Genomic DNA, 144,179 nt, shown 5'->3' on the forward strand with positions numbered 1-144,179 from the left:
GAATGAGTCCAGAAACAAAGCTAAGTGCATACTGAGAAGTCACATCTTTTCTGGCATTTTTAATAATGACCATCTATTTTGTCACTCTCATTCCCTATGTTAAATAATAGAGCTGTATCGTATCCTTTTAAAATCTCTGAATAATTAGTCATGATTCATTGTCAAAATCTTTCCTCAGGGTGTATTTTTTTTCCAGGAGTCTGAATATATTTAAGCCAAAACATTTTAAGGCCACTTAGAGCATTTAAGTACTTATGGATACGTCTTTTGAAGTTGATGCAAAAAGTAAAATATAAACCAGGAGGTTTAGGGGTCAATCCTACTCTGTGCAAAGGGTGCGATGTGCCTTTGCAACGGCGTTAAAATGCCGGCAACGGACCGGCACATCGTACCCTTCACAGCCCGACTTGACCCTGAATTTCCCAAACTTTGCTCGCTGTCCTATGGGGCTGCGTGCAAAATTTGGCGAATCCGGGCTGCTGTAATGACGGCATGACGGTAATGATGATCATCGTACGGAATAGGATTGACCCCTTAATATATAGGTCCAAAAAAAGTTTGAGGTCTGGCTAGCAGTATGCACAAAAATAAGAGTAATATAATTGGAGTACTTGAGAAAATTCTCCAGTTCCACCATATTCCCAGTTTAAATTTACTTTTGTATCTATAATCACTAAAAGGATTGCTGTAAAAATGCCTCCCAGAAACCCACTGAAAGATTTGCCAAACTGGCAGACAGGTTTCTTTAGAGAGTTCTGTAATGATTCCAAGATGTTGCAAACAGCAGTCATTTAAAATAATTGTGACCGAATACAGGGCCTGATTCAGAGCCACTCGTAAGCGGCAGCTCGTTCGCTCTGAGCGATGTTCGCACAACTGCGCATGCGTATGGGTTGTAATGCACATGTGCAAACAAGTCATTGCGGTTGGAAATCGTGCGCTCGCAAAACAGCGAGGGACTGCTAATTTGATTGACAGAATGTACCGTTTGTGGGTGGTAACAGGGGAAGGTGCTTGAAAACGGGGGAGTGGAGATCCGAACGCAGGCGTGCCTAACGGTAAAAAGGGCGTTTAATGAGAGTGCATAATTAGTAAAGGAGCGTCATCGACCACGTCACTTGGTTGTCTTTTAGCCTGAACTGCTCACAGTGATTGCGGTAGGAAAAACCTACCACAAGCACTGCGAGCAGTTCAGATGCCTTTCAATGTACCCGATTAATCAAATAAATACCGGAGATGACGTGTGATGCGAACGGCAAAGGGGTGTCTTTACAAAATAGCGAGCGCATTTTTCGTTTGCTCGCTCAGACATAGAGGCGTCAACAAACCGCAATGAGCGAGCGCACAATTTAAATAGCCGGCCCCTTTTTTTGAACGACCGTCCGCAAATAGCGTCCGGCTCTGAATCAGGCCCACAATTTTTTCCTGTGTACTCTCTAGTGTATGCGGTCATCATCTCACATCAAGTGCTGGTATTCACTGCTATTCCGCGTGTCATATCAAGTGCTGGTAATCACCACTACTCAGCGTCTCACATCAAGTGCTGGTTATTCAGTGTTCATATCAAGTACAGCATATCATTGCTACCAAGTGTTTCATATCAAGTGAAGTTTACCATCGCTAATCTACATCTCATATCAAGTACTGGCTATCATCGTTATTCAGTGTTCATATCAAGTACAGCTTACCATCGCTATTCAGCATCTCATATGAAGTACTGGTTATCCTCACTACTAGCACATCGATTTCCAAAGTACCTTCCTCCGCTCACTGGTTTCGGGATCTATTATAACTATTCTTCCAACATTATCAGTGCTTGTATAATCCTCCCATGTCTATCTCCGTGTTTTCTCCAGGTACCTATCCCAGGGGCCACGACCTGTTCACCTGGTGCAGTGAAACCCACATCCTGATTGGAGGGGTCAATGGTGAAGACCATCAGGTGGACTAGACTCTGCGCCTTGGGGTAGGTCTCGCCAACATCTGGAAGAGACATATGAAGAGGACTTATGTATTGCCTTCCGGTTTCCTATCACCCGCTGCCCTTGGCCCCCCGGTCCGTGTTCCAAGTGCAGAAGCCCTTAAACACCAGAGTTTGACAGTATATAAACAAATAAGCAATACAAGAAAGCCGTGACTTACAGTACGACATAAGACATAGCAGGACAAGGACAAACTTTATAAATGTTCTGCATCAGGGCAGCAGAGACCAAGGGGGTATGGCATATATGATAGTATAAGTAAATGAAGGAAAAGCACATGAGGGAAGAGGGCCCTGCTTGTGAGAGCTTACATATATTTTTATTGGGGGGGGGCCTAAACCGGTATATTGCCTAGGGCCCCATGAGGTCTACATTTGGCTCTGATGGGAGTAAATGACAATCAGCCATTTGCTCCCAAACACTGGAAAAGGGATGGAAGCTATCATTCAGACAAGTTGTCTAAATCAAACAGATTTAACCAACTTGCCTGAACGACCTTTTTCGTGGCGCTTGGGAGAAAATTGCTGATTGTCATTTGCTCCCATACCATACATTACCAAATTTTCATTCCAACCAAGCAACCAACTAGCTTTAGGCTGAGTGTTATAATTACTGGGTGCTGGTAGTGGGGACTGATTGTACAAAAATAAAGAAACTAATTTGTTCCTTCAAAATCCCTCTGCTATTTAGGGACTTCAGTGGTTCCAACTTCCTAGTTTGGCAAATGCTCTCAGGGGCTATTGGGATTATTTGTTTGGTCCAATCATTTTTTAGTTCTATATATATTGTACAACTGGAAATAATAATTTATATTGATCTTATTTTATTTGAACTGGGAATACGGTGATAATGGAGAATTGGATTACATACTCCAAACATTTATCTTATTTTTACACATACTTTAAGTAGAGAGCAGTTTTTTTGGACTTTTGTATTAAACCCAGAAATTCATATCCAACTTTTTGCATTAAATTCAAAGCAGTCATCACAAAAACTTTTTGAAAATGTTAAAATTTGTCTAAAAAGTTCTTGACTTAAAACTATTCTGGAAAATCATCTCCGGAGGGTAAAAAAGAACTGCACCCTGGGCAGAGATTATCAAGAATCAATCTGTATTGTGTGGTGATTTAAAGAGTATATGGGGCAGATATCAGAGACAGTGTGGGATATAGGCGGGGACAAGGTATTGTGCTGGGGAAATTAGATATTGGGGGAGGCGGATGGTGGAGGTGTATGATGGAAACAGAAACAGAAAGATGGGAGCGGATACGTCTATTCAGGATACAATAGGGATTAAAAAACGGAATCCATAAAACTGAAAAAATGGTTGAATATTAAAAATAGACCCAAGTCTCAAAACTAAATTGGCCCATTATTTCTGGAGATAAAAATGTCAATAGCCATCAAATAGATTGAGCAGTTTGTGGTAAATGTAGGATGTGCATTTATTGTATGAAGTTAAATAGTTTGATTTCCCACAGTAGTATTTTATATAAAAGGAAATTGATAATCTTCGGATATAGGGCCTGATTCACAACTGCGATTGCAATAGTGATTACGCAAGCAATTCAACTGCGATAGTATGCTAATCCATAAGGACGCCCACTTTACCTTACACACATCCGTAATGTTTAGCAAGACTGCAGAACCATCGGTACAATCGAGTACCATTGCAGCCTCACGCACAGTTGCACAAGCTCTGACCTTACTCAGAAATTGCTAACTTCATCACACGCTATGAGCCCTCAGGCTGCATAGGCCATCGCAATGGATAATTTATACACGCCCATGCAACGGTGTTCACACAGACTGGCACGTCTTCGTTTTCCCCGAACACCCCCCGTCACCTCTCACAAATGGCAGTTCCTGTCATTCACTCTGTGATGTGTCTGCTTAGTCACTGCAATTGCAGTCCCAATCGCAGTGGCCGGGTCGCGTATGCGCACCACGATGCGTAAGCATGCTCAGAATGCAATAATCTGCCGATTGCGTGCAAAATCGCAGTTGCAATCGGAAGTGAATCAGGCCCATAGTTTACCTTATGTGAAGCTAGGCTTAATATATAGGCCGCACTCAGAAGCACATTTATGAACATCAGAGACATACATTTCTATGTCACATTTTATCATTCTGCACATATAACTCTCTGGGTGCTTGTATATTCTCCCTGTGCTTGCGTGGGTTTCCTCCAGGCACTCCGGTTGCCTCTCACAATCCACAAATACACTGGTTAATTGGATCCCAGCAAAATTAACCCATGCTTGCCGACTATCTGGCTGACCCTTTCAGGAGGGAGCAGCCAGATCGGCTTTACTGGAGGGGGGCGTGGCCAGCAAACGGGGCGGGGAGGACCAGACTAAAAGAGTATGCGGGCGGAGCGACGTGATGGCGTCACTTTGGCCCCGCCCCCGATACACACTGCCGATATTACAGGCAGCGTGAAGCAGGGAGCGGGGCCAAAATGACGCGATTCGACGCGAATCGCGTCACAGTCCCCCCGCTGACGAGGATTTTACTGTAATTGCGGTGGGGGGCAGGAGGGGTTTGCAGCCGCCGGGAGACTTGCCTGCCTTCCCGGGAGGTCGGGAGTGGCACCCGATTTTCGGGAGGCTCCCGACCAAATCGGGAGGGTAGGCAAGCATGAATTAACCCTAGTATGTATGTGAGTGTGCATGTGATAGGAAACATATATTGTAAGCTCCACTGCGGAATATGTGTGTGCTATATAAATAACTGCCAATAAATTAACCCTATTTGGCATATTACATATATCCAGTGGCGGTTCTAGAGACGGGCAAGCAGGATTATCGCCCGGAGTGTTGAGGCTTGATGGTGCGGCCACAGTCACTCCCCTGGTGCCGTCTAATCTGATGGCACCCGCCCGCTCTCGCCCGCCTCCATATCTAAGCTGTGGCGTCCGTGGCACCACCATATTTACAAATGGCCATAACGCCATACCACTGGGAGTCCCAGTCTCCCAGAATGTCGCTGTCATCGCGCATGGCATTCTGGAAGCGGCCGCTGGAGCGAGAAGACAGAGGAGGAGCAGCAAGGAGGAGGGACAAGCCTGCCTTCACAATGTAAGACTTAGGCAAGGCTCCCACCCTGGCAAAAGGCCCCCCCTGTGCAGAACAATTACTATTTTCTATATGCTTTTTTGGTCGCCCATGGCCACTCCCCTGAGCGCAGGGCACCAAAGGAAACTCTCACCCTGAGCTCCGTAAACTCTAGAACCAGCCCTGTAACTAGGCAGGAGGCACTAAAACACTAAAATCACATGCAAATTGGGATTTAGATTCATCTAACCGTATTGGAAGAAGTTATCCAAATCTTGGATGATCGGTACAGCGTGGCAGTGCCTATAACCATACTTACTGACTTTTCTTATCTGCTCCTCGGGAGAGCAGACACTTTTGGGGGCAGGATCGGGTTCCTATGTGACAGTTTCACATCATTTAGCCCCACCCCCTCTATACGGAGCCGCGATTCCCGGCAATTATCTCCCCACCCTGTCCACTTCACTAGGAAGGTGGCTAGATGCGGGAGATCTGGATAATCTTCCAGGGGTGCGGGGGGCTCCTTGAAAATTCTAGAGCCTCCTGCCATGTTTGGGAGAGTAGGTAAGTATGGCCCATAACAGTGGCACATAGCAGGCACAACATCTCTTCACATATTATATCATCTCAATCACACATCTTGGATAATTAAATTACTCCCTTAAATGGGGACCATAGTATTCACTAACAGAACTAAAGCTAATGTTGTAACAATATCCATAGCTTATGCAGTATTTATACATGTAATATATGAATAATATATATACATGCATCCTGAAACTCACAATAACATCAGTGTGCTGTACAGGTAGCATGTATTGTAAGAGGTAAAGTACATTTAAGCAGATTACTTTCTAACTCCATGCAAAATCCATTTTCGTTACAATAAAATCATTTATAAAAAAATCATTTTTGCTCATCCCTCTCTGTGCAGTGATCTGTGGAAAGATTTTGGGGAGGAGGATAATGGGACAGGAGATGCGCTATGACATACAGGTGAAGCACGTATATAAGAACAAGTTTCCCCTTATGCACCGTGAATATATTTGGGTATCTGACAAGTGCAACTGTCCCAAACTTCAAGATCATCAAGAATATATATTGATGCCTTCAAGACATGTGAACCATGAACTCACTGTGAATAGGATTTTACTCTCCACACACAGTTACGTCAGAGCCTGGTCACAGCATGAGGATCTGCAGATGCAACGCCTCAGTAATATGTGCAGAACATCCTCCTGAGGCCTCTGTGCAACTGATTCTTTGTTATGTTTGTGGAGTTGGAGAACACTACAGGCCCAATGCCATATACAATTAGCAGAGGGAGAGCTGGGGACATACTGTAACAGGGAAATAACACAGTGAGCACATGTAGTCAGTAACAGCGCACATGGGAGACACTAGGCCTGGAATGTTGGAGAAAGATGTCATAGGAACATAAAAAAGGTCACAAGCTCTTACTGGAAATGACATTTTGTTATGTCCTGTGCCTATTGTGTCACAAATGCATAGTTTATTTAGAAAGCACATTGATCTACACATCAAGATGTGCATACTTGCCAACTCTCCCTCATTGTCAGGGAGACTCCCTGAAATAGTATCAATCTTCCTGAAGAGTCCGACAATCTCCCTGATTGTACCTTACCCCCATTATGAAGTTGTTATATTTAAAAAAACAGAGATATATACATTCAGTTGGAATCATTAGTATAATTTCCCTGCATTGGTTATAAGGCACAATGATCCCTATGGCTACAGACATTTTCTGAAAAGTATTAGTTTGTTTTCATCAACAAATAGATCTTATTTATCTGCTTTTGGGCTTGTTCTCATTTGGATGTAAGGCAATTTTTTGGCACACCTTTCAGATGTAGCAGTACAGTCCACTTTACCGCACGCTCATAGGTGCTGCTTTCACAATCTCCCTGAAACGTTTTTTCAAAAGTAGGTAAGTATGAGATGTTGGCATCTGTGGGGTATGCAGAAGTTAGGGAGAAACTGTGCATATGAGGGCTAGTGAAATACGGGATAAATGTACTCATGCTAATCTCTAATTTTGCCTGTAGCATAAAACTAGATTTTATTTTGTAGAAGGTATGTAAGATTGAGGGGTAGAGAAAGTGCCATTACCGGGGCCTTTCAGTGTTATTGGGTATATGATAAGGACTTGATTTTTAAATGTGCTTAGATGCGGCTTTTAAATATTTAATATGAAGGAACCACTTATTTTGCACAAATATAAGAATATAGAAAATAAAACCTAAAATATGGACATATTAAAAATGAATAATTCAGAATTGTGTTACTATTTCACACCCAATACGGCAGGTATAAGAATATGTTAACACTTAATTTAGACAAATAACATATTTATTTGTTATATGAATATAACAATAATTAATTTCAATATTATTACATATTGCATTGCCAATAAAGTTAACCATTCATAGTTTCATACCCACAAAAATACATTAAAATAACATAATAAAAAAGTACTTATGATCTTTGATCAGCTTGCAAGTGTGGGAACAGTGCTGGAGCAGCACTCTGGGCCTGATTCAGAGCCGCTCGCAAAAAGCGAATCAGGGCGTGTGTTTTTTTTTTTTTTGTTGTGGCCTCTTGGCCGCACGCATAGCTGTGGGTTACCACCCACAGCTTATGCGAGCGGCCATGATGATGGTCGCGATGGTTAAAGACCAACGCGACCATCGGGCTTGCGACGAGACCCTTGCGGTAGGGTCTCGTTGCCGCAAGCCCCAGTGGACTTCCTGCACTATTAGAGCAGGAAGTCCACCTACTGACATCACTAGTGATGTCAGTAGGGCCGCCCAGAAACGGAGGCATTCCTGCAGGAAACGCCTCCATTTGCTCAGCCACCCCCCCGCCCCGCCTTCCAAACGGGGCAGCTGCCCCTTTTGGACGTGAGTGCCGGAGCGAATGCTTTTTGCGCTCGCTCCGGGGTTTGCGCGTGCGCACTGGCCCACCATTGACCCGCTTGCGAGCGCATAGCGCTTGCGAGCGGGTCTGAATCAGGCCCACTGTGCGGCCCTGGTCCAGCCCAGCCACCCCAACAGGTGATGTCATTATGTAATGCTGAGGAGGCGGAGCTGCAGCACTATCTAGTAGAGCACTGATTGGAGCATCCTCAGGGTACTTCAGCCAGCTCTACAGGATACATGCCCACAGCATCCAAAGGACTGGCTGCAGATCCAGGCAAACTGCAAGCCAAACAGGTGCCATGGGGCAGATATGGTGCCACCCCCAGGGACTACTCATCCACCCTTAGTTATGGCCCTGCATGGGAATCGTGATATATGATTTGCCCGCTCTACTTCTTCCTAAGGCCCTTTCCTCTACAACTTTCCTCTTTTATACACCAAGCAGAGCTGAAATTACTGTATATACTTCTGCAAAATAAGAAATAACTCCAATGTCCCCTGAATCCCATGATTTAATTCATGACGAAGGTGAGTAGTAGGTACGACTTTGAAGTGACGTTTTTCTTTTTCCACCATGTACATTTACATCTGGGCTGCAGTCCTGCAAAACCTTGCAGAAAATATTGTTATGAGCTGTTATGAAAAGTGGAGGGTGGCGTACAGCTATATATGATCTAAGCAGGCAAAAAGTCAACCCCTGCTCATAATTAATGTGCTGTGAAACCAAATTATTTCTCGTTCATAACAGACTCTCAGAAACAGAAGGCAGATGAATGGAGACAATTTATGTGAATATACCAATATTCTAATATAAAATGACAGATAGTGGGCCTGATTCAGCAAGAACTGCAGTTGCTAATATGCACGCAATCGGCCGATTGTTGCTTTCTGCGCATGATTGGGCACGCACAGCAGATGTTCACTTCTGGAGCACGGAGCAAACAACAGCCTGAGTATGCCTGCCAGAGAATGGCTGCATGTCACAGGTCCAACTTGTCCTAGGAACAACACAGCAACGCAAGCTGTTAGCAACACTCCCACCTCGTGGATACTGTAGTGTGTGTATATTCAGCTTTCTATGGAGTTAGATTAAAAACTCAAAAGGGAGATTTACTACGGTGCAGTTTGACATGCTCTGATCTGTGGTTTTAATTAAACTGTGCAGTTTACTAATGGCCAAAATACACATCAAAACTGTCCGTTCTGTACACGCAATACTGTACCTATTTCTTTGAAATGTTACTGTATGCATTTTGATAAAGGAGGATGTCTGGGCAGCACCCAATAACATACCCTTACTCCTGCAGCCCAAGGAGAGAAAAGGGATTCCCATCCAACCTCATAGAATAGCAGGAAAAAAGATGAATATCTCCGGCGCTGGAGGAGTGTATAGCAACAATCTTGGTTATAAGTATAACCTGATAAAATGTATCTGTGACACAGTACTGTTACTAGACTGTCCCTTACTCTCCCCTAAAATGAGAGCTATACAGTGTCTAACCCATAGGCAAAAGCAGGGGATGGGGGTTTCCGGTTGCTTGGAAAACTCCCTTCCCAGCCGGCACCATGCCCTCGATAGATATAGTAATAGAATTTTACTAGTGCTGCACGTTCTTCTCAGTATCACAAATAAAATCAATAGCACCACCTGTGGATCTTTAAACCAGGCTTGCCTACCCTCCCGATTTGGTCGGGAGCCTCCCGAATATCGGGTGCCGCTCCCGACCCTCTCAGCTTCAGCCTGGGTTTTATACACCCCATAGAGACTAGCCACCATATTTATCCAGCAGTGGGTTTATACACTCCATAGAGAGTAGCCATCATATTTATCCAGCAGTGGGTTTATACACCCCATAGAGACTAGCCACCACATTTATCCAGCAGTGGGTTTATACACCCCATAGAGACTAGCCATCACATTTATCCAGCAGTGGGTTTATACACCCCATAGAGACTAGCCATCACATTTATCCAGCATTGGGGTTATACACCCCATAGAGACAAGCCATCACATTTATCCAGCAGTGGGTTTATACATCCCATAGAGACCAGCCACCACATTTATCCAGCTTGGGTTTATACACCCCATAGAGAGAAGCCCCATTTATCCAGCAGTGGGTTTATACACCCCATAGACTAGCCACCACATTTATCCAGCAGTGGGTTTATACATCCCATAGAGACCAGCCACCACATTGATCCAGCAGTGGGTTTTATACACCCCGTAGAGATTAGCCACATTTATCCAGCAGTGGGTTTTATACACCCCATAGAGACTAGCCATCAGATTTATCCAGCATTGGATTTATACACCTCATAGAGACTAGACACCACATTTATTCAGCAGTGGGTTTTATACAGCCCATAGAGACTAGCCACCACATTTATCCAGCAGTGGGTTTATACACCTTATAGAGACTAGCCACCACATTTATCCAGCAGTGGGTTTTATACACCCCATAGAGACTAGCCACCAGATTTATCCAGCAGTGGGTTTATACACCCCATAGAGACTAGCCACCAGATTTATCCAGCAGTGGGTTTATATACCCCTTAGAGACTAGCCACCACATTTATCCATCAGTGGTTTTATACACCCCATAGAGACTAGCCACCACATTTATCCAGCAGTGGGTTTATACACCCCATAGAGACTAGACACCACATTTATCCAGCAGTGGGTTTATACACCCCATAAAAGACTATCCACCACATTTATCCAGCAGTAGGTTTTATACACCCCATAGAGACTAGCCACCACATTTATCCAACAGTGGGTTTATACACCCCATAGAGACTCGCCACCACATTTATCCAGCAGTGGGTTTATATATCCCTTAGAGACTAGCCACCACATTTATCCAGCAGTGGGTTTATACACCCCATAGAGACTAGCCATCACATTTATCCAGCAGTGGGTTTATACACCCCATAGAGACTAGCCACCACATTTATCCAGCAGTGGGTTTATATACCCCTTAGAGACTAACCACCACATTTATCCAGCAGTGGTTTTATACACCCCATAGAGACTAGCCATCACATTTATCCAGCAGTGGGTTTATACACCCCCATAGAGACTAGCCACCACATTTATCCAGCAGTGGGTTTATACACCCCATAGAGACTAGCCATCACATTTATCCAGCAGTGGGTTTATACACCCCCATAGAGACTAGCCATTACATTTATCCAGCATTGGGTTTATACACCCCATAGAGACTAGCCACCACATTTATCCAGCAGTGGGTTTATACACCCCATAGACTAGCCACCACATTTATCCAGCAGTGGGTTTATATACCCATAGAGACTAGCCACCACATTTATCCAGCAGTGGGTTTAATCACCCCATAGAGACTAGCCATCAATTTATCCAGCAGTGGGTTTATACACCCCATAGAGACTAGCCATCACATTTATCCAGCAGTGGGTTTATACACCCCATAGAGACTAGCCATCACATTTATCCAGCAGTGGGTTTATACACCCCATAGAGACTAGCCATCACATTTATCCAGCAGTGGGTTTATTATACACCTTATAGAGACTAGCCACCACATTTATCCAGCAGTGGGTTTGGAATCTGCCTGAAATACTACCAGAATAAAACACCACAATAGAGGTGGCTGTGAGCGCCATGCTGTTTCAGCTGTGTGATCAATAAATACATAATAATTATCTCATGGGGTTGATTTACCCAATGGTTTATGTACAACTCAGATGTCTGCAGATCTGCACACATGTAGTTATGTATGGTGTGGGTCTCCTTCTACGACACTGCTCTCATCCTGATTCTAATTTGCATGCAAATGTCGATGTTCATATACTGTAGATTGAGCGATTGCTAGCCATTACCCAAGTGTGTAAGCCGCACTGTGCATGTGCAGCGACCATATTGCGATTCCTCTCTCACACAGAGGATTCATATGGAAAGTGAGAAACAGGTTATCAGCGATTGTGGGAGGTAACGGGTGGCTAGAGAAATGTAGGCATGTTAGGTCCATTTAATAACTGTTTTCTGGGCGTACATAAATTAGCCACTGCGTTCTTGCTCACAGCAGGAGAGCCCTCTGTGTGTCTGGAGACCCGCTGTGTCTGCAGCAGCCTAGACATACTCAGAAGCTGCGTGGCTGCCAGATCTGCATCGATGTTACTGATGGTCACGCGCTGTTGCACGTTGTCGGATGGGTATGAGAAGGTAGCAGTGGGCATCCATATGCTGGGGTAAGTTTTGGAGACATTAGCACATTTTCGCAGTTGTGATCCGTGAGATATGGCAGCTGTGATGTCATTTGCATGCGGATCTCAATCAGGCCCTCAGTGTCCGGGCGCCGCAACCTGATTGGGAGCAGAGCAGGCGAAGTGTCAGGCAGTTTCTAAGAGAACAGAGGGGGGAGTGGTCGGCCCCATTATCTGGGTGTGTTTAAACCACTGGCTTCTGCTGCGTGAAAACACCGGTCATACTGAGTAACCGGAGGGTTCCTGAAATGGCTGATGGTCACGCAGAGTGATCCAATGCTGTGTCCTCATGTAACAGTGGATCACAGAAAGTGTCAGGTTTGATTTGGAGTCGCACTGGCAGCAACCCTTGAGACTAGATACACAACACCGCTGTCATTCTGGTGCCAGATGCGAGCAAATCGGAGCTGCTAATTGGCTGCCGGACCGCGAGCTCTGATAGGTTATTGACCGGTGCCACATTAGAAAATGGCGGCGCTGTGTCTATGGTCTCAATGGTTGCTGCACGATGCTGGCTGCCAGTGCGACTCTCATATCAACACCCTGCCCCTGCGACCGGCCCCTAATTTGGCCTCCAGCACCCCCAAGCCACTGCAATGTCTGCGGGGACCATTGTTATGCCACTGAGAACAACACTGCTCATCACAAGTATGAAATCCTATATCATACTATACATACTATATATCATATTTGGGGGAAGCACAGATGGTGTAATGGTTAGCATTACTGCCTCACAGCAAGGAGGTCGTGGGTTCGATTCCCACCACGGCCCTAACTGTGTGGAGTTTGTATATTCTCCCTCTGCTTGCGTGGGTTTCCTCCGGGTACTCCAGTTTCCTCCCACACTCCAAAAATATACTGGTAGGTTAATTGGCTCCAAACATAAAAAAAAAATTGACCCTAGTGTGTATGTGTGTGAGCATGTGATAGGGAAGCTCCACTGGGGCAGGGACTGATGTGAATAGTCAACTATTCTATGTAAAGTGCTGCGGAATATGTATGTGCTATATAAATAACTGGTAATAATAATAATAATCATACATTTTATGGTCATTGTTTAAAATGTCTATTTTGAAATAAAATTTAGCAAATGTTTATACAGTGTTTTTATGCCTTAAACTTGTTATAGTAGATTAAAAACCAGACACTATGTGTAGTCCACCTTCATGATTTACGTACCCCAAACTCTGACTAAAACTTCAATATTTAAATATTTGGATTTAAAATATCTTAATAAAATTACATATAGAAAAAAAGCTTTATTTAAGTAAATCATTTCTTCATTCACTGTCTCTTGTTATCCCCATCCTGAAATGGAAATAATGAAATTAGCATTTTTTGCTATTAAGGGATGGGGGGCCCCAAAAACATGAGTGTTCTGGGCCCCAAGATTTCTTTTGCCGGGCCCGCCTGCCTATATGGGAGTCTCCTACTAGCAGAGGGTACTATATAGGGTTATATATTCATATGAGTAAGTTGAATATATTTTAATATTAATAATTATGGGAGCCTCCTACTAAGAATGACGCTTCCATTTATTATATATTTATTATGTTATCTGGGTGTGGGGGTGTGGAAGGCTGTGCTGGGATCACGTGTTTGATCCCAGCATCAGCCGACGTGCAGGGGCAGGCAGAAGGGATGTGTCCTCTGCGGGACACATCCGTTGCCGGCGCTGGGACAGTAATGTCCCTAGCGTCGGTGCAGATACCGCGGGCACCTGGTGAAGGGACCGCCTGGTCCCTTTCACCAGTGCCGGCGGTACTGTGGCGCCGGGAGAAGCTTGGCTCCGGGTGCAAGCTCAGCGGAGCTTGGCGCCCGGCAGCCAAGAAGCGGCAGGTAGCCGGCGCTGGGAGAGAGTACCTGCTCCCAGCGCCGGTCAGGCGTTGGGCGCGGCGGGCGTTTGGCTCTGGTCGCGAGCCAAACCTGGCTCGCGGGCCAGCAGCCAATCAGAGGCAGACGCGACGAGCCAATCGCGGCTCGCCGCGTCATAGCCCCGCCCACTCGCGCCGTCTTGTATTAGACGGCGCCGAGCGGGAAAGGGCAGTTCGGCGGCGGAGAGGGAGGAGAGAAGACCTCCCGAAGAGCGGAAGATCGGCGCGGCAACAGGGGCGGCGGCCGCAGAAGAGGCCAGAAGACGCCGCTGTCAAGAAAGAAAGGCGGCGCCGGCTGGAAGAAGAGAAGAAGAGGCGGCGCCGCTGGCCAGGACGGGCCAGCGGCCGAAGAATGCGGCTGAGGACCGGAGAGGACTGCGGGGGTGGGAAGTGAAAGAGCGTCACGAAGTTCCCCCCCGCAGCCTCTTCCAACGTAGCAGGTAGGCCCTCCGTGAGGCCCACCATATACCCCCCTCCCTAGACCGCCGGGGTTGTCGGGCGCTAGGCCCGTGGAGCATTGTCGGGCACTAGGCCCGTGGGCAATTAGTCGGGCACAAGGCCCGGGGCACTATAGCAGGCATTAGGCCCCAAAAAGGATCCCCTCTTAATTAGGTATAAGTGGCCTGGGTACTAGGCCCAGGTCACTACCCAATAAAGTAGGCGGGCACCAGGCCCGTGGCCATAAATCAGGCATAGGCCTGTACCCATACAGGAGGGCACTAGGCCCTATATATGAGCCCCACAGATAGGCAGGCAAATAGGCCTGAGCCCCATAATAAGTGATCTGGCCATTAGGTCTAGACCACGACCTACCACCGTTTGGCAGGCACCTAGGCCTGAGCTGCATGTAAGACCCTGGCCGTTAGGTCCAGGGCCCTGAGCCCATTAGGTGTGCCCCTCATATAGAAAGGTAGCCGCATTGATGATTAGAGGTGTGAGCAGTGGTGGAGAGCTGTACGGCTTCCACCCATGAGGTAGTGGTTTCCCCAGTCACAGAGAAGAGGAGCTGGCCAGCTCTGGATAGGTAGCAGACATTTAAAGGGACAGCACTGTGTTTTGCTCTTGTGTATTTAGTCTGTGTTTGGTGTTCCGTGCAGGGCAAAAGTTTAGTTGTTATATCTGTCGCACTACACACACCGTAGGTTGAGGGTGATGCCGTTTAGTATGTGTAGTTGCTTGACATAGGTTTAGGCCCTGCACGGCTGTGTTGTGTATCTCCTTACAGGGACCTGTAGGCGAGTGAGCGGACGAAGAGCAAGAGTGGACACGGTGAGAAATATCTGTGTGTACTGTCTCTCCCTGTTTGTTTGTCACTACCTATCTCCTTCCTTCTGGGCGGACGGTGAACCTTGCAACCCGGTGCAAGGACGGATCTTCACCTGGTGCGTGAGTACCGTTAGGTGAAAATTCGGGATCTGAGGCCAAAAGTGCCAATGATGATCTTCACTTAAAACCTGAATTTATCCCCCGGTTCGGTAGGGCGCGTCGGTCGACGTGAGGAAGGACGGTACTCACCTCGTCTCCTTCCCCCTAGGTCATCGTGTCCGTGTTCTATTCGGAGGTTCCAGGACCGTCTGCTCAACACACGGCCTGAAGGTGAGAGGGTGCGACGCAAGGTAAGTAACAGACGTACACCTGCACGGCAGCAGGCATTGCACCGCACCCGCCCCTCACATTTGGCGTAGTCGGCAGGATCACGGACACGATGTGGACCACCGGCAAGAGGACCCCCCTATGGACAGCTCCGGAGTGGAACCATCCCCGGGCATATGAGGACAAGAGAGACTGGATTACGGTGTCGGGAGAAGACATCATGAAGATGGTGCAGCGGTCGGTACAGCGCGGCAAGGAAGAGCGCCGGGAGAAGGGGCGCAAGAAATCAGCTGTGACCCCCTGCAAGACGTGTCAGCGGCTGGGACATGATGCCAGCGAATGTCTCTGGCGTGAATTTAGGGCGACAGAAGAGGAAGAAATGTCCCCGTTGGAGATCACACAGATGGCCCAGCAAGCGGTCCAGAGATGTGGTCAGAAGAACTCTGTGAAGAAGAGACTCTGGTGTATGCTCTGCGGAACCTACGGGCATGAGCATAATAGCTGTCCACGTGATGAAGAGTGGCACCAGGCGGATGAAGAATTCCGGTGTGAAGGATGTGGAGATCCAGAGCATGAGCTTCGAGATTGTCCGTGGGACGAAAATCGGATGATCTTGGATGGCAGAGCCCAGAAGTGGATAGAAGAAGCCAGGGAAGTGGAGCAGAAGAGCCTGCTGGAAGTACGTTCGCAGGTGCCCATTGTTCCTGAGCAGGAGCCGAAGGGTAGAGACCCCTTTGTGATGAAGATGGCAACAGCACCCCCGTGCTGGAAGTGTCGGCGGCAGGGACATTTGGCCCATGAGTGTCCCTGGGAAGATGCAGTGGCACTGTTATGCCCCGAAGAGGTCCCAGTGAAGAAGGATCCTTGTCCGCAGAGGACGGATGTGGATGACTGGGAGGTGAAGATGCCACGCTATAAGGAAGAGCGTGAAGACCCAGTGGCAAAGAAGTCTAGGATCTCCCCATGCTGGAAGAGTCCGAGACCTGGATACCCGGAGATGTCAGCGGAAGAGATGGAGTACGCTGAAGAAGGAAAGTGTCGCTTGCTGCAGGAGTCTGTGGAGATGAGTCCAGACTCATGGAAAATGTCGGCGGAAACCCGGGAGGAAGAGGATGCCCCGGAGGAATCGACTATTGGGTGGTGGTTAGTGCCACACCCTGAATTCAGTGAAGATGCCCCAGACAAGTTGGAAGAAGAGTGGGTGGCTGCGGCACCCTTAGAAGAAAATTCCCCATGGTGGCCCATCGTGAGTGGCACTTCAGAGTTGCCACTCCCACAGAGGATCCGCAGAGTGAAGTCAGGAGGTACGAAGATGGAGAGCCCGGAGCCAGTGGAGAAGGAATGTGGGGTCATAGTCGGTCCCGGCTGGGCCCTTGAACAGATCCTCGCTGGAGGGACCATAGAATACCCTGACCCGCGGACGTTGGAGATGGAGGAAGACTTTGTAGGGACTACAAAGGAAAAAGGGGGGGGAAATGTGGAAGGCTGTGCTGGGATCACGTGTTTGATCCCAGCATCAGCCAACGTGCAGGGGCAGGCAGAAGGGATGTGTCCTCTGCGGGACACATCCATTGCCAGCGCTGGGACAGTAATGTCCCTAGCGTCGGTGCAGATACCGCGGGCACCTGGTGAAGGGACCGCCTGGTCCCTTTCACCAGTGCCGGCGGTACTGTGGCGCCGGGAGAAGCTTGGCTCCGGGCGCAAGCTCAGCGGAGCTTGGCGCCCGGCAGCCAAGAAGCGGCGGGTAGCCGGCGCTGGGAGAGAGTACCTGCTCCCAGCGCCGGTCAGGCGTTGGGCGCGGCGGGTGTTTGGCTCTGGCCACGAGCCAAACCTGGCTCGCGGGCCAGCAGCCAATCAGAGGCGGACGTGACGAGCCAATCGCGGCTCGCCGCGTCATAGCCCCGTCCACTCGCGCCGTCTTGTATTAGACGGCGCCGAGCGGGAAAGGGCAGTTCGGCGGCGGAGAGGGAGGAGAGAAGACCTCCCGAAGAGCGGAAGATCGGCGCGGCAACAGGGGCGGCGGCCGCGGAAGAGGCCAGAAGACGCCGCTGTCAAGAAAGAAGACAGGCGGCGCCGGCTGGAAGAAGAGGCGGCGCCGCTGGCCAGGACGGGCCAGCGGCCGAAGAATGCGGCTGAGGACCGGAGAGGACTGCGGGGGTGGGAAGTGGAAAGGGCGTCACGAAGTTCCCCCCCGCAGCCTCTTCCAACGTAGCAGGTAGGCCCTCCGTGAGGCCCACCATATACCCCCCTCCCTAGACCGCCGGGGTTGTCGGGCGCTAGGCCCGTGGAGCATTGTCGGGCACTAGGCCCGTGGGCAATTAGTCGGGCACAAGGCCCGGGGCACTATAGCGGGCATTAGACCCCAAAAAGGATCCCCTCTTAATTAGGTATAAGTGGCCTGGGTACTAGGCCCAGGTCACTACCCAATAAAGTAGGCGGGCACCAGGCCCGTGGCCATAAATCAGGCATAGGCCTGTACCCATACAGGAGGGCACTAGGCCCTATATATGAGCCCCACAGATAGGCAGGCAAATAGGCCTGAGCCCCATAATAAGTGATCTGGCCATTAGGCCTAGACCACGACCTACCACCGTTTGGCAGGCACCTAGGCCTGAGCTGCATGTAAGACCCTGGCCGTTAGGTCCAGGGCCCTGAGCCCATTAGGTGTGCCCCTCATATAGAAAGGTAGCCCCCGCATAGATGATTAGTGGTGTGAGCAGTGGTGGAGAGCTGTACGGCTTCCACCCATGAGGTAGTGGTTTCCCCAGTCACAGAGAAGAGGAGCTGGCCAGCTCTGGATAGGTAGCAGACATTTAAAGGGACAGCACTGTGTTTTGCTCTTGTGTATTTAGTCTGTGTTTGGTGTTCCGTGCAGGGCAAAAGTTTAGTTGTTATATCTGTCGCACTACACACACCGTAGGTTGAGGGTGATGTCGTTTAGTATGTGTAGTTGCTTGACATAGGTTTAGGCCCTGCACGGCTGTGTTGTGTATCTCCTTACAGGGACCTGTAGGCGAGTGAGCGGACGAAGAGCAAGAGTGGACACGGTGAGAAATATCTGTGTGTACTGTCTCTCCCTGTTTGTTTGTCACTACCTATCTCCTTCCTTCTGGGCGGACGGTGAACCTTGCAACCCGGTGCAAGGACGGATCTTCACCTGGTGCGTGAGTACCGTTAGGTGAAAATTCGGGATCTGAGGCCAAAAGTGCCAATGATGATCTTCACTTAAAACCTGAATTTATCCCCCGGTTCGGTAGGGCGCGTCGGTCGACGTGAGGAAGGACGGTACTCACCTCGTCTCCTTCCCCCTAGGTCATCGTGTCCGTGTTCTATTCGGAGGTTCCAGGACCGTCTGCTCAACACACGGCCTGAAGGTGAGAGGGTGCGACGCAAGGTAAGTAACAGATGTACACCTGCACGGCAGCAGGCATTGCACCGCACCCGCCCCTCACATTGGCACCTGAAGTCTGAGGAGGGTCCTGGGTGACACAGCCGCTAGATGCAGTACAGCCATGTCACTAATATGGTCACACTGCTGGCCCTGCTTGTTGTGTCTCAGGCTGTCATCTGTGACTCACGGAGCACAGCCACAGCTACACACAAGCAGTCTCCCCTGTAATACGGCCGCCAGTATCACAGCCTGTTCTGTTACTAACTTATAGCCTACATGGCTTCTGTCACTCTGCAGTAACAGAAAGAAGTAGTAAGATCCGACAGGTGGATCACGGCTATAACAACCACTTGACCACCAGGGCGCTTACTGCAGAGAAGGCAGCCCAGGACTCTAGGTGATGGTGCGGCCTGGGGGGCACCTGGCCGCCTGCCCCCGGCCCTGCTTCTGTGTAATTATCACCTGAAAAAGTCATTTTTCAGTATTTTATGTCAATTTTTTTTTATTGAAACAAAACTCTTAAGGACCTAAATTGCAATAGCTTAGCTCATCACTAGTAGGAATATATCAGTTGTAATAGTAATATTACATCCAGCTAAGGGCTGTATTCAAGTTGAGACAAGCCGCAATACTTTTTCGCGGCCCGGACTTTCCGCGTACTTCGCCTGTTTTGTAGGCGGAAAAGTATCGCGCACGTGCCTGCTTTACCCCGTATTCAATTTGAAAGTACGCGAAAACGGGACCCAGTGAAACTTAAACAGGTGGAAAGTACGGTCAGATTTGGGGAAATCAGCCTGACACCCCCCAAAAGATGCACTGACATGGGGGTTCCCTATGGTACCCCCGATTTGGCTTGCTGAAGGTATTTGGTGTTTTTAAACGGACTCAATAGCTGCTAAATTGTGTTTTTCTATACGTGATGCAGAAGAGTATTCAGGAATATTTTTTCCAGAAATTAAGTTATCCCATCAAATTGGGGGAACTTGAAAATGGGGGTTAGCATATTTATAAGTTGCTACAGTGAAGTTGAAAAAATCTTGAAAAACCATCTGCCGCAAGCCCCTGCAATCAAAAAAACACTTGGGGCATACTTGGGGACCCCCCAGAGTCAAGTTCGCTAGTTTTTAACTTTGTCCCCCAACATTTTTATTTTTCACCCCCAAAATGATAGTGATTTTATTTTGGGGTGTCAAGTGTTTTTTTTTTTTAAATGTTGGCACAGATTACCTTTGGGGGACTGTCTGAAGACTGCACGGGGGTTCCCGCAAAGTTGCACCCCAAAACCCCAATTTTGCACTTTTTTCCTCCTCCCATTCATAGACAAAACTTTTCCGCCTATTACATTGCATTGCCTTTCCGCCTAGGTGGAAAGTCTTTCAAATTGAATACGGGGTAAAAGCCAAACAGGCAAAAATTACGTCATCGGCGAAAAAGTATCGCGGATCCGGACTTTTCGCCTCAAATTGAAGACGCGCCCAAGTTAAGACCATGGTATCCCTGGCTTATAAAAGGTATATAGAGACCATGAGAGTGGATACAGTATGCAAATTGTAAGACACATTGTAGGACAATGAGGAAAGTGACAGATTGTATCCCAGTACGAATAATAGTATGTATGAGAAGTGACACGTCCATGGCTGACTACTGCACCTGTGTGTTTTGTGTTTATCTTGTCAATAACTATTTGGTACAGGCTGAGTCTCACATATCCAAAATGCTTGGGACCAGGGGTATTTTGGATATCGGAATATTCCGTATTTTGGAATAATTGCACACCATAATGAAATATCTTGGGAATGGGACCCAAATCTATACACAGAAAGCATTTATGTGTTATATACACCGTATACACACAGCCTGCAGGTCATTTTATACAATATTTTCTATAATTTTAAGGCTCAAACAAAGTTTGTGTACATACATGAAATTTATATGTTTCATATACACCGTATACACACAGCCTAAAGGTAATTTTATACAATATTTTTAACAATTGTGCTTTATACAAAGTTTGTGTACATTGATCCATCAAAAGACAACATTTTTACTATCTCAGTCATGCAAAAAAAAATCTGCATTTCGGAATATTTGGATATGGGAGACTCAACCTGTATTGTTATAAACTGTGAGCCCATGTGATAGGGAATACAGATTGTAAGCCAAACCTGCCGACATTGCAGTTTTCTTACCCAGGAGAAGCCTGGAGAGGAGAAGCAGGTGGGAGGTGTTGGGGATGGATGGGTCGCATCATTAAGCCCCGCCCCCTCACTGCAATTTGCCGCGAACGGGGCATATTTAAATAACACATCATAAGGTCATTAGGGCACGCCCCCTACTTGCTGACCCGCCGGTCCGCAATAAAAATCTCCTTATTCTGCCCACTTCACTATGAGGTGGGCAGAATGCGGGAGAAGTGCCTACTCTTCCAGGGGTGCGGGGGGTTACCTGAAAAATCGGGAGCCTCCTGCAACTTCCGGCAGGGTAGGCATGTATGTTGTAAGATCCACTGGGGTAGGGACTAATGTCCATGTTTTTATTAGACAAGGATTGCCAGGGACTAATGTTAGTAACTGAAATGTTCTCTGGGAAGCACGGTCTAATATGTGTGCACTACTTAAATAACTGGTAATACAGAATATATAAATAATACATTATTATTTTTTTTTTATAAAATAGTGACAAACATAATTCAATATGCACCTTAATATAGATACATTTTAATCAGATCAATCCACATTGATAAAATGACTCCCACCCCATAATTTAGGAAACCACTATTTAATCCAGAGATAATCTCACACATGCCTGCCTATTCATGTTACATGCATATAGGCTCGCCCAGCATACACCATGTATGTAGCACAGGGATATGGGCAGGTAACTGCCACTGATGGCACATGCCACTTTTCAAAGCTGCAGCTGGCATCAGGGCAGTTTACTTTCAAACCACTGGTGGAAGAGCGACCGTTGGAAGCCAGGGATGAAGAAGGCCACCATGGAGAGGAGCATCAATTCCAGCAAGAAGGGGAAGAAGAGGTGCAGGAAGATATCATCAAGCTCAGAGGAGTTAAGCAACAACGGACGTGACATGAAGAGGAACATCATTTCCATCTCCTCCTCCGAGGAAGAGGTGAAGGTCTCCATCAAGAAGGGGAGGAAGAGATGGAGGAAACTATTATCCAGCTCAGAGGAGTTGAACCATACTGGACATGACAGCAAGAGGAGGATCCTACCTGACTCCTCCTCCGAGGAAGAGGTGAAGGTCTCCATCAAGAAGGGGAGGAAGAGATGGAGGAAGCTATCATCCAGCGCAGAGGAGAGCAAGAATGGACATTACAGCAAGAGGAGAATTATTTCTAACCCCTCTGATGAAGAGCAGGAGGTCTCCATCAAGAGACAGAAGAGATGCAGGCAGTTGTCATCTTGCCCAGAGGAGAAGATCGGAGATGAGGAGAAGAAGAAGAAGAGCAAAGAACATCACGTAGATGCAGAGAGACAGGGTAAGGGAGACTCATACATACAAACTGTTATCATACAAACACCATGAATGACTTTTGGTAGGCTGTGCTATAGTAGACAAGTGCTGAGGCCTCTATATCTATACCATTATTTGAAAATACATTTACATGTATTTATTTATATCATGCTTTTTCTTGCATCAAAATCTAATTTAGTGGTATTTGTCTTAATAGTAAATCCAAGAATGCTTATATATGACAATGTTTGTACTTATTAGTGATAGGGGGTTGCACTATATCTGGGCTGAAATATTGTGCCCCATGGACTACAGCCAAACTATTAGATATTGTGGAGAAATGTAACAAATCTTGGAGAGAGATAAAGGGGAGAGAGATAAAGTACCAACCAATCTGCTCCTACTCGTCATTTTTCAAACACAGCCTGTAAAGTGTCAGGAGCTGATTGGTTGGTACTTTAACTTTCTCCACTTTATCTCTCTCCAAGGTTTGATACATCTCCCCCAAGAGTATTGGTAATGTGTAAAGCCCCATTTACACCACATGTATTACTGTGCAATTAAATGCGATGTACTCCTGGGTGCGAGTCATCATGACTACGGCTGCACTTGACGGCATCCCGAATTCGCAATAAGTGCTCACAGCCCCGTAGGGCTCCAAGCAAAATTATGTGAATCCAGGCTCAGAGCAGGCCGCGAGGGGTGCGAGATGCCGTGCCATTGCTGGTGTTTTAACGCCCTGGCAACAGCAACTTGCACCCTTCGCAGTCATTTGGATTGACCACTTAGTGTGTGGGTGATGTAATTGGATGTGTAGAGGCTAATGGGGAGCTACCAATGACAAGGAGGCTTCAGTCGCTTGCAGTGTGGGTAGTAATTGGATCTACTGATTAATGTGAATTAGAAGTAAAGATTATGGGCTAAGTGTAATAGCCTGTGGGTTGCAGGCAGCTGCGAGATTTTGATGACTTACCCGCTAGAGTTAAAGCAGCAATAATTAGACATTATTCCCGCTTCAAATCTAAAAGCTAAATTGATATCTGTAAATAAAGCTTAATATTAACATTAGTGTCCAGTCATTTAGTAGTCATTATATCTATTGTAATTGTGATGATCACTATTTGTGAGTATGAAACCCATACACATATTTTCATACATATTTGTAAAATACAGGATATAGAGGCACCACCTTAATCCTTATTGTGTTCACCTATAAAGCAGACGTCTGATGCAAGATTAAACAAACAAATAAAAATAATTTTTTAACTTCATTTTGCTATCCCCAGAACATGTGGCCCATTACATCTGGGGATTTAGAAGAATTACACTGTACTTTAGGGTCAAAAATGATTTGTGCAGCTCCGTTCCAATTTCCTGCCATACCAATCATGTCTCTTACATTATTTGTCAATAATCAATACCATGATTTACTAATGATCTCAGACTCCACCCAACCATATGATAAATCCTCTGACCACATAACGTACTCAGCCAGTAATTATCTGTTACACCTTCTCCCCATCTGAAGATGGAATTACCCAACGGGACCAAGCAGAGCTGGATTGAGGCTTTGAGGGGCCCGGCACTTAAGGCTGGGGGTCACTAAAGACCAATATTTGGGATACAAAGTTTTGGTCATTGGGCTTGTTTCAGAATTGTACGTCTGGAGGCTGAAAACTCTCACTGCCGGCATTCCAGCTCAGAGTGGTGCATCCAAAGACACAGCATCAAATCACCATCTAACAGCCACGGGCCATCTTATACCCCTTTCACTTTGGAATCTCAGACTGGCAGCATGACCTGGCTTATTGTAGGGTCAATTATGTCACTGGCGTCATGTGAGATCATCTCCAAGTGTCGGCTCTTCCTATACTGCTAACGGGTTCCAAGTCACATCGACCCAGGTTATCCGTTCACACTGCACTGCGAGCCGGGATGAACCCGTGTTCAATCCTGCTCGTTACCCGGTTTGAAATGCTGGGTCACTTGACCCAGGTTATTTCAACTGGGTCCTTTCATACTGCACAATAACCCAGGTTATTGCTTGCAGTGTGAAAGGGGTATAAGTAAGCCTACGTTTACTAACAATGGTCTATGGAACGCCTCTGCTGGGGCCAGGAAATCCGCATCAGAAGATGGAGATCCTGGCCTTGGCATGCCTACAAAATGGGGGCAACATGTCCCCATTTTGTAAATCAATCACTGTCACCACCCCCACCCCCAAATGGCCACAGCATGTCAATCATGCTGCAGCGTAGGGGTTACTGCAAGCGATCTCATGGACACTTATCACAAAATGAGCCGTACAGATCCTGCGCATGCGCCGATCACTCATCATCGAAGCTGTAAGTAAATTATCAGGTTTGTGTACAACTCTGGATCAGGCTCATAGTGTGTGAGCCTTCTGCATGCAAATAAATGGGGACATGGCCATACATCACACACCCATTTTTCTTCACACTGGGGGCGTACACATTGCTTCCACAGCTGCTGGGCTGCCCCCTATGCTCATGTGCACAGCAGGTCCCAGCAACATTGTGATGGTTGGGAGGACATGTATACATATATAGTCATACACATATACACATACAGATATACTGTCACACACATCATATACACATACATACAGTCACACACATATACACTTACAGATATACTGTCACACACATCAAATACACATACATACAGTCACACACATATACACATACAGATATACTGTCACACACATCATATACACATACAGTCACACACATATACACTTACAGATATACTGTCACACCCATCATATACACATACATATAGTCACACACATATACACATACAGATATACTGTCACACACATCATATACACATACATATATAGTCATACACATACAGATATACTGTCACACACATCATATACACATACATACAGTCACACACATATACACTTACAGATATACTGTCACACACATCAAATACACATCAGACTTGCCTACCCTCCCGCATTCCGCGGGAGCCTCCCGCTATAAGCTGGGAGCTCCCGCTACCCCGGAAAGTATAGAGAATCCCCCGGTATTTCCCACTGACCTGTCAAAGCACCGCACTATGCATGCGCGAGTCGGATGAGAAAGGGGAGGGGCCTGGCTTGAGGACGTCACGACACGCAACGTCATTTACTGTAATGTAATATGATAGGCCGGCTACCACGGAGTTGTGAGTAACGTTGGCCGCCTAGGTGTCACTGCCTCCCGAGTCTGTCTGATCTCTGACTGCAGGGAGCGGGACTGGCGGCGGCTGCAGCGTCCTCTCTTCCTCCCCGGCTGCTGTCCCAAGTCTGCTCACCTCGTTAGTAAAAAAAATATAAGTAGAGGGTGAGCTGTGCAGGAAGGCATCTTCTCCCGGGCCGGCCCGGCCGGTACACTGTAAAGGATTCGGGTCCGCGGCCGCGATGGCAGAAGCCAAGTAACATTGTCTGCAGCCTCATTGGTGGATGGCGCTGGCCATCCACCAATCACAGTGATAGGAGTATCTGAACGCTGATTGGTGGATGGCTGGAGTATCTGAACGCTGATTGGTGGATGGCTGGTGGAAGGCTGCAAACGGCCATGCAGACTTTGAGAGAGAGCCGGAGATAGGAGGGACAACAGCAGCAGGAGACTGGTGAGTGTTGCACTTCCCCCATTGATTTGAGGTCTTATTTTTAAAATGCATTTTCTTTTATCTGATTTAATGCAGTTCGTAAATGATTTTTATTGATGGTGAAGGGGGAGGGGGGGCAGGGTAGGGAAGAACAGTTTTGGGCTTGCTATTAAGGGAGAAGGGGGGAATGTCAGGTATGGAGGTTGTCACTTCTGGAACATGCTGTTAATTTAGGGAGAAGGGGAGGTTGTCAGGTATGAGGGGGGTCACTTCTGGAACATGCTATTAAGGAAGAAGGGGGGGTTGTCAGTTATGGGGGTTGTCACTTCTGGAACATGCTATTAATTGAGGGAGAATGGGGGGGTTGTCAGGTATGAGGGGGTTGTGACTTCTGGAACATTCTGTTAATTGAAGGAGAAGGGGGGATTGTCAGGTATGAGGGGGTTGTCACTTCTGGAACATGCTATTAATTGAGGGAGAAGGGGGGATTGTCAGGTATGAGGGGGTTGTCACTTCTGGAACATGCTATTAATTAAGGGAGAAGGGGGGGTTGTCAGGTTTGAGGGGGGTCACTTCTGGAACATGCTATTAAGGAAGAAGGGGGGGTTGTCAGTTATGGGGGTTGTCACTTCTGGAACATGCTATTAATTGAGGGAGAAGGGGGGATTGTCAGGTATGAGGGGGTTGTCACTTCTGGAACATGCTATTAATTGAGGGAGAAGGGGGGATTGTCAGGTATGAGGGGGTTGTCACTTCTGGAACATTCTGTTAATTGAGGGAGAAGAGGGGGGTTGTCATGTATGAGGGGGGGTCACTTCTGGAACATGCTGTTAATTGAGGGAGAAGAGGGGGGTTGTCATGTAAGAGGGGGGACACTTCTAAAATATGTTATTAATTAAGGGGGGATAGGTTGTTAGGTCTGGGGGGCAGTTCTGGGATGTGATTTTAATTGAGGGAGTTGTCAGGTTTGAGAATGATTATAGAGTACATTGAGAAAGGCCGGGAAGATAATCAGGACTGGGGTATGTTTCCAATTGAGGGAGGGGGTTTGTCAAGTGTGGGGTACCATATGATCATAATTGAGAGAGGCTCATGTGGGGTCTGATTTTAAACTATGGCGGAAGGGTGTATCAGATCTGTGAAATAATTTTTAATGAGGAGGGGAGGGGGCGTTTGTCAGACTTGAGATTACCACTTGTAGTGATTTAGGGGGCTTCCATTTTCTAGGACCCCTTTTTCATATCTATTCTGCTGACTTTGGTTATGTATACAGTACACCCGAGTTCCTGGTAGTATAGACTGCTGTTAGATCGCAGGTGTTTTTTTGCTGTTGAGCACTTGTAGAAAACCAGGGCCACTTGCTTGTATTTTTCCACAAGGCTAAAACTTGCCAGCCAGCCCCTGGTAGGGAGTGGAACTCTGGATTAAGTAGATTCAGTGTGGGTAATTACTATATACAGGAGCTAAACAGACATTTGGGTGTAGTCAATGGGAGAATTTGTCTATAGAAATTTGAAATTGGAGACACAGGCTTTTCATGTAAATGTCAGAATATAGGCTTATATGATTTGATATCAGTTGATGCATATAGCAGGGTTGTGGTTGGAATCTACTGCATACACAGATACACATTTTTTTTATGCTTATGATTTTAATATTTTTGATGTATAAATTCCATTATTTCATATGTCCTTCCTTAGTTGCTACCCATACACAGACCTGCTCTGGCAGCAAGCTGCTCATAGTGCTATAGTTTTCAACTTCCACTGCAGGACAAATCCCTGAGTGGCAATAGATACGCCCATAGGTGTAGCTAGAAACACCCTTTGGGTAGAGCTGGACACGCCCCCTTGATGGCGGTCCAACCACTATCTAAAATCTCCCTGAAACTAGTTTTCAAAAGTAGGCAAGTATGATACACATACATACAGTCACACACATATACACTTACAGATATACTGTCACACACATCATATACACATACATACAGTCACACACATATACACTTACAGATATACTGTCACACACATCATATATACATACATACAGTCACACACATATACACTTACAGATATACTGTCACACACATCATATACACATACATACAGTCACACACATATACACATACAGATATACTGTCACACACATCATATACACATACATACAGTCACTCACATATACACTTACAGATATACTGTCACACACATCATATACACATACATACAGTCACTCACATATACACATACAGATATACTGTCGCACACATCATATACACATACATACTTTCGCACACATATACACTTACAGATATACTGTCACACACATCATATACACATACATACAGTCACACATATACACATACAGATATACTGTCACACACATCATATACACATACATACAGTCACTCACATATACACATACAGATATACTGTCGCACACATCATATACACATACATACAGTCACACACATATACACATACAGATATACTGTCACACACATCATATACACATACATACAGTCACACACATATACATGTATACTGTCACACACCTACATATGTAGTTACACGTACAGGGGTAGATTTACTAAGCCTTGGAGAGAGATAAAGTGGAGAGAGATAAAATACCAACCAATCAGCTCCTGTCATTTTACAGGCAATGTTTGAAAAATGACAGTTAAGAGCTGATTGGTTGGCACTTTGGGCCTGATTCACTATGGATCGCTATAGCTGCACGCAGATCTGCTGCGAAAATATGCTAATGTTTGCAATCGCAAAGCCAACATAGAGGCACCTACTACCGCTATCTCACCTCTGTAATACCTTGCAGACCTGCGTATACATCGGTACCATCAAGTAATATTGGACCCTCATGCAGAATTACAGCTACTCTGTCCTTACTCAGAAATTTTAGATGTCATCGCATGATGTACTCAAGCTGCGTATGCCGTCGGAGTGGCTAATTTATGCACGCCTTGGAAATGGCATTCAAATAGACAGGCACGCCTGTGGTTCTCCAACCACTCCCCCGTCACCACCCCCAAACGCTGATGTCCTGTCCCTCTGTCTGCGATGGCTTTATATCTGTATAAGTGATCACAGTACGATCGTAATGCTAATTCATGCACGTGTACTGCAGTGCATACAAGTGACTCAAGTCCTTTATCTCTCTCCAAATCTAAGTACTACATCTGCCCCTTATACACATACATACATACTGTCACACACACATACATACATGTAGGCAGAAACTTATACACACACATATATATCATACTGGTACACACAGTCATACATATACATTCATTCATTTACACACATACAGATAATCACACACTTAGGGCGGGATGTACTAAGCATTGCATTAGCGATGCGGTACATCCTGCCTGTCTTCGTGTACATACTGCAGTTCATTACCGTGGTATGTACCTAGAATATCGCAAAGGACAGCTACCCCGATAAGAGCTGTCCTTTGCTATGCTGCTGGGCGGAGAGATTTCCGAGTTTAATACCCAGAAGTCCCTCAGGCGTCCTTCTACGCATGCCCAGACGGCCGCGGGGGCTCATGGGAGAGATCAGATCAGATCCCTCCCAACGAGGAGTGTCCCAATAAGAAGCCCATAGGCTTCCATTGGGTAATGCCACCTAAAGGTGGCGTTACCCATCGGGTTGATGCTTGCCGGTGCTTTGTACATATGGAGAATGCGGTAAAACCCCTGAAAACTGCATTTTCTGGAGTTTTGCAGCATTATCCTATTTAGTAAATATTGGCCTTATTCAGATATAAATATAGTGTTCCTCCTCCTCCCTCTTACCTTACATCATCATTTGGCACACTGGACCTCATTCAGAGCCGCTTGCAAAATGTGAGCGCTCACTCTGAATGAGGGCGGCCTCTTCTATGTTCAAAGCCGGCCTCCTGGCTGTTCGCTATTCTGTGGGTGACCACCCATAGCTTTAGTTAGCGGCCAGGTTGATGGTCGCGATGGTCAAGACCATCGCGACCATCTGGGCTTGTGACGAGACCGTTGTGGTAGGGTCTCGTCTGCCGCAAGCCCCAGTGAGCTTTCAGCTCTAATAGAGCCGGAAGCTCACCACTGACATCATGAGTGATGTCAGTGGGGCCGCCCCCAAACGGCAGGTGTTCCATCAGGAATGCCTCCATTTGGCCAGCCACCCCCCACCCTGCCTACAAAACAGTGCGAGCTGTCGATCACCATCGACAGCCGCCACTTTTGTAGTGAGTCCCGGAGCGAGAGAATCGACCCGCTTGAAAGCTAATAGGTGCTTGCGAGCGGGTCTGAATGAGACCCACTGTCTGTATCTGCTCCTGCTGCCTCTCCTCCCCTCCCCTCCTCTCCCCCATGCTGCTTCTACCACTGACTGTCTGTATATTGCCATGTAGCCCCGTCCCCCTGCTCAGTCCCCCCCTCCCCTCCTCTCCCCCATGCTGCTGCTAGCACTCACAGTCTGTATAGTGCCATTTAGCCTCATCCCCCTGCTCAGTCCCCCCTTCCCCTCCTCTCCCCCAAGCTGCTTCTACCACTGACTGTCTGTATAGTGCCATGTAGCTCCGTCCCCCTGCTCAGTCCCCCCTCCCCTCCCCCATGCTGCTTCTACCACTGACTGTCTGTATAGTGCCATGTAGCCCCATCCACTGCTCAGTCCCCCCCCTCCCCTCATCTCCCCCATGGTGCTGCTAGCACTGACTGGCTGTATAGTGCCATGTAGCCCCGTCCCCCTGCTCAGTCCCCCCCCTCCCCTCATCTCCCCCATGCTGCTGCTAGCACTGACTGGCTGTATAGTGCCATGTAGCCCCGTCCCCCTGCTCAGTCCCCACCCTCCTCATTTTCAACTTCTAGTTGTGGTGCTCTTTTGCACTGAAGCTGTAATCAAAGTTGGGGGGCCCCCTGAGACAGGGGGGCAGAGGGAAGCTTTGAACTGGATCTGGGGCCAAGATAAGATTTGTGGAGCTTGTTAGCTATTTCTCCTTCCAGAGCTTCACACTTGTGTATATGACAACTTCATCAATGCTCGGCAGAAACTGACTCGATTAAGGAAGGGGCGACAGGGGTGGTCGTCCAGGGCCCCCCACACAAAGCGACACCTGTTCCCGGGTTGAGGGTCTCATTCAGACTCGCTCACAAGCGCTGAGCGCTCGAAAGCAGGTCGATGTTGAGGCCCTGCACACGTGCAGCGGCCGCACTGCGAGTGTGCAAGCCCCGGAGCGAGAGAAATATTATCTCGCTCCGGGGCTCACTAAAAAAGGGGCGGCTGTCGATGGTGATCGACAGCTTGCACCGTTTTGTAGGCAGTGTGGGGGTGGCTGGCCAAACAGAGGCGTTCCCGAAGGAACGCCTGCCATTTGGGGGCGGCGCCACTGACATCACTCATGATCATCAACCTGGCCGCTCGCTAAAGCTGTGGGTGGTCTCCCACAGCTTAGCGAGCGGCCAGGAGGCCGGCTCATTACAGAGAAACGGATGCAGGGGGGTTTCTGCGTACATAGAAACCCTCCCTGACACACAAATTTGGGGGTGGAGCCAATATGACAATTTGGGGGCGGGGCCTAATGGATCGAGGTGCCCGGCCCCTGTTGCAACCAGGACTGGTCCTGTAGCAGCTGCTGCATTAAGTGAAGGTATGTTTGTGTACTGTTTCGGTGTGTGTGTGTGTATGTATGTATGTGATTCTATGTGTATATATGTCATGGTGTATACAGTATGTTATGTGTATACTGTGTATGTGTTAGTGTGTATGTTTATACATGTTCTAGTGTCCATGTGTTAATATGTATATATGTGTTAGTGTGTGTATACTGTTTATGTGTGAGTGTATGATTGATATATATATATATATATATATATATAAAAATTTATTTTCAGGACCCCCCCTTCAAAAAAAAATCCTACGTTTGTCCCTGTCTTCATGTGGCGGGGGTAGGCTTTGGGTGGGTCTTTCAGGGAGGGGGGTGGACTCTGTGTGGTTTGGAGGGGCCCCCACAATTTAGTTGCCCTGGGGCCCCCACAAGCCTTAATCCGGCCCTGATAGTAGCAGTGCTGTCATGTGACCACACATTATAAGCAAATGTAATGCAAACACAAATGTTGCAGACAGTCCTGTTTGTCACAAAAGGAAATATTTAGTTCACATACTTTAGATTTCTGATGCTATTGGATTAACATAGTTGATGAGATTAGAAACATTTGTGTGTATATACTGTTATTATGAGCAGAATTAAATACTATAGGGGTAATTTAATTGTTTTGTGGGCGGCGATAATTAGTGGGCGCCAAGTGTTGCAATTTAATGGTTTTGGGTACCCATTAATTAGACTAGCTGAGGGCTTCATAGGCATGAGGCTATATAAGAGTCCTCAGTTTTTTGTGATTGGTCAGTAATAGGGAATTTGTTTGCTAGGCAGTTTTCTCTTTTTTGAGGCCCTTTTTTCATTAGTTGACAGTTAGCCAATTAGAGTTTCAAGGGGGCTTGCATTATGGGTTTTTCTATTTAAGGCTAAATTTGAATAGGCTCAGCCTCTTTTTCAGTTGGAAGACCCTCGTTCCCTACCCAAAACCGTGTGTTTGTCCTTTACTAAACAATTTTAAAGCAGTAGGCGGGAAGGCGATACTAACCAGCAGGCACATGTGGCATAAGTGGTCGCTGTGGGGCACTTGCCCCTTTGAAGGACAGGGAGTGTGTCCTACCTATGCGGGGTGGACAATTGGGCACTTTCTTTGCGGAAGCGTCTGGACTGTGCCATAGTAAGGGGTGGTGAGACTTTCACAGCGCAGGTTACGCATATTGAAAAGGGGGCATCTTAGTCGACCCCATTTTTTGGTGAGAAGTATTTGGCTAGAGCTGGGTTGTGGTAGCGCCTTCTTTTGCCACCGTTTATTAAAATAAATTCATGCAATTAGTAAATACATTAATTTGATTCGAACCAAGCAGTTGTTGTCAGTGTCGTTATTTTAGAGTTAAGATTAGCATAAAATGGTTTTAATGTTTTTCACAATAAATGAATGGACGCCTTATTGCGGTCATCAGGCCTTATTAGACCAGGTTTAGACATGTAAAACGGATAAATCCGTCTACAGTCCTGGTTAGGGCGCCCAAACTGCTGTTTGGACACTCTAACTACCGGTTTATTGCACATTTTTGCTCGCATCATCCAGAGGGTGCAAGCAGAAATGCTGGCGGCTATAATGCCCACGTGGAGCAACAATTGAATTGCCCAAAACATATAGCTGACCAAAAACCCCTAATGGCCGGATTCAATTAGAGGCGAAAAGCCATGATCGGCGAAAAGCGTCCTGGAATTGAATAGGGCGATACTTTGTAAAGTGGCGAAAACCGCGCATCGGTGAAAACTTTTTGCCGATCTCGGCTTTTCAACGCTAATTGAATATGGGCCTTAGATTGACTGCAATTGGCACACAGTAGGAAGTAGGATATATGAATGGAAATATTTATGTAACTTGGCTGTCCCTGGTTGTCTGCTGTAATAAAAATGTGAGCTCAATTAGGCACTGCCACGATTATTAACACTTCATATCACGGCAGAATTTTTTTTATTTCAAATGAAAGTAGCCCCACTATGTACTAAACTGAACCCGCAAGGACAGCGGTAGTGATAACCGCTGTCCCTGTGAGTTATTTCCCCAGCATTTTATAGCAGTCTTTCACATTTGTGAAAAACTCCTCCAGGGGAATCTGACACTGCATTGGAAGATCTCTCTCCTGAGAGTAAAGCCTCCATAGACTTAAAGCGGTTTACACCATCTGAAAATGATGTACACTAATGGGGCCAAACTCCAAAATGATTTGCCTTTCGGAATTTGGGACATAGGGGTCAGATCATAGTCCTCATTGATAATAATGGGGACTGCGATCTGCAGTGCTAATTAGCCTTCTGCAGGAGATTTCTATGAAATGCCATGCATTAGGCTATTAATACATAGCAACAATTCATAAAATTATGTAGAAACTGCAGTTTTTACATAATTATATGAAAATAAAAACATTTGATAATTAGGCCCCTTAATGTTCTATAATATATGGGTGTTACTGAAATGTTCTCATCTCACTTTTCCATTAGGAACCAACAGTGCTCAGTCATCCTGCCTCAGCAATGAAGTCTCTCACACCATCCAGAGACTAACGTTCTTCCGTCAGCTAGGCCAGGGTGGCTTTGGAAAGGTAAGTAATGAGGTTTCATTTGTCACAGGGGAATTACTGTATGTCTGAATTTGGATGTTAGTACAGATGTACAGAGCTACAGCACAATTTAATTCAATGTTAGTTTTGATTTGTCAATCCACCTAATGTTATTCCACACTGTACTTGCTGCATTACATGTAATTTATAGTGCTGGGTCTGTCATAGTGTCAATTCATTGTGCTCTGTGGTGTTGTTGGTGTATTATTAGGAGACAGCATTTGGGGTTATAGAAAGCATCTAAAGATACTGTAGACACACAGTGCAAAAGTGTAAAGTTTAACCTCACACCATTTTAAAATTACCCTGAAAGATATAAAGGGCCTATGGTCTGACTAGTGATGCCATGGATGTGACCTAGGGATGTCCATCGACCATTGATGATTCATAATCATTGATGGTTTATGGCTGATGTCGAATGCTTTTACCATCGATGGGAGAGAATCAGATGGTTTCCCTTCATCGATGGCACAGCATAAACAATTTTTTTTTTTCTACAAGATGCCAGGACACGGAGCACAGCACCTCCCCTACACCTGCGAAGCCCTGTCCCCAGGTTCTGATTGGCCCACCATTGCATAGTTGGTAACCATCGAGGGGCCAATTGCTATATCGTCATCGACAGTAACCCCACCAATGGCCATGTGAGGGTGTGGCCTGTGTTGTGCCCCCCCACCCCCACACACATATATATATATGTGATTGAGAGATGTACACAAGCCCGATAGTTTACGTACATCTCCGATCTTTGGGCCTGATTCAGAGCCGCTCGCTATTTGCGGTCGTTCGTTCCAAAACAAGGGGTGGCTATTCAAATGAACCGTTCGCTCATTGCGGTCTGTTCACGCCTCTAAGTCTGAACGAGCGTGCAAAACTTGCGGTTGTAATTTTGAAAAATACGCCCCCTGGCCGCTCGCACCATACGTCATGTCCGCTATTTATTAGATTAATCGAGTACATTGACCAGCGTATGAACTGCTCGCTATACTTGTGGTAGATTTTTCCTACCGCAATCTTGCGAGCAGTTTTGACTATAAAATAACCCAGTGACGTGGTCAATGACGCTGCTGTATTAATTATGCACACCCTTAAAATGCCCGTTTTGACCTTTAAGCACGCCTGCGTTCAGATCTCCACTGCCCGTTTTCAAGCCCCTTCCCCTGTTACCACCCACATACGCCTCCTCCTGTCACTCAAAGTAGCAGGCATTCGCTATATAGCGAACAAACGATTTTCGGCCGCACTGACTGGTTCGCGCAAGCGTATTACAATCCGTACGCATGCGCAGATGAGCGAACATCGGTCAGAACGAACGAGCGGCCGCTTACGAGCGGCTCTGAATCAGGCCCTTTGTCATTCTGCACATGCGTAGGATCTGTACTGCGCATGTGCAGATCTGTGTCTGTGACAATGGTCACAGTGCTCTCTAAACCGCAGTATGATTGACATTCTGGGCAAAATTTACTAAGCGGCGGCTTCTAACCTCCGGCGGTTTGGTGGCGGTTTTGCTATCCGCAGATTTACTAAGGCCAAAACCGCTGCAAAACAACCGTCATAACACATTTAAGAATAGAATAGAACAGGGCTGTCATTTAGAAACCGCCGCAAAAGCGCCACCAAATTCCCGGCGTTTAGAACCCGCCATCAAACCGCCACCAAACCGCCAGGGTTTAGAACCCGCTGCTTAGTAAATTTTGCTCTTTGTGGTTGTTTGGGAAAGGGGAAGTGGTTTTTACAGAAAGTGGTGGTGTGTCAACCCCGTTTTTCTGGGCGTACCAAGGTTAGTGGCTGCATCCTTGGACGCAGCTTCACTGGCCCCGGAAGCGTAAAACTCACAGCCATCTTGGGTAACCTGAGGGTTACTTAGATGACCGATGTTCATGCAGGTGATGCCATGCAGCTGTGGATCACAAAAGCATCCTGCTACTTTTACATATTATCACAGAGCAGCTGCGTCCAGAGACTGTGTACAACTCTGAATCAGGCCCAATGTACATCATAAAACACTCACCTTATATATTCAAATGTGAGTTTCTAGCACTGGACCGGCAGGCTACAATTGGCGGCTGTGTCCACCTCGGCACATCCTTTTCGGAGTTTGCTTGGTTACTATAGAAACAGAGTGTATACATAAATAGAAATAATCCCAAGTACATGCAAGTAGGTAATAGCACATATACAAACATAATGATACTGTGAGCATGATACACTAATCATAATAAGCCAATAAACCACATATATAATAAAGAGAATGTAACAACTGCATTAGAGACCTAATCATAGAAAATGTACAAATCAACTAGATCTAAAAAGAAAAAAGTCTCAATAAATCTGCAGCACATATAATTGGTACCTCTGAGCATCCATCTACATAATGTAATCCTGCATTATATTGTTAGTATCCTGAATGTCGTCATTCAGAACATAATGCTGTCGACATTCTGACTGTTGAGAAAATATATCACACCTATCAGCTCAGCAGGAGTATGCACAAAACTAAAAGAATAAAGCTCACCTTATATCCTATGACACCATGTGTGATTCCGAACGCTGCCCATCATCCTATCCTGACTGCAGTACGCTGTGATTACATAATAATAATAATAATAATAAATATATATAATTATATGTATATATACACAATCATTTATGCCTGGACACACACACATATATACTTGCAGGTGTCCATCAAGTGAACCCACAATACAGATTCCAATGACGACGGCACTCATTAATAAATGATGCTTAACTGCAGAAAATATATACCAATGTTTCCATACTTTATTGCATCGTCTTCACGGTACCTTGAAGACAATACAATAAAGTATTGAAACGTTGGTTCCTACTGTCTGCAGTTAAGCATAGTTTTATTACCGAGTGTCGACATATATATAATCCGCCAAGATCTGTCCCATGTCATATATATATTAGGGGTGTGCACCGGCCACTTTTCGTGTTTTGTGTTTTGGTTTTGGATCTGGATCTTTCTTCGTGTTTTGGATCTGGATTGGTTTTGCCAAAACCACCCTTCCGTGTTTTGGGTTCTGGGTTTTGTGTTTTGGATCTGTATTTTTTTTTAAAAAAGCATAAAAACAGCTAAAATCACAGAATTTGTTGGTTTCTCTGCTCCTATGCTATTATTAACCTCAATAACCTTAATTTCCACTCATTTCCAGTCTATTCTGAACACCTCACACCTCACAATAGTGTTTTCATGTCCAAAAGGTTGCACCGAGGTAGCTGGATGACTATGCTAAGCGACACTAGTGGGCGGCACAAACACGTGACCCATCTAGGAGTGACACTGCAGTGGCAGACAGGATGGCAGTTAGAAAAACTAGGCCCCAAACTGTACATAATGCAAAGAAAAAAAAGAAGTGCAAGATGGAATTGTCCTTGGGCCCTCCCACCCACCCTTATGTTGTATAAACAGGACATGCACACTTTAACAAATCAATCATTTCAGCGCCAGGGTCTGCCACACAACTGTGGCTGAAATGATTGGTTCGTTTGGGCCCCCACAAAACAAGCTGGCAATTAATGTGTCCCTGCACAAACTGGCTCTACGGAGGCAAGATGTCATCCTCATCCTCCTCATCCACCGATTCCTCACCCTCTTCAGTGTGTACATCCTCATCCTCACAGAGTATTAATTCGTCCCTGCTGGAACCACAGGTCCCTCTGTACGTTCTGGAGGCTGGTCTCCCTGGAAGAGTTGATAATTCATTTTATGAACATCATCTTCTCCACATTTTGTGGAAGCAACCTCCTACGCCTTTCGCTGACAAGGTTCCCGGCTGCACTAAACACTCTTTCGGAGTACACACTGGAGGGGGGGCAACTCAGGTAAAATAGAGCCAGTTTGTACAGGGACCTCCAAATTGCTTCTTTTTCCTGCCAGTACAGGTACGGACTGTCTGACATGCCTACTTGGATGCTGTCACCGATGTAATCCTTTAACAGACAGACGCACGCTTGTCGCTGCTGCTTTGAGGATTCAAGTGCGGCTACAGCCCACACAATTCACAAAGACAGAAAAAAAAAAAGAATATTTTTATTGTTTGTGGAGCACACTTTGAGGGTTACACCACCCTTTAACAGACAGACGCACGCTTGTCGCTGCTGCTTTGAGGATGCAAGTGCGGCTACAGCCCACACAATTCACAAAGACAGAAAAAAGAAGAAGAATATTTTAATTGTTTGTGTAGAACACTTTGAGGTGTCACCACCCTTTAACAGACAGACGCACGCTTGTCGCTGCTGCTTTAAGGATGCAGGTGCGGCTACAGCCCACACTTCACAAAGACCGAAAAAAAAAAGAACAATATTTTAATTGTTTGTGTAGAACACTTTGAGGTGTCATCACCCTTTAACAGACAGACGCACGCTTGTCGCTGCTGCTTTAAGGATGCAGGTGCGGCTACAGCCCACACAATTCACATAGACAGAAAAAAAAAGAACAATATTTTAATTGTTTCTGTAGCACACTTTGAGGGTGTCACCACCCTTTAACAGACAGACGCACGCTTGTCGCTGCTGCTTTGAGGATGCAAGTGTGGCTACATCGCACACAAGTCACAAACACATTAAAAAAATAGTTTTTTATTTTTTGGAACACTTTGAGAGTTACACCACCCTTTAACAGACAGACGCACGCTTGTCGCTGCTGCTTTAAGGATGCAGGTGCGGCTACAGCCCACACATTTCACAAAGACCGAAAAAAAAAGAACAATATTTTAATTGTTTGTGTAGAACACTTTGAGGGTGTCACCACCCTTTAACAGACAGACGCACGCTTGTCGCTGCTGCTTTAAGGATGCAGGTGCGGCTACAGCCCACACATTTCACAAAGACCAAAAAAAAAAGAACAATATTTTAATTGTTTGTGTAGCACACTTTGAGGGTGTCACCACCCTTTAACAGACAGACGCACGCTTGTCGCTGCTGCTTTAAGGATGCAGGTGCGGCTACAGCCCACACAATTCACAAAGACAGAAAAAAGAACAATATTTTAATTGTTTGTGTAGCACACTTTGAGGGTGTCACCACCCTTTAACAGACAGACGCACGCTTGTCGCTGCTGCTTTAAGGATGCAGGTGCGGCTACAGCCCACACAATTCACAAAGACAGAAAAAAGAACAATATTTTAATTGTTTGTGTAGCACACTTTGAGGGTGTCACCACCCTTTAACAGACAGACGCACGCTTGTCGCTGCTGCTTTAAGGATGCAGGTGCGGCTACAGCCCACACAATTCACAAAGACAGAAAAAAAAAGAACAATATTTTAATTGTTTGTGTAGCACACTTTGAGGGTGTCACCACCCTTTAACAGACAGACGCACGCTTGTCGCTGCTGCTTTGAGGATGCAGGTGGAATCTAGACGGGATTTGGAACCGAGGAGGACACACTACCTCCATCAATTGTCTAAATCCCACTGCACTAATGTCGGATACCGGACGCACGTCTAACACCAACATAGCAGTCAAGGCCTCAGTTATACGTTTTGCTTCAGGATGACTGCTGTCGTACTTCATCCTCATCGCTAGGGACTGTTGGAGGGTCAATTGTTTAGTAAAAGTAGTGATGTTCCTACTTCCTCTCTGGGATGATGAACAACTCCCAGCAGCAGCAACAGCACTAGGAGGAAGAGGTTCTTGATCTTTCCCTATTTTATTTTTATCGGAGAAAGTTTGGTCCTCCATTTATGTTATATTGATATATATACGTGCGGCTAAAGCGCACACAAACACAGAAAATATTATTTTATTTTGGCTGGAGAGTAGTGCACTTTGTGGGTTACACCACCCTTTAAGAAATGAGCCAGCCGGCTCTTTACTTATGGGACACAGGCGCACGCTTGGCGCTGCTCCTTTGTTGATGCACGTGCAGCCACAGTGCACACAATTCACAAACACAGAAAATAATTTTTTTTTTGGTTTGGACTGGAGTGTACTTTCGGGGGTTACAGCACCCTTAACGGTCAAGCCAGCCGGCCCTTTACTTATGACACAGGCGCACGCTTGGCACTACTTTGTTGATGCACGTGCGGCTACTGCGCACACAATTCACAAACACAGAAAATATTTTTTTTTTAGGTTTGGACTGGAGTGTACTTTCGGGGGTTACAGCACCCTTAACGGTCAAGCCAGCCGGCCCTTTACTTATGACACAGGCGCACGCTTGGCACTACTTTGTTGATGCACGTGCGGCTACTGCGCACACAATTCACAAACACAGAAAATAATTTTTTTTTGGTTTGGACTGGAGTGTACTTTCGGGGGTTACAGCACCCTTTAACGGTCAAGCCAGCCGGCCCTTTACTTATGACACAGGCGCACGCTTGGCACTACTTTGTTGATGCACGTGCGGCTACTGCGCACACAATTCACAAACACAGAAAATAATTTTTTTTTAGGTTTGGACTGGAGTGTACTTTCGGGGGTTACAGCACCCTTAACGGTCAAGCCAGCCGGCCCTTTACTTATGACACAGGCGCACGCTTGGCACTACTTTGTTGATGCACGTGCGGCTACTGCGCACACAATTCACAAACACAGAAAATAATTTTTTTTTTGGTTTGGACTGGAGTGTACTTTGGGGGTTACAGCACCCTTTAACGGTCAAGCCAGCCGGCCCTTTACTTATGACACAGGCGCACGCTTGGCACTACTTTGTTGATGCACGTGCGGCTACTGCGCACACAATTCACAAACACAGAAAATAAATTTTTTTTTGGTTTGGACTGGAGTGTACTTTCGGGGGTTACAGCACCCTTAACGGTCAAGCCAGCCGGCCCTTTACTTATGACACAGGCGCACGCTTGGCACTACTTTGTTGATGCACGTGCGGCTACTGCGCACACAATTCACAAACACAGAAAATAATTTTTTTTTTGGTTTGGACTGGAGTGTACTTTCGGGGGTTACAGCACCCTTAACGGTCAAGCCAGCCGGCCCTTTACTTATGACACAGGCGCACGCTTGGCACTACTTTGTTGATGCACGTGCGGCTACTGCGCACACAATTCACAAACACAGAAAATAATTTTTTTTTTGGTTTGGACTGGAGTGTACTTTCGGGGGTTACAGCACCCTTAACGGTCAAGCCAGCCGGCCCTTTACTTATGACACAGGCGCACGCTTGGCACTACTTTGTTGATGCACGTGCGGCTACTGCGCACACAATTCACAAACACAGAAAATAATTTTTTTTTTGGTTTGGACTGGAGTGTACTTTCGGGGGTTACAGCACCCTTAACGGTCAAGCCAGCCGGCCCTTTACTTATGACACAGGCGCACGCTTGGCACTACTTTGTTGATGCACGTGCGGCTACTGCGCACACAATTCACAAACACAGAAAATAATTTTTTTTTTGGTTTGGACTGGAGTGTACTTTCGGGGGTTACAGCACCCTTAACGGTCAAGCCAGCCGGCCCTTTACTTATGACACAGGCGCACGCTTGGCACTACTTTGTTGATGCACGTGCGGCTACTGCGCACACAATTCACAAACACAGAAAATAATTTTTTTTTTGGTTTGGACTGGAGTGTACTTTCGGGGGTTACAGCACCCTTAACGGTCAAGCCAGCCGGCCCTTTACTTATGACACAGGCGCACGCTTGGCACTACTTTGTTGATGCACGTGCGGCTACTGCGCACACAATTCACAAACACAGAAAATTATTTTTTTTTGGTTTGGACTGGAGTGTACTTTCGGGGGTTACAGCACCCTTTAACGGTCAAGCCAGCCGGCCCTTTACTTATGACACAGGCGCACGCTTGGCACTACTTTGTTGATGCACGTGCGGCTACTGCGCACACAATTCACAAACACAGAAAATATATTATTTTTTTAGCACTTGGGGGGAGCACCCCTGATGGACAGAGCACCCCCTGGACAACACTACAGCACTCCTTTAGGACTGGGACACTGCACAGGACTTTGGAGTGGACACAGCCCCTATGGAGAACTGACTGCACAACACAGTCCAGCCAGCCCCTATGGACTTTGAAGTAGTGGACACAGCCCCTATTAACAACAGCAGCACAGCACAACACAGCCAGCCCCTATGGACTTTGAAGTAGTGGACAACAGCAGCACTACACTACACTACACTACACAGCCCTAACTCCCACCCTCCCTCTTCACTGTCCACAGCCGAGTGAGAAAATGGCGCCGACGCGGGTACCTTATATAGGATCCAAAACCCGCGAGACTCGGAAGGCGGGATGATGACGTTTTGCCTCGATTTCAGATCCGAGTCAGGCGGGAAAAGTCGAGCCTGATTCGGATCGGACTCGGATCGGGGTGGCTCGGGGGGGTTCGGATTTCAGAAATCCGAACCCGCTCACCCCTAATATATATAAAAATTCTTTACATATATATATATATATATATATATATGCAGATAGTAGAAATAGCGCACTCATGAGAATAGTATAAAAAGTATAATTTTACTTGTAATAATGCTCACATACATCAAGGCTAAGAACTATGGGGGCGATTAAATTCAACGTGATGTTGAATAGTTACGGGAGGGAGCTCCCACAGCTATTCAATTCACCACACTGCTTGGGATGCTAAAGGATTTCTTCTCGCACCCCCTGGGGATGTGGAGAGAAATCCGACCAAAGTGCCGAGCGCGCAGCTGTTTTTCTGCTTAACGCGGCGCTAACAACCGCGCACCCGGCACTTTGGTCAGAGAATGCCGGTTAAAGCGCCTTAACACCCTTGTTAAGGCGCAATAACTGTCATTCTCTGACCACACAGCGCACTGAACCTGAGCACTGAGCTCGCTCCCGGCGCTATTCAATTTGCATTGGATTGAATCACCACCTTTGTACACAGCCCATTAATCAGCTCTTCTCAGCTGGCAGATCTCTTAGTCGCTATAGGAGCCTCCGGGTCAGCGCTGCTTCTGGAGATAGCAGAGGACCTCAACGTCTCACATCAGTTTAGACCACGCCCTACATATATAATAAAATTAATTAAAAGTCTAAAATTAATAGCATAGTCATAATGGGGGCAATTCAACTCAGCATGATGTTGAATAGCCCCAGGAAGGAGTTCCCAAAGCTATTCAATTCACTGTGTTGTTAAGTCATACTACAGGATATCTGCTCGCACCCTCCTGAGTTGCAAACAGAAATCCAACTTCAGTGCCGGCCGCAATGCTATTTTCTGGCTTAGCGCGGAGCTAACAGCCTCGCGGCCGGCACTTTAGTCTGAGAATGCCGGTTACCACGACTAAACACCAAGCTTATGGCGCCGTAACCAGCATTATTCAACTTAAGGCACACATCCACTAGCAGACCTCAAAACGACTGCAGGATTGCAACATTGTAATCGTGCAGTCGTTTGACAGTATGTGCTGCGCCCACACGGAATGAGCAGTCGGTCAGTGTAGTCACATCAATCATCCCCTAACATGCTCAACCTGACCTTATCGTCAGGTTGTTCAGCATGTTTGCCCGATAGATGTCTAAAATGACCAGCGGGAGCGCGCATTGCTGGTCGTTTTAGACATTTTAATGAACGATTTGACAACGATTAATGAACAATTGACCAATAACGATATCGTTATTGTTCAATCGCTCATTTTAATCATGTAGTGGATGTGCGCCATTTAGTGGTTCTAGTTGGACCTAACAGCGTGGTCAATTGAATAGCTCTAGGAATTCCTTCCTAGGACTATTCAACATTGCGCTGAATGGAATTGCCCCCAATAAATGAGATAGAGATAGTATAAGGGAGTTACTAGTAGGCGGTAAATACAAGGAGCCTTTCACACCAATTCCATCACATAAGAAAAACGTATGTAACATGTATGCATATACAGGGATTCACATATGCAGTCACACATGCAGCAGATCACATATGCAGTCACACATGCAGCAGGTCACATATTTAGTCACACATGCAGCAGGTCACATATTTAGTCACACATGCAGCAGGTCACATATGCAGTCACATATGCAGTCACACATGCAGCAGGTCACATATGCAGTCACACATGCAGCAAATCACATATGCAGTCACACATGCAGCAGATCACATATGCAGTCACACATGCAGCAGGTAACATATGCAGTCACACATAAAGCAGGTCACATGCAGCAGATCACATATGCACTCACACATGCAGCAGGTCACATATGCAGTCACACATGCAGCAGGTCACATATGCAGTCACACATGCAGCAGGTCACATATTTAGTCACACATGCAGCAGGTCACATATTTAGTCACACATGCAGCAGGTCACATATGCAGTCACACATGCAGCAGGTCACGTATGTAGTCACATATGCAGTCACACATGCAGCAGGTCACATATGCAGTCAAACATGCAGCAGATCACATATGCAGTCACACATACAGCAGATCTCATTCCTATGAAGATAAACATACAGGGTCACACATACAGAGCATCATACATGCACACATAGGACCTCATTCAGTGCTGCTCGCAAAAAGCGAGCGCTCGCTCTGAATGAGGGCGGCCGCTTTGTTTTTTCTTGCTGGCCTCCTGGCCACTCGCTAAGCTTTTAGCGAGTGACCAGGTGATGGTCGCGATGGTCGAGACCATCGTGACCATCGGGGCTTGCGACGAGACCCTTGGGGTAGGGTCTCATCTAACGCAAGCCCCAGGTAGCTTCCTGCTCTAATAGAGCAGGAAGCTACCTACTGACATCACTGTTGATGTCAGTAGGGCCACCTACAAACGGCAGGCGTTCCTTCAGGAACGCCTCCGTTTGTCCGGCCACCCCCCTCCCCACCTACAAAATGGGACGAGCTGTCGATCAACATCGACAGCCGTCCCTTTTGTAGCGAGCCCCGGAGCGAGTGAATTTTGTCACTCGCTCCGGGGCTTGCGCACGCGCACATCGGCCTCACCATCGACCCGCTTGCGAGTCACACATACTTTGAGACACTTACACACACACACTTAAACAGTAGTTAAACTCTCTCTTATCTTGTAGGTCAGGTACTGTTTGTTCTAGTTGTCACAGATACCCCCTCTGCTCCATGATACCAGAGCAGCCAGACAAGCAGGCAGGAGGCAGTACAATGGTCCATTTAGCCACGCCCCCTGTCCTCAGAACACACCCCCTCCCTCTGCTTATCCTACAGCACTAGCAGTAGCACTTCAATTTAAAGGTGCCCATCCACTAGCAGACATGAAAACGACTGCACAATTACGACATTGTAATCGTGCACTCGTTTGTCAGTATGTGATGAGCCTGCACTGAACGAGCAGTCGTTCAGTACAGGCTTAATCATCATCTGCAAACATGCTGAACCTGATGTTATCGTCAGTTTGATCAGCATGTTTGCAAGATGATAGATGTCTAAACGACCAGTGGGCACGCACCTCGCTGGTTGTATTAGACACTTTTGCAAATGATTAGCAAACGATTGTTATCGTCCAATCGCTCCACTTAATCGTCTAGTGGATGGGCTCCTTTAGTTAATGTCCCCCCACAGGCAGAACACTGCAGCTGGCAGCCTGTGACAGGATTTTTTTTTTTGTCAACACTACCAGCTAATCTTTTGGGTGGTGGGACAATTTTCACGATGGGCCTGCAGCTCCACCCGCCCCATTTATTAATCCGACCCTGGAATTACCCCTTTTATTAAATTTAACATTTCCATTTTTTTGATAAATTTGCCATGCAGCATAAGTTATGGTTTCAATTAATATTGCCTTTATTACATGTGGCACTTTTGTATGTGTGTGATGTTTGTCTTTACACTGTACAAGAAATGCTGTTTCATTGAAATGCAACCTGCAAGGTACAAATCTGTGGCATTAAAAATATGAGATATGGTAAGAACTTACCCTTGTTATCTCTATTTCTACGAAGTCCATAGGGTTCCACAGGATGCCTTGGGGTATAGGTGTGACGTCAGTCATCGGGCACCATAGAGTTAAGCTTTCAGCCTCCCAGGATGCACTAGGGTCCCCCTCCTATACCCCGCCCCCGAGCCAAGGCACCTCAGTTAGTTACCAAGCCATAGGCCGGAGGAGGAGAAGGAAGAGAGAGAAAAAAGATCTGGACACACACACACACAAGAATCACATTCTCACCAGAGGGAGACGGAAAAACCGGTGACCAGAGCAAAGCCCATCTGCAGCACAGGTGCGACAGGGCGGGAGTCCTTTGGAACCCTATGGACTTCATAGAAATAGAGATAACAAGGGTAAGTTCTTACCATATCTCATATTTTCGACTTCAGGGTCCATAGGGTATCCACAGGATACCTTGGGGATGTCCCAAAGCAGTATCCTTTAAGGGTGGGGACGCTCCTGTGCAGAAAGGAGAATCCGCCGCCCGAAGGAAGCATCCTGAGAGGCGAAGGTGTCAAACCTGTAATACCTCACGAAGGTATGGACAGAGGACCACGTAGCAGCCTTGCAGATCTGGACTGCAGAGGCACCACGTCGAGCTGCCCACGAAGGACCCACAGACCTAGTGGAATGAGCCTTCACAGAAGGTAAGCTTCAGAAATAGCCATACGGATCCAGGCCGCCAAAGTTTGCTTTGAAGCAGGCCAACCCTTTTTACGGAAGCGATAGAGGACAAACTAGGCGTCCAACTTCCTAAACGAAGAAGTGCGGTCAACATAAGTCCTTAAGGCCCGCACAACATCCAAAGAGGCCTCACCCACTGAAAGACCAGGTGAGTTAAAGGCCGGAACAACTATTTCCTCGTTAACATGAAACTGGGAAACAACTTTGGGAAGAAACTCGGGCCGAGTACGGAGCACTGCCCTGTTCCCATGAAAAACTAAGAAAGGAGGTTTACAAGAAAGAGCCCCTAAATCAGAAACACGTCTGGCTGAAGCAATAGCCAGAAGGAAAACAGTCTTACCTGTTAGCCATTTAAGATCCACTGAGCCCAGTGGTTCAAACGGCGGTCCCTGGAGAGCCCTCAGGACCACAGCCAAATCCCAAGGCGCCACAGGTGGAACAAAGTGCGGCTGAATGCGGAGAACACCTTGCATAAAGGTGCGCACATCCGGGATTGTAGCAATCCTACGGTGAAACCAGACAGACAGGGCCGAAACCTGTACCTTCAAAGAAGCAAGGCGAAGCCCATGATCTAGTCCCGCTTGTAGGAAGGCGAGTATCCGAGACAGATGAAATTCCCGCGGTGCATAACCTCTCAGTCGACACCACTGGAAGAACGTATGCCACACGCGATGGTATATCCTCGCGGAAGACGGCTTCCGAGCTCGTAACATGGTACGCACCACAGAGCTGGAAAACCCCCTGGACCTCAGCATGGCTGTCTCAACAGCCACGCCGTCAAAGACAGCCGAGTCAGGTCCGGGTGAAGACAAGGACCCTGTGACAGAAGGTCCGGTCGTAGCGGCAACCGCAGAGGACTATCCACGGACAGACCCTGAAGGTCTGAGAACCAGTGCCGTCTGGGCCACGGGGGAGCTATCAACAGGAGCGTCCCTCCTTCCTGTTTGAATTTCCGGATTACCCGTGGAAGAAGGGAGACCGGAGGGAAAAGGTATGCGAACCGGAACGTCCACCTGACGGACAGAGCATCCACCAGAGACGCCCCTTCGTCTCTTGTGCGAGACCCGTACACCGGCAACTTGTTGTTGTGCCGGGACGCCATGAGGTCGATCTCTGGAAGACCCCATCTGTTCACCAGCAGTTGAAAAATGTCCGGGTGCAGGAACCATTCCCCCGGATGAACGTCCTGGAGACTTAGAAAGTCCGCCTCCCAATTTAGCACTCCCGGGATGAAGACCGCTGATATGGCCGGAAGATTGCGCTCCGCCCATACCAGGATCCGAGAGACCTCCACGAGAGCCGCCCGACTTCGGATTCCTCCTTGCCTGTTTATGTAGGCCACGGTGGTAGCGTTGTCCGACTGGACCTGTACCGGACGACCCTGGAGAACCCGATGTGCCTGCTGGAGAGCATTGAAGATCACACGGAGTTCCAATATATTGATTAGAATGAAAGAATAGGGACATGCAGGTAAGCGTCCTGTATGTCCAATGACACCATGTAGTCCCCCGGTTCCAGCGTCAGAATGATGGACCGTAGGGTCTCCATCCGAAACTTCGGTACCCGCAAAGACTTGTTGAGAGCCTTGAGGTTGAGAATCGGACGATACGACCCATTGGGTTTCTGTACCAAAAAAAGATTTGAATAGAAACCCTGGCCCCTCTGGGAGAATGGAACAGGCACTATAACTCCAGCCTGGAGCATAGTGTAGAAATACCTTCCGCAGCTCCGTAGCCTTGTTCCGGTCTGATGGTAGACCCGTGGTGAAGAATCGAGCCGGGGGTCTGTACCGGAAAGAGAGGGCGTACCCGTGGGAGACCACCTCGAGAACCCAAGTGTCTGTCGTAGTGACCGACCAACACTGGGCGAACTGCAGCAGGCGGCCTCCCACTTCGGGATCCCCCAAAGGGAGGCCCGGACCGTCAGGCCGCAGGCTTGCCATCTGGCTTAGGGGCCGGACGTCTGGTACTCCATGCCTGCTTCCAGGGCTTGGCCGATTTCTTAGGGCCAGCCTGTCGAGGAAAAGACTGTGGTTTGGGCCTGCCCTGGGCCCTATAAGACCGAAAGGACGATGGTCCAGAACCAGAAGGAGCAGCGGCCGATGGGAGACAAGCCGATTTGGCTGCCGCCAGTGTGGCCACAATCTTGTCCAGATCCGGACCGAAGAGAACTTCTCCGGTAAATGGCAACGCCTCCAAACCCTTTTTGGAATCTGCGTCCGCTTTCCAGGATCGCAGCCACAAGGTGCGACGAGCAGCCACCGTTGCTGAAGAAATTCTAGACACCAGAGTACTAATGTCTAAGGCCGCCTCGTTGATATAAGTGGCCGAATCACGGAGATTACCAATCAACTCCACCTGTTCGGCAGGACCGTCGAAATCAAAAGACGCCTCTAATGAATCCGCCCAGCGCTCCATCGCTCTGGCAACCCAGCAAATGGCGATAGCCGGCCGTGCTGCCCCCCCGCAAGGGAATAAGCTGATTTCAGGCAGATCTCCACCTTGCGGTCTGTAGCATCCTTAAGGGAGGACATGGATGGCATCGGCAATGTGGCACTACGGACAAGACGGGTCACGTGAGAATCCACCTGTGGAGGGGATTCCCACTTTGCAAAATAATTATCCGCGAACGGATAAGCCACTGCCAGGCGCCTCTGTGGCTGGTATCTTTTGCCAGGCTGTTTCCATGCCTCCTCTAAATGGTCCACTAACTGACCCGAAAGAGGAAAGACTGTGGCATCGCCCTTCACATCTTTAAAAAAGGCATACTTGGATTTAGCCGCTGGGGGAACTTCGTCCTCAATCACCAAGGTTGTGCGGACTGCCCGAATAAGTCCAGGAATATATACCTTGGACTTAGCGTCAGCATCCTTAGTATGGAGAGGTTCCTGATCGTAAGGATCCAGAATCTCCCCATCATCAGACGTCCCCTCATCATCCTCATAAGGAGCCGACAGAGACGCCACGTTTATGTGGCCGCATCACAGACTCCCCTTGCAACACATCCGACAAGTGCTGTACAGAACTCGTCAGGGAGTTAACCCACGCTGGCTCTTGAGAAACCGGGAGCGGGGAAATAGGGAGACTGTGGGGTACCAGCAATTGTCGTGGGAAACCCTGCATGGGTGACGACACCACTGACCGCTGGGACAAACCCATTGGCGTAAACGCGGGCTGCGGAGCTAACTGGCCCACTAAGGTTGTAAGCGCCTGAGCGAAACAAGCCCAGGGCGGCTCCTGTACCGGTGCTGTAACCGTAATAGTTTGCGCCAAAGACAAACACTGCCGGCAGAGGCCCCCTCCGCTAACGGTACTTTACACGTAGCACACTGTAGTCGGAGAGGAAAATCACTTTCAGACATGATGGCACCAAGTATGTGACCCCTCTCACCAATTATATATTAAATAGGCGAGAGACCACCCTGCAGCACCGCACCGCAAGGGCTTAGCAGAAAGGACAGGGACAGTAATAAAGCTGACAGTTAGAACAAAAGTTACAGGCAGCAGCGCTAGCACAGTCACATACAATGCAAAGAAAAATCAATTCCTGCACTAACAGCGCTGATCACTCAACTACGCAGACACAGGGCCTGGTAGGACACAGCGCAGCATACACAGACCTGACCCAAATCGAGGAGAGGTATGCGGGGGGACCCAGACCCCGATGCTTCCGTCCAGCGCTTCCAGCAGCGTTCACCATGCGGTGGAAAGATGGCCGCCGAGGAGCAGAGAGGAGGCTGGCCTGGGGGAGGAGCGCTGCTACAGGACCAGTCGGCAGTGTGCAGAGAGGGCTGTGTGCAGCGGGGGAGGCGCCGGCTGTGAGACAGGGAAGGCGCATTCTCCTGGCATGCATTTAACCCCCGGGACGCCGCAGCGCTACCGCTCTGCTGCGGTCCGCTGTCCCAGGGGGTAGTGGAAGCGCAGGTTCAATACCTGGCTCCACGCTGCAGCCAGTCCCCAGGGAGCCCCCTGCCTGGGGACTCTGGACCATGTGACAGCGGGGACCCACCGCGGGACCCCGCTGCTTACCTGCTGTCCCCCTTGAATCCGGCCATGGTCCGGAACATCTGGGGTCACCGCTAGCTGTGACCCCAGATGCTCACCAGCATCCCCGGATCGGTACCGGCGTTCTGGTACCGGCGGGGGTGTAGGGAAGACAGCATGGACGTCAGGACTGACTGTCCATGCTGTTCATCCAGATGTGCAGCCACAGCTGCATGAAGAAAAAGCTTCAGGGGCTCTTCTAGCCCCCACTCCAACAGGTGCACCCGACTCCGGCCGGGCACCAAACGAAACTGAGATGCCTTGGCTCGGGGGCGGGGTATAGGAGGGGGACCCTAGTGCATCCTGGGAGGCTGAAAGCTTAACTCTATGGTGCCCGATGACTGACGTCACACCTATACCCCAAGGTATCCTGTGGAACCCTATGGACCCTGAAGTAGAAAGTATTACAAGAGTAAATGTACTAAACTGTGGATTAGAATGCAGTTTGCAAACAGAAATCAGATGAGGGGTTTAATATCTAAGCTTCCAGGCCTCTCCTTTTACCCCTGGCCATTGGATACCAGGGTAGTACTATGAAAATATATTACAATAAATATTGCATCAATAATCAAATAAAAACTATGGTCTAAACAAATAAAGTATGCTCTTGAGCCTAAAGACATAAAGCATGTCCCTGATTATAAAGACATAAAGCATGTCCCTGATTATAAAGACATAAAGCATGTCCCTGATTACAAGGAAATAAATCATGTCACTGATTATACAGAAAAGCATAACTAATAAATAGTTGTTCAGGAAAACAATGCTGCGCCCATAATAAATACCTACCTAGCATCTTCTTTCTTTCTTATGCTGGGGAATATGGTAATCCATATGGGAAAGAGAAAAAACATATGGGGCAGATGAAATTAGCCACAGATTGAGTCTTGCGGTCTGTCCCCCTACAAATGTGCTCAGAGCTATTCAATTACAAACCCACAAGCAGCCCAGAAACAGCAGCTAAAGCTTATTTATGCTTCCAGCATCCAGAGGTACGAGGAGAAATTAGCATTAACTGCCAGGGCCAACAAGAGATCCTGGCAGGGGCGTCTGCATAATAGGTCCAGGGTGCGCGGGGCACACCCTGCACCTATAATATTATTTACCTACCGGAGTCCACATCGGTGCGGGGGTTCATCATTGCAAAAACGACCGGAAAATGGCAGGCGCAGCCATTTTACAATCGTTTGCGCATGCGCATGCACAGTACAGGGAAAATGGCCGCTGCGGCCATTTTCCCGGTGACCAGCACATACTCTATAGAGTCTGGGCGCAGAGTCTATAACTCCGGTGCTGACTGCACACAGCTCAGTACGCTGCCGGTCGCCGGACAGAGAGGAGGGGGCCCGTGTCGGAGACTGCACATGGGCCCCCTCCTCTCTAGAAATGCCCCTGGGTCCTGGGGGCAAATGAAAAGATACACATCCCCTCACACATCACTCAGAAAGAGGATGCTGGTGCTGCTCAGCGGTAGCGATCTCCAGAAATGTTACAGGGGAAGGGGGCAACCCTGGGCCCCTACCGGGTCCCTCACACAAGCCCAGGCCTCGGTAAACAGTACCCGCTCCCCCTTTTGGCACCACTGCTACCTGCTGGCTCTGAGCTGCTCAAGTGTCTATAACTGAATAGTTCCGGGTACTTTAGCTAACAAAACAAACGTAATGACTCACGGCTAATTGAATCTGCCCCTTCGAATGAATGGTTCACTCCCGAGAAGCACCTGACTGTCCCTACACCAAATGATTTAAGCTCCAGTGAGTAGGGAAAGGTAATAGGTAGCTAAGCAGGAGCGATCTCTTACACGGCTCAGCCAATCACATACAGTATTTGAGCTGCAGCAAATCCTTTGTTAAAATAAGTGGTAGATAATTCAAGTCTATATGTGCAAAGTAGGGGTGAGCGGGTTCGGATTTCTGAAATCCGAACCCCCCCGAGCCCCCCCGATCCGAGTCCGATCCGAGTCAGGCTCGACTTTTCCCGCCTGACTCGGATCTGACATCGAGGCAAAACGTCATCATCCCGCCTTCCGAGTCTCGCGGGTTTTGGATCCTATATAAGGTACCCGCGTCGGCGCCATTTTCTCACTCGGCTGTGGACAGTGAAGAGGGAGGGTGGGAGTTAGTGCTGTGTAGTGTAGTGTAGTGCTGCTGTTGTCCACTACTTCAAAGTCCATAGGGGCTGGCTGTGTTGTGCTGTGCTGCTGTTGTTAATAGGGGCTGTGTCCACTACTTCAAAGTCCATAGGGGCTGGCTGGACTGTGTTGTGCAGTCAGTTCTCCATAGGGGCTGTGTCCACTCCAAAGTCCTGTGCAGTGTCCCAGTCCTAAAGGGGTGCTGTAGTGTTGTCCAGGGGGTGCTCTGTCCATCAGGGGTGCTCCCCCCAAGTGCTAAAAAAATAATATATTTTCTGTGTTTGTGAATTGTGTGCGCAGTAGCCGCACGTGCATCAACAAAGTAGTGCCAAGCGTGCGCCTGTGTCATAAGTAAAGGGCCGGCTGGCTTGACCGTTAAGGGTGCTGTAACCCCCGAAAGTACACTCCAGTCCAAACCAAAAAAAAAATTATTTTCTGTGTTTGTGAATTGTGTGCGCAGTAGCCGCACGTGCATCAACAAAGTAGTGCCAAGCGTGCGCCTGTGTCATAAGTAAAGGGCCGGCTGGCTTGACCGTTAAGGGTGCTGTAACCCCCGAAAGTACACTCCAGTCCAAACCAAAAAAAAAATTATTTTCTGTGTTTGTGAATTGTGTGCGCAGTAGCCGCACGTGCATCAACAAAGTAGTGCCAAGCGTGCGCCTGTGTCATAAGTAAAGGGCCGGCTGGCTTGACCGTTAAGGGTGCTGTAACCCCCGAAAGTACACTCCAGTCCAAACCTAAAAAAAAATTATTTTCTGTGTTTGTGAATTGTGTGCGCAGTAGCCGCACGTGCATCAACAAAGTAGTGCCAAGCGTGCGCCTGTGTCATAAGTAAAGGGCCGGCTGGCTTGACCGTTAAAGGGTGCTGTAACCCCCGAAAGTACACTCCAGTCCAAACCAAAAAAAAATTATTTTCTGTGTTTGTGAATTGTGTGCGCAGTAGCCGCACGTGCATCAACAAAGTAGTGCCAAGCGTGCGCCTGTGTCATAAGTAAAGGGCCGGCTGGCTTGACCGTTAAGGGTGCTGTAACCCCCGAAAGTACACTCCAGTCCAAACCTAAAAAAAAATTATTTTCTGTGTTTGTGAATTGTGTGCGCAGTAGCCGCACGTGCATCAACAAAGTAGTGCCAAGAGTGCCCCTGTGTCATAAGTAAAGGGCCGGCTGGCTTGACCGTTAAAGGGTGCTGTAACCCCCGAAAGTACACTCCAGTCCAAACCAAAAAAAAATTATTTTCTGTGTTTGTGAATTGTGTGCGCAGTAGCCGCACGTGCATCAACAAAGTAGTGCCAAGCGTGCGCCTGTGTCATAAGTAAAGGGCCGGCTGGCTTGACCGTTAAAGGGTGCTGTAACCCCTGAAAGTACACTCCAGTCCAAACCAAAAAAAAATTATTTTCTGTGTTTGTGAATTGTGTGCGCAGTAGCCGCACGTGCATCAACAAAGTAGTGTCAAGCGTTCGCCTGTGTCATAAGTAAAGGGCCGGCTGGCTTGACCGTTAAGGGTGCTGTAACCCCCGAAAGTACACTCCAGTCCAAACCAAAAAAAAAATTATTTTCTGTGTTTGTGAATTGTGTGCGCAGTAGCCGCACGTGCATCAACAAAGTAGTGCCAAGCGTGCGCCTGTGTCATAAGTAAAGGGCCGGCTGGCTTGACCGTTAAGGGTGCTGTAACCCCCGAAAGTACACTCCAGTCCAAACCAAAAAAAAAATTATTTTCTGTGTTTGTGAATTGTGTGCGCAGTAGCCGCACGTGCATCAACAAAGTAGTGCCAAGCGTGCGCCTGTGTCATAAGTAAAGGGCCGGCTGGCTTGACCGTTAAGGGTGCTGTAACCCCCGAAAGTACACTCCAGTCCAAACCTAAAAAAAAATTATTTTCTGTGTTTGTGAATTGTGTGCGCAGTAGCCGCACGTGCATCAACAAAGTAGTGCCAAGCGTGCGCCTGTGTCATAAGTAAAGGGCCGGCTGGCTTGACCGTTAAAGGGTGCTGTAACCCCCGAAAGTACACTCCAGTCCAAACCAAAAAAAAATTATTTTCTGTGTTTGTGAATTGTGTGCGCAGTAGCCGCACGTGCATCAACAAAGTAGTGCCAAGCGTGCGCCTGTGTCATAAGTAAAGGGCCGGCTGGCTTGACCGTTAAGGGTGCTGTAACCCCCGAAAGTACACTCCAGTCCAAACCTAAAAAAAAATTATTTTCTGTGTTTGTGAATTGTGTGCGCAGTAGCCGCACGTGCATCAACAAAGTAGTGCCAAGAGTGCCCCTGTGTCATAAGTAAAGGGCCGGCTGGCTTGACCGTTAAAGGGTGCTGTAACCCCCGAAAGTACACTCCAGTCCAAACCAAAAAAAAATTATTTTCTGTGTTTGTGAATTGTGTGCGCAGTAGCCGCACGTGCATCAACAAAGTAGTGCCAAGCGTGCGCCTGTGTCATAAGTAAAGGGCCGGCTGGCTTGACCGTTAAAGGGTGCTGTAACCCCTGAAAGTACACTCCAGTCCAAACCAAAAAAAAATTATTTTCTGTGTTTGTGAATTGTGTGCGCAGTAGCCGCACGTGCATCAACAAAGTAGTGCCAAGCGTGCGCCTGTGTCATAAGTAAAGGGCCGGCTGGCTTGACCGTTAAGGGTGCTGTAACCCCCGAAAGTACACTCCAGTCCAAACCAAAAAAAAAATTATTTTCTGTGTTTGTGAATTGTGTGCGCAGTAGCCGCACGTGCATCAACAAAGTAGTGCCAAGCGTGCGCCTGTGTCATAAGTAAAGGGCCGGCTGGCTTGACCGTTAAGGGTGCTGTAACCCCCGAAAGTACACTCCAGTCCAAACCTAAAAAAAAATTATTTTCTGTGTTTGTGAATTGTGTGCGCAGTAGCCGCACGTGCATCAACAAAGTAGTGCCAAGCGTGCGCCTGTGTCATAAGTAAAGGGCCGGCTGGCTTGACCGTTAAAGGGTGCTGTAACCCCCGAAAGTACACTCCAGTCCAAACCAAAAAAAAATTATTTTCTGTGTTTGTGAATTGTGTGCGCAGTAGCCGCACGTGCATCAACAAAGTAGTGCCAAGCGTGCGCCTGTGTCATAAGTAAAGGGCCGGCTGGCTTGACCGTTAAGGGTGCTGTAACCCCCGAAAGTACACTCCAGTCCAAACCTAAAAAAAAATTATTTTCTGTGTTTGTGAATTGTGTGCGCAGTAGCCGCACGTGCATCAACAAAGTAGTGCCAAGAGTGCCCCTGTGTCATAAGTAAAGGGCCGGCTGGCTTGACCGTTAAAGGGTGCTGTAACCCCCGAAAGTACACTCCAGTCCAAACCAAAAAAAAATTATTTTCTGTGTTTGTGAATTGTGTGCGCAGTAGCCGCACGTGCATCAACAAAGTAGTGCCAAGCGTGCGCCTGTGTCATAAGTAAAGGGCCGGCTGGCTTGACCGTTAAAGGGTGCTGTAACCCCTGAAAGTACACTCCAGTCCAAACCAAAAAAAAATTATTTTCTGTGTTTGTGAATTGTGTGCGCAGTAGCCGCACGTGCATCAACAAAGTAGTGTCAAGCGTTCGCCTGTGTCATAAGTAAAGGGCCGGCTGGCTTGACCGTTAAGGGTGCTGTAACCCCCGAAAGTACACTCCAGTCCAAACCAAAAAAAAAATTATTTTCTGTGTTTGTGAATTGTGTGCGCAGTAGCCGCACGTGCATCAACAAAGTAGTGCCAAGCGTGCGCCTGTGTCATAAGTAAAGGGCCGGCTGGCTTGACCGTTAAGGGTGCTGTAACCCCCGAAAGTACACTCCAGTCCAAACCAAAAAAAAAATTATTTTCTGTGTTTGTGAATTGTGTGCGCAGTAGCCGCACGTGCATCAACAAAGTAGTGCCAAGCGTGCGCCTGTGTCATAAGTAAAGGGCCGGCTGGCTTGACCGTTAAGGGTGCTGTAACCCCCGAAAGTACACTCCAGTCCAAACCTAAAAAAAAATTATTTTCTGTGTTTGTGAATTGTGTGCGCAGTAGCCGCACGTGCATCAACAAAGTAGTGCCAAGCGTGCGCCTGTGTCATAAGTAAAGGGCCGGCTGGCTTGACCGTTAAAGGGTGCTGTAACCCCCGAAAGTACACTCCAGTCCAAACCAAAAAAAAATTATTTTCTGTGTTTGTGAATTGTGTGCGCAGTAGCCGCACGTGCATCAACAAAGTAGTGCCAAGCGTGCGCCTGTGTCATAAGTAAAGGGCCGGCTGGCTTGACCGTTAAGGGTGCTTTAACCCCCGAAAGTACACTCCAGTCCAAACCTAAAAAAAAATTATTTTCTGTGTTTGTGAATTGTGTGCGCAGTAGCCGCACGTGCATCAACAAAGTAGTGCCAAGAGTGCCCCTGTGTCATAAGTAAAGGGCCGGCTGGCTTGACCGTTAAAGGGTGCTGTAACCCCCGAAAGTACACTCCAGTCCAAACCAAAAAAAAATTATTTTCTGTGTTTGTGAATTGTGTGCGCAGTAGCCGCACGTGCATCAACAAAGTAGTGCCAAGCGTGCGCCTGTGTCATAAGTAAAGGGCCGGCTGGCTTGACCGTTAAAGGGTGCTGTAACCCCTGAAAGTACACTCCAGTCCAAACCAAAAAAAAATTATTTTCTGTGTTTGTGAATTGTGTGCGCAGTAGCCGCACGTGCATCAACAAAGTAGTGTCAAGCGTGCGCCTGTGTCATAAGTAAAGGGCCGGCTGGCTTGACCGTTAAGGGTGCTGTAACCCCCGAAAGTACACTCCAGTCCAAACCAAAAAAAAAATTATTTTCTGTGTTTGTGAATTGTGTGCGCAGTAGCCGCACGTGCATCAACAAAGTAGTGCCAAGCGTGCGCCTGTGTCATAAGTAAAGGGCCGGCTGGCTTGACCGTTAAGGGTGCTGTAACCCCCGAAAGTACACTCCAGTCCAAACCAAAAAAAAAATTATTTTCTGTGTTTGTGAATTGTGTGCGCAGTAGCCGCACGTGCATCAACAAAGTAGTGCCAAGCGTGCGCCTGTGTCATAAGTAAAGGGCCGGCTGGCTTGACCGTTAAGGGTGCTGTAACCCCCGAAAGTACACTCCAGTCCAAACCAAAAAAAAATTATTTTCTGTGTTTGTGAATTGTGTGCGCAGTAGCCGCACGTGCATCAACAAAGTAGTGCCAAGCGTGCGCCTGTGTCATAAGTAAAGGGCCGGCTGGCTTGACCGTTAAAGGGTGCTGTAACCCCCAAAGTACACTCCAGTCCAAACCAAAAAAAAATTATTTTCTGTGTTTGTGAATTGTGTGCGCAGTAGCCGCACGTGCATCAACAAAGTAGTGCCAAGAGTGCGCCTGTGTCATAAGTAAAGGGCCGGCTGGCTTGACCGTTAAAGGGTGCTGTAACCCACAAAGTACACTCCAGTCCGAACCAAAAAAAAATTTATTTTCTGTGTTTAGCCGCACGTATATATCAAATCGATATAACATAAATGGAGGACCAAACTTTCTCCGATAAAAATAAAATAGAGAAAGATCAAGAACCACTTCCTCCTAGTGCTGAAGCTGCTGCCACTAGTCATGACATAGACGATAACATGCCATCAACGTCGTCTGCCAAGGCCGATGCCCAATGTCATAGTAGAGGGCACATACAATCCCAAATGGCAAAGTTCAGGAAAATGACCTTGAAAAAGACATTTAAATCAGCTGAAGAGAAACGTAAACTTGCCAATATGCCATTTACGACACGGAGTGGCAAGGAACGGCTAAGGTCGATCCCTAGTATGTTCATGACTAGTGGTTCAGCTTCACATGACGATGGAAGCACTCCTCCCACTAAAAAAATCAAAAGAGTTAAGCTGGCAAAAGCACAGCGAAGAACTGTGCTTTCTAAGAAGATATCACAAATCCCCAAAGAGAGTCCAAGTGTGGTGGTGGTTGCGATGCCTGACCTTCCCAGCACTGGACGGGAAGAGGTGGCTCTTTCCACCATTTGCACGCCCCCTGCAAGTGCTGAAAGGAGCACCCACAGTCCACTTGCTGATATGCAAATTGAAGATGTCACTGTTGAAGTACAACAGGATGAGGATACTGGTGTAGCTGGCGCTGAGGAGGAAGTTGGCGAGGAGGATTCTGATGGTGATGTGGTTTGTTTAAATCAGGCTCCGGGGGAGACAGTTGTTGTCCGTGGGATGAAAAAGCCCATCACGGTCATGCCTGGGCAGAAGACCAAACATTCCACCTCTTTGGTCTGGCAATATTTCTATCCAAATCCGGACAACAACTGTCTTGCCATATGTACCATATGTAAAGGTGAAATAAGTAGGGGTAGGGACGTCAACCACCTAGGAACATCCTCCCTTATACGGCACCTGCAGCGCGTTCATAAAAAGTTACTGTCAAGTTCAGAAACTTTGGCTCAGACCGTAAGCAGTCCAGGGACACCTAAATCCCGTTGTCCTGTTGTATCCAAGCGCCTGCAAACCACACCGTCAACTCCCTCCTCGTCAATTTCCTCCTTAGTCAGGATCGGAAGTAGTCCTGCAGGCCATATCACTGGCATGACTGACTCTCCTATCCGGGATTCCTCCGGAGGATCCTGCATTGCTACGCCTACTGCTGCCGCTGCTGCTGTTGCTGCTGCTGCTGGGAGTCGTTCATCATCCCAGAGAGGAAGTAGGAACACCACTACTTTTACTAAACAATTGACCCTCCAACAGTCCTTAGCGAGGAGGATGAAGTACGACAGCAGTCATCCTGAAGCAAAACGTATAACTGAGGCCTTGACTGCTATGTTGGTGTTAGACGTGCGTCCGGTATCCGCCATTAGTGCAGTGGGATTTAGACAATTGATGGAGGTAGTGTGTCCCCGGTTCCAAATCCCGTCTAGATTCCACTTCACTAGGCAGGCGATACCGAGACTGTACAGAAACGTCAGAAAAAGTGTCCTCAGTGTCCTGAAAAATGCCGTTGTACACAATGTCCACTTAACCACGGACATGTGGACAAGTGGAACAGGGCAGACTAAGGACTATATGACTGTGACAGCCCACTGGGTAGATGTATCACCTTACGCAGCAACAGCAGCAGCGTCACCAGTAGCAGCATCTCAGAAACGCCAGCTCGTTACAAGGCAGGCTACGCTGTGTATCACCGGTTTCAGTAAGAGGCACACCGCCGACAACCTCTTAGAGAAACTGAGGGAAATCATCGCCCAGTGGCTTACCCCACTTAGACTCTCCTGGGGATTTGTGATATCTGACAACGCCACCAATATTGTGCGGGCATTACATCTGGGCAAATTCCAGCACGTCCCATGTTTTGCTCACACAATAAACTTGGTGGTGCAGAATTTTCTGAAAAGCGACAGGGGCGTGCAGGAGACGCTTTGGGTGGCCCGAAAAATTTCTGTCCACTTTCGCCATTCAGCGACTGCGTGCCGAAGACTGGAGCGCCAGCATACACTCTTGAACCTGCCCCGCCATCACCTGAAGCAAGAGGTTGTGACGCGGTGGAACTCAACCCTCTATATGCTTCAGAGGATGGAGGAGCAGCAAAAGGCCATACAAGCCTATACATCCACCTATGACATAGGCAAAGGAGGGGGTATGCACCTGACTCAAGCGCAGTGGAGAATGATTTCCGTGTTGTGCAAGGTTCTTCAGCCCTTCGAACTTGCCACACGTGAAGTCAGTTCAGACACTGCCAGCTTGAGTCAGGTCATTCCCCTCATCAGGCTTTTGCAGAAGCAGCTGGAGAAAGTGAAGGAGGAGCTAAGACGGAGCGATTCCGCTCGGCATGTGGGACTTGTGGATGAAGCCCTTCATTCGCTTTGCCAGGATTCCAGGGTGGTCAATCTGTTGAAATCAGACCACTACATTTTGGCCACCGTGCTCGATCCTAGGTTTAAAGCCTATGTGGTGTCTCTCTTTCCGGCCGACACAAGCCTGCAGAGGTGCAAAGACCTGCTGGTGAACACACTGTCAGCTGAAGCGGAACGTGACACGTCAACGGCTCCTTCTTCATTTTCTCCCGCAACTGGGGCTGCCAGGAAAAAACTTAGGTATCCTAAGCAACCCGCTGGCGGTGATGCAGGGCAGGCAGGACCAAGTTTGGACATCTGGTCCGGACTGAAGGACCTGGCAACAATTTCTGACATGTCTACTGTCACTGCATATGATACTGTCACCATTGACAGAATGGTGGAGGATTACATCGGTGACAGCATCCAAGTAGGCATGTCAGACAGTCCATACCTGTACTGGCAGGAAAAAGAGGCAATTTGGAGGCCCCTGTACAAACTGGCTCTATTTTACCTGAGTTGCCCCCCCTCCAGTGTGTACTCCGAAAGAGTGTTTAGTGCAGCCGGGAACCTTGTCAGCGAAAGGCGTAGGAGGTTGCTTCCACAGAATGTGGAGAAGATGATGTTCATCAAAATGAATTATCAGCTCTTCCAGGGAGACCAGCCTCCAGAAGGTACAGAGGGACCTGTGGTGGTGGATTCAAGTGGGGACGAGTTAATACTTTGTGAGGATGAGGATGTACACACTGAAGAGGGTGAGGAATCGGTGGATGAGGAGGATGAGGATGACATCTTGCCTCCGTAGAGCCAGTTTGTGCAGGGACACATTAATTGCCAGCTTGTTTTGTGGGGGCCCAAACGAACCAATCATTTCAGCCACAGTTGTGTGGCAGACCCTGGCGCTGAAATGATTGATTTGTTAAAGTGTGCATGTCCTGTTTATACAACATAAGGGTGGGTGGGAGGGCCCAAGGACAATTCCATCTTGCACCTCTTTTTTTCTTTGCATTATGTACAGTTTGGGGCCTAGTTTTTCTAACTGCCATCCTGCCTGCCACTGCAGTGTCACTCCTAGATGGGTCACGTGTTTGTGCCGCCCACTCGTGTCGCTTAGCATAGTCATCCAGCTACCTCGGTGCAACCTTTTGGACATAAAAACACTATTGTGAGGTGTGAGGTGTTCAGAATAGACTGGAAATGAGTGGAAATTAAGGTTATTGAGGTTAATAATAGCATAGGAGCAGAAAAACCTACAAATTCTGTGATTTTAGCTGTTTTTATGCTTTTTTTCAAAAAAATACAGATCCAAAACACAAAACCCAGAACCCAAAACACGGAAGGGTGGTTTTGGCAAAACCAATCCAGATCCAAAACACGAAGAAAGATCCAGATCCAAAACCAAAACACAAAACACGAAAAGTGGCCGGTGCACACCCCTAGTGCAAAGTGGGAAAACTAGGTACAATACTGCATCTAATGCACACTTACTGCATCTAATGCACACTCAGCGCTCGCAACCGGGTCGAGGGTGGCCCAGAGCACATGCGCACGACGGAGCCGGCTTCGTCATGCGCATGCGCGAGACCCGGATAGCGACGGGCACTCCGTCGCTCCGGGTCTCGTACCAAAGGGGACGTGCTGTCGATGTTGAGTGACAGCACGCCCCCTTTGGTGGGCGGGCCAGGGGGTGGCTGCCCAAACAGGCGTTCCCATGTGAATGCCTACCGTTTGGGGCCGGCCCCACTGACATCAAGTGATGTCAGTGGAGAGATTCCGGCTCTGTTAGAGCCGAAATCTCTCTGGGGCTTGCGGCAACGAGACCCTACCACAAGGGTCTCGTCGCAAGCCCGATGATCGTGATGGTCTTGACCATCGCGACCATCTTCCTGGCCGCTCGCTATAGCTGTGGGTGGTCACCCACAGCTATGCGAGCAGCCAGGAGGCCGTTCTAAAAAAAAACAAGACCGGCCCTGATTCAGAGCGAGCACTCTGTTAGAGCGTCCGGCTCTGAATCAGGGCCTTAGCACAGACTGATTTACATTCATACAACTCCTCACATCAGTGGCTGCAAACTTTTTCTCCAGCAGACAGAGAAGCTGAGAGGGGGTGGAGGGAGGTACATATACAAAGTACTTGTCCCAGGTCCACTTGGAGCCTCATCCTCACGTCCGCGGCCTTAGCTAAATTGTATAATGGGTTGAGGAAAATGACAGTGCAGACCAAAAGTATCTTATTGTTCTGTCTTATTTAATAAAATAGTAAATGATACATCATCCTTGTTGGCAGTGGGATAACTAGGGCAGGGTGAGCGGGCACGTGCCCTGGATGCCGTGGGACCCGTGGCACAGGGGGTCACCGCCAACCACGGTACCGACCTGCCCTAGATAGCCAGTGTAGCGCTGACCGCAGTGAGTGCGGTCACTGCTACACATTTACTCAGGACCGGTGCTAGGCTTCCATGCGCCCAGCACCGGTCCTGTGCTGCACACACAGCCGAGCCCCCTCCCTCCCCCTAAGCGCCTACCCAATAACGCCAGGCGGAGGGTGGGAGGCGTGCTCCGGCTGGTGTATTTACACACATATCGGCGCCAGCGCGCGCGGCGATGTGTGTGTTAATCAGCCAGCAGCCAATGAGTCAGACAGACTCTCATTGGCTGCTGCTGCTGCACACACATCGCCGCCGCCCGGCAGCAATGTGTGTGTTAATCACTAGCCAATGACAGTCAGACAGACTCTCACTGGCTGCCGTGCCCGCTGCAAGAGGCGGGCTGGAGCTCACTCATGAGCTTGGTCTTCCGGCTCCTGCAGTGGGTAACGGGAGAGACGTCACAACGTCTCTCCCATAATGCAGAGCGCGCCAGTCCAGGAGGACTACGGTGGTGTGGACGACGGTGGGAGCAGGAGCCGGGATTAAGGTAAGTGGTTTTTCTTTAACTCATGTGTTGCATTGGGGTGGGGGGGGGGCACTACTGGGGAGAGGGCTACTACTGGGGCACTGCATCGGGGGGAGGACCCACTACTGGGGAGGGGGCTACTCCTAGGGACACTGCATGGGGGGACTATTGAGGGCATTGAATAGGGAGGACCACTACAGGGGGCACTGTATAAGGGGCACTGGATAGGGGGATCACTACTGGGTGCCTGCAGAAGGGGGAACACTACTGGGTGTACTGTATTAGGGGCACTGGATAGGGGGATCACTAATGAGGACCTGCATAAGGGGGACCACTACTGGGGGCACTGCATGGGGGGGACTATTGGGGGCATTGAATAGGGAGGACCACTACAGGGGGCACTGTATAAGGGGCACTGGATAGGGGGATCACTACTGGGAGACTGCAGAAGGAGGAACACTACTGGGGGTACTGTATAAGAGGCACTGGATAGGGGGGATAACTACTGAGGGCCTGCATAAGGGGGACCACTACAAGGGGCACTGCATATGGGGGATCACTACTTGCATGCATACGGGAGACCACTACTGGGGGCACTACTGGGGGCCTGCATAAGGGGGACCACTATTGGGGGCACTGCATAGGGCGGACCACTACATGGGGCACTGCATAAGGGAGATCACTACTGGGGGCCTGCATATGGGGGACCACTACTGGGGGCACTGTATAAGGGGAACTAATTGGGGCTGTATAAGGGGAACTAATGGGGCTACATAAAGGGCACTACTAAGGGCCTGCATAAGAGGAATCACTACTGGGGACATTGCATACTGGGGGAACTGTATTAGGGACACTACTGGGGGCCTGCATAAGGGGGACCACTACTGGGGGCACTGCATTAAGGTGCATATGGAATGGAAAGGAATGTTCAGAGTGATGAGAGAGAGCTGTGTGTCATGTTGACATGCCCCATTTTTACGAGGCCATGCCCCTTGTGACCACACCTCTTTTCTCTTCGCGCCACATAGGAGGGGGGGGCTCCATTTTAAAATGTGCCCTGGGCTCCATATACCCTAGTTACGCCACTGCTTGATGGACAACAACACATTTGCCTTCATGTTCCTGTGTTGTTTATGAGGCTGACACTGTGATATTTCCTCTAGGTCCTGTTGGCAGCAGACTCACGTAGCAGCCAGTTGTTGGCTGTCAAGGTCATCAAGAAGAGGGATCTGCTCGCCGAGGGCAAAGAACTCGCATTTGTGGAACGGAGGGTGTTAGAAGTTGCACATGGGAGCACCTTCCTCACACATGCCTACTTTGCTCTGCAGACCAAGGTACTGCTGTGATTGCTTCTTTATTGCTTAGTATCCATACGTACCATATACAGTCAGGTGCATAAATATTGGGACATTGACAGAATTTTAATATTTTGGCCTCTATTCACCACCACAACGGCTTTGAAATGAAACAGACTTTAACTGCAGACTTTCAGATTTAATTTGAGGGTAATTACATCCAAATCAGGTGAACGGTGTAGGAATTACAACGGTTTCTATATGTGCCTCCCACTTTTTAAGGGGCCAAAAGTAATGGGGCAAACTAAACAATCCTAAATCTAACTTTCACTTTTTAATACTTTGTTGCAAATCCTTTGCAGGCAATTACAGCCTGAAGTCTGGAACACATAGATATCACCAGACGCTGGGTTTCATCCCTGGTGATGCTCTGCCAGGCCTCTACTGCAAATGTCTTCAGTTCCTGCTTGTTCTTGGGGCATTTTCCCTACAGTTTTGTCTTCAAGTGAAATGCATGCTCAATCGGATTCAGGTCAGGGGATTGACTTGGCCATTGCATAACATTCCACTTTTTAGCCTTAAAAAACTCTTTGGTTGCTTTTGCAGTATGCTTCGGGTCATTGTCCATCTGCACTGTGAAGCGCCGTCCAATGAGTTCTGAAGCATTTGACTGAATATGAGCATATGATATTGCCCGAAACACTTCAGAATTCATTTTGCTGCTTTTGTCAGCAGTCACATCATCAATAAATACAAGGAAACCAGTTCCATTGGCAGCCATACATGCCCACGCCATGACACTACCACCACTATGCTTCACTGATGAGGTGGTATGTTTTGGATCATGAGCAGTTCCTTTCCTTCTCCATACTCTTTTCTTCCCATCACTCTGGTACAAGTTGATCTTTGTCTCATCTGTCCATAGGATGATGTTCCAGAACTGTAGTGGCTTTTTTAGATGTTGTTTGGCAAACTCTAATCTGGTCTTCCTGTTTTTGTGGCTCACCAATGGTTTACATCTTGTGGTGAACCCTTTATATTCACTCTTGTGAAGTCTCCTCTTGATTGTTGACTTTGACACATATACACCTACCTCCTGGAGAGTGTTCTTGATTTGGCCAACTGTTGTGAAGGGGTTTTTCTTCACCAGGGAAATAATTATTCTGTCATCCACCACAGTTGTTTTCCGTGGTCTTCCGGGTCTTTTGGTGTTGCTGAACTCTCCGGTGCGTTCTTTCTTTTTAAGAATGTTCCAAACAGTTGATTTGGCCACACCTAATGTTTTTGCTATCTCTCTGATGGGTTTGTTTTGATTTTTCAGCCTAATGATGGCTTGCTTCACTGATAGTGACAGCTCTTTGGATCTCATATTGAGAGTCGACAGCAACTGATTCCAAATGCAAATGTCACACCTAGAATCAACTCCAGACCTTTTACCCGCTTAATTGATAATGAAATAACGAGGGAATAGCCCACACCTGTCCATGAAATAGCTTTTGAGTTGATAGCCCCATTACTGTTGGCCCCTTAAAAAGTGGGATGCACATATAGAAACCGTTGTAATTCCTACACCGTTCACCTGATTTGGATGTAATTACCCACAAATTAAATCTGAAAGTCTGCAGTTAAAGCTCATCTTGTTTGTTTCATTTCAAAGCCATTGTGGTGGTGAATAGAGGCCAAAATATGAGAATTCTGTCAATGTCCCAATATTTATGCACCTGACTGTATGCTAATATTCTGCTGTGACTTTTCTTTTTAAAAATTAAATCTCATCAAGATGTAAAGCACAACGGAATATGCTGGCACCATATATATATATAATACATTTTCAAAACTGCTTGTAAACGGTATCTACATCACTTGGGGGTCTATTCATGACGTTAATTATTGTGGACCCCGATAATTAACATTCTAACTTGCCGATTCAGCATTGCTCCCGTGCGGTGACAGTTGACCTGAAAATCAGCTTTACGGCGAGCGGCATCACTGCTCCTATCAGAGTCGTGAATCTTTTCACTACTCCTTTTGGAGCAGTGCTGCTAGTGCGCATGTGTAACCTATAGGTCACGCATGCGCACAGGAGCCCCGACATCTGATGGAAGGAGTGGACAGGGGCGGAGGGATACAAAAGGATCCCTCTTCACAACCCAGACCTCCTTTCCATAGGGAAGGAGCAGGTTGTGATACACAAGATGGCGAATGCTCCCACACTCAAGCTCCGAAAATAATGTATTTTTGGAGCTTGATGAATTCTGTCCCCATACTAGTGTATGGGGACAGCGGGCCATTCCACCAGTGGAAGGTAAGTAGGAGATATCTGTGATATCTTGATGAATGGCCTGATAAATTAATTTTTACAATTACAGGTGAAAATTTTCATTTTCATTTGCTTTTATAATAATTAAGCGACGTTGAATAGGCCACTTGGTGATAAAGGGATTATTGAAGATAGAGAGGACAACAGAAATAAATGCTGTACCTGAGTGTATGTCAGTAACATCTCTCCCATTGGGTGCTGCCTTCTGTATTACATTCATTTTTATTTATTTATTACCAGTTATTTATATAGCGCACACATATTCCGCAGCGCTTTACAGAGAATATCTTACCATTCACATCTGTCCCTGCCCCAGTGGAGCTTACAATCTATATTCCTTACCACATGCTCACAAACATACACACTATGGTCAATTTTGTGGGGAGCCAATTAACATACCAGTATATCATTACAGCAATATCTCCTGCCCCGTCTATTCCTCCACTGCTAGAACTGGGCTGTTTACTTGATTTAAATATAGCACAGATCTTAGCCGATGGTCATTTAATAGTGGGGTAATCTGAGGGGCGGCATTTACTGGACTAGTACATGGGAGTATATAGGAGGTCATGAGGATGGGATATCCTAACCTGGAAATACTGTTAAGAACTAGCTGGCCATAATTCCTTTTATCATATTGTTACTGATATACAGGGGTAGAAGTATGGGAGACAATGGAGGCGCCTGCCCCGGGCGCCAGGACTGAAGTGGCACCTCCTCCATCTCCAACAATATATTCACCCCACTTAGGGCTGTAAATATGGGGGATAAGGGGGGCACTAAATGATATCTTGCCTCCAGGCATCTGGGATGAACTTTTGCCACTGCTGATATTAGGGGTGAGCGGGTTCGGATTTCTGAAATCCGAACCCCCCCGAGCCCCCCCGATCCGAGTCCGATCCGAGTCAGGTTCGACTTTTCCCGCCTGACTCGGATCTGAAATCGAGGCAAAACGTCATCATCCCGCCTTCCGAGTCTCGCGGGTTTTGGATCCTATATAAGGTACCCACGTCGGCGCCATTTTCTCACTCGGCTGTGGACAGTGAAGAGGGAGGGTGGGAGTTAGGGCTGTGTAGTGTAGTGTAGTGTAGTGCTGCTGTTGTCCACTACTTCAAAGTCCATAGGGGCTGGCTGTGTTGTGCTGTGCTGCTGTTGTTAATAGGGGCTGTGTCCACTACTTCAAAGTCCATAGGGGCTGGCTGGACTGTGTTGTGCAGTCAGTTCTCCATAGGGGCTGTGTCCACTCCAAAGTCCTGTGCAGTGTCCCAGTCCTAAAGGGGTGCTGTAGTGTTGTCCAGGGGGTGCACTGTCCATCAGGGGTGCTCCCCCCAAGTGCTAAAAAAATAATATATTTTCTGTGTTTGTGAATTGTGTGCGCAGTAGCCGCACGTGCATCAACAAAGTAGTGACAAGCGTGCGCCTGTGTCATAAGTAAAGGGCCGGCTGGCTTGACCGTTAAAGGGTGCTGTAACCCCCAAAGTACACTCCAGTCCAAACCAAAAAAATTATTATTTTCTGTGTTTGTGAATTGTGTGCGCAGTAGCCGCACGTGCATCAACCAAGTAGTGCCAAGCGTGCGCCTGTGTCATAAGTAAAGGGCCGGCTGGCTTGACCGTTAAAGGGTGCTGTAACCCCCGAAAGTACACTCCAGTCCAAACCAAAAAAAAAATTATTTTCGGTGTTTGTGAATTGTGTGCGCAGTAGCCGCACGTGCATCAACAAAGTAGTGCCAAGCGTGCGCCTGTGTCATAAGTAAAGGGCCGGCTGGCTTGACCGTTAAGGGTGCTGTAACCCCCGAAAGTACACTCCAGTCCAAACCAAAAAAAAAATTATTTTCTGTGTTTGTGAATTGTGTGCGCAGTAGCCGCACGTGCATCAACAGAGTAGTGCCAAGCGTGCGCCTGTGTCATAAGTAAAGGGCCGGCTGGCTTGACCGTTAAAGGGTGCTGTAACCCCCGAAAGTACACTCCAGTCCAAACCAAAAAAAAAATTATTTTCTGTGTTTGTGAATTGTGTGCGCAGTAGCCGCACGTGCATCAACAGAGTAGTGCCAAGCGTGCGCCTGTGTCATAAGTAAAGGGCCGGCTGGCTTGACCGTTAAGGGTGCTGTAACCCCCGAAAGTACACTCCAGTCCAAACCAAAAAAAAAATTATTTTCTGTGTTTGTGAATTGTGTGCGCAGTAGCCGCACGTGCATCAACAAAGTAGTGCCAAGCGTGCGCCTGGGTCATAAGTAAAGGGCCGGCTGGCTTGACCGTTAAAGGGTGCTGTAACCCCCAAAGTACACTCCAGTCCAAACCAAAAAAAAAATTATTTTCTGTGTTTGTGAATTGTGTGCGCAGTAGCCGCATGTGCATCAACAAAGTAGTGCCAAGCGTGCGCCTGTGTCATAAGTAAAGGGCCGGCTGGCTTGACCGTTAAAGGGTGCTGTAACCCCCAAAGTACACTCCAGTCCAAACAAAAAAAAAAATTATTTTCTGTGTTTGTGAATTGTGTGCGCAGTAGCCGCACGTGCATCAACAAAGTAGTGCCAAGCGTGCGCCTGTGTCATAAGTAAAGGGCCGGCTGGCTTGACCGTTAAGGGTGCTGTGACCCCCGAAAGTACACTCCAGTCCAAACCCAAAAAAAAATTATTTTCTGTGTTTGTGAATTGTGTGCGCAGTAGCCGCACGTGCATCAACAAAGTAGTGCCAAGCGTGCGCCTGTGTCATAAGTAAAGGGCCGGCTGGCTTGACCGTTAAGGGTGCTGTAACCCCCGAAAGTACACTCCAGTACAAACCAAAAAAAAAATTATTTTCTGTGTTTGTGAATTGTGTGCGCAGTAGCCGCACGTGCATCAACAAAGTAGTGCCAAGCGTGCGCCTGTGTCATAAGTAAAGGGCCGGCTGGCTTGACCGTTAAAGGGTGCTGTAACCCCCAAAGTACACTCCAGTCCAAACCAAAAAAAAAAATATTTTCTGTGTTTGTGAATTGTGTGCGCTGTAGCCGCACGTGCATCAACAAAGTAGTGCCAAGCGTGCGCCTGTGTCATAAGTAAAGGGCCGGCTGGCTTGACCGTTAAAGGGTGCTGTAACCCCCGAAAGTACACTCCAGTCCAAACCAAAAAAAAAATTATTTTCTGTGTTTGTGAATTGTGTGCGCAGTAGCCGCACGTGCATCAACAAAGTAGTGCCAAGCGTGCGCCTGTGTCATAAGTAAAGGGCCGGCTGGCTTGACCGTTAAAGGGTGCTGTAACCCCCAAAGTACACTCCAGTCCAAACCAAAAAAAAAAATTATTTTCTGTGTTTAGCCGCACGTATATATCAAATTGATATAACATAAATGGAGGACCAAACTTTCTCCGATAAAAATAAAATAGAGAAAGATCAAGAACCACTTCCTCCTAGTGCTGAAGCTGCTGCCACTAGTCATGACATAGACAATAACATGCCATCAACGTCGTCTGCCAAGGCCGATGCCCAATGTCATAGTAGAGGGCACATACAATCCCAAATGGCAAAGTTCAGGAAAATGACCTTGAAAAAGACATTTAAATCAGCTGAAGAGAAACGTAAACTTGCCAATATGCCATTTACGACACGGAGTGGCAAGGAACGGCTAAGGTCAATCCCTAGTATGTTCATGACTAGTGGTTCAGCTTCACATGACGATGGAAGCCCTCCTCCCACTAAAAAAATCAAAAGAGTTAAGCTGGCAAAAGCACAGCGAAGAACTGTGCTTTCTAAGAAGATATCACAAATCCCCAAGGAGAGTCCAAGTGTGGTGGTGGTTGCGATGCCTGACCTTCCCAGCACTGGACGGGAAGAGGTGGCTCTTTCCACCATTTGCACGCCCCCTGCAAGTGCTGAAAGGAGCACCCACAGTCCACTTGCTGATATGCAAATTGAAGATGTCACTGTTGAAGTACAACAGGATGAGGATACTGGTGTAGCTTGCGCTGAGGAGGAAGTTGGCGAGGAGGATTCTGATGGTGATGTGGTTTGTTTAAATCAGGCTCCGGGGGAGACAGTTGTTGTCCGTGGGATGAAAAAGCCCATCACGGTCATGCCTGGGCAGAAGACCAAACATTCCACCTCTTTGGTCTGGCAATATTTCTATCCAAATCCGGACAACAACTGTCTTGCCATATGTACCATATGTAAAGGTGAAATAAGTAGGGGTAGGGACGTCAACCACCTAGGAACATCCTCCCTTATACGGCACCTGCAGCGCGTTCATAAAAAGTTACTGTCAAGTTCAGAAACTTTGGCTAAGACCGTAAGCAGTCCAGGGACACCTAAATCCCGTTGTCCTGTTGTATCCAAGCGCCTGCAAACCACACCGTCAACTCCCTCCTCGTCAATTTCCTCCTTAGTCAGGATTGGAAGTAGTCCTGCAGGCCATGTCACTGGCATGACTGACTCTCCTATCCGGGATTCCTCCGGAGGATCCTGCATTGCTACGCCTACTGCTGCTGCTGTTGCTGCTGCTGGGAGTCGTTCATCATCCCAGAGAGGAAGTAGGAACACCACTACTTTTACTAAACAATTGACCCTCCAACAGTCCTTAGCGAGGAGGATGAAGTACGACAGCAGTCATCCTGAAGCAAAACGTATAACTGAGGCCTTGACTGCTATGTTGGTGTTAGACGTGCGTCCGGTATCCGCCATTAGTGCAGTGGGATTTAGACAATTGATGGAGGTAGTGTGTCCCCGGTTCCAAATCCCGTCTAGATTCCACTTCACTAGGCAGGCGATACCGAGACTGTACAGAAACGTCAGAAAAAGTGTCCTCAGTGTCCTGAAAAATGCCGTTGTACACAATGTCCACTTAACCACGGACATGTGGACAAGTGGAACAGGGCAGACTAAGGACTATATGACTGTGACAGCCCACTGGGTAGATGTATCACCTTACGCAGCAACAGCAGCAGCGTCACCAGTAGCAGCATCTCAGAAACGCCAGCTCGTTACAAGGCAGGCTACGCTGTGTATCACCGGTTTCAGTAAGAGGCACACCGCCGACAACCTCTTAGAGAAACTGAGGGAAATCATCGCCCAGTGGCTTACCCCACTTAGACTCTCCTGGGGATTTTTGATATCTGACAACGCCACCAATATTGTGCGGGCATTACATCTGGGCAAATTCCAGCACGTCCCATGTTTTGCTCACACAATAAACTTGGTGGTGCAGAATTTTCTGAAAAGCGACAGGGGCGTGCAGGAGACGCTTTGGGTGGCCCGAAAAATTTCTGGCCACTTTCGCCATTCAGCGACTGCGTGCCGAAGACTGGAGCGCCAGCAAACACTCTTGAACCTGCCCCGCCATCACCTGAAGCAAGAGGTTGTGACGCGGTGGAACTCAACCCTCTATATGCTTCAGAGGATGGAGGAGCAGCATAAGGCAATACAAGCCTATACATCCACCTATGACATAGGCAAAGGAGGGGGTATGCACCTGACTCAAGCGCAGTGGAGAATGATTTCCGTGTTGTGCAAGGTTCTCCAGCCCTTCGAACTTGCCACACGTGAAGTCAGTTCAGACACTGCCAGCTTGAGTCAGGTCATTCCCCTCATCAGGCTTTTGCAGAAGCAGCTGGAGAAAGTGAAGGAGGAGCTAAGATGGAGCGATTCCGCTCGGCATGTGGGACTTGTGGATGAAGCCCTTCATTCGCTTTGCCAGGATTCCAGGGTGGTCAATCTGTTGAAATCAGACCACTACATTTTGGCCACCGTGCTCGATCCTAGGTTTAAAGCCTATGTGGTGTCTCTCTTTCCGGCCGACACAAGCCTGCAGAGGTGCAAAGACCTGCTGGTGAACACACTGTCAGCTGAAGCGGAACGTGACACGTCAACGGCTCCTTCTTCATTTTCTCCCGCAACTGGGGCTGCCAGGAAAAAACTTAGGTATCCTAAGCAACCCGCTGGCGGTGATGCAGAGCAGGCAGGACCAAGTTTGGACATCTGGTCCGGACTGAAGGACCTGGCAACAATTTCAGACATGTCTACTGTCACTGCATATGATACTGTCACCATTGACAGAATGGTGGAGGATTACATCGGTGACAGCATCCAAGTAGGCATGTCAGACAGTCCATACCTGTACTGGCAGGAAAAAGAGGCAATTTGGAGGCCCCTGTACAAACTGGCTCTATTTTACCTGAGTTGCCCCCCCTCCAGTGTGTACTCCGAAAGAGTGTTTAGTGCAGCCGGGAACCTTGTCAGCGAAAGGCGTAGGAGGTTGCTTCCACAGAATGTGGAGAAGATGATGTTCATCAAAATGAATTATCAGCTCTTCCAGGGAGACCAGCCTCCAGAAGGTACAGAGGGACCTGTGGTGGTGGATTCAAGTGGGGACGAGTTAATACTTTGTGAGGATGAGGATGTACACACTGAAGAGGGTGAGGAATCTGTGGATGAGGAGGATGAGGATGACATCTTGCCTCCGTAGAGCCAGTTTGTGCAGGGACACATTAATTGCCAGCTTGTTTTGTGGGGGCCCAAACGAACCAATCATTTCAGCCACAGTTGTGTGGCAGACCCTGGCGCTGAAATGATTGATTTGTTAAAGTGTGCATGTCCTGTTTATACAACATAAGGGTGGGTGGGAGGGCCCAAGGACAATTCCATCTTGCACCTCTTTTTTTTCTTTGCATTATGTACAGTTTGGGGCCTAGTTTTTCTAACTGCCATCCTGTCTGCCACTGCAGTGTCACTCCTAGATGGGTCACGTGTTTGTGCCGCCCACTAGTGTCGCTTAGCATAGTCATCCAGCTACCTCGGTGCAACCTTTTGGACATAAAAACACTATTGTGAGGTGTGAGGTGTTCAGAATAGACTGGAAATGAGTGGAAATTAAGGTTATTGAGGTTAATAATAGCATAGGAGCAGAAAAACCTACAAATTCTGTGATTTTATCTGTTTTTATGCTTTTTTTCAAAAAAATACAGATCCAAAACACAAAACCCAGAACCCAAAACACGGAAGGGTGGTTTTGGCAAAACCAATCCAGATCCAAAACACGAAGAAAGATCCAGATCCAAAACCAAAACACAAAACACGAAAAGTGGCCGGTGCACACCCCTAGCTGATATATGATTATAACACCATCACTGCTGTAAAATATTCCCCTCTAATCTCTGTAATATATTTAGCATCTCACCTGTAGTACAGTATTTCTTCCCCATCCCCCCACCTATACAGTAATACATTCCCCTACATATTACTTGTGTCATGTGCTCCGTGGATTGAGGATCAGCGCTACAGATAACAGCTTCTAGTGATAATACAGTTGTGCAGCTCTTCTGCAATTATTCATTATTTTTGTTTTAGATGCAAAAATTACTATTAATCTTTGCATGTAGGACAATTATAATATTCTGGTATAAAAATAAATATGTTACTGGTGTTATGTAATAATAACTGGACTGTAATAACATTATAGAACATGTTCCATAAACTGTAATACTTCTTTTTCCCCCTTGTGTCCCCTGCCCTCTCTCTGCTCTCATAGGGGCCTATTTATCATAACTTTAAATTCTCTGGAGGTAATTAGGTTTAGAACATGCATGGAGTTCTACCTAATTACCGGAGAAATTCATCAGTCCTCCTCCCCATAATTATCTATTCTGAAAAGCTGTCATTTTTGCGATTTCTTTTCTTTTGCAATTGCGAGAGTTTTCCCTCTCTACACTAACTTACCGCATCTGGAATCTGTGCTGCACATACGCTGTTACATTCGTAAAACCAGTGCATGCACAGCACTACCTACAGCTGCGGTAATTTTGTGTGTCCCTCTCAACCCCCCTCCCCCTCCGCATACCTTCCCCCTGTCCCACACTTACCTGCCCGCTGCAGCGCCTCTGGCTCCGGTGGCTGTTCAGACGTGTTCTCCCGGCAGAGCACTGTACAGTTTAGAAGAAAAAATAAAAGTTTTGTTTTTTTCTAAACTTTATTGTGTTCTGCTGGGAGAACAGTGTCCGAGCAGACACCGGAGCCAGAGGAGGGACCAAAGCGCCGGATGAAGATGCCGGGGGACCTGCCCACGCTGACACAGGTAAGTGTTACCTGCTATTTGCCACCTCACAGTGACGGACAGTACCTCCATCAAATTTGATGAATACCATAATTTCTATATCCCCATACTATTGTACGGGGAGTGTGGAAATTAACGCAGGGGGACTTAACCAGGAGATATCAGTGATGTCTCCTGTGTTAAGATACTTCATGAATACTAAAATAACGGTATTTAAGGAAAATGTCCTTAAAAACATTATTTTAGTGTTGATGAATAGGCCCCTTTGTCTTCCCCATGACCATCCATTATATTCCCATGAAGAGAAAATAACCGAAGGACAGTTTTTATGAATTAATAATGTATATAATTTATCTTTACTTATTTATGGTGTAAAGATGACATTCCCCATGTCCTCCTGGCCTCTCTGACATGTATACTGATACTATTGCTTCTACCATACACAGGAGCATTTACTACTCGGCATGGAGTATGCATGTGGCGGAGATTTCCATCGTCTCCTGCAGAGGAAAGGCCGCCTTACCATCCCCAGTGCAAGGTGAGGATATGGGAGAATATCTTGTTACAGACACTGGTTAGAGGAAGGACTTTATGATAGGTGATATATTATAATTATCCATTGTATTCAGTGGAAAGGGTTCTCCTGATGTATAGAAATAGATAACACAGTATGTAATAGCATGGACTATATGCAGCAGCAGCTCCTGCCCTCTTACCTGAGGGGTCTGCCGCTGCTGCTGGCCTGGGTCCCGGCGCCTGCTCATTGAATCAGGACCTGCGCATGCGCATAAGCGGTGGTGGCGTCTCGCATGCGCATATCACTAGCTTCTCAGGGATGCATTGGTTGCAGCCTCAATAAGCCCTGTAGGGCTGCCCAAAAGACCACTGCAAGCCGCTCTCTGCTGATCGCAGCCCGGACCGGCAGTCCCAGGGGGAGGAGACACCTTCCCCTGGGGCTGCCTGTCTTTAGCGTGACTGGCAGGAGGCACCTCTAATAGGAAGCCACCTCCAGTCACAGTGTAGTCAGTGCAGTCACGGAGTGCACTGGCTCATTGAAGTTGCTGATTTTACTGGGGGGGCGCAGCCTCGCAGCCCCTAGGTAAAATCTGCCACTGAGTATAAGTCTTATACTGTAGCTTAGGATTGGGATAGCAATCCGTCGTGCGCATGCGCACTTGGGTAACATCGACCCGCTTGCGAGCGCTCAGCGCTCGTGAGCGGGTCTGAATCAGGCCCAGAGACAGAAACATCATATTATGCAGTTGGTAAATATGAAACAAAAAATGGGGACATTTGCACAAATTGTGGGGACTGTTGGCTGGAAATCATTCATCCATTATTTAAATGTTCCAACAATGTAACTTTACTTATTTTCTATCCACCAGGTTCTACAGTGCAGAAATTGTATGTGGTTTGCAATTCCTCCATGCTAAGGGCATAGTCCATCGGTAATTATATAGTTACAATTTAGCAATAGTATAATACAGTGATATTAGTATTAGTATAGAGTCTAATATACAGAATGTAATATACTTATCATGTCTGTTCCCAACTTTCTATGTGCAGGGGTGCCCCGAGGGAAGGGGGCAGTGGGTACTAATTGCTAAGGCCCAGGCTGTTGGAGGAGCCCAGTGGGGATCCAGGTCCACTACCCTCCCAGCCCCCTCTTACATATCAGCGCTGCCGCTGAGCTGTAGTCTCCTCTGCCTGCACCTAATGTGGGGCAGGGGAGGAGCAATCAAACTGACCATGCCCCTCCCCTTAATCTGCCCCTGGCAGAGGGGCGCACTGCACCCCCATGTGGCACACAGCACCACTTTGACACACCACAAATAATATTTTGCATAGTTTGTTGTAGGGGACATGGCTGCTCCTGCACATTTAGGCCCCTACAGTAACAGGGCCCACCACCGCTCTCTATGGCCCTGTCTATGTGTTATACTTTTATCATTGGCACATATTCCCACTTATATCTTACACACTCCCTCCCTTCTGCAGTGTTTTATTAGTTTCATATAATTTTTGGGTGAGGAGAGTTTTAAAAATGTGTACTTTTCTGTGCTACTAGCAGCTCAGTTCTCTGCCAACAACTGTGGGAAAAGTGGGCTGAGAAACCTCCCACCTAGTCCTGGAGGAGCTACCAGTATCTGTGATTACTGACTGATAGAGCTTTCTCTATGCCACAAGACTTGGGGGCCTATTCATCATAACTTAAAATTCAATGGAGGTAATTAAGTATAGAACTGGCATGGAGTTCTACCTAATTACTGGAGGAATTCATCATTCCTCTCTCCATAACTATCTATTCCGAAAAGCTGTCATATTTGCGATGACAGCTTTTTGGGAAATAGATAGTTTTCCCTCTCTACACTTACTTACCGCAGCTGGAATCCATACTGCGCATGTGCTGTTACATTCGTAAACCCAGCGCATGTGCAGCACTACCTACAGCTACGGTAATTTTGTGTATCCCCCAACCCCACCTCCCCCCCGTCCCGCACTTACCTGCCCGCGCAGAAGCCTCCGGCTCCGTCCTGCTGGTCTGACACGTGGTCTCCCAGCAGGTCACAGTACAGTTTAGAAAAAAAACTTTTTTTTTCTTTCTAAACTTTATTCATTGTGTTCTGCTGGGAGACCACAGTTGTCCGATCAACCACCAGAGCCAGAGGAGGGAACAGAGCGCCGGAGGAAGACGCCGGGGGACCACTCCAGCTGGAAGCAGGTAAGTCTCACCTGCTATTCACGACTTCACAGTGGCGGATACAGTACCTCCATCAAATTCCAAAAATACATAATTTTCGGAATTTGATGAATACCATAATTTCCACATAGTGTGGAAATTAATGAAGGGGGACTTAGCAAGGAGATATCAGTGATATCTCCTGTGTTAAGATACTTCATGTATACTAAAATAACGTTAATTAAGGAAAATGTCCTTAAAAACGTTATTTTAGTGTTGATGAATAGGCCTCTTCGGCATACCAATACAGGATAGAAAACTAACCATTAAATACAATGAGCTAATAGTGCTATATTTCTTTTCCTGCACTAAAGTCCAAACTGGTACCAAGTCTCTATAAGGTATTATATAAGAAAATGCTCTGAGCCAAAAAAACAGAGGCTGATAGCAGCTATAAGATGCAGTGAATACATCTGTGAGTTAGAACAGTATACACTGGCCAGCAAGGTGGCCAAGGGCAGAAGATTTGCAAGGTCAGCAGGCTGGCCACTGTTATAATCACATTTTTTCACATAAGTGCTAAGGCTCACATACCAACACCATTAAAATGCATAAAACATGTATGTGTTATACAAATGGGATTAGAGCCTATAGATATGATAATGAGAATATGTGGCCAAGAGGATGGGAAAATAAACACTGTACACTAGAAACAGGACAGGCTCTACTGGTTATATATTATGTGGGGTCACTGTTTAGGGATAATGTACTGGGAACACTTCTGGTATATAATGTGTGGGGACACTACTGAGTTAATGTATAGGAGTAGGAACAATAATGATGGGAATAGTAAATTGGGCTTGCTGAGGGCATGGCAGAGGCATGCTACTAAATTTGTGCCAAAAACAGCTTTTGCCACCTCTGCTTGCAGCAATAAATGGAATCCTGTGCAGGGCACAAAGGCTCTGTAACCCCATCACTGCTGAGCATAGTTTGGTACTCTTTGGGCTGCTTATATTAAACTGTTAATATCAGTAATTATTCATGCAGTACCCACACAAATTAGCATTGCAAATGTTAATGGTCTAAGTAGGGCTCTACTTATTAAATAACATTGAATGCTGCTGAACACATACCAATGTACATGAATTAGTGTGATCACAAGGACACTAACCTAACACTGAATACAATAGGACCTGACACTCTAGTCCTTGCTTCTAACTATAAATTCAAAATTACAGATATTTAGAAAAAACACATATAAAGTATAATATAATTCTATATATAAAAGTAAATCATGTTTATATAAAAGCATAGTGCATACAAAGATTTTATTTTCTTCACAGAGACCTCAAGCCAGAGAACATCTTAGTGGCTGAAACGGGCAACATCAAGATCGCCGACTTCGGTCTCGCTATTGAGAACATGCACGGAGACCGGAGAGCCACTGGCTGTGTTGGGACACGTGGCTACATCGCTCCTGAGGTGAGGTGCACATGGGTTTCCTACTGGTTACTACACACGTTGGGCCTGATTCTAATGCTGGGCCCACACTTTTCGATATATCGTTGTGTTCAATCAATGAACGATATATCGCGAGTGCATCGGCAGGTTGTACACCAGGTATGTCTGTGGACGATGTAATTCACAGACATATCAGGTCAAACCTGCAGCCGACTGTCCATTTGCTTGCTGCAAGGACCGCTAACACTGACATCTCAACTGGATGGGCAAATTTAAATGCCCACCCAGTTGTGAAAGCAGCCCAGATATGTTGAGCTGCCAATTGGTAAGTGTGTATAGGCAGCTCTGATGGCAGATCGGTTTGTTCACTGACCCGTCATCTCAGTGTGTACCCAGCATAAGTTACATGTAACCCCATATGTGGCCGCATCTATCCAAATTGAGAAAACTGGGCATGCACTGTAGTACACAAATACATCTTTGCGTAGTTATGGGTGATTTTGTATCTTATGGATGTCGGCCATTTCTCTCCATACAAGAATGAGTGTATCTGGGTGATAACTGGGTGGAAGCACAGAAGAGGACTGGCTTATGTGAGTGTCATGGGAGAGTCATGCATATGCCTGAGGGACACCTATTTTACAGTAGGTGTAAGTGGCAACACTGATGATGACAGCTACTCAAGCAGACAGAACACAGGGCCTGATTCAGAGCCAGACGCTGTTTGCGCTCGCTCGTTCAGAAAAAGGGGCCGGCTATTTAAATTGAGTGCTCGCTCTTTGCGGTCTGTTGACGCCTCTATGTCTGAGCGAGCGAACGAAACATGCGCTCGCTATTTTGTAAAGACGCCCCCTGGCCGCTCGCATCCTACGTCATCTCCGCTATTTATTTGATTAATCGAGTACATCGAAAGGCGTCTGAACTGCTTGCAGTGCTTGTGGTAGGATTTTCCTACCGCAATCATGCGTACAGTTCAGGCAAAGAGACAACCAAGTGACGTGGCCGATGACGCTGCTTTGTTAATTATGCACACCCTTAAAACGCCCGTTTTGACCGTTTGGCACGCCTGCGTTCGGCTCTCCACTCCCTGTTTTCAAGCACCTTCCCCTGTTACCACCCACAAACGCCTCATCCTGTCACTCAAATTAGCAGGCACTCGATATTTTGCGAACACACGATTTCCGACCACACTGATTGGTTGGCGCATGCGCATTACGACCCATATGCATGCACAGATGTGCGAACATCGCTCGGAGCGAACGAGCGGCCGCTTACGAGCGGCTCTGAATCAGGCCCACAGTGTGGTGGCGTGATGCATAAGCATGAAGACACGCATGTAATTGCATTAGCTTTCCGTTATATCATTAGGAATGCAGCCATCATTCAGCTGCTATTACCACCCAGGCTTACACAGTCTGAGGAGGAGAGTACGCTTTCTATGTGTCACCTACTAACTGAAAGACACAAAGCAAAGTGCATATATAGATTTCCATACATATTCTGGCAATATATACTTTAAGCACACACATTACAATAAGATTGCTTTTATCAGCTGGTAAATTTATACACATCAGAATTTTAGTGTAACAGAACATAGAGATCTGTAAGACTTTAATTGTGTAATTACAATACATAAAATTAAGATATAATACAATCTTTTTGGATAAAGCGTTATTACTAATCCAATTAGATTGATCGATGTAACCATCTACATTAGAATGCATTTAATCTATTATTTTCACCACACTCTTGAATCTTTAACAATCCTATAACAACTAAGTAGATGAAATGATTGGATTGGCTTGTGACATGTTTGTCCAACTTTAGTCCAATAGCTGAATTAATGAACTCTGAATTCTTGTATGGAGAGAAATAGCCGACATTCATCAGACTCGGAATTAATTAACTTTATTGTTCATGTATTATTTTTAGATTATTTAGCAACTTTTTTATTTGCCAACTTTCAATAAATTCCAATATTAATAAAAATAAACAATTTAAGTAATGCATGGAGCCAAAATATAAGCCAGGATACATTCCCTGGAATGTGACATATTAAAGTTTATAGATTTTAGATATTAAGGCGAAAGAGTAACTAGAAGAGGAAAGGACGATGAGCCCTTCTAGAACTCAGATACAAGGGATTAGCAGGTTGTAGCTTTCATTCCTTAAACAAATGGAGGATTTAGTAACATTATCCATACTTACCTACTCTAACACAAGGTGCGGGAGGCTCCCTATTATTCGTGTAGTACCCTGCACCCCCTGAAGAGTGGCCGGATCTCCCGCATGCCGCCCATTTCCTAGTGAAGTGGGCAGTATACTGGGAATCACTGGTATGTACAGGGCCAGTGCAAGGTTTCTTGGCACCCTCGGCAAAGCTTTAGCCTGGCCCTCTTTGACAGTATTATTTATTTATTTATTAACTGTTTGTTATATAGCGCAGCAAATTCCGTTGCACTTTACAATTTGAATCAACATTAACATTATACTGGGTTGTAAAAGACAAACATACATTCATATACATAAGGGTAAGAGGGCCCTGCTCGCAAGCTTAAGGGTCCAAAGTGCACATGACTGTGCAGTCACTTTTGCACATGCTCATTTTCACAGCATACACAGTGTAAATTCACACAACATATTCTAAACAGGTGCACATTCAACACCGCATTAGCACCATAGTTCATACTGAATATTAGATTGATCATGAAGCTATGAACCATCCAATGTTCAATACAACTTTTGTAATAATACTATTCCACATCATGGGGTATATTTACTAAAGTGAGAGTTTTTAGAAATGGAGATGTTGCGAATCGCGTCATTGCCCCCTGCCGCTGCGGGGATTTCTATTAGTGGACAGGGGGCAGACAGCAGCCAGGAGGCTTGCCTGGCTTTCCCGGAGGATCCGGAGCGGCACCCAATATTCGGGAGGCTCACGACCAAATCGGAGAGTAGGTAAGCCTGCCCAGCACTGGAGAGAGCTAGTCTCCATACCCAGTCACCCTGCTTTAACAGCACCAAGCACTGGCTATAGCACTGGTGCTGGTTACATATTTGTTATTTATTTCGCTTTTTACCATGAACTGATTTATTATGTTAGGTCTTAAGATGTCACTAAATAAATATCAAGAAATGTCGAGCAAGGTAGGAGACCAAGACAGTAATTATTATTATATTCCCTAATATTCCAGGCAGGGCCGGCCCTAGCCCAAATTTTTTGGTAAGCGAATATATTTTTGGGCAACCCTAGGCATATTGTGCGCGCACCCAAAATAATTTAGGGGCTGTGGTCTCATGGGAAAAGCCATACCCACAAGCCACACCCCATTTTTGTCACACTTGATGCATGCCCAGCACTCCGGGATCTGCTGGACATGCCCCCAGTCCCTCTCTCCAGTGATTAGATGCGGCGCACATGTGTACTGTATTTATTCACTGCTTGCTCAAAGTAGCTACCCGCCTTTTCATTTTACTAATGATAGGTATGGTTACTATGCAGGTGTATAGAGGTCACCCATTGTCACACACACCAGTCAGACGTTGTCTTGTATACCCACAGCAGTCACCAATTGTCTCACATTCGCACACACACACAGCAGCCAGATATTGTCACATACACAGCAGCCATTGTCACACACACAACAGCCAGACATTGTCACACACACAGCAGCCAGATATTGTCACATACACAGCACCCAGATATTGTCACATACACAGCAGCCATTGTCACACACACAACACCCAGACATTGTCACACACACAGCAGCCAGATATTGTCACATACACAGCAGCCATTGTCACACACACAACACCCAGACATTGTCACATACACAGCAGCCATTGTCACACACACAGCACCCAGCCATTGTCACACACACAGCACCCAGGCATTGTCACACACACAGCACCCAGACATTGTCACATACACAGCAGCCATTGTCACACACACAGCAGCCAGACATTGTCACACACACAGCACCCAGACATTGTCACATACACAGCAGCCATTGTCACACACACAGCACCCAGACATTGTCACACACACAGCTGCCAGACATTGTCACACACACAGCACCCAGACATTGTCACATACACAGCAGCCATTGTCACACACACAGCAGCCGGACATTGTCACACACACAGCACCCAGACATTGTCACATACACAGCAGCCATTGTCACATACACAGCAGCCATTGTCACACACACAGCACCCAGACATTGTCACACACACAGCTGCCAGACATTGTCACACACACAGCACCCAGACATTGTCACACACACAGCACCCAGACATTGTCACATACACAGCAGCCATTGTCACACACACAGCAGCCGGACATTGTCACACACACAGCACCCAGACATTGTCACATACACAGCAGCCATTGTCACATACACAGCAGCCATTGTCACACACACAGCACCCAGACATTGTCACACACACAGCACCCAGACATTGTCACATACACAGCAGCCATTGTCACACACACAGCACACAGACATTGTCACATACACAGCAGCCAGATATTGTCACATACACAGCAGCCATTGTCACACACACAACACCCAGACATTGTCACATACACAGCAGCCATTGTCACACACACAGCACCCAGACATTGTCACACACACAGCACCCAGACATTGTCACATACACAGCAGCCATTGTCACACACACAGCACCCAGACATTGTCACACACACAGCACCCAGACATTGTCACATACACAGCAGCCATTGTCACACACACAGCAGCCGGACATTGTCACACACACAGCACCCAGACATTGTCACATACACAGCAGCCATTGTCACACACACAGCACCCAGACATTGTCACACAGACAGCAGCCAGACATTGTCACATACACAGCAGCCACTGTCACACACACAACACCCAGACATTGTCACATACACAGCAGCCATTGTCACACACACAGCACCCAGACATTGTCACACACACAGCAGCCAGACATTGTCACATACACAGCAGCCATTGTCACACACACAGCACACAGACATTGTCACATACACAGCAGCCAGATATTGTCACATACACAGCAGCCATTGTCACACACACAACACCCAGACATTGTCACATACACAGCAGCCATTGTCACACACACAGCACCCAGACATTGTCACACACACAGCTGCCAGACATTGTCACACACACAGCACCCAGACATTGTCACACACACAGCACCCAGACATTGTCACATACACAGCAGCCATTGTCACACACACAGCAGCCGGACATTGTCACACACACAGCACCCAGACATTGTCACATACACAGCAGCCATTGTCACACACACAGCACCCAGACATTGTCACACACACAGCAGCCAGACATTGTCACATACACAGCAGCCATTGTCACACACACAACACCCAGACATTGTCACATACACAGCAGCCATTGTCACACACACAGCACCCAGACATTGTCACACACACAGCAGCCAGACATTGTCACACACACAGCACCCAGACATTGTCACACACACAGCAGCCAGATATTGTCACATACACAGCAGCTATTGTCACACACACAGCAGCCAGATATTGTCACATACACAGCAGCCATTGTCACACACACAACACCCAGATATTGTCACATACACAGCAGCCATTGTCACACACACAGAACCCAGACATTGTCACACACACAGCAGCCAGACATTGTCACACACACAGCACCCAGACATTGTCATACACACAGCAGCCAGATATTGTCACATACACAGCAGCCATTGTCACACACACAGCAGCCAGATATTGTCACATACACAGCAGCCATTGTCACACACACAGCAGCCAGATATTGTCACACACACAGCAGCCAGATATTGTCACATACACAGCAGCCATTGTCACACACACAGCACCCAGACATTGTCACACACACAGCAGCCAGACATTGTCACATACACAGCAGCCATTGTCACACACACAGCAGCCAGACATTGTCACACACACAGCAGCCAGACATTGTCACACACACAGCACCCAGACATTGTCACACACACAGCACCCAGACATTGTCACATACACAGCAGCCATTGTCACACACACAGCACCCAGATATTGTCACACACACAGCTGCCAGACATTGTCACACACACACAGCACCCAGACATTGTCACATACACAGCAGCCATTGTCACACACATAGCACCCAGACATTGTCACACACACAGCAGCCAGACATTGTCACACACACAGCAGCCAGACATTGTCACATACACAGCACCCAGACATTGTCACACACACAGCAGCCATTGTCACACACACAGCAGACATCGTCACACACACACAGCAGTTACCCATTCTCTCTCTCTCACACACATTTACATATAGAGACATAAGCACACACACACAGGATTACATACACACACACAGGGTTACATATAGACATACACACACACACACATCCAGGCAGGGTCACACACAGAGAGTGGAGGACATAAGCAATATGTTCCCCTGTAGTCTCACCCCCTCTCACCTTGATGTGGAGCTTCTAGTAGTTCCTCCATGCTGCCTGAAGCCCTGGACTAAGGAGTTGAAGAACAAGACGGTGTAGCTCCGCCCCTGCCCGAGTCAGAGGAACATGTGTACATGGCTCCTCCAATCAGGGCTCACCACACAACCCTCGGACCCCCGGGGTGTCTTACCATAGAGAGAAGCAGCAGGAAGGAGCTGCCTCATGTGAGTAAAGTATGCCGGAGCACCGTTATCGCTCCTTCCCTCACAGAGAGGTATACGCAGACCTGGCCCCCTAGGACTTTGCGCCTGCCGGCCACCCCGTCACATCCACTGTCGGGCTGCGTGATGGCAGCGCCCTCGTCACTGTGGCGCTCTTCGCAGCCGCATACCCTGAGTAATGGTTGGGCTGGCCCTGATTCCAGGCCAGGGAAATGTCCACGCTTTACAAATAATAATGAAATAAAGTCCTTAATAATTATAGTATTACTAAGGTAATATACATGTAGTCTTCCCCAGGAAACACAGCACATGCCAATATGATTACAAGGCGACACAAAGCCACACATCAGTGTCCTGAATTGACACATTACATTGTATCAAAGACGTGCGGTCGGGATAGGCAGGGGAGGCAGTGCCTCCCCTGTCATACTTCCTCCCCTATCATACTCCCTGTCATGCTCGAGTTTTAATATAAAAACTAAGGGCCTGATTCAGAGCCGGACGCTATTTGCGCTCGCTCGTTCAGAAAAAGGGGCCGGCTATTTAAATTGAGCGCTCGCTCTTTGCGGTCTGTTGACGCCTCTATGTCTGAGTGATCGAACGAAACATGCGCTCGCTATTTTGTAAAGACGCCCCCTGGCCGCTCGCATCCTACATCATCTCCGCTATTTAGTTGATTAATCGAGTACATCGAAAGGCGTCTGAACTGCTCGCAGTGCTTGTGGTTGGATTTTCCTACCGCAATCATGCGAACAGTTCAGGCTAAGAAACAACCAAGTGACGTAGCCGATGACGCTACTTTGTTAATTATGCACACCCTTAAAACGCCCGTTTTGACCGTTTGGCACGCCTGCGTTCGGATCTCCACTCCCCGTTTTCAAGCACCTTCCCCTGTTACCACCCACAAACGCCTCATTCTGTCACTCAAATTAGCAGGCACTCGCTATTTTGCGAGCGCTCGATTTCCGACCGCAATGACTGGTTGGCGCATGCGCATTACGACCCATACGCATGCGCAGATGTGCGAACATCGCTCGGAGTGAACGAGCGGCCGCTTACGAGCGGCTCTGAATCAGGCCCTGAGTTTTTAGACATGTGTGCTTCCCCAGCCATCGACCTCACCACACATCACTGCATTGTTTTATGATTCTACTTTTGTGTGTTCTGTCTCCACATAAACACATATTATACAGAGCGATGTACTTGGTCAATTAAAAAAAAGCTAAAATGGAAAAATTATTGGTAACAGCCTGATAATGAATATCTCTCTTTTGGTAGGTGCGTTCTGGTGAGGAGTATAATGCCAGTGCAGACTGGTATTCATTTGGAGTTATTTTAACTCAAATGATTACTGGAAGTCTTACATACAATCCCAAAAGGCTTTCTGCATCAGGCACTGCGGTCAAAGACATCATTGAACAGGTAAATAAGATTACATTTATACATTATAACTGTAAAGTATGTGATTTTAATGGCTATAGATAACTTTATATGATGTTGTACACAGCAAAAATGAAATCATAGATACACATCTATATAATAAGCAAAAAAGTGTGCGTGTCTGTTTTTCCTTTAAGCACAGCCAGAGTTTTGTACCTAGCTTCACCAAACTTGGTATGATGGTGTAGTTTGACCAGGAATAGGTTTTTTCTAGGTTTGAACATCATCAGAGCCATACACTGTCACAGAATACCACAAAACTGAGATACTCTTTAATTACACAGGTTCTGGGGCTGATGGGCTGGCTTCATACACACACAGTACCTGGCAGACAGGTTCTGGGGCTTACGGGCTGGCTTCATACACACACAATACCTGGCAGGCTTATGAGCAGCTCAGCACTCAAGATTTCTAGACTGTGGCAGACAGCATAATCAATCCACAATCTTTGATCCTGGCAAGGCTTAGCATACAGAGATTACAAACAGCAGGGGAGATTGATCGCAGCCATACAGTGCCACTGCGAGCGAGCCCCCTTCTGTCTGGGAATGGGACTCCAGTCCCGGCATTCCAGTGATGGCAGCACTGCTAGACATGGTCTTCAATGTTGGACTGCACAGTGATTTCAAGTGGTGACTCAGTTGCAGACACAGTGACAGGGATCACGCAGAGTCCTGATTATTGTAGATAATTCGATGCTGTGTCCTTGGATGCAGCTGGGTTCAGTAATGTATGCAGGAGGCATAACACCTCCTGCTGCATTACCATATTACAGATATCGCAGCTGTTAACATGTTAGCAGCTGCAAAAGCATATCCATCCGTAGCTGAATCACCCCCTCTGCTCTGGAGTGATTCCTGTAACTCAAGTGATTTTGGAAGCTATAGCTGTTCTGTAAGTCAGTCTGCTTCTGATATACCACATTCCAAGGGGTATGAGAAGAATACACCCGCCTGCACTGTCATTTACTCCTAATTTGCATAGTTATCCAGGTTATAGGCGAGGACAATGTAACAAAATGAAGGCTACAGGTTACTTCACGGTCCAGCCTTCAACCAGGGCAATGCTTGGTATCCCAGCTAGTATAGAATATAATGTAAATGTCCATGAGATCAGGGGAGGCCAGACTGGTTCCTCCTCTCTCCTTGTTATGGCTCTCATCCCGGCAGCTGCCGATGTACTATAATGAGTCAGTCTGACTCATTAATAATACCTGGCTGGCCTGCTGATAATGCTGTCTGGCAACAGTGGGCTCCCTTCATTATGGTGGCCCCAGTGCTATGCACCACTGCTAGTTTCACCCCTGCTGTTGAGCCTTAATAAATGCTAGACAGCCCTCCAACCCTGTGCCACTCTCCTACATGTTCTAGGTTATGTATAAAGTAATAGTTATGGCTATGTCCTATGGCTGTGTAATGGGGTTAGCAAAGGCACACTTTTATACTCTCCCCCAGGAGAACTACAGGATACACTGCACCAGGACATAAATACATGAAGGGCTCAGCTCTGGTTTCCCAAAGGTGGAACTAAGGAGGAGATGTAAGAAGATTTGGTAAATGTTAAATGCACTATAACCAGCGCTATTTGACACTTACAATGAACATCGGTATGTATGAAAGCAGATAACAGAGAGAAAATTACTCTTCTGTAGGTTATATGCAAATATGTAACGATTTTGCTGTAGGCAGAAAATCATTCAGATGTTATTAAAACCAATAAGTGCTCTTTTGTGGCTTATCATTATTCCTTATATTGGCAGAATTACCTGCTGGTATGGATTCTGTGGAAGTCCGGCTGTGCATGAGATCTCACAATGTTTGGGAAATCTCAGGCATGCAGAGTGATACTTATCAGCATGCCGTGATAGGGATATTTTAATCCCTCCATTTTTTGTTGCATTAGAAAATATGAGATATGGTAAGAACTTACCCTTGTTATCTCTATTTCTACGAAGTCCATAGGGTTCCACAGGATACCTTGGGGTATAGGTGTGACGTCAGTCGCAGGGCACCAAAGAGTTAAGCTTTCAGCCTCCCAGGATGCACTAGGTCCCCCTCCTATACCCCGGGCCAAGGCACCTCAATTAGTTACCAAGCCATAGGCCGGAGGAGGAGAAGGAAGAGAGAGAACAAAGATCTGGACACATACAAGAATCACATTCTCACCAGAGGGAGACGGAAAACCGGTGACCAGAGCAAAGCCGATCTGCAGCACAGGTGCGACAGGGCGGGAGTCCTGTGGAACCCTATGGACTTCGTAGAAATAGAGATAACAAGGGTAAGTTCTTACCATATCTCATATTTTCTACTTCAGGGTCCATAGGGTATCCACAGGATACCTTGGGGATGTCCCAAAGCAGTATCCTTTAAGGGTGGGGACGCTCCTGTGCAGAAAGGAGAATCCGCCGCCCGAAGGAAGCATCCTGAGAGGCGAAGGTGTCAAACCTGTAATACCTCACGAAGGTATGGACAGAAGACCACGTAGCAGCCTTGCAGATCTGAACTGCCGAGGCACCACGTCGAGCTGCCCACGAAGGACCCACAGACCTAGTGGAATGAGCCTTCAGAGAAGTATGGACCGGTAGGCCTTCATGAAGATAAGCTTCAGAAATAGCCATACGGATCCAGGCTGCCAAAGTTTGCTTTGAAGCAGGCCAACCCTTTTTACAGAAGCCATAGAGGACAACAAAGCGTCCGACTTCCTAAACGAAGAAGTGCGGTCAACATAAGTCCTTAAGGCCCGCACAACATCCAAAGAGGCCTCACCCACGGAAAGACCCGGTGAGTTAAAGGCCGGAACAACTATTTCCTCGTTAACATGAAACTGGGAAACAACTTTGGGAAGAAACTCGGGCCGAGTGCGGAGCACTGCCCTGTTCCCATGAAAAACCAAGAAAGGGGTTCTACAAGAAAGAGCCCCTAACTCAGAAACACGTCTGGCCGAAGCAACGGCCAGAAGGAAAACAGTCTTAGCTGTTAGCCATTTAATATCCACTGAGCCCAGTGGTTCAAACGGCGGTCCTTGGAGAGCCCTCAGGACCACAGCCAAATCCCAAGGCGCCACAGGTGGAACAAAGGGCGGCTGAATACGGAGAACACCTTGCATAAAGGTGCGCACATCCGGGATTGTAGCAATCCTACGGTGAAACCAGACAGATAGGGCCGAAACCTGTACCTTCAAAGAAGCAAGGCGAAGCCCATGATCTAGTCCCGCTTGCAGGAAGGCGAGAATCCGAGACAGACGAAACTCCCGCGGTGCATAACCTCTCGGTCGACACCACTGGAAGAACGTATGCCACACGCGATGGTATATCCTCGCGGAAGACGGTTTCCGAGCTCGTAACATGGTACGCACCACAGAGCTGGAAAACCCCCGGGACCTCAGCATGGCCGTCTCAACAGCCACGCCGCCAAAGACAGCTGAGTCAGGTCCGGGTGAAGACAAGGACCCTGAGACAGAAGGTCCGGTCGTAGCGGCAACCGCAGAGGACTGTCCACGGACAGACCCTGAAGGCCTGAGAACCAGTGCCGTCTGGGCCACGCGGGAGCTATCAACAGGAGCGTCCCTCCTTCCTGTTTGAATTTCCGGATTACCCGTGGAAGAAGGGAGACCGGAGGGAACAGGTATGCGAACCTGAACGTCCACCGGACGGACAGAGCATCCACCAGAGACGCCCCTTCGTCTCTTGTGCGAGACCCGTACACCGGCAACTTGTTGTTGTGCCGGGACGCCATGAGGTCGATTTCTGGAAGACCCCACCTGTCCACCAGTAGTTGAAAAACGTCCGGGTGCAGGGACCATTCCCCTGGATGAACGTCCTGGCGACTTAGAAAGTCCGCCTCCCAATTTAGCACTCCCGGGATGAAGACCGCTGATATGGCCGGAAGATTGCGCTCCGCCCAAACCAGGATCCGAGAGACCTCTACGAGAGCCGCCCGACTGCGAGTTCCTCCTTGCCTGTTTATGTAGGCCACGGTGGTAGCATTGTCCGACTGGACCTGTACCGGGTGACCCTGGAGAAACCGCTGTGCCTGCAGGAGAGCATTGAAGACCGCACGGAGTTCCAAGATATTTATTGGAAGCTCCGCTTCTGTCGGCGTCCACCTGCCCTGGAACAAGTGTGGACCCGAAACTGCTCCCCAGCCCCGAAGACTGGCGTCCGTTGTCAACAGGACCCAATTTGGAACCCAGAACGGACGTCCCTTGTTGAGGTGGGTCGTCTTTAACCACCACGCAAGGGACAGGCGAACCTCCGGGGTGAGCACAATCGTCTGGAACTTCAGAGACTGAGGCAGCCCGTTCCACTTGGACAGGATCAGGTGCTGCAGAGGTCTGGAGTGAAACTGGGCGTATTCCACCATGTCGAACACCGACACCATGGAGCCCAGTAACCTCATCGCCGAGTGTAAGGACACCCGGCGGCTGTGCAGACAACTGCGCACCCTTGACTGTAAAGCAGAGATCTTGTCCTCCGTCACGAAGATCCTTTGCTGTCCCGAGTCCAATAAGGCTCCAAGATGCAGAATCCTCCGAGACGGGATTAGAGTGGACTTCTGCTAGTTGATTAGCCAGCCGTGCCGTTGCAGCAGTGCAATGGTCAGGTCCAAGTGGTGTAACAGGAGCTCTGGAGATCCTGCCACCAATAACAGGTCGTCCAAGTACGGCAACATGCGGACTCCTTGCAGCCGCAGAGAAGCCGCCATGACCGCCATCACCTTGGTGAAAACACATGGTGCTGTCGCCAGGCCAAAAGGTAACGCCCGAAACTGGAAGTGGTCGCTGCGGATTGCAAACCGAAGGAACTCTTGATGGCGCAAAAGAATAGGGACATGCAGGTAAGCGTCCTGTATGTCCAATGACACCATGTAGTCCCCAGGTTCCAGCGCCAGAATGATGGACCGTAGGGTCTCCATCAGAAACTTCGGGACCCGCAAAGACTTGTTGAGTGCTTTGAGGTTGAGAATCGGACGATATGACCCATTGGGTTTCTGTACCAAAAATAGATTTGAATAGAAACCCTGGCCCCTCTGGGAGAATGGAACAGGCACTATAACTCCAGCCTGGAGCATAGTGTGCAATACCTTCCGCAGCTCCGTAGCCTTGTTCCGGTCTGATGGTAGACCCGTGATGAAGAATCGAGCCGGGGGTCTGTGCCGGAAGGAGAGGGCGTACCTGTGGGAGACCACCTCCAGAACCCAAGTGTCTGTCGTAGTGAACGACCAACACCGGGAGAACTGCAGCAGGCGGCCTCCCACCCTGGGATACCCCAAGGGGAGACCTGGACCGTTAGGCCGCAGGCTTGTCATCTGGCTTGGGGGCCGGACGTCTGGTACTCCATGCCTGTTTCCGGGGCTTGACCGATTTCTTAGGGCCAGCCTGTCGAGGAAACGACTGTGGTTTGGGCCTGCCCTGGGCCCTAGATGACCGAAAGGACGATGGTCCAGAACCAGAAGGAGCAGCGGCCGACGGGAGACAAGCAGATTTGGCTGCCGCCAGCGTGGCCACAATCTTATCCAGATCCGGACCGAAGAGAACTTCTCCGGTAAACGGCAACGCTTCCAGACCTTTCTTGGAATCTGCGTCCGCCTTCCAGGATCGCAGCCACAAGGTGCGACGAGCAGCTACCGCTGCTGAAGAAATTCTAGACACCAGAGTACTAATGTCTAGAGCCGCCTCGTTGATGTAGGTGGCTGAATCACGGAGATTGCCAATCAACTCCGCCTGTTCGGCCGGACAGTCGGATTCAAAAGAAGCCTCTAATGAATCCGCCCAGCGCTCCATCGCTCTGGCAACCCAGCAAATGGCCATAGCCGGCCGTGCTGCCCCCACTGCAAGGGAATAAGCGGACTTCAGGCAGATTTCTACCTTGCGGTCCGTAGCATCCTTAAGTGAGGACATGGATGGCATCGGCAATGTGGCACTACGGACAAGACGGGTCACGTGAGAATCCACCTGTGGAGGGGATTCCCACTTAGCAAAATAATTATCCGCGAACGGATAAGCCACCGCCAGGCGTCTCTGCGGCTGGTATCTTTTGCCAGGTTGTTTCCACGCCTCCTCTAAATGGTCCACCAACTGACCTGAAAGAGGAAAGACTGTGGCATCGCCCTTCACATCTTTGAAAAAGGCATACTTAGATTTAGCCGCTGGGGGAACTTCGTCCTCAATCACCAAGGCTGTGCGGACCGCCCGAATAAGTCCAGGAATATATACTTTGGACTTAGAATCAGCGTCCTTAGTATGGAGAGGTTCCTGATCGTAAGGATCCAGAATCTCCCCATCATCAGACGTCCCTTCGTCATCCTCATAAGGAGCGGACAGAGACGCCACCGGCTTTTTATGAGGCCGCATCACAGACTCCCCTTGCAACACATCCGACAAGTGCTGTACAGAACTCGTCAGGGAGGTAACCCACGCTGGCTCCTGAGAACCCGGGAGCGGGGAAATAGGGAGACTGTGGGGTACCACCAATTGTTGTGGGAACCCCTGCATGGGTGACGACACCACAGACTGCTGGGACAAACCCATCGGAGTAAACGCGGGCTGCGGAGCTAACTGGCCCACTAAAGCTGTTAACGCCTGAGCGAAACAAGCCCAGGGCGGCTCCTGTACCGGTGCTGTAACCGTAATAGGCCGCGCCATGGACAAACACTGCCGGCAAAGGCCCTCCGCGCTACCCTCCCCCTCCGCTAACGGTACTTTGCACGTGGTACACTGTAGCCGGAGGGGAAAATCACTTTCAGACATGATGGCACCACGTATGTGACCTCTCTCACCAATTAAGTATTAAATAGGCGAGAGACCACCCTGCAGCACCGCACCGCAAGGGCTTTAGCAGAAAGAACAGGGACAGTAATAAAGCTGACAGTTTAGAGAAGAAAAGTTACAGGCAGCGCTAGCACAGTCACATACAATGCAGAGAAATAACAATTCCTGCACTAACAGCGCTGATCACTCAACTACACAGACACAGGGCCTGGTAGGACACAGCGCTGCATACACAGACCTGAGCCACAGCGGAGGAGAGGTATGTGGGGGGACCCAGACCACGATGCTTCCTTCCAGACTTCCAGCAGCATTCACCATGCGTTGCAGAGAAGATGGCCGCCGAGGAGCAGAGAGAAGCTGGCCTGGGGGAGGAGCGCTGACACAGGACCAGTCAGCACAGTGCAGAGAGGGCTGTGTGCAGCGGGGGAGGCACCGGCTGTGAGACAGGGAAGGCGCGCTCCCCTGGCATGCATTTAACCCCTGGGACGCCGCAGCGCTACCGCTCTGCTGCGGTCCGCTGTCCCAGGGGGTAGTGGAAGCGCAGGTTGGTCGCCTGGCTCCACGCTGCAGCCAGTCCCCAGGGAGCCCCCTGCCTGGGGACTTAGGACCATGTGATCAGCGGGGACCCACCGCGGGACCCCGCTTCTTACCTCTGTCCCCCTTGAATCCGGCCATGGTCCGGAGCATCTGGGGTCACCGCTAGCTGTGACCCCAGACGCCCACCAGCATCCACGGATCAGTACCGGCGTTCTGGTACCGGCGGGGTGTAGGGAAGACAGCATGGACGTCAGGACTGACTGTCCATGCTGTTCATCCAGATGTGCAGCCACAGCTGCATGAAGAAAAAGCTTCAGGGGCTCTTCTAGCCCCCACTCCAACAGGTGCACCCGACTCCGGCCGGGCACCAAACTAAACTGAGGTGCCTTGGCCCGGGGGCGGGGTATAGGAGGGGGACCTAGTGCATCCTGGGAGGCTGAAAGCTTAACTCTTTGGTGCCCTGCGACTGACGTCACACCTATACCCCAAGGTATCCTGTGGATACCCTATGGACCCTGAAGTAGAAAGACAGTATTAATGCAATTTATTAATGCAATATCACCTGGTCAGTGATACTCAGATGCTTCTCAGTACTGGACAGGAGCTGTAAGGCTTATCTTACTTCTTCTCTGGGCCAGTCTCCGCGGCTAGCTGGCTCACACGGGATGCAGTCAATAGACCGGCGGATGAGTTGCCGCTGGTCTATATCCCGACTGCACAAGCCCGGCATGGGACTTAAGATAGGTGTCGAAATACCAATGACTATCTAAATCCTGACGCTGGAAGCCCGACCCCCACCATCCCTATCATCAACAGCTGGGTAAGTATACTACTTAACCTGGGGATGGGGGGGGGTTAGGTTATGGCAACCCTGGGGAAAATTAGGGTTAGGCACCCCCTGGGGGGGTTAGGTTTATGCGGCACTGGGGGGAGGTTAGAGTTAGGCACCCCCCGGAGAACTTAGGGTTAGGCACCACCCTGGGAGTTTTAGGGTTAGGCACCGCTAAGGCAGAGATGGGGGCAGTTCCATTGAGATATGGCTTTTCTCATTTGATAAATATACTTAATAAATATAAAGTGCATTTCAGTGCAAAACATACACAGCTACCTGCATCATCCAACTGTTTTCTCTGCAATCAGAAATACAATTACTACATAAGTAATGGAAGACTTTTGTATAGTGAGACAATTGGTAATATTACAGATAATTGCAGGTATGGTTCTTACAAAGCCCAATAAATATATATTTCTAGTGATCACAGGTGAGGTCATAGAAAAGCTCTGGCAGTGCCCACCTGGCATAGTACACCATCATGCTGCTTATAATTCATATGCTTTGTTTAATAAGAAGTATAGAAGTAATATTCTAATGTCCAAAAAACCCTGAGCACCAGGAGTGGTGTAAGAGAGGAGGGGCCCATGTGCTGACTCCGTATGGCTCCTCCCCTCTCTCTCCGTCAAATTTGCAGAGTAGCCTCTGGGACTGTGCCAGTGTCTACTGTGCAAATGCAGGAGTCTTGGAACACAGCGATGGTGCCATATTCCCAGTGATTTCTCTACTGCACATGTGCAGATCTTCAGGAAAATTGCAGCAGCACCTTTTTCCCAGTGATTTCTGTGAGGCCGATGCCAGAATACTGTATGGGTGCAGAGTGTGTGGTGTGAGGCTCCCTGGATGCAGGGGCCAGTGCTCACTGTACACCCTGCACCCATTATAGAAACACCCATACTGACCTCCCATTGTTACACCCAGGGGCCAGTACTCACTGTACACCCTGCACCCATTATAAAAAACACCCATACTGACCACCCATTGTTACACCCAGGGACCAGTGCTCGCTGTACACCCTGCACCCATTATAGAAACACCCATACTGACCACCCATTGTTACACCCAGGGACCAGTGCTCACTGTACACCCTGCACCCATTATAGAAACACCCATACTGACCTCCCATTGTTACACCCAGGGGCCAGTGCTCGCTGTACACCCTGCACCCATTATAGAAACACCCGTACTGACCACCCATTGTTACACCCAGAGGCCAGTGCTCGCTGTACACCCTGCACCCATTATAGAAACACCCGTACTGACCAACCATTGTTACACCCAGGGGCCAGTACTCACTGTACACCCTGCACCCATTATAGAAACACCCATACTGACCACCCATTGTTACACCCAGGGGCCAGTGCTCGCTGTGCACTCTGCACCCATTATAGAAACACCCGTACTAACCACCCATTGTTACACCCAGGGGCCAGTGCTCACTGTACACCCTGCACCCATTATAGAAACACCCATACTGACCTCCCATTGTTACACAGATAAATCCAAATTAGGAGCAATATGAGAAGAAATGGCTTGGTGGGTAGATGTTCTTTGAATGGAGAATGATAATGGGAGACATACTACATACCCCAGATAGAATGTCAGTATAACATGCTGTGGCCATGGACAAATCACTTTATATTCCTCTGTACTGGGCAGCAGAAATGTTTGTAAAATGATTGTTTTGAGCTACTATGCTGTATGTCTGTATGTAAGCCATTAAATTAAATGCAAATCATTTTTTCAGCTCCTCCATAAAGACCAAGCCAGACGACTCGGAGTTAATGGTAACATACGCCGTGATCCCTTCTTTCAGCCAATCGACTGGGTCGCCATTGAAGCCCTTAGCACCGCACCCCCATACATACCTGCACCAGTAAGTATAGCACAGAAGTTCCATGAGCTACTGGACAACCTGTCACTAAATGCTGGTCAGCAGATAATACATACATGTCAGACACATGGAGCTAAGGAGATGTGCACATGTGCATGTATGGTCCAGGCTATAGCTGCCACTCAACCTATTATTGACATTTATTATTGTTTATGGGTTGGATACGGAATCCCAGCAGTTGGGATGCCGGTGGTCAGAATACCGATAGTGGCATCCAGACAGTCAGAATCTCTACCCAATTAGACAAGTGTTCTAACCCTATCTCACCTTTCCCGCAGCCTAACCATAACCCTCCCCCTGCAGCTTAACCCTAACCCTCCCCCCACAGCCTAACCATAACCCTCCCCTCGCAGCTTAAACCTTCTCCCCATAGCCGAAATCTAACTCGCCCCCTGCAGCCTAACCTTCCCTCCTGCAGCCTAACCCCTCAGCTTATCCCTAACCCTCCCTGCCCGTAACCTAACCCTCCCCCTGCAGCCTACCCCTAACCCTCCCCATAGTGTCTTACCCTTACCCCCCCTCCTAACCCTAATACTTACCATCAGGATGCCAGCGGTTGTTATTCTGATGTTGGGATTCCGATTGCTGAACGCCGACATCCCGAGCACCGGCATCGTAACTACATCCCTTGTTTATTTATATAATGCCACCAGAACTATATAGATAAAAGTTATCATTCACATAATTAGGACTATTTGTGCATGCTCAGTACCAAATAATCACAACTGTGCAAATATTGACACTGCGTCCACCTCTGACTCAAACCCTAAGTCCTGTCTACTTCTATGTGTACATTATGTGTACGCAGACACCGCTGTTACATCTATGTGTACGCAGACACTGCTGTTACTTCTGTGTATGCAGACACCGCTGTTACTTCTATGTGTACACAGACACCGCTGTCACTTCTATGTGTATGCAGACACCACTGTTGCATATGGTATTGCATCCATTTGAGCTGGCGTCAGAAAGCCATAGGTATTCCTGGGCAGTTACCGGGAGATGGCCTAAAGTGAACACAAAAAAAGGCTGTCTCAAGGTGTCACAGGCGTGTTATAGTAAGTCACAGGCGTGTTATGGAGAGTCACAGGTGTGTTATGGAGAGTCACAGGCATGTTATGGAGAGTCAGGGGCATGTCAGTGAATGAGGCAGCATTCTCAAAAGCAGATCCACAACCATAGAGGCCATGTTTAGGAGATGTTCAGAAGGAAGCACAGTGCTGCCATAGGCTGTCTTTTCGATATTGCAAGTTATGGTGCGTTAATGGTGGAGTGTATACAACCCCTGGCACAAGCAAGGAAAGTGGGCATCTCAGAGCTTGCAGAGTCCATCATACGTTTGTACACAAGAGGGAAGCTGAAACTAGCATTTGCACAGTACTGCCGCTGTGACTGCAATAACTTGACGCATGCATTAGCCTCCACCTCTGTATATGGGATGTGGTCATAGGCCCTCATTCAGAGCCGGACGCTCTGAGAAGAGCGCTCGCTCTGAATGAGGGCCGTCCTCCATAAAAATGGAGCGTCCTCCTGGACGCTCGTATAGCTGTGGGTCACCACCCACAGCACATACGAGCGTGCAGGATGATGGTCGCGATGGTCTTGACCATCGCGACCATCGCCAGTGCGACCAGAAGCCTGTAGTCGGGTTTTTCGACCACAAGCCCTGGAGTGATTTTGGCTCTATCAGAGCCAAAATCACTCCCACTGACATCACTAGTGATGTCAGTGGGCCGGCTTCTGATGGTAGGCGTTCCCTTGGGAACGCCCCCGTCTGGGAGGCACGCCCCCGGCACGCCCACCAAAGGGGGCATGCTGTCAATCAACATCGACAGCACGCCCCCTTTGATCAGACACAACGAGCGAAGGAAAGTCCTTCGCTCGTCGCGTCTCGCGCATGCGCACGATGGAGCTCCCTCCGTCGTGCGCATGCTCAATGCACACCATCGACCCACTTGCGAGCGGACAGCCGCTCGCGAGTGGGTCTGAATCAGGCCCATAATACTAACTGCAGGGATTCTGGTGGTCAGCTGTTCTATCCCATTATAATTATGGGAAAGGCGATTTGCTTACTAAAAATATGTGATAATTAGGGTTTGTAGTAAATTTTTCCGAATTCTACTCCAGTCGTCCTTTAGTAAATTTATGTGAAACTAAAATAATGTGAAAAGAGTGTGAAAGCCCCTTACTTCACTTTATTTTTAATAAAAATAATGTTAATAAATAGAGCCCTCAAAGTGATACAGTAATTTGGCAATGAGGTAAAGGGGTAGACATGGTACATTTCTTGCTGACCTAAGGGGCCATTGCTGCTGTATAATAAGATGTGACCATTGCACCAGCACCCAGGTGATAGTCTTTGGGTCTTGTCCTACACTGTTATTGGGGCTCCTCTTAGCCTTCATATGGCAGATCAGTGGAGAAAGGCAGTCCTAGCGTTACTACCATGTGGCACCATACATAATACAGTATTTTAGGAAGGAAACTGTAATTATTTATTTTAATAAATGGGTGTAAATAAAGTAGGGATGTGCAGGCTCGGATAGGTTCGAGTTTGCACGTGGAGTTCGGATTTTTCCCTCCAAAAAAACGGAACTCAGAACGAGGCAAAACGTCATCTTACATGGACGAACATCATCATTCCTGGACAAAAGACCAGGAATGATGATGTTCGTCCATGTAAGATGACGTTTTGCCTCGTTCTGAGTTCCGTTTTTTTGGAGGGAAAAATCCGAACTCCACGTGCAAACTCGAACCTATCCGAGCCTGCACATCCCTAAAATAAAGTGGTTTGAGGTTGGACTTTAATACTCAGTTTACTCTTTTCCATAGTTATCCTCTAGAAATGAATTCTCCTCTATGCACATCAAGGTGCACTTCTAGGTTACATAGACTTCTCCTGAGAGCATAGAGTATGCCAACACCTTTAGTCGCACCAGAGCAATCTCACATCTACTCAGTGCTCGAAGTGGGAATTCAGAGGTGGGGGTATGAAAAATGTAATCCACCCCTCTTCTACCCCCCCCCCCACACACACACACACACCCCACACCCACGCAGCACACAACAGCCACTTCCCTGCCAGACCTGTGACCTGAGGACTGTCCTTCAGGGTCTCCTCAATGGGTAGCTTGTCTGTACTGAGAATGGCTGAGGCTACTCTAAGGGAAGCAAGAACCGACAGCAGATGTCCACAATCCAACCCCTAAACCAGCTGTCAGAGAGGGAATAGGGATCCGCGATGCCGGTTACCAGCGGGGACGCGTGACTCAGTCAAAAGAAGGAGAGTCTTTTTAAATCCAGCACCGGCCGTGAGCCAATGAGAAAGCCACTTTGCTGCTTCTCATTGGCTGGCGGTCTGCAAGCCGCTATTGGCTAGCAGAAGGTACCAGATTAAAAAATCAGCCCCTTCTTTTGACTGGCAGCTGGTCCGCGAGCCAGGATTGGCTGGCGGCCACTGCTAGCTGTAAACAGCAGTGCAACCAGGAGCTGATGCTCCCGGCTCCATCACAATGGACACATCTCCACACAATGCCACAGCTGTTCCAGCGCTGGTACATTCTCTACTGTATCAAAAATGAAGTGGCAGCAGGAAGTGGCGATATGTCATACCGCTGTATACCGCCCCACTTTGAGCACTGCATCTACTGCAATACTGTTATATATGGTCTGACTGACAGTTATTTGTGCAACATTTATGCCACTTCCTTCAGCTTTATATAGACATCTTTGGGTATATTTACTAAAGTGCAGGTTTTTAGAAGTGGAGTTGTTGCCCATAGCAACCAATCAGATTCTACTTATCATTTATCTAGCATCTTCTAGAAGATAATATCTAGAATCTGATTGGTTGCTATGGGCAACAACTCCACTTCTAAAAACCTGTACCTTAGTAAATGTACCTCCTTGTAAGCACCTAGTATTTAAACTATTGTGCAAAATCTCTACAAAAGGAAGTGTTGTAAATGCCTCTTTTTCTACCTTACAAATAAAAGATGCAATAGTCATTGGTATAAACGTTATTTCTTCTTTCTGTAGCCAACCGTTCCACCGCCTGCCTCCAAAACTAAACATCTGGAAAGAATGGAGGCAGCAGAAGCCCGTAAACTGCCTCTTACAGCCGAGGAGCAGGAAGAATTTGCAGGGTTCTCATTTGTCACCTCCACCTGGAGAACCCTGCCAAAGCCACCCGGCCTGTAAGAACATAGAGCTGAGGCTTCAGCACTGCTGGGTGCCAGAATGGGAACCTCTGCATGTATGTACATTATATATTTATTATTTTTTCAACATGTTTGATTGAAGATTTCAATTTTAAACCGGGGAAGGATGAAGAAAGAAAAAGGGAGATAGAGCTGGGCATAATAGTAATTTGAGGATCAATAATAATCAGTTTTCATATTGGACAATAAGCTTCTTGCAAGATGAAATGCAGAAATAATTGCAGGCTGGGGATTATTACATAAACAGATATAGCTTAAGAGATATAAAAATAATAGCGGGGGAAATGGAGGAGAAGGGGCATGTCAGGGATGTGAGCAGAGGAAGAACAATGGAGGCAGGGAGGGGTAGGAGGAGTGAGGTGTACCTGCTGCATGCACAGAAAAAGCAATAGAACCAAACATAGGGCCTGATTTAGCACGGATCGCAATCTCAGCTGCGTAATCGTACCCAAAGTTGCAGTGAGAATATGCGAATGCCTGCCACCGCTCAGCCAGCATAGGGACGCCCACTACTACTTTCTCATATCTCTAATACTTTGCAGTTCTGCGTATACATCAGTAACATCGAAGGACATCGGCCCGTCAAGCACAACTACAGCAGGTCTGACCCTTCGCAAAAATTGCAAGTCTCGTCTCATGCAGTGAGCACTCAAGCTGCATAAGCAATCACAGTGGCTAATTTATGCACACCCATGCAATGGCATACAAAGAAGCGGTACACCTTCATTTCTGCAGCCACTCGCTCGTCACCACCCCCAAACGCTCACGTCCTGTCACTCACTCTTTGATGGATTCCTATCTGCGTGAGTAATCGCAGTGCGATCGCCGTGCATGTGCAGTGTATATGCATGTGCAGTACGCAACAATCGGCCAATCTGCATACTTGGTTGCAATTGCGATCCGTGCAGGCCCACAATCAGTTGTTTTATGCTTCCTTATGGTTTATGACCCAAGGGGAACAAACGCTGCAAGATTTATGCCAACACTCATGAAGTGAACACGTTATATACTCTAGATCAGGGGTTCCCAACCACGGTCCTCAAGGCACACTAACAGTCCAGGTTTTAAGGATAGCCATACTTGAGCTCAGGCAACTTAATTAGTACCTCAGTTATTTTGATTAAGCCATCTGTGCTTTAGCATGGATATCACCAAAACCAGGACTGTTAGTGTGTCTTGAGGACTGAGGTTGGGAATCACTGCTCTAGATGTTATAGTATGTACAGTAATAGGATAGATCAGTGCAGTGGATGATGGGGATCTGCCGTTATACCAGTGTGCTGCAATAGGACAACAAAAAGTGTATTTATAGTGGGAACATTTATAATTTTATGGCTCTATAATAGATGATGCACACATCATCCATATAATTATCAAGAAAGCATGTCTGTCTGTCCGCTTGTTTGTCCTTTATGCACGGCCAGAGTTTTGGACCTAGCTTCACCAAATGTGGCATTGTGGTGTAGTTTGACCAGGATTAGGTTTTTGCCTAGGTTTGAACTTCGTCAGGGTCACATACTGTCACAAAATCTCTAAAAAATGGGGACACTATTAAATTACACAGGTTCCAGGGCTGGCTCCAGTGGAAATTGGAGGTCTACCAAAAACCTGTGAGATAGTGTTACGATCCTCTAGCAATTGCTAGGACCGAGATGGAGGTGTTGGAGACACGTGGCACATCGAAGAACAAACACAAGAAGTATAGTTAAATCATGGCAGTTTACTAAATAAATGATATGATGGACCAGTGAAAACACAACATGTCAATGGTGCAATAACGAGCTGAAACCATAGGACAGTCAATAGAACATACTGTAGGTTTACAGTCCAAACTAAAGTTGTTAAATGGCCAGGAGGCTTAGTAGACAGCAATGCTTGAAACGTGGTGAAGAAGAAGGATTGCTGGATGGCCTAGCAGACAGCGATGCTTGAAACCTGGTGTAGAAGCAGGATTGCTGTATGGCCAGGAGGGCCTAGTAAACAGTGGTGCTTGAAACGTGGTGTTGAAGCAGGATTGCTGTATGGCCTGGAGGGCCTAGTAAACAGTGGTGCTTGAAACGTGGTGTTGAAGCAGGATTGCTGTATGGCCTGAAGGGCCTAGTAGACAGCGTAGCTAGAAACGTGGTTTAGAAGCAGGATAGCTGTATGGCCTAGAGGGCTCAGTAGACAGCGATGCTTGAACCGTGGTATAGAAGCAGGATAGCTGTATGGCCTGGAGGCTCTGTAGACAGCGATGCTTGAACGGTGGTATAGAAGCAGGATGGCTGTATAGCCTGCAGGGCTCTGTAGACAGCAATTCTTGAACCGAGGTATAGAAGCAGGATAGCTGTATGGCCTGGAGAGCTTAGTAGACAGCGATGCCTGAACTGTGGTATAGAAGCAGGATAGCTGTATGACCTGGATGCTCTGTAGACAGCGATGCCTGAACCGTGGTATAGAAGCAGGATAGCTGGATGGTCTGGAGGGCTCTGTAGACAGAGATGCTTGAACCGTGGTATAGAAGCAGGATAGCTGTATGGCCTGGAGGGCCCTGGAGACAGCGTTGCTTGGACCCAGGGTACTTGGGTCACTTAAAAGCCGGTGAGCAGAATACACGCAGCATGTAGAAAATATAGCTGGAAGTCTGGATGCACAGAGAGCAGCTTGCATAACCAAAAGTTCCACATGAAAACTCTATAACCGACAGGGCGGCGACATGTAACAGATAGCTACAAAAGTATAATTTTCACCTCAGTCTGAACAAACTTGATGACTCATGCAAGTTCATATTAAATCCAGAGCCTTTGTGTTTGCATGCAAGGGCGTAACTACATAGAGTCCACATAGCAAAATTTTAAAAGGCCCCCCAAAGGTAAAAAAAAAACATACATTTGCCCCCACACAGAGCCCATTCATGTTATGCCACACAGAACCCATTTAGGTTATGCCACACAGAGCCCATTCAGTTTACGCCACATAGTAGTACCCTTTATACACATTATGCCACGCAGTAGTGGTGCCCCTTATACATTATGCCACACAGTAATGCCCCTTACACTACATAGTAATACTCCTTACACATTATACCACACGGTAATGCCCTTTACAGATTATGCCACATAGTAGTAGTTCCCCCATATAACACATTATTCCACACAATAGTAGTGCCCGTTACACATTATGCCCCCCCCAGCAACTCACCTCCCCATGCCCTCCAGCAGCCTCTCACCTCCCCCTGTGTGCCATCAGCAGCCAGCAGGTGTGGATTTGGGGCCAGGCTGCCAGCTAATTTCAGCGGGCTAACCGACAGGTAGCATCACCCATGGACAGACAGCGCTATTGCAATTTGAATCTGGCACTGGCCGCAAGCCAAGCAGAGCTCGCAGACCTGCAGCCAAACAGAAACTGCCACTGCTGATTGGCTGTCGGTCTGCAAGCTCTGATTGCCACGCGACTGGAGCAGCTGTCTTTCCATGACTGCCTGCCAGTGAGCCAGCTGTACTCAGCTGGTGGGCCAGCACCAAATCAACATCACTGACACCCGGGCCCCCCTTGATGGCCCTGACTACATCAGCCTACCTTGTATGCATGACTGAATGCAGGGGGAGCAGTGGGCCTCCATAGCAGCTGCACCTCTTGCACCCATGGTAGTTACGCCACTGTTTGCAAGCATGTTAGCAAACATTTAGGTCCTATTCAGGACCAATGGAATGGGGTTATAGGCAAGCACAATGTAAACAAATAAAGGCTGCAGGTGTACTTCAGGGTCCACTCTTTCACCCAGGTAATGGCCGCCTGGGGAACATAGCATGTGGTATATAATCAGGATGTGGGACACTACTATCAGAGGGGGATTGGCAGGTGTGCACTCACCAGCAATATGTTATATGTCCCTAGCTTGCATTCCCTGGCTGGACATCTGACAGAATCTGTTATGTTACCTCAGAAATTTGCTGTCCTGCTTTCTGATTCCATTATTTCACCTCGAGGATACACGTTTCCTCTGGTTGGGCGACTATTAATGGGTCCACTATACTATCCATACAGGAACCTTCACATAATATACTCTAATAACTGTACATGTCAGCATTCCTCTGTTGTGGGAAATCTTCTGTCTATTCCCCACTGGGCCTGGTATTGGCTAGACATGGTTCTGTTGGTGGTGGGCTGCGATGTTGAGGAAAGACAGATGAAAAAGAGGTAGGAGAGGGAGGCTTTCCAAAATATAGGAAGAGACGCAGGCAAGAGAATAAGTATACACTATCCAGCATATTATACAATAGTACACAATATCCAATCTCAGTGATTAGCATAATATACAAAAGCCAGTAGTGGCCACTGGACCAGTAATTTCCAGGAACAGAGTGGAGCCTCCAGCAGTACATCAGGGCCGGGTTATTGGCCAGTTTGGTCACTGTTTGTCCCAGCAAAATCTCACATCCAGTCCCAGGCCTCATCCATATGCCCAGGCCCAAACTTAAGCTCAAACACAGCCCTAGGTCTTAAGCCAGGGTTGCCGAAATTCTGGCTGCCCTTTCTGGGAAGGAAAAAAAGAGAACCAGGCACTCTTTAACCAGCCAATTATATAACAATTATTAAAATTAAAATTAGTTTAATCTTTGTTCAGCTGCTGTCAAGAAATAGGTAAATGCCACTACCTAAAAAGAAAGTCCCTAGGAAAATGCAAATTGTAAAGACAGCGCTTTTTAACAAAAGATTTAATACATAATAATGACCTTACAAACAATTACTAAAACAATACATCACAATAGACAATTAAAAATTATTACTAAATCTACAAAAAACCAGCCGGTGTAGACATTCATCAATCAACTAAAAAACCATAAATTTCTGGACATCCAGAAAAAACAATATGTCATATGGTTTTGTGGATACACCTTGATTGGTGTTATAAAAAAATTGCAAGCATGAAAAAATCAATAGCATGAGACTTTGTCTGCTTAGAATAACAGATTGATTTATTCCCAAGATGAGGGTGTTAGTCAGTATTCATTGCAGGTGAATCCGTACAAAAATAATTTGTTTTGCAATCCAAGTTTTCAGCTGTATAGATGTTAGTCTTTATGCCCCAAATGTTAGTAAGCACGGTATTATGCCAAGAATGTTAGTAGGCAAAAGGACAATAATAATAGGCAGTGAAAACGGCTTTCAAATCCCTTATTCATGGGAGACATGTCAAGTCTAAACCAGCTGGCTGCAAACACTCGTCACGTCTCCCGGGAGGACTGTGAGTACGGGATAAACAAGCCGTTCAGGCTATGCTCCTGAGTTTTTAAAAGGAGTTAGGGCCTGATTCAGACCCACTCGCGAGCGGCTGTCCGCTCGCAAGTGGGTCGATGTTATGGACTGAGCATGCGCACGACGGAGGGAGCTCCGTCGTGCGCATGCGCCAGACGCGACGAGCGAAGGAAAGTCCTTCGCTCGTTGTGTCCGATCAAAGGGGGCGTGCTGTCAATGTTGATTGACAGCACGCCCCCTTTGGTGGGCGTGCCGGGGGCGTGCCTCCCTGACGGGGGCGTTCTCACGGGAACGCCTCCCGTCAGAAGCCGGCCCACTGACATCACTAGTGATGTCAGTGGGGGTGATTTTGGCTCTGATAGAGCCAAAATCACTCCGGAGCTTGCGGTTGAAAACCTCAACCGCAGGCTCCGGCTCGCAAATTCGATGGTCGCGATGGTCTCGACCATCGCGACCATCACAATGCACGCTCGTATAGCCTGTGGGTGGTGACCCACAGCTATACGAGCGTCCAGGAGGACGCTCCATGAAAATGGAGCCCGGCCCTCATTCAGAGCGTGCGCTCTGCTCAGAGCGTACGGCTCTGAATGAGGGCCTTAATCCCTTAAATCCCGGCTTGCATGAATAAGGGATTTGAAAGCCGTTTTCACTGCCTATTATTATTGTCCTTTTGCCTACTAACATTCTTGGCATAATACAGTGCTTACTAAGTCCACAGAGCTTATGCTCTGTGGACTCATAATGTTACACTAGTAAATAATCCAAAGGTTTTAAAAAGTCTATATTTTTTCTACATAGAAACAAAAATGTATATTATGTTATATATATTTTGTTATAAATGATACTAAGTGCACATGGTGTAATCGGTACAATGTACTAATATTGTTTTCTAATTATACAGGACATGGAAGACACGTGCAAGATCAGACGTGTGGAAAGAGGACATTAGAACCTGTAGTATTTTGATAATTTATGATAAATGTTGATATAGATAGGAAAATATATTTTTTAAGTGTTACTTTTTTTACATTTACATTTTTATATTTACTATGTTAGAATAGTTTGATTTTAATCAGATAACATCAAAAATAGAAAGGTGTGTGATGGCCGGCTGGAAGGGGAGGTTGGAGGCCGGATAGCTAAAATGCTATTTATGTTTTTACTTTTTCTAGGTTAGGTTAGTTCCCTATATGAGTTGTTAGAGTGTCACATTCCTATGTCTATATTTTGATACCTGTGCTTCCTGCACTGTTATTACTTTAAGTGCGAAGTCCAGGCGGCAGCCGAGTACCTACGAACAAGTGTGTGTTCCGGGAAAGGGGGTTGTTATTGGTGAAGGGCACTTTGTTTAGGTTTTGACAGTGCAGGAGTTCATCAGGTATCATAACAGGTGGAGGCCGAAAAGCAATAGGCCTATTCATCATTTTTACTTTTTCTACATTTACATTTTAATATTTACTATGTTAGTATAGTTTGTTTTTAATAAGATAATAACATCAAAATAGAAAGGTGTGTGATTGGCCGGCTAGAAGGGGAGGTTGGAGGCCGGATAGCTATAATACTATTTATGTTTTTTTCACTTTTTCTACATTTACATTTAATATTTAGTATGGTAGTATAGTTTTATTTTCAGAAGACAGTAATAACACAATAGAAATAGAGAGTGAGAAGCTAAGGAGTAAGAGCTTGGGTTTATTCCTAGATGGAAGACCTCCTTAGAATATAGGTGTAGTTCCCAATATGAGTTGTTAGAGTGTCACATTCCTATGTCTATATTTTGATACCTGTGCTTCCTGCACTGTTATTACTTTAAGTGCGAAGTCCAGGCGGCAGCCGAGTACCTACGAACAAGTGTGTGTTCCGGGAAAGGGGGTTGTTATTGGTGAAGGGCACTTTGTTTAGGTTTTGACAGTGCAGGAGTTCAGCAGGTATCATAACAGGTGGAGGCTGAATAGCAATAGGCCTATTCATCATTTTTACTTTTTCTACATTTACATTTTAATATTTACTATGTTAGTATAGTTTCCTTTTTACAAGACAAAAATAATACAATAGAAAGGTGTGTGATTGGCTGGCTAGAAGTGGAAGTTGGAGGCCAGATAGCTGTAATGCTATTTATAGTTTTTAATTTTTCAACATGTATATTTTAATATTTAGTATGTTAGAATAGTTTAGTTTTATCAAGACAGTAACAACACAATAGAAAGGTGTGTGATTGGATGGTTAGAAGGTGAGGTTGGTGGCTGGATACCTATAATGCTATTTACGTTATTTACTTTTTGTACATTTACATTTAATATTTAGTATGTTAGTATAGTTTCATTTTCAGAAGACGACAGTAATAACACAATAGAAAGGTGTGTGATTGGCCAGCTAGAAGGGGAGGCGGTGTTATATCTGTACTCGGCTGGTCGAGTCTAGACTGAATCATTGGATTGCTTGCTAACTTGTTCACCTGTTATGATGATGTCAACCTGGGTGTTGGCCTGATTGACTGTGATTGGTTATCAGCAGTTTTAATCAGGTGCTGGCTCTTGGGCCTGTGTGGGTTGTTTTGTTTTGGCTGTGTCTCTGACAGGATTCTATGTCTTGTTGGTCCCTGGTTCTAGCTATTTGCAAGAAGGATTGCTGGTTTCTTCATCTGCTAAATATCCTGGATACATTGTTACATATTATTGCTAGCAGATGTACACCTGGCTAATATACTACTCTGGATTATTCATGCGTTTTGAATTATCTTATCCTGCAGTTTGCTGTATATCTAAAGCAGTGATTCCCAACCTCGGTCCTCAAGGCACACTAACAGTCCTGGTTTTAGTGATATCCATGCTTAAGCACAGATGGTTAAATCAAAATAGCTAAGGTGCTAATTAATTCCCTGTGCTCATCCATGGCTATCCTTAAAACCAGGACTGTTAGTGTGCCTTGAGGACCGTGGTTGGGAACCCCTGATCTAAAGAATACACTGAGTTTTGAAAATACTCTCATGTTTGTTGAATGATTATTCCGGAATTATTACTATTGCTTAAGCATGTATATATTACTAATGTAGTGAAAATATAACTGCATACCCTTTGTTGTTTTACATTTTTCAACATGTATATATTAATATTTAGTATGTTAGAATAGTTTAGTATTAACAAGACAGTAACAACACAATAGAAATGTGTGTGATTGGCCATCTAGAAGAGGAGGTTGGAGGCCGGATAGCTAAAATGCTATTTATGTTATTTACTTTTTCTACATTACATTTTAATATTTAGTATGTTAGTATAGTTTCAGAAGACAGTAATAACACAATAGAAATAGAGAGAAAGAAGCTAGGCAGTAAGGGCTTGGGTTTACTTGTGGATGGGAGACCTCCTGATAATCTAGGTGTAGTTCCCAATATGAAGTCTTAGAGTGTCACATTTCTATGTATATATTTTGATACCTGTGCTTCCTGCACTGTTACTACTTTAAGTGCGAAGTCCAGGCGGCAGCCGAGTACCTACGAACAAGTGTGTGTTCCAGGAAAGGGGGTTGTTATTGGTGAAGGGCACTTTGTTTAGGTTTTGACAGTGCAGGAGTTCATCAGGTATCATAACAGATGGAGGCCGGATATAAAATATGAGATATGGTAAGAACTTTCCCTTGTTGTCTCTATTTCTACGAAGTCCATAGGGTTCCACAGGATACCTTGGGTATAGGGGTGACGTCAGTTATCGGGCACCATAGAGTTAAGCTTTCAACCTCCCAGGATGCACTAGGGTCCCCCTCCTATACCCCGCCCCCGAGCCAAGGCACCTCAGTTAGTTACCAAGCCATAGGCCGGAGGAGGAGAAGGAAGAGAGAGAAAAAAGATCTGGACACACACAAGAATCACATTCTCACCAGAGGGAGACGGAAAAACCGGTGACCAGAGCAAAGCCCATCTGCAGCACAGGTGCGACAGGGCGGGAGTCCTGTGGAACCCCATGGACTTCGTAGAAATAGAGAAAACAAGGGAAAGTTCTTACCATATCTCATATTTTCTACTTCAGGGTCCATAGGGTATCCACAGGATACCTTGGGGATGTCCCAAAGCAGTATCCTTTAAGGGTGGGGACGCTCCTGTGCAGAAAGGAGAATCCGCCACCCGAAGGAAGCATCCTGAGAGGCGAAGGTGTCAAACCTGTAATACCTCACGAAGGTTTGGACAGAGGACCACGTAGCAGCCTTGCAGATCTGGACTGCCGAGGCACCACGTCGAGCTGCCCACGAAGGACCCACAGACCTAGTGGAATGAGCCTTCACAGAAGGAGGAACCGGCAGGCCTTCATGAAGATAAGCTTCAGAAATAGCCATACGGATCCAGGCCGCCAAAGTTTGCTTTGAAGCAGGCCAACCCTTTTTACGGAAGCCATAGAGGACAAACAAGGCGTCCGACTTCCTAAACGAAGAAGTGCGGTCAACATAAGTCCTTAAGGCCCGCACGACATCCAAAGAGGCCTCACCCACTGAAAGACCAGGTGAGTTAAAGGCCGGAACAACGATTTCCTCGTTAACATGAAACTGGGAAACAACTTTGGGAAGAAACTCGGGCCGAGTGCGGAGCACTGCCCTGTTCCCAAGAAAAACCAAGAAAGGGGGTTTACAAGAAAGAGCCCCTAAATCTGAAACACGTCTGGCCGAAGCAATAGCCAGAAGGAAAACAGTCTTAGCTGTTAGCCATTTAAGATCCACTGAGCCCAGTGGTTCAAACGGCGGTCCCTGGAGAGCCCTCAGAACCACAGCCAAATCCCAAGGCGCCACAGGTGGAACAAAGGGCGGCTGAATGCGGAGAACACCTTGCATAAAGGTGCGCACATACGGGATTGTAGCAATCCTACGGTGAAACCAGACAGACAGGGCCGAAACCTGTACCTTCAAAGAAGCAAGGCGAAGCCCATGATCTACTCCCGCTTGTAGGAAGGTGAGTATCCGAGACAGACGAAACTCCCGCGGTGCATAACCTCTCGGTCGACACCACTGGAAGAACGTATGCCACACGCGATGGTATATCCTCGCGGAAGACGGCTTCCGAGCTCGTAACATGGTACGCACCACAGAACTGGAAAACCCCCTGGACCTCGGCATGGCTGTCTCAACAGCCACGCCATCAAAGACAGCCGAGTCAGGTCCGGGTGAAGACAAGGACCCTGTGACAGAAGGTTCGGTCGAAGCGGCAACCGCAGAGGACTGTCCACGGACAGACCGTGAAGGTCTAAAAACCAGTGCCGTCTGGGCCCCGCGGGAGCTATCAACAGGAGCGTCCCTCCTTCCTGTTTGAATTTCCGGATTACCCGTGGAAGAAGGGAGACCGGAGGGAACAGGTATGCGAACCGGAACGTCCACCGGACGGACAGAGCATCCACCAGAGACGCCCCTTCGTCTCTTGTGCGAGACCTGTACACCGGCAACTTGTTGTTGTGCCGGGACGCCATGTAGTCGATCTCTGGAAGACCCCATCTGTCCACCAGCAGTTGAAAAACGTCCGGGTGCAGGGACCATTCCCCCGGATGAAAGTCCTGGCGACTTAGAAAGTCCGCCTCCCAATTTAGCACTCCTGGGATGAAGACCGCTGATATGGCCGGAAGATTGCGCTCCGCCTATACCAGGATCCGAGAGACCTCCACGAGAGCCGCCCAACTTCGGGTTCCTCCTTGCCTGTTTATGTAGGCCACGGTGGTAGCGTTGTCCGACTGGACCTGCACTGGACGACCCTGGAGAACCCGATGTGCCTGCTGGAGAGCATTGAAGACCGCACGGAGTTCCAAGATATTGATTGGAAGCTCCGCTTCTGTCGGCGTCCACCTGCCCTGGAACAAGTGTGGACCCGAAACTGCTCCCCAGCCCCGAAGACTGGCGTCCGTTGTCAACAGGACCCAATTTGGAACCCAGAACGGACGTCCCTCGCTGAGATGGGTCGTCTGTAACCACCAGGCAAGGGACAGGCGAACCTCCGGGGTGAGCAAAATCGTCTGGGACTTCAGAGACTGAGGCAGCCCGTTCCACTTGGACAGGATCAGGTGCTGCAGAGGTCTGGAGTGAAACTGGGCATATGCCACCATGTCGAAAACCAACACCATGGAGCCCAGTAACCTCATCGCCGAGTGTAGAGACACCCGGCGGCCGTGCAGACAACTGCGCACCCTCGACTGTAAAGCAGAGATCTTTTCCCCCGTCACGAAGATCCTTTGCGGCTCCGAGTCAAATAAGGCTCCGAGGTGCAGAATCCGCCAAGACAGGATTAGAGTGGACTTCTGCCAGTTGATTAGCCAGCCGTGCCATTGCAGTAGCGCAATAGTCAGGTCCAAGTGGCGTAGAAGTAGCTCTGGAGATCCTGCCACCAATAAAAGGTCATCCAAGTACGGCAACATGCGGACTCCCTGCAGCCGCAGAGAAGCCGCCATGACCGCCATCACCTTGGTGAACACACGTGGTGCTGTCGCCAGGCCAAAAGGTAACGCCCGAAACTGGAAGTGGTCGCTGCGGATTGCAAACCTGAGGAACTGTTGATGACGCAAAAGAATAGGGACATGCAGGTAAGCGTCCTGTATGTCCAATGACACCATGTAGTCCCCAGGTTCCAGCGCCAGAATGATGGACCGTAGGGTCTCCATCCGAAACTTCGGTACCCGCAAAGACTTGTTGAGAGCCTTGAGGTTGAGGATCGGACGATACGACCCATTGGGTTTCTGTACCAAAAAAAGATTTGAATAGAAACCCTGGCCCCTCTGGGAGAATGGAACAGGCACTATAACTCCAGCCTGGAGCATAGTGTGCAATACCTTCCGCAGCTCCGTAGCCTTGTTCCGGTCTGATGGTAGACCCATGGAGAAGAATCGAGATGGGGGTCTGTGCCGGAAAGAGAGGGCGTACCCGTGGGAGACCACCTCGAGAACCCAAGTGTCTGTCGTAGTGACCGACCAACACTGGGCGAACTGCAGCAGGCGGCCTCCCACCCTGGGATCCCTCAAAGGGAGGCCCGGACCGTCAGGCCGCAGGCTTGTCATCTGGCTTAGGGGCCGGACGTCTGGTACTCCATGCCTGCTTCCGGGGCTTGGCCGATTTCTTAGGACCGGCCTGTCGAGGAAAAGACTGTGGTTTGGGCCTGCCCTGGGCCCTATAAGACCGAAAGGACGATGGTCCAGAACCAGAAGAAGCAGCGGCCGACAGGAGACAAGCCGATTTGGCTGCCGCAAGCGTGGCCACAATCTTGTCCAGATCCGGACCGAAGAAAACTTCTCCGGTAAATGGCAACGCCTCCAAACCCTTTTTGGAATCTGCGTCCGCCTTCCAGGATCGCAGCCACAAGGTGCGACGAGCAGCCACCATTGCTGAAGAAATTCTAGACACCAGAGTACTAATGTCTAAGGCCGCCTCGTTGATATAAGTGGCCGAATCACGGAGATTACCAATCAACTCCACCTGTTCGGCCGGACAGTCGGAATCAACAGACGCCTCTAATGAATCCGCCCAGCGCTCCATCGCTCTGGCAACCCAGCAAATGGCCATAGCCAGCCGTGCTGCCCCCCCCGCAAGGGCATAAGCGGACTTCAGGCAGATCTCCACCTTGCGGTCCGTAGCATCCTTAAGGGAGGACATGGATGGCATCGGCAATGTGGCACTACGGACAAGACGGGTCACGTGAGAATCCACCTGTGGAGGGGATTCCCACTTTGCAAAATAATTATCCGCGAACGGATAAGCCACTGCCAGGCGCCTCTGCGGCTGGTATCTTTTGCCAGGCTGTTTCCACGCCTCCTCTAAATGGTCCACTAACTGACCCGAAAGAGGAAAGACTGTGGCATCGCCCTTCACATCTTTAAAAAAGGCATACTTGGATTTAGCCGCTGGGGGAACTTCGTCCTCAATCACCAAGGCTGTGCGGACTGCCCGAATAAGTCCAGGAATATATACCTTGGACTTAGCGTCAGCGTCCTTAGTATGGAGAGGTTCCTGATCGTAAGGATCCAGAATCTCCCCATCATCAGACGTCCCCTCGTCATCCTCATAAGGAGCCGACAGAGTCGCCACCGGCCGTTTATGTGGCCGCATCACAGACTCCCCTTGCAACACATCCGACAAGTGCTGTACAGAACTCGTCAGGGAGTTAATCCACGCCGGCTCCTGAGAAACCGGGAGAAGGGAAATAGGGAGACAGTGGGGTACCACCAATTGTCGTGGGAAACCCTGCATGGGTGACGACACCACTGACTGCTGGGACAAACCCATCGGCGGAAACGCGGGCTGCGGAGCTAACTGGCCCACTAAGGTTGTAAGCGCCTGAGCTAAACAAGCCCAGGGCGGCTCCTGTACCAGTGCAGTAAACGTAATAGGCCGCGCCATAGACAAACACTGCCGGCAGAGGCCCTCCGCGCTACCCTCCCCCTCCGGTAACGGTACTTTACACGTAGCACACTGTAGTCGGAGAGGAAAATCACTTTCAGACATGATGGCACCAAGTATGTGACCCCTCTCACCAATTATATATTAAATAGGCGAGAGACCACCCTGCAGCACCGCAAGGGCTTAGCAGAAAGGACAGGGACAGTAATAAAGCTGACAGTTAGAAGAAAAGTTACAGGCAGCAGCGCTAGCACAGTCACAATGCAAAGAAAAATCAATTCCTGCACTAACAGCGCTGATCACTCAACTACGCAGACACAGGGCCTGGTAGGACACAGCGCAGCATACACAGACCTGACCCAAATCGGAGGAGAGGTATGCGGGGGGACCCAGACCACGATGCTTCCGTCCAGCGCTTCCAGCAGCGTTCACCATGCGGTGGAAAGATGGCCGCCGAGGAGCAGAGAGGAGGCTGGCCTGGGGGAGGAGCGCTGCTACAGGACCATTCGGCAGTGTACAGAGAGGGCTGTGTGCAGCGGGGGAGGCGCCGGCTGTGAGACAGGGAAGGCGCGCTCCCCTGGCATGCATTTAACCCCTGGGACGCCGCAGCGCTACCGCTCTGCTGCTGTCCGCTGTCCCAGGGGGTAGTGGAAGCGCAGGTTCAATATCTGGCTCCACGCTGCAGCCAGTCCCCAGGGAGCCCCCTGCCTGGGGACTCTGGACCATGTGACAGCGGGGACCCACCGCGGGACCCCGCTGCTTACCTGCTGTCCCCCTTGAATCCGGCCATGGTCCGGAACATCTGGGGTCACCGCTAGCTGTGACCCCAGATGCTCACCAGCATCCCCGGATCGGTACCGGCGTTCTGGTACCGGCGGGGGTGTAGGGAAGACAGCATGGACGTCAGGACTGACTGTCCATGCTGTTCATCCAGATGTGCAGCCACAGCTGCATGAAGAAAAAGCTTCAGGGGCTCTTCTAGCCCCCACTCCAACAGGTGCACCCGACTCCGGCCGGGCACCAAACTAAACTGAGGTGCCTTGGCTCTGGGGCGGGGTATAGGAGGGGGACCCTAGTGCATCCTGGGAGGCTGAAAGCTTAACTCTATGGTGCCCGATGACTGACGTCACACCTATACCCCAAGGTATCCTGTGGATACCCTATGGACCCTGAAGTAGAAATAATTCTATTTATGATTTTAAAGTTTTCTACATTTAAATTTTAATATTTACTAAGTTAGTATAGTTGAATTTTTACAAGACAATAACAACACAATAGAAAGGTGTGTGATTGGCCGTTTAGAAGGGCAGGTTGGGGGCCGGATAGCTATAATACTATTTAGATTTTTTTAATTTTCTACATGTGCATTTTAATATTTAGTATGTTAGAATAGTTTAATCTTAATAAGATAGTAACAACAAAATAGAAAGGTGTGTGATTTGCCAGCTAGAAGGGAAGGTGGTGTTATATCTGTACTCAGCTGGTTGAGTCTAGACTGAATCCTTGGATAGGTTGCTGACTTGTTTACCAGCTATGATTATGTCAGCCTACGCGTTGGCCTGGTCGACTGTGATTGGTTACCAGCAGTTTTAATCAGGTGCTGGCTCTTGGGCCTGTGTGGGTTGTTCTGTTCTGGCTGTGTCTCCCACAAGATTCTGGACCTGACTCATACCTGCTCGCTAGGATGCGCTCGCTCGTTGCTGGCCAATTTTTCCATTCTGCGCATGCGTATGCATCACATTGCGCGTATGCGAACCACTGCGATAGACCGGGAATCACTCGCTTGCTCAGCATAGACAGCCCAGTTGATTGAGTGACAGAAGAGGCCATTTGTGGGTGGTAACAGGGGCAGGCCACTAGAAACGGGGGAGTGGAGGTGCGAACGCAGGCGTGCCTATGTTTTTCAACGTAGTTTCCTAGGCGTGCATAATTAAGAGGCAGCGTCATAGTACACGTCACCTGCCTGTTTTGTACACTCACAGAGCTTGCGGTAAGGTAAGGCAACCACAAGCGCTACGAGCCCTTCCGATGGTCCTCGATATACCAATATTTTAATACACTTCCTGGAGATGATGGGTGCTAATGGGAGTCTCTACATACGCTAATGGGCATCTATAGACACAAAGTGATCGCTCGCCAACACAAAGTGGGGTGCTTATGCCTTTCTGAGCGAGCGCCTGCCATGCCGTCAATTAGCCGAATTTGCATACACTGGGTGCGAGCGATCCCCTCGAGCGAGCGGCTCTGAATGAGCTCCCTAGTTCGAAATCACTTTGGGGTAAGTTTCGAGACAAATCAAGTTACGATTCGGTTCTGTAGTCAGTTTGGAAATCAGATTTAAAAACCGACCTCGGGTTTTGAACTGCATGTAAACAGGTCCAAATTACATGATTTATGAATTTTTTTTAGAGATTTGCATTGATATTTAAGGGATCCAAAACCGTATCCGAACAAAACACTTAAGAGCAGAGCCGTAGCTAGCGCTCTGAGCGCCCCGTGCCGGCCTCATCCCTTTTGTGCGTGACGTCATGACGTCTCACATAAAGGGGCGGGGCCGCCGTCATCTTAAACTCAAGCAGTGCTGGAAGCATCTTCAAGACTCGCCCACATTTTTGCTGCCACTCCCTGCAATCCTCACTGCTGAGGTATCTTGGTGCTTGCGCAGTGCGACCATGAGACATGCGCCGTCGGACGATAATTGCTCAACTGCGTAGATATCAGCATTGTGTCCACATCTGAATCAGGCCCATTATATGATAATGGTATCGCTGCATGTATACCTGATGTTATATATCTTATTAGGACAGCATTTATTCCTTCATTCAGAGGCGGCCGTACGGTCTACGGCCGCACGGCCGCCTCGATGTTTGTCAAGTGCGCATGTGCACGAGGGAGCCGGCTCCTTCGTGCTCATGCGTGAGACCCGCTACGACCGACAGCGCCGGTCGTAGCGGGACTCTTTCCAAAGGGGGCGAGCTGTCGATGTTGATTGACAGCTCGCCCCGTTTGGAAGGCGGGCCGGGGGGGTGGCAGCCCAAACGGAGGCCCCACTGACATCACTAGTGATGTCAGTGGAGAGCTTCCAGCTCTAACAGAGCCAGAAGCTCTCCGGGGCTTACGACAAGTGAGACCCTACCCTAGGGTCTCGTCGTAAGCCCCGATGGTCGCGATGGTCAGAGACCATCGCGACCATCACCCTCATCGGTGTAAACCCACAGCCTAACGACCGAAACAGAGGCGGGCGGTCAGGATGCAAGCGGCCGCCGAGTTTCTGAGCGACCGCTTGCATCCTCCGACCGCCTCTGAATGAGGCCCTTAGTTCTGTTCTCATGTGTTATTGCCATTGTTTGTATCGTTACCTTGCTGTGTTACTGTATCAGAGTTACATTGTCTACCTTGTATGCCTTTTACTATATGTTCAATAAAAGAAAATGATTTATAAAAAGCAGATGTTCTGGATTCATTTATTTGAGTGTTATTTAGATATTTATTACATGGAAAATAATAGGAAGCATTCTACAGGTCATCATAGTAACCATGGCCACACGAGGTGCTGCTCTATAGGAAGTACTGTGGGATGATTACCAAGCTTATCCTTCCAGGACCTTCCATCGTGGGTGGAAACCAGAGCCCCTTGAGGAAACCCACAGAAGCATAGGGAAAATATACTAACTCCACACAGATAGCCTAGACATATTACTTGTTACTTTATTTTGGAAACCTTGGATATCTTAGCTGGCTATAGATATATCAGTCCCGTAATGGAGGCGTTTTCCCTTCTGGCACTTAAACCACATTTGAAAGGCATTAAACTTTTCCAAATTGAAGTGCCAACTGGTCATTAACCATTACCAGCCATACAATTTATCCAATTATCAGTGTGGGGCTAAAAACAGCAGCAGAAATCTCCCAATAAGTTTTCTCTTCAAACTACCTAAAAATTGTCAAGTTTGAGAACTTTTAATTCTGAAGAGGAAATCATATACAACACAGAGGTTGTATACTATGGATCAATGTCATTTTCATATATTATTTTCAATAAATATGCTACTACATGTATACTGCATACATGTTTCTTCTCAAAATAAAGGTACATTTATACTTGGTTTTCAAAGTTCCTAAGAAACAACAGAATATGACTAAACTACAAAGACTATGAAGAAGATGGAGAATCCTAACTCTGAGATACAAAAAGTCACTCCTGCCATTGTGCCAGGGGCGGAACTACCAGTGGTGCAGCTGGTGAATTGCACTGTGGCCCGCCGAAATAAAGGGACCCGCAGCTGGCTGGATTATAATGAGTCAGATTGACTCACTATACGCCACCACGTGCCGCCAACCCGTCCCAGTGGTAACATCATGGAATGATGAGCTGTGGTTGTGGACGTAATCCGGCTGGAGGAGGCTGGGCCCTCCTCTCCTCCCCTCATAGCCTCTCTCCTACCTGCTCCTCCCCATCCCGCCCTGCTTCTCCCCGACTGGCCTGGCTCTTCCTCTTTGAGGTAGTCCTTACCACTGCCACCAACAGATGTCATGATCTTGTGACTGTCCCCGACATTAAAACCCAAGGAGGATCAAATGAGCTGCAGTTCTGGGATCACGTAACTAAACAGTAATATATTTGTCACCCTCTCCCTGCCACCCACTGTCTGTCACCTCTCTCTGTCACCCACTGTGTCACCTCTCCCCGTCACCCACTGCCCGTCACCCACTGCCCGTCACCCTCTCCCTGTCACCCACTGCCTGTCACCCACTGCCTGTCACTCTCTCCGTCAGCCACTGCCAGCCACTCTCTCCCTGTCACCCAGTACCTATCACCCTCTCCTTGTAACCCTCTTGCTTCTCCCTTTCACCCTCTACATCTCCATGTCACTATGAACTTGGGGTGGGGCAGAGGAGGAGGGCCCAAAACATATTTCAGCACATGGGCCCACTAGTCACAAGTTCTGCCACTGCATTGTGCTATTGTCATTTCTGGGCTACTATTACAGTCCAGCATATACACCTGTGCAAGTCTCTACAATATAATTGAGCTTAATTATCGATTGTTTAATGTACAAACGATTTTGAATATTACTACACTTGTAGTGCAACATTAGTCTTCTGTGGAATCGGTATGTTTAACTGCCGAACCTAAGTCCAGCGGTTCAAATCCCGACGCCGGCAGACCTGCATGACAAGATCCCGACAGGTAAGTATTTTTTACTATACCTAGCCCTCTCTCCCCCCCCCCTAACCCTCCTTTCGGGGTGCCTAACCCTAACCTCCCCCCTAGTGCCTAACCCTTTCCTCCCCCAGCAAGGGCCTAAACCTAACCCCCCTCCCCGTACCCTAAACCTAACCCTCCCAGTGGGGAGGGTGCCTGACCCTAACCTCCCCCTGGGGGTGCCTAACTCTAACCCCCCTTCCCCTAGCCTGACCCTAACTCTCCCGGGGGGGCGCCTCACCAGATTCTTCTTGCATATAAAAAGGCTGCTATTTATTACTCACATATAGGCAGAGGTAATACACTGCTCAAACGTTTTCGGACTCCAATGAGCCCTTCATCAGGAAACACAGCCAACACAGCGCAGCATGCACAAAAAGCCCAAAACACCTACAGAGAGGGACATTCAGCCCCCTTGGTTATATAAATACCCATACAACACCTATAGCATAATAACACTAATTAAGTAATCAAGTAAGGAACACACCATAACATATCACCATCGCCGAGTATAAGCTAAAAGTATGCACTAGAAACATCAGAAAAACGCGATCTCACCTGTAAAGGCTCAGAGCGCATCACATGTATAATCATACTTGCAGCGTGTACCACATGCTACAACCCAGAGTGCGTTCCAGCCAGGGAGCAGAAACTCACTTCTGCCCCAAGATTACACCAACTTCCGCGTTCCACCGAACCGGAAGTAGCGGGTGCAGCAGACAAATATGTCTGGAATAAGGATATGTTAGGCTGTGTTCCACATGCAAAGAGAAACTTCTAAGTCCAATCAGGTGGGGCAAATATCGATAGGCACAAGCTCATTACATCAAAGGGTACTAAGACCAGGGTTTCAGGTGAATAGAGAAAAGAAAACAAATACAGACATGTTAAAATTAAATTAAAATACACACCCATATACTTAACTGAATACCCAGAAAAAAATATATACATAAATATTAACATACACAAGACACCAATAACAAAGCACAAAACAAATATACAATATACACACAAATATACCCCAAAAAATAAATATGCATACAAATTGTATCGCAAAGAAAAAACATACACACACTGCACAGGTGCATCAAAATCATGATGCCGAAAAGCCTATCAGCGCAAAAACACATTTCAAGTACTATATTCATTCAATCCGTGGAGTGACACGGTCCCAAGTCTAAATATCCACTTGGCTTCAAGTTTCTTCAGAAGCAATGCCCGATCACCTCCACAATAAGGTTTCGGTATTCAGTCTATGATCCTGCATTTAAGCATAGCGACCTGGTGGCCCGCATCCAGAAAGTGTTTCGCAACCGGTTTGTCGGACACACCCGTCAGCAATGCCTGATGAATAGAGCTACGGTGATTAGCCATACGCTCGTGAAAGGTGCAGGTAGTCATCCCTACATATGACAAGCTATGATTAAACCGTAAGGTACATCAGCATCTGAATAGATAGGATAGTTAATTTAAGATAAGTTCCACTAATATCTTTTAGTAGTTATACTGCCCAAGTGCATTTTTAGTAACACTATACAACATATGGGGGCTTATGTAATAGATTCCTAGATCACAGAACAGGCGTGATTTCAGCGACTTCACAGCTAAATATAAAGCGGCAATGAGTTATATGGCAAAAACAAATTTAGCCGCGAATCTGCCAAAATCACGTCGATTCCATATTCTCAGGACCTATTTCATAACCCTACAACATAAATCGTTCTGACGCCCCTGACAGCCAGTAATTAACCAAGCAAAGCAACATTACAGAATTATTTGATGTGCACTTTCAGTGCGCCTAACACAATACAAGCCGCAGTGTATGGAAAACAGGATTTTGGTACTTATCGATAAATCCCTTTCTCCGATTCCATAGGGGACACTGGAGGCTTCAGACATTAGGGGGTATAGACGTTTGCTAAGTGGGAGCTGGCACTTTACAATTTTAAGTGTGACTAGCTCCTCCCCCTTTATACCCCCCTACAAGCCCAGTCTTAGGAAACTGTGCCCGAGGGGTGCTGAGAAAAAGACAAACGGAAGAACAGGAGGCGAAGCAAGTACACAGAACATTTTAGAAGGTTGAAATAACAGTAACACAACAAGAGAAAAGACGTCAAACAGTTCTTTAACAGTCATAACATAAAATTACCACAACCCTGGCAGGAAGGAACAGCGCAGAATCAGAGAAAGGTATGTATCGGTAAGTAACAAAATCCTGTTTTCTCCTTCATCCACTAGGGGACACTGGAGGCTTTAGACAGTGGGGACATCCCAGAGCTCCCATCATTGGCGGGAGAGCGCTGAGAACCCTGCAAAACAGACCAGCCATACTGCGCTGCAGAGGCCACAATGTTAAATCTATAATAACGAATAAACCTATGCCAGCCAGACCAAGTAGCCGCCCAGCAAAGTAACTCTATGGAAACCCCGCGAGCAGCCACCCACGAGGAACCCATTGAGCGAGTGGAATGCGCTGTAAGAGAAGGCGGAGGGTCCCTAAATTAGGCCATATACGCCTATCTGATGGTCAGACAAATCCAGCGGGCCAGCTACTGTTTGGAAGCTGGCCAACCAGGACAAGCAGCATCCTACAAAACAAATAGAGTGTTTGTTCTACTTATGGCTACAGTCCTCTCTACATAGATACAAAGAGCCCTAACAACATCCAAGGATCTTGACGAAGGTGATTTCCTGTGGAAGAAACAGGCACCACACTAGGTTGGTTGATGTGGAAAGCCGAAACCACCTTAGAAAATCCATTCTTGGTCGGCTCTATCCTCATGAAACACCAAGTATGGAGGATAGCAGGATAGAGCTCCCAGTTCTGACACCCTCCTGGCTGAGGCCAGCGCGAGAAGAAGTGTTACCGTCTACGAAAGGAATCTTAACTCTATAGACTCCAAAGATTCGAAAAGAGAAGACTACAAGGACCACAGATCGTCGATCCGCAGAAGTTGAATGATGGAATATACCAAGCTCTGCGAGGCCAATCCGTAACCACCAATAAAACATTGGCCTTCTCCCTTTTGATGTGTAGAATCGAGGGAGAAGAGGGAACGGAGGGAACAGATAGACAAATTGGAACTGCCACGGCGATGACAGTGTATCCCCTGCCACCGCCGCGTCGAAGAGCAGTAGAGAGGCAGTTGATGATTTCATCTGGATGCCATGAGGTCGACCTGTGGAAGACTCCCACCGTTGGACAAGCTGGTGAAAAACCTGAAGATGTAGTACCCATTCCCCTGGCTGCACATCCTGCCGATCGCAAACTTTTCCGCCCAGATTAGAATCCGGCTTACTTCTTTCATAGCCGGCCAACTTCTGGTTTGTTTATGTATTCCACTGTAGCGTTGTCTGACTGGACCCTGACTGCTCGGCCCCACAACAGGTGATCTGCTGTCTGAATAGCGTAGAACACTGTCTTTAATTTCAATATGTTCATCGGCAGACTCGCTTCCTGTGATGTCCGGTGGCCTTGGAAGTGAAGTTCCTAAATGATAGCCCCCCAGCCCCTCCCACACTCCGAATCTCTTTTCCTCCATTTAGGTGTACCGAGTTCAACCACCAGAGAAAGGATATCAGAGCTCTAGGACTTAACCTTACCTGTTGTTGAAGGAAAAGATGGGATCCTGTCCACTTTCAGAAGAGGGCAAGCTGAAAGGTCCTTCCGTAAGGAATGGCCGCGAATGCTGCAACCATCTTCCCCAGGAGTTGAATGCAAACATGCATCGATACCTGATGATGTCGAAGGACAATCCTCACCATCTCCTGAATAGAAGTTGCCTCTTCCTGAGGGAGGAACATCTGTTGACATAATGTCCATGATCATTCCCAGAAACTGTAGCCTCTGCGTCAGTTGAAGATGGGACTAGGGAAAGATCAGGATCCACCCTTGACGAATGAGAGGGCTGTGAGTCACTGTGATGTGCAGTAATTTGTCCCTGGAATGGGTCTTCAGAAGGAGATTGTCCAGGTGAAGGATAATAGTGATCCCTTGTTTTTCGAAGGAGACTCATCATCACAGCCATGACCCTTGTGAATACCCTGGGTGCTGATGATAAGCCGAAGAGAAAGGCCGGAAACTGGAAATGTGAATTTCGAACTGTGAATCTCAGAAACACTTGGTGAGGCGGCCAGATAGGAATGTGAGGGGAGGCGTCCTTGATATCTCGAGATACCATGAATTCACCTTCCTCTAGGCCCGCAATCACCGACTAAAAGAACTACATCCTGAACTTGAAAATCCTTAGGTATGGCTTGAGATCCATCAAGTTCAGAATAGGTCTCATCAAGCTGTCCGTCCGGAAGCACGAAGAGACTGGAGTAAAATATGAGATATGGTAAGAACTTACCCTTGTCATCTCTATTTCTACGAAGTCCATAGGGTTCCCAGGATACCTTGGGGTATAGGCGATGGCGGCAGACATCCAGGCACCACAGAGTTAAATTTTCAGCCTCCCAGGATGCACTGGGGTCCCTCTCCTATACCCCGCCCCCGAGCCTCAGGCCACTCAGTTTCGTAACAAGCCATAGGCCGGAGCAGGAGCAAAAAAGAGAAGACAGTCTGGAACACACAAGAATCACATTCTCACCAGAAGGAGACGGAGAAACCGGTGACCAGATCAAAGCCCATCTGCAGTACAGGTGTGACAGGGCGGGAGTCCTGTGGAACCCTATGGACTTTGTAGAAATAGAGATAACAAGGGTAAGTTCTTACCATATCTCATATTTTCTACTTCAGGGTCCATAGGGTATCCACAGGATACCTTGGGGATGTCCCAAAGCAGTATCCTTTAAGGGTGGGGACGCTCCTGTGCTGTAAGGAGAATCCGCCGCCGAAAGGAAGCATCCTGAGAGGCGAAGGTACCAAAAGCATAATACCTTACAAAAATATGGACAGATGACTACGTGGCTGCCAATCACCGCTGAGGCGCCACGTCGAGCTGCCCACGAAGGACCCACAGACCTAGTGGAAGAGCTTTAATAGAGGATGGAACAGGAAGACCTGTGAATCCATCCTGCCAAAGTTAGCGTAGTGGCAGGCCAACCCTTTTTATGGAAACCAGAAAGGACAAAACCGAGAGTCTGATTTCCTAAATGGACTAGTACGGTCAACTTAAATCCTTAGCGCCCGTACCACAGCCAAATAGGCCTCACCAGCAGACAGGACTGGGGAAGTAAAGGCAAGCACTGCCCTGTTCCTAGGAAAGATGAGAAAAAGGGAGGTCTACATGACAGAGCCTCCCATTCTGAGATCCTACTGGCCAAATTAAGAGCCAGAAGGAATACAGTCCTAGCCGTAAGCCATTTGAAATCCACTGAGCCCAGTGGATCAAATGGCGGTCCTCAGAGAGCCCTAAGGACCACAGCCAAATCCCAAGGAGCCACAGGTGGAACAAAGGGATGCTGAATATAACGTACACCCTGCACAAAGGTGCGGACATCAGGAAGAGTAGCAATCCTACACTGAAACCATACTAACAGGGCAGAAACCTGCACCTTCAGGTAAGCAAGGCGAAGACCGTTATCTAAGCCCACCTATAGGAAAGCCAACCTCTGGATATCCGGAATACCCGAGGAGCCTAGCCTCTAGGGCGACACCTGAAAGAAAGTATACCATACCTAATGGTAAATTCTTGCAGATAAAAACTTCCGAGCTCTTAGCATGGACAGAGCCCCTGTTAACTATAGAGCTGGAAAAACTCCTAGACCTTAAGAGGGCAGTCTCCACCGCCACACCGTCAAGGACAGACAACCCAGGTCTGGGTATCAGCCAGGATCCTGATACAACAGGTCCGGGCGTAGAGGCAACAGCTTCGGAGTGTTAACTGAGAGGCTCCGAAGATCTGAGTAATAGAGCCATCTGGCCTACGCTGGAGCTATTAGCAGGAGCGTGCCTCCTTCTTGCTATTACTGGAGGAAGAAGGGATAACGGAGGGACGAGGTACACAACTTGGAAGGTCCACTGGACCTACCTATGTCTATCAGAAGAGTTTCATCTCTGAAAGGCTCCACTTGTTCACCAGAACATTGAACACCTCCTGATAAAGAGGACATTTCCCTGAATGCACGTCTTGACGGCTGAGAAAGCCTGCTTTCCATCTGAGGATTCCTGAATGAACACTGCCAATGACGGCAGGGATATAGCCTTCCACCCAAGCCAGAATTCGGGACACCACTGTTAGTGTCGCCTGACTTCGGGAACCTCCTAGGTGGTTTACATAAGCCATCATGATGGCGTTGTCAGACTGCGCCTGCACGGTATTTCCGTGGAGGACCTGTCCTGCATGCTGGAGAACCTTGAATACTGCTCAGAGTTCTCAGATATTTATGGGAAGCGCAAAAACTACTGGTGTCCACCTGCCCTGGAACAAGTGTGGACCCGTCACTGCTTCCCAGCCACGGATACTGGCGTCCGTCGTCAGAAGGACCCTGTCCGCAATCCCAAAGGGGGTGCCCCTTGTTTAGGTGAGCTTTCTGCAGCCACCAGGCCAGAGAGAGACAAACCTCCGGGGAAAGCCTATTGACTTTATCCTATGGGGCAACCCATCCCATCCGGAGAGGACCAAGTTCTTTAGAGTGAAGCTGGGTACTCTCCACCATGTCGAACAGCGACATCCTGGAACCCAGGAACCACATTGCCAAGTGAATAGACACTCGGCGACTCTGCAGGCAACTGCGTACCTTTGCCTGTAATGCAGAGATCTTTTCCTCAATCAAGATCCTCAGATGTTGGGATATGGAGCATCCTCTGTGAAGAATCAGAGAGGACCATTTCCAGTTTATCAGTCAGCCCTAACGTAGCAACACAGATATTGTCCGTTGCATATGGCACTGAAGTATCTCTGGAGATCGTGGTAACAACAGGAGGTCACTCGGATAGGGTAACAAGCGGACCCCCTGCATCCGCAGGTGGGCTGCCATAACTACCATGACCCTGGTAAACCGTGAGGCGCGGAGGCCAGACCAAGGGGCAATGCCAGAAACTGGAAATGCTTATCGACCACTGCAAACCTGAGGAAAACACTGGTGTGCTAAGAAAAGAGGGATATTCAGGTAGTCACCCTGAATATATCCAACGACACCACAAAATTCCCAGGCTCCATTGAATGATGGAATGCAGGGTCCCCCTCCCGAACCGAGGAACCCTTAAGAATTTGTTGAAGGATTCGAGGTTGAGAATGTCCTGGTAAGACCCATTGGGTGTCTGTACCAGAAAGAGGATGGAGTAATACCTCGTTCCCCTTTGGGGCAACGGAATAGGTACTATAACTCCTGCCTGGAGCATAGAGTGTAACACCCTCAAAAATTACAGGGCCTTGTCCTGAATTGACAGAAGACCTGCAACGAAAAACCGTCTGGGAGGCTTTTACCGGGAGGAGAGGACATACCTTCAAGAAAATACTTCTTGGTCAGACACCAGCACTGGGCAAACTGGAGAAGCCGGCCTGCAACTCTGGGGGCTCCCGAGAGGAGGCCCGTCCCGTGCGGCTGAAGGCTTATAGTCCAATTTGGGAGTAGGACGTCTTGTACTCCAAGCCTGTTCTTATGGCTGAGCAGATTTCCTGGCTACTGACTGTCTTGGAAAGCTGTATTTTAGACTTACCCAGGCCTCACAGGGCCGAAAAGACAAAGCCCCAGACCCTGATGGGACTGTAGCCGATGGCAGACACGCAGACGTAGCTGCTGCCTGCAGGGCCACAATTGCGTCCAGACGAGGGCCAAACAGGACTTGTCCCGTAAAAGGCAAAGCATTCCAAATGGAATCTGCGTCCGCTTTCCAAGAGCGCAACCACAGGGAGCGGCAAGCCGCTACTGCTGCCGAAGAGATTCTGGAAAGGAGTAGGTTATATGTAAGACCGTCTCATTATGAACGTGGCAAAGTCTCTGAGAATTTGCCACTATCCACCTGCTCTGCTGGAGAGTCAGTGTGCAGAGATCCAGTTACCTACTCAGTGTTCCATGGCTCTGGCCCCCCAGCACACGGCCATAGCCGGCCTGGAAGCCCCTCCAGCAAGGGAATATTGGATTCTACATATATTTGCACCTTGCAATCTGGAACCTCCTTCAAAGAGGACCTGGAGGGCATGGGCAACGTAGCACTCCTCACTAGGCGTGTAACATGAGAATCTACCCGTAAAGGTAACTCCCATTCGGAAATGTAATTATCCGCAAAAGGGGTATGCAAAAGGTCAACCGTTTTTGAGGCTGGAACCGCTTACCCGGATTTTCCACACCTCCTCTAAATGATCCACCTGACCAGATAGAGGAATTACAGTGGCAACACCCTTATCCTTAAAGAAGGCATATTTGGATTTAGCCACGGGGGATATGTAATAACCAAAGCCGCACGGACTGCCTGTAGAAGGCCAGGTATATAGACTTTAGACCCAGACTACGCCTCCTTTGCACTAAGGGGCTCGTGTCTGAAAAAGTCAATAATGTCACCGTCATCAGACGTCATGTCTTTACCCGTCTGAGACCCGAAAGGCCGTTTAGAAGGCCGAAATGGTGACTCCCCCTGTAAAACGTCCATCAGGTGCTATACCATTTGGACAATAAATTCACCCACACAGGCTCCTGCGAGACCTGGGGGGGTGAAAAACAGGATACACTGGGGTACCATCAACTGTCCAGGGACCCCTGCATGTGATGAGACCACCACAGGCTGCGATAACCCCTATGGGGAAACGCAGGGGGCGTTGCCCACAAAGGCTGTAAGCATCTTAGCCAGCCGAGGGCAGTCCCCTTTTTTGTGCAGGCACAGTGACAGAAATGGGGCGTGATATATAATACAACATGCCCTCCATAAACCCTCAGCGTCTACATATCCCTCCGCTAACTGCACATGATATCAGTACATTATAGCTGGAAGAGGATATCCTCGTTCACTCTCCGACATGAGGAGTGTGAACGGAGCGTATGTGACCTCCCACACAGAAAAACCACGTTTACTGTGAGGTAATAAACACCCTGCGACACCGCACCGCAAGGGCTGTAGCAGAAGAACAGGGATAGGAAAAGGCTGACAGTCAGAAATGAAAGTACAGGCAAACAGCGCTAGCATTTAAGTCACATACAATGCACAGATAACATCCTGCATTACAAGCACTGCGATCAACTACACAGACCTGAGCCTGGTAGGAAACAGTGCTGCATACACTGACCTTAATTGAAGGAGAGGTATGCGGGGGACCCGGACCGCAATGGCATCTGTATCAGCTTCCAGCAGCGTTTGCCATCCCCAGCATATGTAGTGAGAAAATGGACGAGGAGCAGAGAGAAGGCAGGGCCCGGGGGAGGAGCGCTGACACAGCCCGCTCAGACCGCTGTGGAATGGCACTGTGCAGCGGGGGAGACGCCGGCTGTGAGACAGGGAAGGCGTTCTCCCCTGGCATGCTATTAACCCCTGGGATGCCGCGCTGTACCGCACATGCTGCGGCCCGCTGTCCCTGGTGGTCTAGTGGAAGGCGCAGGATCAGTACCTGGCCCCACGCGCAGCCGGTCCCCAGGGAGCCCCCTGCCTGGGGACCAAACAGGACTGTGTTACCGGCGGGTGCCCACCGCGGGACCCCGCCGCTAACCTTGTTCCCCATGCATCCGGCCACAGTCCAGGTAGCCGGGGATCACCACTAGCTGTGACCCCAGCTACCTACCAGCATCCCCGGATCGGTACCGGCGTTCTGGTACCGGCGGGGTGTAGGAGTGACAGCATGGACGTCAATACTGACTGTCCTATGCTGGAGCACTCTAGTTGTGCAGCCACAGCTGCGAATAAATATTCAGGGGCCTTAAAAAGACCCCCCTCTGTACGGTGCGACTGGTCCAGCCAGGCACCTACGAAAACTGAGTGGCCTGAGGCTCTGGGGCGGGGTATAGGAGAGGGACCCCAGTGCATCCTGGGAGGCTGAAAATTTAACTCTGTGGTGCCTGGATGTCTGCCGCCATCGCCTATACCCCAAGGTATACTGTGGATACCCTATGGACCCTGAAGTAGAAAAACCCTTTCCGGTCTGATTTCTGGGAACCTGGACCCCCACTCTGGATAGAAGCCTGTCTATTGCTTATTGTAAAACGACACTCCTGTCATTGGAGACTGGTAAACCTGGTAAAAAAAGTGGAGGTTGAAGCTGAAAAATGAGCTTGCATCCCCGAGTGATGAGTCCATACTTTTTTGAAGTCCCAAAGATGCGCTCCCACTCTGTGGTTCCCCAGGTGAGAGGGAAGCCCATCCTGCCCGAGGCTTGGTAGTGGACTTAACCTCCTATTGATCAAATGTTGTTGTGGCTTTGCCATGTCCTCTGGAACCACGGGAAGTTGATGGTCCTCGTCTGAAGCGACCACGTGAACGTCCCGGAGCACGAAAGGACCAAAACGAAGGTCCCGTGTAAGATCTTCTAGAGGGAGGAGCCGCAGACAGAAGAAAAGTGTATTTACCCCCAGTAGCTTGAGAAATCCATTTATCTAGTTCCCAAAAAATACACTTGCCGTGAATGAAAGTGCTTTCACAGCTTTCTTCTATCTTGCATTCGCCTGCCATTGTTTAAGCCCTATGCGCCGAAAACACCAGAGCTGAAAATATTGCAAACGTCTTTGGACGACGACCTCTCATCCCGTCAACCAATTTCTCCAAGGTAAGTCGCAGCTTCCCCTATATTGCTAACAGAATAAGCTTCCAGCAGCTTACAATCGCAGGACGCAGAGGCCTGCAGCTGTTTAAAGGGACTTGATAGTATTATCTTTTAAAGCTGTTGCCCCAGGAACTGGTAGCATAGCCTTCCTAGACAGACTACTGTAGGGGGAGTAAACTAACAAAGTGGCATGCTGTCCCAGACTGGCTTTCGATCCTGGGACCTTTCTGTTACTGGTGTAATCGCCTTATCAGGTGAGCCACTTGAGCTCCTCACCAGATTTTCTACTATCTGTAGGATAAAAGGATAACAACCACTGGGACATCTAAATTTTTTTTAAAATGGATGTTCCTAATCTGACATCACAAGAGAATCCCGCTCTACTGAATGCAAAAGCTTGTCTTTGTTTCTTTAGAAAGAAAGACTGTCGTGTAATTACTATACCTGGCGGATTGCAGAAAGTAAAGCCTCTATCCGGTCACCGGCTCAGGCTCCTACTGGATTTCCTTAGGTGAATTTGGGGCATATTCGCCCTTGGAAAACTGGCATATTCTCCTCCTCTAATAGGAGGACTGAGGGCAACAGTCTCTTTGAGACCTGTGGAGAGGATCCAGTTGTGTACGGGAAATAGTCACGCTTTTGAGATCCCATCCCTGGATTCAGCTAAGGACCTTGCCCATGCTGGTTTTTCTAGAGCCGCTGACCTGGAGACCTCTTCTTCTTTCCGAGAAGCCTCCATCTCGTCAGAGAGATGGGACATAAAATTACATTTGCTCCAGGTGAGTGAACTCACAACCTCGGTACTGCTCAACCGATACTATCTTATAAGTACAGCACGCTGAACGATTGCGCCACTGGAGCACATTGTAACCTGCGCCATTCAAGACAGCAGAAATTACATCCCTGAAGATTGTTATTCAGGATTGCATGGTCACACATTAGTAGGGAGTTAGATGACTGCCCCTGTACATTTTTTCTGCACACTTTTTGCAGCTAAATAACTTTTGGGACGCCTTAGCATCCCTTTCAGTTACGATACATACAGACCCCACACAAACAACAGTAAAGTGTAGTGAAAAAGGTCAAAAGAAGAATCTGAGATACAGAGAGGCAGGAGAGAGCCACACTTGCCCTAATAGAGCTCCTAGCAGTGCCAGAAAACGCTAGGCAAAGAAGGAAGTAACCACTAAGCAGTTTTGCCTTAAATACTCTCCTGACCAGCCTAAACCCACTGTTTACTTACAGTCCAGGTTAGACTTACAGTCCATGCAGCAGCATTTAACTTATGTAGCAGAATGTCCCTCCGTGTAATGGTCGCCAGCACCCTCGAGGGAAGCGCTGATGGACGCTGGGAGGAAGGAGCAGGACTCTTGAGCTAGGCTCCCCCCCACACACTATTGCGCTTAAATTGGGTTATAAGCGCGCTATGTCTGCTGCACGAGGAGGATGTGCTAGTGATATGTTTGGCTGCCCCGCTAATCGGAGCAGCCTGCTCAAGTATATGTCGCTCTTAATGTTGACCTGGCTACCCCGCTAGACGGGGAGCCAGGGCATACTCACAACACTGCTCCGCTGACTAATGGAGGACCGCTATGCGCACTGCGAGCAGCGGCATGCGAGACCTCCAATATGGAGACTGTAGTCTCTGTAGTCGGGGACCCCAGGCGAACTGCGTGCAGGTGCGAGCGGGTCCACCTGGCAGCTCGATCGATGCAGAGAGGCAGCACAGCTGCTGCCTGTCTGTTCCTCAATGTAGATATTGTTTAGCTTCAGCGCAGCAGCCCTCTATTTAAATACCCTGAAAATGTGAATAACTAAGACTGGGCTTGTAGGCGGGTATAGAGGGGGAGGAGCTAGTCACACTTAAAAATTTTAAGTGCCAGCTCCCACTTGGCACACGTCTATACCCCATACTGTCTGAAGCCTCCAGTGTCCCCTAGTGCATGAAGGAGAAAGGGTGGAATTTAAAATCTGATTGTTCTTCTGGCAGGAGAACAATCTGTTAACTGCTAGGAGGAAGATTCTCCTGAATGACAGGGATATAATGCACTGACCCAGAAGTGGAGGGGAGGGGGAGGGGTTATTCTCAAAATTCTTATTTTGATGGACATCACCTCTAAGCAGCTGGGAATCCTTAACATAGAAAGAGACAAGTTCCCATAACATGAAGATCACCATGTATAGCTAATGTACAAAAGTTACTTACCTTGGGTGCAGCGCTCACTGGTTACCACCTCCATCTCTTACCTCTGTGCTATGTATCTAAGTGATGGCCAGTGCTATACAGGCAGTAGTGTCGGCAATGTCTATCCCTTGTGACTTTTCCATTCCACATGAGTGGAAATATCACAGAGGAGGGGCAATGACAACACCAAGGCCTGCCTAATACAGACTAGATGAAGTAGCATAGAGCAGTGCTGAACCCACACTGGTCAGGAGCAGCCCAGACAAGTAAAACCCTGTGTATTAGCCTAACATAGTGATCTGGTGTAACAGAACCAACCTGTTATGGAAAAGAAGAAATGTCACCAGGGATATCACCTTCCTGGCAAATACTGGTCAGCAACTCACAATAACTCTTTCCAGTCACACCAGGCTTTTTCTTCCTCCCCCCAGCACTGAGGCAGTCATAGGCAGCGCTTAGGTTGTTGTTAAAAGCAGACCTGTAAAAGACAACAATTAAGTATTAAAACCCATTTTTACCTCTACAGTATTTGCTAAACAGCATTTATTAAGCACCTGCAAACATGTATAACAGCACATCTGCCCCAATGACTCCACACTGGAAAGCATCATTCTTGTACCAATGTGGAAATTAGACGTGAAACTGTCAAATAGAAATGGAGTTAAAATACAAAACTAGGGTCTATTTTCTAAGCAGTGTTAGGAGACAGAGTGAAATGAGATAAAGTACCAGCCAATCTGCTCCTAAATGCCATCTCACAGGCTGTTTGAAAAATGACAGGTGGGAGCTGATTGGCTGGCACCTTATCACTTTTCACTCTGTCCTAACACTGCTTAGTAAATAGACCCCTAGGTTTTCCCCTGACTCTGCATTACAGCTTTGTTACACAGTAAATTGATTCACCAAGAGATACTAAAAATCTAAACCAGGCGCAACAATATTAAACATGAACTGAAGATGTATCCTACTTAGCAGCTCCCAAGAGTATTTCTGGAGATACTCAGTACTGAACAAAACTAAAAAACCAATAAAGGCACATAGGGAGCGCTTACATGCTCCCTATGTGCCTTTATTGGTTCATTAGTTTTGTTATACAGTAGTATAGTGTGAGAATTTCCTCTTCAGTCACATAACAGGAAAACACAGCTTGAAGTGGCTAAATAGCTGGTGAGAAACAAGCGTGAGCAGCAGACATGACAGCTCACACACCAATGGCTTATTACAGATCTTTACATCAACCTGCATATTTCATATTACTCTCCAGCTTCATTCACTGCCGTCTACCAGTGTCAGCGCCTCCTGATGGAACAGAAACCATGGATAATTCAATCTAATGATCCCACCAGTTTACCCCATCAGGGCTCTCCTCTCCTAGGTGCCAGCACAAGAAGTGACCATGTAACCAGGAAGGTAGCGAGGGTGGTGCAGCTGGTGCCATCGCCCACAGCATGATGCCCTGGGGGTGGCATGACCACTGCACTGGCCCACAATGGTGTAAAACTGCAGTTATGGAGGGTTGTGTGTGTGCCACTGGGCGTTATTGATTATGTGTGCAGCGTGTGCCCTGCTGTCATCCAGACTCCCTTCCTCCTCAGGATGTTACATGACAATCAGTCACTGATCATTCATCATAAGGAGAACCAGGGATTTGTGTTTGTAATAATCAGCTCTTTAGTGCAGCCAGAGACAGAAGCAACAATAGGTAATGTCATTACTCAATGTGCCATACAGCTGTGTCATCAAACACCTATACCTATAGCGCTATATGGCCCGAGACGCCTGCCAAGATTTCCGTACTGCACACTTTTTCCTCATTTTTGCGTCTTAGTAAGGAAATAGTGTACTAGGTATTAGGACTAGTTTTCTGTCACAAAGGAATTGGTATAAAGTTATTACTCAATTATTACCTTGTCCACAGCATGAACACCCTTACTTCACACAACCCCCATATTCTATGTCCACATAATCCTCTACTTTATCCATCCCTCTCCTCCCCCTCCTGTCTCCTCCACTTGCTGTTCTTCCTTTTTTTCTCTCATCAGTCTGCTTCCAACCCTCTGCTTCTTTCCCCCACCTCTCGTATACCTCCACTCTCAACCACCTCCCTCCATGGTCTTGTTACCCCACTACTAAGCCCCATTCCCTCCTCGTACTGTCTGTCACCTCCAGGGCTGCCAAGAGAAATTCTGGGCCCGGGTACTGCAACATCCTGTGGGACCACATCATGTATGGCTGCACCCATTTGTGAGTGGGTCTAGCATGTGAGATGCACCCACTCACAGGAGCATGGCATAGCACCCAGCAGCTGGGACTAAAGTAGTCACTACTGTATTAGGATGGCGGGACAGTCCCATAATAGCTGCATTTCTTGTCAGGCTGTATATAGATGCTAAAATGTAACACACAACAATTAAAGTGCTTCTACTTTACTTTGTACATCTCTCATGTAAATAACACAGACAATCTATTTTCTGTCATAGAGATAGATGTATGAAGGACTTAATTTTGACATAACATCAGGTCATCTTATACACACACATTCCGCAGCACATGTCCTAACCCACTGCTCCATGCTCCTTCCTCACTATCTACCCCTCTGTGTCACCCCTGTCTGTCTGCCCTTCCCCTTTAGAATGTAAGCTCTCACGAGCAGGGCCCTCATCCTCACGTGCTTCTCCTCCCCCTACTTATAGTATCATTTACTCCTAATTCCCCATAATGGCACCTAACACCTGGTTGCTCATGTCCTGCTGCTTGTGTTTTGCAGCTGAGTTTATAACCTTGTCCTGCATTGTTTTGTATTACTATTAACTGTTTTTCTTGTGTGCTCATTTATGTACTGTGTAAGGCGCTGCGGAACCTTTGTGGCGCCATATAAATAAAGGATAATAATAATAATAATAATAATAATAATATAAAGTTGCAGATAAGCTTAAGGATGCATGGCGTAGGTCACTTTTTTAGACGGTGTCGAAGCCGGATGATTGGCTGAGACAGAATCTGTTAAAATTCAAATCTGCAAAAAAGCCATTTTGCAAATGGCAACAAGACGCCATTGTGCGAATGGCCGCCCAGCGCCATTTTAGCGAATCTCACACATTATAAGTAGATACGGTGATGCTATTTTTTAGCGTCGTGCGATTCCCACGCAATAGAAAAATGTTAAATGTCCTCATTATATAAATACATACATTTACTAAAACATATAATATGAACAACCCTGCAAAACATGTACCACGGTGTACTCCACAAACACGTAGTCGCACAACGCTAACTAGCGTCTTTTCTTAATTTCCTTACACTTACACTTTGCACCCTAGCATTAAGGTTAATATCCGAGATTTTATTCATTATTAATTATGTAATAAAGCGACTTTATTTAAGATCTCAGGTTTAGTACATGACAAGCAGACCCTGTTTGGTGCCATTCTGAACCACTGTTTATTTGCACATTTCCGGTTCCATCGGCAAGGAAATCGCAACATGCGTCTGGGAATTATGGATCATAGAGAGATAGGCATTGAAATGTACTCTGTTCTTGTAATGTAATTAGCCAGTTTAGACTTGTTCTTCGGCAGGAAAACGGACACAAAGAAGCTGTTCTAGGTTGAACTATTACAATACAAACTGACCTATGAACTGCATCATAACAGGAGAACCAGGAAGAAGAACCAATGAGATTATGCCAACTTGTTCTATTGTATTGCCTATCTCTGCAAGGGTTTATATGCAAGCACCCTGAATCTGCTGGTCAGTCATCTTTTCTTTGCTGTTGACGGAGGTTTCATAGTTGATGCCGGGAATCTGGATTCAGAGCGCATGTGTATGTATTCGACTGTACCCAGTGATTGTATAATCTGTTTGCGCTAATTGTATTTAGATCACAGCGTGTAACTATCTGCTTTTTTGTGAATAATATCTTTTTGTGCTTTGGAAACACAATCAAGGTCTGGTAAGCAATTATTTCTTGTGCGACTTATAACGCTAAATGGTGACATTTAGTGTGTATAGATAGGTAGGAATCCATAATGGGAAACAGTCGGGAAGCCGATGGACGGAATCCCGACCACCTGCTTTCCGACTGTATAATCCCAGCAAGGGTTAAATGACAGGCGTCGAAATCCCGACGCCTGTCATTTTCCATACGCCAGGAGCCCGACACCCGGCTTACCGATCGAAGGTAAGCCGGGTGGCGGGTGCAGACAGCCTGGGGGGGGGGTGTTAGGTTTAGGGTTCCCGGGGGGGCACTTAGGGTTAGGCACCCCCCCGGGAGGTTAGGTTTAGGCCAGGAAAAGGGGGAATTAGGGTTAGGCACAGAGAGGGGGGATTAGGGTTAGGCACTTAGGGGGGAGGTTACGGTTAGGCACCCCTAAGGGAGGGTTAGGGGGTAGAATAGGTTAGAGAATACTTACTATGCGTATAGTAGATACATATATCAATAGATATATATAAATATATTTTTTAAGACCAGCCACAAGGAAAAAAAATACAAATAAAGATTATAGAGAGAGAGAGAGAGAGAGAGAGAGAGAGAGAGAGACTGCACACGGCGCTGCTGTGCAGTATAGCTGGAACTTGGAGAGCAGCATGCCTGAGATGTTAACACAGAACCACACAGCACAGTGGAGGCTGGATGGACAGTAAAGGGGATGGGATGGTGAGCACGGGGAAAGGGGGTGGGATCTTAGGGGGCCCCCACAAGCCAAATGACTGGTGCCCTGATGAACCCTAATCCAGACCCTGCTGCTCTGCCTGTGTGTACTAGTACTGTCCCTTTGGAAGTGGTAAGGTGTGACAGCACACAGCACAGAGGAGGTACGGTGGTACTCTGGGCATGATTCAGCTTGGATCGCAAGACTGCAGACGCACACACCTGGCCTCTGCGAAATTATGCAAATGAATATGATCGCACCGTGATGGCAGCATTATACCAAGAAGCCCACCATCTTATAAACCCGCCCACCTCCCATTACATACATCTGCAAGTCAGCAAAAGAATCGACAACATCGGACCCATACGCACAGTTGTGGCTGAGCTTGACCTGATTCACAAACTGCGAAATTTCCTGTCACCATCTAGACCTTTTGCTGCGTATGCCGTAGCTGGGGCTTAATTATGCTCAACCCTGTAATGGCGTTCAAACGCACAGGCACGCCTACGTTCCTTCAACCACCCCCCCTATTCACCCCCAAACGGCAATTCCGGTCAATCATTTCTCGTTGGCTCTGCGTATCCGCTGCATTCACTTTCACGCTCGCTGCAGCAGGTTTGCACATGCACGTTGTGGTACTTGCGCAGAACGCAAACATCATCCAGGTACCAGTGTCCGCAGACTTGCGATCCAAGTTAAATCAGGCCCCCTATACGATGCATGGCGGGCTTGTGAATCGCCCCCCTTACGTGCACCTCAAGCTCCTGTACCCTCCCAATTTACCAGTGTGTGTATTTATTTATTTACATATATATATAGCAGCATGTGGATGGGCACTCTAGGTAATAGATCCTCTTGTCGTGGTGCCTTCATATAGGAGGATATTTACCAAGCAGTTCTTCCCAATACAGAAGCAGGCGGCACTCATCTGGACTTGTTAAAAAGTAAAGTGCATATTTTCAAAGTCGGAATGGCTTTGTCATCAGGGTGTGACATGAAAATACAAACAGTGTAAGTGCTTACCTTATATAAGACACCGATGAAGGTAAAGTGCATTTGTTCATTCTTGTGCCTCCGTCTGCTGGGCGCCGCGGGACAATGATCAAGCTAAGACCAAAAGCAAGGCACTGTGTGGCGGTAACCAGAGATGCAATCGGGTCCCGGCTGTCCGACAACCCCATGGCAACGCTCCCCGGTGCCGCGGCTGGAGGAAATAGAATGTACAAGAATAAATATGCACAAATAAAAAACAGAACACTACATTACATATATTAAAGATCATTTCTTAGTTATGCAAAGTCACATATATATTATGCAATATGAGGGATGAAAAACACAATCCTATCTGGATCACAGTATTTTATGAGTCCAGTATTTTCCTGCGAGGAAACATTGTATGTCTACTTTATCTGACACCAAGATATAGTCACTTCTATAAAGATCACTGTACAAAATGATGCTATATGCATATCATAATATGTCTATATGCTGCTCGATCGTAACACCATAAATGTGGGTCCGTTTGGATCACAAAAGAGCAGACCATGTAACATTGTTGTTAAGGCCCTTCAGGTCAATGGTGTCGAGAATGGAGACCCGTTTAGATTCAATGCGGGGTAATTTATTTGCTCGAACGCCTCCAGGGGTGGTCCGATTGTCTTCCTTGTAGTACTAATTTAATAGAGGAGCGGTGTGTGGCCATGCGTTCCTTAAACATTCTGGTAGTCAAGGTATCCGCATGTCACACAAGACGCACATCTGTAGCATCCCGGTTTTTTATATGTGGTTCCTGTCTGGAGTATGGGGGAATATCCGTCTTCATAAGTATATTTTTTAAGTTTCTTAAAAATGCCCCTCAACCACCCCACATGCCATCAGACCACCACACATGCCCCCTCAATGATCATCAGATTATGCTACATGCCCATTCCTGCCCCTGTATCAAAATAAGCCACACAGTAGGGCCCAAATACATATTATCCCAAAAAGTAGGGCCCAAATTCATATTATCCCATAAAGTAGAGCCCAAATTTATATTATCCCATAAAGTAGGGCAGGGCTCGACAAATCCCAGGGGCCAGGTCGCCATGGCTACCAGATTAAAACGCACGTTTTGACCATTAGGCACGCCTGCATTCGGATCTCCACTCCCCGTTTTCAAGCACCTTCCCCTGTTACCACCCACAAACGCCCCATCCTGTCACTCAAATTAGCAGGCACTCTCTATTTTGCGATCACACGATTTCCGACCACGCTGACTGGTTGGCGCATGCGCATTACGACCCATACGCATGCGCAGATGTGCAAACATTGCTCGGAGCGAACGAGCGGCCGCTTACGAGCGGCTCTGAATCAGGCCCTAAGTATTTGTGATGTTTGTCTCATACAGTTGTTCGTTGGGCTGTGAGCTCCTGCAGCTTACCCAAGCATAAGACAGGACCAGTATATTGCATTCCTACTAGTATCCTACATGCACAGTGGTTGCATTATACCCAGTGCCATAGTGTGTGCCAGTTACTCTGCAGCTATGTCTAGCAAAGGCAAGACTAACAACAGGCATCTGCCCACATACAGCTATCATGCAAGTTATGTGCTGCAGGCTTAACTGAGGAGGATTTGATACAAGATGGGCTAAGTAGTTAGTGTTATACTCCACCTGGCCGATCAGACAGAGCCGGTAGTAGAGACCCCCTGGGCTTCCTTTTTTCTGGTACTGGCCACTATTGTGGACCGCCTAGCGGATATGGCTGAAATTTCCCCTATGGGGTTATCGCAGCAGGCAGTAATCCCCCCATTTGGGTGTTGCCACAACAGGTTCACGTGATACAATGGGTAGACGTACTCTCTAACTCAGTGCAGAGTCAGATGGCTACAACTCATGCCTTTCAAACCATGTCGCAAGATGAGAAGACCCTACCCAGTAACCCCTTAAAGTGTCCTGTGGTATCGTCACAGTCCACGCAACTCTCAGATTCTGAGGTATCATCCGATGAGGCAGAAGATGCTGATCTCTCTAGCCCTGACTCCCCTCTGGAGGAGGATGAAAGTCGGTCAGAAATAATATTCCTACCTTGGTGCTAACTGTCAGATCCATTTTATTAATAGAAGATGATGAGCCAGCCCCTAAATCCAAGAACTTTTCACTCCAGCCCAGCGTCTTTTCATGCAACTTTTTACCTTGAAATGTTCTTATTTGCAACGAGCGAATACAGATTACAGTGTCACAGGCGCGGACACTGTAACGTAGTCTTTCACATGCACATACACACACAGTCATGCATAGAATATAGGCATGTCATTTTAATCAGTAGAAGCTGCTTGTGCATCCTATTTGGAGCACTTTGCAAATAAGATGCATTTGAAGGTAAAACGTTGCAGGAAAAGACGCTGGGTGCTCCTGAGTCATGCCATGTCATGGCGCAACTAGAAGGGCCGTTTTACATGCAAGGAAGTAAGATGTATGTGGACACATCTGTGGAGTCACATTGTTTCCCTTCCAGATTGTACAAGTAAGATTGTACTAACACCTGAGTGGACTAATGTGTGGCAGGCCCCCTCAGCCCAGCATCTTATCTTGTGCCTGGAAGCAGGTCCCCCCTCTGTGGCGCGTTTTCCCAGTGATATTCGGAAAGATGGCACATGAGCACAAGGGAGCTATGGCTCTGGCATGGTACCAGAGTGTTTGCTTGCACTGTGTGGTGCCATCTTCCTGAAAATGTCACTGGGAAGATGGCATTACTGAGGAGGAGAGACCTGCTTGCCAGCACAAGGTAAGTATACTCTGGGTTCAGGTTGCCCAATGCAGGGTCCCTCTGGGCCAAGGCCCTGGTGCAACTTACCCTGCACCCATTACAAAATTATGTATGGAGTTATTCCTCGGGTATCTTTCCCAAAGTCATGATGCATTATTGGAAACCTGAAGAAGTACTGCAGTATCTGGAGTCTTATGTTTGCATCCAATAGAAAAGAGGGGGTGGGACAGTGACTGATATTATTGCCTCGCAGTGCTTGGCCATGGATGTGGTTGTAACCAGGGCAGTATCTGTGTGTAGTTTGCACCATCTCATGGTCTTCCTGTGGGACTCCTCTAGGTTTTCTCCCAAAGATAGAAAGATATATGTCACAAGCCGCCACACTACGAATGCTGTGCGAGACGAATGCTGGGTTAACGTTCACTGAATGTCCGCCTACCTCCTGTCCATTATTCTGGGATTAGTCCAGATTGGTTCCTGCATCTATATCCTGCTGGTGCGAATGCTGCTCCGATGCCGGTGATAGAGTTTTCATGTTTCTGGTTCTGACTTTGTCTCCTGTTACCCAGTCGAACTCCAGTTCTCCTGTCTACTATATTGTTATTCTGCCGTTTGTGTCATCCAGACGGCATGGTTCGCATATCATCTACCTGGCGTTAGTGTCATCTAGGCGGCACAGTCCGCATATCTGTCCTCAGCCGTTCGTGTTATCCAGGCAGCACGGACAGTACTCTGTGTCCAGAGTACGCAGCCAGCGTGCACTGCTTGTGTCAACCCGGTGGCACAGGCCGCACTACAGCGTCAGCTGCTTGTGTCAACCCGGCGGCACAGGCTGCACTACAGCGTCAGCTGCTTGTGTCAACCCGGCGACACAGGCCGCACTCCTGTGTCCTTAGGGCACAGTCCTGCGTACCAATGCCAGTGACTTAATTACAGCACTGATCTTCATCTGCCACATCTTGCCAAATTACTTCAGCCCTCAAGGCTGCTGCACGGCCCAAAGGCCGCTTCATATCCTACGGCCCACCAGCCACAGCTAGCCAAGACATACCAGCCCTCAAGGCTACTGCATGGCCCAAATGCCACGTCATATTCTACGGCCCACCAGCTACACTAGCCAAGGCATACTAGCCCTCAAGACTGCTGCACGGCCCAAAGGCCACTTCATATTCTATGGCCCACCGGCCTCAGCTAGCCAAGGCATACCAGCCCTCAAGGCTTTTGCACAACCCAAAGGCCGCATCTCATCTTGCGGCCCAGAGGCCCATCAAGCCAAGTTATTCCAGCTCTCAAAACTGCTTTACGTCCATATCTAGCCAAGAAATTCCAGTCCTCAAGGCTGTTGCAGGACTATACCCTAAAGCAGGGATGGGGAACCTCAAGCCCAGGGGCCGTATAAGGCAAGTGGAACCATTTGGTCTGGACCTCTAAGCTTTTTTCTACTAGCTTCATCTGGCTAGCAGGATGCCTAGAATAGCACCCTCCAGCCTGAATCTATGCAGCAGTGCTGCTCGGGTCGTCCTTGGGACCTTTCAGATGGTCACACCGCTGCCTTTACAGTCCCCCGGAGCTTTGCTGTAATCACCGGTGAATGTGGCCCTGTCCCGTGTGACGTAACATGGAGGGGGTGTGGACTGCACCGGGTCCGCAAATAATGTTTTATATATATATATATATCAAAATGGCACCCAGCAGAAAACAGGTTCTCCACCCCTGTCCTAAAGAGTCACGCACGTGGCTTAACAATATAGTGGTAGGGTAATAGCTTTGGGCCACAGTGACCCTAATTTGTGTGGTAGAGAATTAATACTGTAAGTTCCACTAACACAGTGGCTGCTGTACATGAGTATGTAGAGAGCTATGTAATATGTTGGCAGTATTAATTTATAGATTAATAATAATTTACTATCAATAATTCAGAAGTAGCGATCTTTGTTACTAATGAAGATACATTTGTCAGCCAGCATATATTATATGTAATCATCATGTAATCAGTACCTAGCAAGGAGAAAAGTGCTTCATTATGTAACATTATGTAACAGAAAATACTTGTTATACAGATATACTGTGTGTATATATATATATATATATATATATTATTGATTCTCACATTTTCTTTTTTACTGTATGTATAATAGACCACCAGAGGAAGAGGTCCCGGATTCTAAGTATGTATATCATTGTAATATGCTGTATTATGGAACGTATACAAGATGCACACAAAAAAAGTGTATTTCAGACAGA

At 47.8% G+C, this 144,179-nt stretch overlaps 1 protein-coding gene across 1 annotated transcript; it reads left to right on the top strand.

The window, feature by feature from the left end:
* The first annotated feature begins 22,057 nt into the window (after positions 1 to 22,057).
* LOC148442564 (protein kinase C delta type-like) lies at positions 22,058 to 101,899 on the top strand. The gene is made up of 9 exons (XM_088463797.1): positions 22,058 to 22,577; positions 34,271 to 34,371; positions 64,908 to 65,078; positions 75,819 to 75,910; positions 76,758 to 76,820; positions 79,399 to 79,537; positions 87,507 to 87,650; positions 97,553 to 97,681; positions 101,738 to 101,899. Exons 1-9 carry the CDS (start codon positions 22,058 to 22,060, stop codon positions 101,897 to 101,899), a joined length of 1,521 nt encoding a protein of 506 aa, XP_088319923.1.
* The last annotated feature ends 42,280 nt before the right edge of the window (positions 101,900 to 144,179 follow it).

This window comes from Taudactylus pleione, unplaced genomic scaffold, assembly GCF_031769625.1.
Source record: "Taudactylus pleione unplaced genomic scaffold, aTauple2 ptg001458l, whole genome shotgun sequence".
NCBI lineage: Eukaryota > Metazoa > Chordata > Amphibia > Anura > Myobatrachidae > Taudactylus > Taudactylus pleione.

Bases quoted from the DNA above. Each gene is read 5' to 3' on its own strand.
- LOC148442564 (XM_088463797.1), top strand. From the start codon at position 22,058: ATGAAGAAGGCCACCATGGAGAGGAGCATCAATTCCAGCAAGAAGGGG. The intron at 34,372-64,907 runs GTAAGTAATGAG...TATTTCCTCTAG, and splicing joins GCCAGGGTGGCTTTGGAAAG to GTCCTGTTGGCAGCAGACTC. The intron at 87,651-97,552 runs GTAAATAAGATT...TCATTTTTTCAG, and splicing joins TCAAAGACATCATTGAACAG to CTCCTCCATAAAGACCAAGC.